This window comes from Manacus vitellinus, unplaced genomic scaffold (genome assembly GCF_001715985.3).
Source record: "Manacus vitellinus isolate BGI_N305 unplaced genomic scaffold, ASM171598v3 scaffold_55_pilon, whole genome shotgun sequence".
In the NCBI taxonomy this organism is placed as follows: domain Eukaryota; kingdom Metazoa; phylum Chordata; class Aves; order Passeriformes; family Pipridae; genus Manacus; species Manacus vitellinus.
In genome coordinates, this window is record NW_021940651.1 from 1,492,540 (window position 1) to 1,636,718 (window position 144,179).

The 144,179-nt window shown below is 38.4% G+C and overlaps 1 pseudogene; it reads left to right on the plus strand.

The window, feature by feature from the left end:
• The first annotated feature begins 63,734 nt into the window (after window positions 1-63,734).
• LOC115307805 lies at window positions 63,735-120,701 on the plus strand (annotated as a pseudogene).
• The last annotated feature ends 23,478 nt before the right edge of the window (window positions 120,702-144,179 follow it).

Consider the following 144,179-nt stretch of genomic DNA (forward strand, 5'->3'; position numbering starts at 1 on the left):
AATTTTGAATAACAGGGAGGAAACATATTAAAATTACAAAGATGTTTCAGTGTGTGTTCACCTATAATATGTAATTATTCATATGTAAATATGTAATCCACATATTTAACTTATGAAAGTTGTTTTAAAGTGCTTTGTGTAATAAGGACCACTTTAACTGAGTTGTGGTTGAGTTCCACCCCTGGATATCTTGTCTGTTTGTCAAGCATTCTTTGACTGCTCTAGACGCATCCAAAATGAATTAATTGCTTCTTTTAAATAATTAGCTTGCACATTTATTTATAAATTACTTTATTTCTTCTCACGGAAGTAGGTAAAGTGATTGCTTTATTGATAGTAACAAAAGGAAAATAAAAATTGCCTCATTTTAGAGACACAATTGAAAAGTTTCTGAGTTAGGGAATTCTGTGTGCATTAAAAAAACCAAACCAAACCAAACCAAAAAGAAACCCCAAAACCGAAAAAAAAACCCAAAAAACAAAAACAAACTAAAAAAAAACCAAAACCACAAACAAAAAAACAAAATAAAACAAAAAAAAAAACCAACAACCAACCAAACAAAAGAAAACAAACAAAAAACCAAACAAACTTCCCAGAGAACTGTCTCTCTCTGGCTTTCTTGCTTGCATATGGAGTCTAAGTCAGAAACATCCAACTTTGCAAGTAAAGCTCAATGCTGTAATTTCCTATGTCACATTCCACTCTTATACTCTGGTATATCTCTAACTACAGTCTATATTTGGCAACTAATACTAAGTCTCTTTAAAAATTACTCTACTCAAATGTACTCTGTATCCCACATTAACCAGAGTATTCAGGCCTAACACATCTCTTTTCTTATTGGGGAGAAGAATGGCTCTATCAGTACTGTACAAATTTTCCTACTTTGTGAAAATGGAAGGCTATTGTATGCCAGGATTACTAGGTGATAGCAGCCAGGAAAATAATCATTCACATTTGCTGCCCCGGTGAAGCTAAACAGCTCTGCCTTAATAGATGCCTACTTACTATTAACTTTTCAAAATGAAGTAAATATGGTTATTGTGCTGGTTTAAGAGTTAACCAGCAGGGGGAATGAACTCAACTCAAAGGAGAGATTACAAATCAGAATAACAATTTATTAAAATAATACAGTAAGTACAATCATACAAACAAACAATTGGTCTCAACCCACAAAACCCAAATGTATAACCCAGTGCCCTGGGGCGTGAACAAAGTGGTGTTCCTTGGGCCCCGTTTGAGTCCAAAGTAAAGGGAGAGGGGAAGAACCTGCTGGTGGGAGAGCTGCTGCAGTCTGGCCGAAAGTGGTGATCGCAGTCCAGTGGTGGTCTGAGTCTGGTTGAGAGTGATGAGATGCAGCCTTCCTCTGGATCCCACGAGTGGGTTAAAAAATGTTCCAAAACTCCAAGATTATATATCCTCCAGTTCAGGCAGGAATGTTCAGTGCTCCCCTCAGGGCGGGGAGTTCCACAAAGGGTGTGAGGACAGAAGCATCCTCCTATCTCGCAGGCCTCTTAACACCTAGTTTATAGCCTGAGGAGTCAGGCTCTATGGGCAGAGGGTGCGAATAGTCTATTGACAACCGTTTCTGGGAAATGACATGGAAGGCTACAGAATACACAGTTTTGGGTTACACCCACCATGATGAACTGATCTCAGCTGTCCTAACTAGGACAGGTATGTTTCATAGAAAGGAGAAATTTGGTAACATTAAAAATCTATTAAGACCATTTTAAATAATACTTGTGGTGCTATTGTTAGGGTTTAGGATTTTGAGGGGTTTTTAACATAAGAAGTACATGCAGATTGTTTTTGTATGTCCCAGTTACAAAACAAAGCTGTACAATTTGCCTTAAATGTTCACCAATGAAGATTTTTGGCAACAAGGTTGTTTTGGGCAACTGGTACCGCAACTGTCCATGTCAATAGCATTGGACTGCAGGGACCACAGTGCATTGCACATAACCTGATTGTGAGCTGATAGGAAAGGCCTCCCTGTTTTGAACCATCTGAAATCAGGTATTTGGTTTCTCTGGCTGGGGAATACAGAGAAGCTACTGGTCACAGCAGCCCTTTCTGGGACTGTCTGCCAAAAGAGCTGCTCCTAGAGTGCAAAGTGCCTGCTGTCATCAAGAGCCATGGGAATTTCTGACTAGTCTTCTGCCTATTTTTTCCCGAAACTGGAATTACTGATTCTTCTGCTTTTTTTTTTGGTCTCTGATTGGTACTTCCTTCATTTTGCATGTTGTAAGTTGCTTCTACAATCATATGAGCATCTTTAAGTATATTTATCCCACTTCCTTACTGTAAGCTGTTTGAGTCATTCTAGGAAAATACACCAACATAAATCTTTGAAAAATAAGAACATGGTTATTCTTGAATCTCAACAACCAAAATAAAAGTATAATATACCTTATGTCAAAAGAGAATATAAAAAAATTAAGTGCCTAAAAATTATAGGATAAACTTGAGTAGACAAAAATGACAAAATTAAAATTACATTCTCAGGAGTGCATTTCAAGTAAGAATTGAAAGTATTAGTCAGATTCAAGAAATATACTCAGTTCAAGTTTATTGAATAAAAATAAGATTGTTAGCTTTCCTAGTAAGGGCCATAGATTATAACCAGTAGATTCCATTCATTATAATCAACAATCTTGGGGCTTTGTTTCAATAGAGTACAGGTTCCTTGATCAAGTATTCATATGTGGTAGACTTTCAAAAAGGCATTCCACCAACTAAAGTGGATTCATCTGCATAAAGATATTCTTGATACACGTGGAAACAAGAAGAATCTTTACAAATTCACTATTGACAAAAATTCACTATTGACTTCACAAAAATTCACTATTGACTACCCTGATTTATCTGGAAATTAGGGAAATCTGGAAAATTATCTCAGCTATCTGTGAAGCATATAGTCTCTATTCAATTGTTACATTCCTTGTGTTTTGCTGTATGTTCCTTGATCTTCCAAATTCAGTTGTCATTCAAGCAGGTGGAGCATCAGGTGTGGCAAACTGAGCAACTTGCAGCAAAATGCTGGCACTAGTAATCAAAAAAACGCAAACTATTTGGTAACTGTCTACAGAGGATTATTCATGGTATCTTCACTTGACCACAAATCAAACTTCGCAGAAATTTTCTGTGCAGCAGATCCTGTTAAGTGCAAGGGCTAAAACCAAATCACACATGCATTATAAGGATAATGCTTGGCTCCAGAATAATTTCCTAATTTAATGTGGTTTCTGCTTTCTTCAGTGCTTCCCTAAGCCTTACACTTCCTTCTGTTTCGTTGAAGTACCTTCTCCCTCCACCATTACTCACCATTTTCTTTCCTCAAGCTATTTACATACTACAGACAAGGTTTTAGAATATGGCCTAGCAGATATTTGAAGTACAGAAGACAGCAAATTATTTTTTCATCTTTTTGGTCACTTGATTTATTGACTGTGATGGTTTTTGCCAGCGTTCATTCTTAGGGTAACATTCCATTTAAAATCACATTGAGAATAAACAAGACTGGGTGGGCTTTTAAACAGATTTTTGGCTGAGATTTGGTCATTTTTAGAATTAGATGTCAGACATGATCAGAAAGATGGCATAATTTAGAGCAAATTTTCTCTGCCATAATTCTAATTTTTAAAATTACATTGGTTATACTCATGCAACTGAAACCCCATGTGATTTTACATGTTCCTGTGGGCATCATGGAATGAGATTTTACGGATGTCTATATTTTGTCTGTAATAATATGTCTGTTTTAATTTAGATTTTTGTTATATTAGAAGTTCTGTAAAAAGAGACTCATTTACTCAGCATCTAGCTTTAGCAGAAAAACTATCTAGTACCCAGACCAAATTTGAGGTGTGAGAGCTTGAAATGATAACTGGGAAAACACAATTCTAAGCATTTTCAGGATCATCTTGGAAATTAATTGAAATTGAAGAGGTTCCAATGTAACAGTGGTATCAAAGGAAACCAATCCTGTCATAGCTGTTCTTTGAGATACTGATTTTTATAAGCTCTTTTTCCCAAGTCAGATAAACTGCATGTCTGGGAAAAACTACAAATCTATTACATCACCTATCTCATTGTATGATGAGAGTTGAACAAGTCAGAGTCTGTATAAAAACATTCCCCCCCATATTACCTCTTTTATAAAAAAAATAAAATAAATTCCAATTTGTCAATCTTCTCAATTAAAGGTATTTCAAGAAAAATCACTGCTGAGGCTGCTGAAAAGCTTCACCATCCTGTAAGCTTTTCTCCTTATTGGATGCTAGCTGGAGTCAGGCAGACTGTCCCAGAGCACCTCAGATACTACTGCATTTGTGACAGAAAACACCAAACCAGAGCACTTCCCCCTTCTATACTGTTACACATATTTGAAAGCCCAAATATTTTCCTTAGCTTTCCTTTCATCATTCACAGATATTTATTAATAATGATGTCAATTTTATTCTCTTGTCAAGTAGGCTTAAATAAAATGAAAAAATATTGAAATCTGTTTCGAGTAATTTGTTTTATAAGAGATATTACAAAAATTCTTTTTATTTTTTGTATATGTTACTTTTGAGGCTATTGAAGTTTAAAAATGTCTTAGGGGGTTTTGTTCCTTGACATGTGTATAGTTACAGTATAAGAAAGGTAAACTATTCCTTTTTAAGTAAAAATTTAATTTCATTGAGGTCACTAACAGCATATAAAGTCAAAGAAAAGTTTGTCACCATCTGTAGCAGAGGAAAAATGTCCACGCTATCTGTAATGTAAGAAAGGATAAACACTAGTTGAGGTGCAGTTGAAACAAAGATAGGCAAGATACACCTTCCAAAACAGATATTTAACCATTTTAATCTGTGAATTCTCAATGGTAACTCATTAAAGGATTGCAAAAATTAAATAAACCTCAGCATCTTAATACAATTACTTCAAGCAAACATTTAAGATTAAAATAGCAATGATATTGATAATGACTATGAGTTCTAATTATTCACCCTCTGGTGAGATGCAGGTTGGTCAAATTGGGAATAATTCAGAAAGAACACAATATTAACAAAGGACAGCACATGGTAAGCAACTTAACATGTTTGTCCATGCTGTGGTCCTACACCAGTTAAATCACGTTTTTAACACGACTATAGGCAAAATTAAGTATGCACTTGAGTTGTGCAAGGATATGATCTGAAATCTTTGAAGGACTGCTGTGTTCTACTAAACCTCAGGTCATGTTATTCCTTGTTTCAAAAGTGAATGATCACCTTACAATATATGCTCTATGGCCAATTTTTATGAGACCGTAAATATGAAATTTAGCTACATGCCATTTTAGGGGTGCAAATTTTCCTGTTCAATACTTAGGTATTCCAAGGAAGGGTATTTCAAAACCTTGCAGTCTGCTGTAAACACCTGCCCCTCCTTTTCTTGTCCTTCACTGGATGAGGAGAGAATCTCTGCAGAATGCCATTCTCAGAACCCTCTGAGGCTTTTCCAAATCTGTTTACATCTTGCGTATACAGAACTTCATTGCTATGGTATGGATAAAACTATTCTTTCTTATAAAAACAAAAACAAAAAACAAAAAAAACAACAACAAAAAAACCCAAACAAACAAAAAACCCAAAAAACCAAACCAAACCAAAACAAAAAACCAAACAAACCAACAAAAAAAAACAAACAAAAAATCAAAACAAAAACAAAATAAAAAACCAAACCAAAACAAAAAAGAGAGCTTTCACAGTAATGCCTGAAGATTGATGCTGGTCATATCATAAATGCCACTGGAAGCTCAGTGTGTAGAGAGGAGATAAAGGAAAACTGGAAACCCCCATTTCCAACGTTTACAAAAAAAAAGTCTTCCAAAAGGCAAAATTCTTCTAGACATTCTCTTTCAGTATAAATTACATGAAGTACAAAAGTTATAGCTTTGATTGCCAATATTATTATCTAACAGTAAGGTCTATATTTCACTCAATTGTGAGTTCTTTCAAATATTATACTGTTTCAAGCATTCTTAAAAGCCCATTCCTCTCTGTTTTATTGCAAACTATATCATAAGACTCTTGCAGATTTGTCCATCATAATGAAAGGTTTCAAAAAAGTCCAGAATTTCTGTGGTAGTTCAGTTCTCCAGTGTGTTTTGGTCAGTATTCAATTTTTAAAGCAAACAAAAGAATTTTAGATTTTACTTTTTCAGGCAGTTTTTTAGAGAAGATTTCCCTGGGCTTTTGGACTTCACAACTTCATATAAAAGCAAACCCTCACTGAGCTATTGTTTCCACTGTTACTTCTGTTTGAATGAAGATGTAATGGAACCAGGGAATAAAAACAATAATTATTCTCTCTCTGGACTTCATATTTATTCAGAATGAGTTAAGCACAATAATTTCCAACATGTTTTCCTATTTCCTTACATTTGTGTAGAATTTTTCGCATTCTTTCCAATTTTGTAATCTTTGATACATTTTGTAAATATCCCAGCTTATGTTAGGGTCACATTGCTCAAGAGGTACAGTGGTTGCCCTTTACCCGGATACCCAGAAAGTTTACATATTTCATTTTTAATGTAATTTGACTTCTTCCCATTTCATAAAAACTCTTCATAATGCTTGAAAGCAAATCTCATGAAAACACAGGAGTAACACCTGTAGAGTAGTTACAAGACTGCTATCATGGAGAAGTGAATTTTAGAGTGCATATGAAGTGAAATTTAAAGTGCATATTATAAGCCCCAGAAGGCCCAAACAGAATATACATAGCTGCCATTTAATTGAAAATCAGAGACTTGAAATATAGCATATGGCTCTGGCTTTCAATTCTAGTAGATGTTTATACTTAATGGTGGAGCTTGTGAAAAGAGCAGACTACTGAAACAGAGGGCAGAGATACAATTAGGAAAATAAAATAAAAAAAAAGTGCTATAACTCTTCCTCAAATGTTCTAAAGGATTAATATCTTTTTAGAAACTGCACAAATCACTAAGAATAAACAGTATTCACATGTTATGGGATTTAGTGTGTAGTAGCTGCTGTCTTCTTCCTGGAATTTTCCAGCTGTTTATACTGCCCAGATGTATAAGAGAAATTGTCTACACCCAACAACAATTTTATAAAAAGCAATAGTGTGGATGCATTTAGAAACAGAATAAACAATCCTTTCTTTTTTTCTACCCTAAAGAGATGGAAATAAAATTAAAATCTTTTGTAAAAGAGAGATGACATTCTTTCTAGAGTAGAAATCTTTAAAAACATTGACCATAAACCAAACAACACTCAATCCCATTGGCTTTTAATATTGTTTTATTTCAATATTGCAAACTAATTTCGTAATGCAATTTTATATATATATATGTCACAATTCTGTGTGAGGAAACAAGTTTTTTTTACATTTAATATCCATCAAAAAGAATTGCAAATGATAATATTTTATTGACTATTGATTTAATATTCCTTTCTTTTGGAATAAACTTGGACTGCACCTTCTATGTTTTGCAGAGAGTGACAGTGTGGTTTTTAACTTTTGAGATGAGTGAGCTTCTCTGTATTTTCAGACACTCAGCTACTACCTTCCTTGGCACAAAGATTTTCAAATGTGCAAGATTTTTAAAAATATTTTTGTTTTTTCTCTTGTCCTAAATTGTCATTAAATTCAATTGATAAAAATATTAATTATGACTTCTACGTACATCTAAGAATCAAAAGGAAAAAATAGTAGGGTGTGAAAATATTTGATTCCAGTTAATTTGCTAGTAATTGTACAAAAATAAAGTACTGATGTGAAACCCACTGAAAAGTGCATTACCCAAGATTTTGAGTATTAAAAGTTGCAAGACGCTGAGGAAAAATATTGCCTATCCTTAATTAATTTCATTAATAGAGATTCTTTATTAGTTCAGCAGATAGATCTGTTAATTCCTGTAGGATAGAGACATAGGAATATTTGTGTATTTCCCACAAAAATCCAAGAGACTGCAGATCCTTAAAAGAGAATATATTTTATCAGCAGAGGAAAGTCAGTGCTACGTAAAAAGCAGATTTTTTTTTTCTGCACTATGCTGGAGGCAGGGGAGATGAAAGGCATCAGAAGGAAATAACAGAGATCGATTATTTTGCTATTAACTAACACAGACACTAGATGGGGATGCGTGTCAAAACAAAAATGTTGCTTCCAAAATTCACTTTTGCTGCTAAGAATCTAGGTGATACTGTATGTAAAGAATTATCTGGAGCTGCTTTCTAAGTTCCCTGTGATTTCCACTTTCTTTTTCTATATATCCAGAAATATTCTAAGCTGGGTTGGTAAAAAATTATTATTTTTCAAATTATTTTTTTTTTCAAATTACAGACTCCATTCATCAAAGGAAGAGGCTAAACAAAACCCTTTCAGATTTCCACCAACTATTCACAACCAAATATTAAAAGGAAGGCCTTCATTCAGTTTGGTCCACTTTGCCAAGTACTGACGCTTTAGGCTTTTCCTACCTAAAGACAATATTATCTCAAGTCATCTTTTACATTTGAGACTTAAGGAAGAAAGCGGTTTTAAAAAACACAAACTAGAAAGCCTTATTAATGGCTGTGTAAGCAGAATGAGAGGCTCGTCACACAGATGTAGGTGTTCATTTACCTTCTCTTTTGAGAAGTTCATAGGATGTTTAAAGAGGAGCTTTGAAACTGGGAGCAGGCCAGCTCCTTGTGGTAGGGTTTGGAGATTTCTTTGTAGATCTTTTCCTTGACTCCTTTAAATATTTTTTGTTCAAACTCAAGCAAACAACTCACAACACAAACCCCAGTGTGTCCCATTGACAACTTACTTCCAAGTGCTGGGGGAATCACAGACGGTGATATGGCAGAGCTGCACAGGGAAACGGGAAAGAGATATCTCTCCTCTGGGAACAGTCCAAGTGGAAATTCAGGGAAAAAGCACAGTTGAAACTTCCCTTTAGAAAAAAAACTGGTTTTGTCTGATCTTATGCTAAACGTGTTAAATTTAAGCTAAATCCTCTTAATGAAGTTGAAAAAAACCCAAATGAGCTAAAACAAAGGTCTAGAACAACCATGAGAAGTATGTAATCTTGCAAACTGAATTGCAATAATACCCTTCCCTCTGAAATCAAGTCTATATAACATAGACTACATAAACTAGACTGGTGCAACACCTTTAGAACAGTAGATCTTGTATTTCTCTAAACATATAGTGCAGAAATAACATCAAACACTGCTGACATGAAAAAGGTAGTGTGAAACTCATTTCCAGGATAATTTTAGTAGACAAGATTATATCCAGGCATGTATGATTGCTGTCATAACATAAACATTTCGAATTTGAAGGCAATTTTTTTGTTATATTTATCATGAACGTGGTACTGACTAATCTACATTCATTATCTTACTGATGGAAGCCTATTCAACCTAAGGCAACTGAAGGCCCACACTAAGACCTTAAACCATCTTGTCCAGGAGCTGCTTTATGCTGATGACACCGCCCTTGTTGCCCACACAGAAGCAGCTCTGCAGCGTTTAACATCCTGCTTTGCAGGCACTGCTGAGCTTTTTGGACTGGAAGTCAGCTTAAAGAAGACAGAAGTTCTCTATCAACCGGCACCTCAGGAAGTCTTCCATCATCCCCCTATCTCCATCAGCGAATCAGAGCTCAAATCAGTCCAGCAGTTTAATTACCTAGGTAGACTCATCTTCTCGGATGCTAAGATTGATGGAGAGATAGACAACAGGTTAGCAAAGGCATATAGTGCTTTTGGAAAACTCCATTAAAGAGTTTGGCGAAATAAACACTTGAAGAAAAGTACCAAGATCAGTGTTTACAGAGCCATTGTGCTGTCTACTCTTTTATATGGACCCGAACCATGGGTCATCTACCGCCACCACCTGCCTCTCCTAGAACGCTTCCATCAACGCTGTCTCCGTACAATCCTAAACATCCACTGGTTGGATTACATGACTAATACGTCTGTTCTAGAGCAAGCAGCAGTCACAAGTATCGAGGCCATGTTGCTGAGAACGCAGCTGCATTGGGCAGGACACGTCTCCAGGATGCAGGACTACCACCTCCCTAAGATCTTGCTTTATGGTGAACTTGCCACTGGTTGCCACAAGAGAGGAGCCCTGAAGAGAAGATACAAGGACTCCCTGAAACAACATCTCAGCCTCGGCCATACTGATCATCATCACTGGTCTACTCTGGCCTCCAATTGGGAGGTCTGGAGACACACTATCTATAACGCAGCTGCTTCCTTTGAGAACGCACACAGGATCACTCTTGAGGAGAAAAGACAATGCAGAAAGAATTGTATCTTGCAGAATATACCACCTAAGGAGTCTTTCTGCTGTGCCTTTTGCAACCAGTCTTGTCTATCTCGTATTGGCCTTTTTAGCCACCAACGTGCTTGTAACATGTGTGGGTAAAGCCCTCCCCAAACCTTCGTTCGCAAAGCCTAGCCATGATGATGATGATGATGATGATGGTACTGACTAGCATTTGACATCCAATGGCCTGAAACAAAAGCATTGTAGAGAACTGAGCTAATTATTTGGATAAATGAATTCTCTAGTTCAGTACAACAGTACAATAGCAATGTTACCAGTGAGTCATGATACATTCCATATAGAAAACACTTCATATTTTATGGAATGAGGGAAGACAAGACTTGAGGTGGGTCAATAATTTCCACAATGCTTTACTGTCATCTGTGCAGGAGATATTTTTCAGGTTGCTATCTGATATACAAATTCTTGGCAGCAGAAGCCACTTGTGCAGACTTTTCTCAAAAAGCAGTCATCCATACTTCTCAGGTGTGTCAGAAAGGTGAGGTTACATAGAGAAAGAGGTTCAGATTAAAAATCACTTTGAGAAGCACCCAGAGAAGTTGTGCTGCATAAATTCGCACTGTCTTCAAAGAAGTCAACATTCGTTAAAAACTGTGGGAAAAACTTAGGCTATGCTGTTTTAACAGACATCAAATATAAACAGAGAAGCTGATTAAAATCGTTCTAGCATAACCTCTTGAACTGAAAAAAAGCTTGAAATATATTTTGTTGCTAAGAAAAGCGAGAAGACAGAAAGATAAGCTGGCAGCTACAGAAGCAACAAAGCATTTTGCCACAGCAGTATAGCTTAATTTTTCACACAGAAATTTGCAAGGGAATGTTGACAATGATTTGTCATAAACAGAGCTCATTTAAATCACATTATGGTCAACTAGAAAAAAAGAAGACATAGAGAAAATAATTTTACTCTGTGATATGTGTTATGCCTTAAATAGCAGGATCTGGCTTTTTTTTTCTATCTCATCTGGTTTGGTCCATTTTCAGTTTTACTTCAGTTTTCCAAGATGTGATAAATCTCAGGAAAAGGTGAAATATCAAAATATGGAATTTATTGAGAAAATAATTGTTTATATAATTGAAATAATTAATTTAAAGTGTTAAAAATATTATTAAAAAGAGTCAGTAGAGAGTGTGTTCTTGTGCAAATTGTCTGGGTTAGAAAATGTTTTCATATTTCTTTTTCCTACTTCCATTCACATTGTCATTCTTCATGCTGTTGCAGTGTATTATCTTCATTGATGATTTAAAAACATATGAATAGTACTTTTCCTGAAAAGATAGAATTGGAGTGTTTCCTACACCTGTTAAATTTTTTTTTTTATTTTTTTCTAAGGGAGTTGGTATTCTCTATCTGTTCTTCCTAAAAAATGCATTTTGACCCTTGGTGTGTGCATACACGCATGGGGACATAAGGTTGCAACTATCTCTTAAAAGACAGAGAGAAAGAGACAGCACAGATAGCTAATAATTCCTATTTGAAACCTACTCTAGGAAAAACAGTGAGAAAAGTGAATTTATCATTATTCAACATGAAAAGATCAACTCTTGGAAAGTTTTCACATATAGCAATGCAGTTTTTTACAGCTTTAAACATTCAACAACAATATAATTATGGTCTCAAATTGAAAGGCATTATTTTTTATCAAAGAGGAGTTACTGCTGTTCTCAGTGCTACTTGCTTCTCATTCCCCCATGGAGGTCAGGGTAACACCCAAATGTCTGATTTATAAATATTCCATTTTGTTTTCATTTTTCAAAAGCTATTGGCAGCAGCTGGCATCGTTGCATCAGCTTGACTAGAAGGCTTATGTACCTTGGTAACACTTAGCTACCATGCATTTCTGGAAGCAGCCTGCCATACTTTCAGCCTTCTAATTGATGTTCATTGCCCATAGCTTCATTTTTCTGAAATTACAGTTTTCTGAAAACTGTATTTATTTATTTGCTGTTATTGCAAGTGAATTAATTTTGTCTCAAAAATCAGACTTCCATCTAATACCTGCTCTTAATATAAAGAGCCAAGGTATAACATGATTTCTTCCAGTTTCACAGGTCTCATTTGATTTATTCTTTCTTGAGAACAGTTGGCCAAGGAACTATTTTCACATTTTGAATCTTAAAGATTATTATTAAAAGAAAAACCTCCATCCTATACTGAGACAATTTTCAAAGCAGGGAAAAGAGATGACCTAAGGATCCCTTTCTCTAGTTTTGACCAGATCCTGTTCTGGAGCCAAGAATATTTTTCTGACAAATATTTAATTAAAATCTGTGAAGTTGGTCCTGAAGTGTTTAATTTCCAGTTAAAAGTATGTTCCAGTATGAAAGCACCTCATCAGACAATTCCCTGTGTAGTTCTTCCTAGACATCTAACATAGAGGTCACTCACTGGCAAAACTTCTGTTCTCAAATATGCTCATGGATGTCATTGCATCAATGATTTCCTGTCCTGCATTAAAAACCTGTATTTCTTGGTCCTACCAGTTAATGCAAACCTGATATTAGCATCACTGGCAGCAGCAACAGCAGCTTCAACACCTGAACACTAATCAGTGAACAATTTAGATCTTGAGCTAATTTTTTGCATCATAGCTATCCTTTTCTCTGCCTATTTTGAGAACTTCATGGAATGTGTGTGTTCATTACACTACATTATGAAATTCCAAATCATTCTTTTGCATTCAGATGATCTTTTTTTTGCATTCAGATGACCTCTGAGCTGTAAGTAAGATGAGCACCTATAGATTAACTGACATTTTTACAACAGCAACTGAGAGTAACATACTAGTATCAGAAAATCAAGGAAGATCATTTAAAATGAGACAGCATGAACAGGTCTACTTCTCTTCATAGCTACAGCAGTGGGAGTTGAGATTAATGGCAATCTCACAGAGGTAGTTTATACAAAACTGAAGAGGACTCAGCATCTTGATTTTCAGGTGAAAAAAACCCAATAGAGAAAAGATGTTTTGACTGTTTTTTTCCTAGACACTGTACAATGGTGTAACTCAGAGGAACACCACTGCAGTAACAGATACAGATTGATTTGCATCTGTAAAGGTGCTGGCTCAAATCACTTAGTGTGTTAAACACTGCAATTTTAAGCATTTTGCAGCTGTACTTTTGCTCAGAAAAATCACACATAAGCTGTTTTCCTGCAGCTTTGGCTGCTACCCTTTACCATTTTCTCTGCCACTCAAGGCCAACTGCTCACAGTTCAAGAGAATAACACTCAGGGTCTAAAATTAGTGCATTTCTCTAAAGACAGCAGAATCCTTTGAAATCATTTTCCCATAATAAGATGTGATGAAAAATTATCCCAATGTAATTTACTCTCCAATGTTAATAATATATCATCCTGTATTTACTGCCTGTCTTTGCAGAGTTCTTCAGTGACTGACCTGGTATCTCAGTTATTTCTATGCCTCCTACCTGGGCTGAGAGATGACCACTGACTTTAACTGGCTCTGAATCTCACTCCTAATGTAAATTAACTTCAGTTGAGTTACTCTGGTGAATCTCAGCTCTGTTTTTAGCCCAGGTTGACTATTACTGACAACTATTTACTCAAAAATAATGTAAACAATCTTTCCATCCAAGACACTACATAGGACTTAAAAATGTATAGAATCTGTGCTTCCGGGAAATTAGCCAGACGGGCAGGGCATCCAAGATGTCATGTCTTTTTATCTAGCAATGATTCTTCCTCCAGAATCTGCAGAGCCAGATGTTAGAAAACTACGAATCATAACTTATGAAGACTCCATCAACCAAAAAAAATACTACCAGTAAAAAAATCTCCTCTGATTTACAACTGAACAACATTATTGAAGACAGTGGAACTGTAGATGCATATGTAAAGGCAGAATATGAAGATTACAAAGACTGAGAATTTTTATTGGTGTGAAATATTTTAAACTGAGGATTCTCTACATCTCATTTTATATACTGGTATCACTTTTTTGTGTACTGTTCTTTTAGTATTTGTATGGAAAGTGGTATGGTTGTTATTCTGGCCACATTTGCTATGTTTATTTTGCAAAAACACATAAAATTTATTTGCATTTTGAACTCTTGCACTTTTGGCATTAACAATTATTAACTAGTATTAATTTAAGTAGTATACTCTTGACTTCTGAACCCATTTTACCATTTTAAAATATTAACCTGTAGATGAATAAACACTGTTTCTAGGGAATAAGTAAACTGTATCTCTATTTTACAGGTCAATACACTGAGGCTCAAAAGTGCTAAAGATGTCCAAGGGTGAGACAAATTTTATTGCAAGAGTTGACTTCTGAAACCTATAGCATGACAAATACCACTTGCAATTCTGCAGGTTTTCTCATGCTCTGGCATACCTCAGGCTGTAGGGTAGCTCACCTCTGGAGCAGCAGCCAATCCCACAGTGCTGTCTAGTGTCTCATGTAAATATGCCAGAGCAGTAATGGACATGCATACATGTATGGTGGATGCGTAAGTACAGTGTGTGCATAATCCATTATGTAAATAGGCAGCATTTAGTAGGTTTTTGTAACACAACTACACCTGTTTTGCACATAAGCATTTGCTTATCTGCTTGTTTTCGAGGGATGTGCATAATTTGAAATCAAAGGGTTCATCTCCAAAACTCCTTTAGTTAGTATAAGTCATCCCCAGTGATACCAAGGGACTTGAAATTCATGCCCCACCTTCCCCTCCAAGAGTTAATCCCTTAAGGTTACACTCTAATACAGCCTCAGGTCTCTCTTTCACCTTGTGCCACAGGCAGCTGATCTCATTGAAGTCCGTGATGGGCCCTGAAGAAGGCCCTAGAATATCACCCCATGGGTTTGAAACACAACTCCAACATTAGAGGGGGGTCTGAGGTAGGTGTCAAGACCAAAAGGGCTGTGAGTGCAACCGGAGGTCCCCATTACTTCAGGTGCCTCTTGCACAGGTACCTCACTCAGGAGCATACTCCTGACCTGCAAGTGGAGGGATCCCTTCTCAGCATGTAAATCAAGACTACACAGACAGAAAGAATAAAACATCACTTTAGTGCTTCAAATGATCTCCCTACACCAGAATTGAAATGGTTTAGTGAGGCTCTGTTGGAAACAGCTGTGTGATATTGCCTAGTGTCCCTGCTCTGTAAATATATCTAAGACTTCAAAATTTACTTCAGTTTCCTGGCACTGATGAAAAGATTAAAATAAATGAGCAAATCTCCAACTGTAGGAAGGTTGCACTAAAGAAGATATGATGTGAATGTGAGGCCCGCACCTGGAAACTTACCAATTCACAGAACATTCAAATCTGGCTTGATTAAAGAGGTGGCACATATCTGAGGGCCTATTAAAAAAATAATTAAAAAGCCCAAAACCAACCCCCTAAAAAACCTAGCGAAAACAAAACCACTCCAACCAAAGTCCAGATATTTTCTTAAGCCTAATTCAAACCACTTGTATCAAAAAGCTCTAACATCTGTAAACACACATGCACAAGCAATCCAAATACCACTGCTTTATGTGCAAGGTAAGGGATTGGGTTTGTATATACTCTTGATAAATGAGAGGGAATTATTCCTCTGTCCTTGGCTGGTTTCCCAAACTATTTATGCAAAGTCCTAAGCCTTTCCAGTGAGTTAAGAGCAAATTACACAGTTGATGAATACCATACACTGCTGTAAGTTATACTGATTCATCTCTGCTTGCACTCCATGGGCAATTTTTCCCAGGAAGGGCAAGTCCCAGACTTGTTCCCTCCCTCATATGAAATGTTAACAATTTCTCAATTCAAGCATCAAACCGTTTCACAGCTGCAGGTTACATTTTTGTTAGCTTGTTTTGTAAGAGAGTAGAACAGCAAATTTTGTCTGGTTTTGGGTATTTGGTTTTTTTTTTTATGGCAAACCTACCAGGAGCTGCAGCATATCAGGTGCCCTGCTTCTTTTTTGTTGGTGTTAAAAAGTAGTACAAAAAAATTCCATTACTTAGAGAATTGAAGATATATGTAGATAAACATTATGTTTATGCTAATATATTTTTGCTGCCTTTCTAGTTTTGATGCATTATTATTAAGCAACAAGCTGCCATTAGTAAAGTAAGGCTTTCAAATAGCACCTATAAAAGTATTCATAAAATTTCTATAACTGCTAATAAAAGAATATTTAAAAAGATGACTTCCAGTTTTACAGGACTAATGAACAATAAAATAGATATATTAGCCTAAAACAATACAAAAATTAACATTTCTCTATTTGGACATTAAACATGCATTTATGTACCTGCCAGAAATCATATCTATAAACAGATTTTTAAAAAAATCCTAAAAAAAAAGCAAGTAGGGAAACACCTTCAACTCCGTAGAAATATATTGAAATTAAATTACTTTTGAGAAAGAAATATTGACAAAAGAAATGTGAATAAACATCCTTTCCATGGTATTATTTAAAAACAGATGTATAAATATAAATAGACATGCTTTCTCTTACAATATTGTATGTGAATTTGAGATATTACTTAACTCTTAACAAAAGTAAAAAGATTTTTCAACCATTTTTTCCCATCTAGGCCACAAGACTTTACTGTGTATATATATTAACTGCTTCTGACATAGACATTGAGAAGATAAATACACATTTTGGAAGATAAATATTTGAAATACTGATCTTTGATGAGTTGGGTGTCCAAGAATGTGTTTATATGTCTTTTCTTTCCTGAAGAATATTTTTCCATGAAAGGGAAAAGCCGAGTTTTACCCTTGAAAAGTCTGGACATCCTGCTGCAGTCAGAACAACATCTCTAAGTCCAGAAGAAACCATGAAATAGTAATAAATACATAATTGAATGATACTATAATGATAGCCATGAATAAATCCAAAGATGCTATACATAAGCATTCTTTATTTATTATCCTCAAGCTCATTACCTACATTAGAAATCTAGAAAATTAACTAAGATGTGGATGAGTCTTGAAGGCTGGTAAAAAAATTAATTGAAAATACAGAAAAAAAGTACAGCACATTATATTCAAAAGACCCATATCAATAATTCAGTGACATTCAGATCCAGGATCTCACATGCATATTTTTGATTCAGCTAATCCAGGTGCTTGTATTTTAAATGCAAAGGTTATATTAAACAGGGTATTAAACAGGTTATATTGAAGGGTATCTAGCTTTCTTGCCAACAGCAAGAATATAAACACTGAGACATCAGATATATGAATTTCTATTGAAAGATGACAGAATATAAAAGTCACACCTGACAACCCATTTCTTTTGAAGCATGGAAAAAAGTAACAATACAGATTAATTGCCTTCAGGTTAAGATTTGGAAGGCTGAAGTATGCTCAAGTCCCAAGAAAACAAAGATCTTAAAAAATAATTAGGAAGTTTCAACAAGCATGTCACCTGCTGTTTCTAGCTTGGAAAATGAGGTAGCTTTTTATTTTACTTCTCCATGTGAAGCATGATACGACATGAGACGGCAGATACGACAAGTTAATGCCCCTGCCCACACTTAACCTGACTTGTGTTTCTTACAAGTCAGACATCATTGTATAGCTGTGGATAAGGACAGAATGCATTGCCACAGTACTACTATGCACTGGGATTTTCTAAATTCCTATGAATGATCAAATGCTTTAAGATATTAAGATATTAAAATACTAAAATATTGATTATACCTCAAATAAAATTCATTAAAACAATGAACACATAAGATAATCAGAAATAAAATTTAATATTCAAATATATTATTAAAATTAATTTTACAATGATTGTGAATGCTCAAGGACAGCAGCAATAGCAGAATCCAGTGATCCAAATTCCAGTTTCCCAACCAAAGTATTAGAAGATACACTGTATTTCAAATAGTCCTCATAAAGTGGACTATACTACTGATGACAGTAGTGTTAGTGTGCTTTATTCTACAGATTGGATGATGCTTTAAATGTCATGTAATGCTAAATCATGTTATTATTGTTAAGATAAAAGGAAAATTGGGTCTATAGACAAAAAACAAAGTATAATCAAGCCTATGATTATAGCTATTCTTATAGCAGATATGCAATAAACTAGTTCGCACCAATGTTGATTTAAATGATCACTACTTCAGTATGCAGGAGCTGTTCTTCTCCTTTACACACAAAATATGTCACGTGTAGGAAAAAACTACTTACAAACAGGACTTTATTTTTCAAGTTAAATAATTATAGAAAAGGTTCAAGTTATATTATCTGACCAACCCAACTCTTTGTACAGAAAGACATTTGTGCTTAGGAAATATATGTCCAAAATGTAAGAATTTAAAATGATGGTTTAGTTACTGAGCAAGTACAATACTGTAATCACCAATCCACTAAAAGAATATATGAATGGGAAGAAAATATCATCAATACCTCTCGAGAAATATCCACAATATATCTTCCCTGCTATGAAATTATGCGAATTCCTACAACAAAACAATAAACAACGTTTCAAGAAACATCAAATTTACACACAAATTGACAGATAAGCATTTCTGAGATTTTTCTGCAGCCCAAACTTAATGATTTGAAATTTTGTGGATGCTCTAAAAGAAGATGTCTAATCTTTCACAATTCTAAAAAGGAGCCCTTCACTTTTGTGCTGGCTTCTGTGCCTCAAGCACAAAATACCTAAGTATCTCCTTCCCCCTGTTGTGGTGTAGAAGGAAATGAAAGGTCTAGTCCAAGAGGGATTGTCATGACAAGGGAAATACACCATATGCACATTCCTATCTGAACCTGTCCAAATTACTTTAGGTTATGTGAAAAACTGTCCAATCCTAGAGAGTATTTCTAGTCCTACATCCAGTGTAACTTCATTCCTTCATTCTACTTCCATTTATCTACTTTAGTACTGGAAAATATCTTAGGGGTGGGGGAGTGTTTGCTTTTTAAAGCCAAAATGCAACATTGTAGTAGGCAGTGTATAAACAAAACAATTCCTGAGTCTTTCATATTAAGGAATATATATTTCTTCTCTCTTTCTTTCAGTAAGATTAACCTAGTCCAACTATAGTATGAACTAAGATTGCAGAAAATGACAAATTTCAGAAAGGTTAACTCAACTCTGTTTTAATTTCCAAACAATAGTCTGACATGACAAAATTTGATGTTGATTTTCCTTCTCCTGAGGCAGGCCATACAGGCCAACTGAAGTTCCAAGTCTAGGGGAAAGTCACCAGGAAAGTACCTCCTTTTTAGGAATGATGTCCTACTGTTTAGAGGGAACAGAGACTACTATGTATAATCTTCTTTGGCTCTCTTACAGTGAAAATTGATAGTAGTTTCTTTTCTTCTTTCTTTTTTTTTTTTTTTTTCTGCTGGGCCTAGAACAGAAGCCATCAAAAAAATCTCCAATGCAAGTCTAAAGGGCAAGAAAAATCAATATACTCTTTCTAATAAATGTAAAATATCTGCTTCGTCTTTATAGATGGTATATATTGCTCCAGAAAAATAGCTGAGTAGAGGCAGATATTTTTTTTGATGTATATCAAAAAATACATTGCTATTGAAAATAATATTGCTTCCTCTGACATTATCAAAAAATGCCATTTTGCCAATGGATAACACACTTTGTCAGGAGCTTGCAAAATGCAAAAAGAGAAAATCCACCTGCTCTTTCAGAAGTTAGATAGATTAATTAGCATATTATGCAAATTAAAACAAGACATGGTGACATACTTGTTGAGTGAAATGATCCAATACTGAAACTCCTATCACTAGGAACAAGCTGGAACTGAATAATGAGTTGTAGCAGTCCACTGTTTTGTCCACTCCGCTTTTCTTTCATGCTATGTAACATTTACCAAGCAAAGGGTTCAGTTGACTAATTGTGTGACCATATTTATCAAAAACAGAAGAAAACCCACACCCCTAAACAAAATAAAGAAAAATGTTAAAGGCAGTCTTCTACTTATCACAGGTCTTCCCAAGGTCCACTGAAGGTAGTAACCTTTTTGGCATTTTTTTGACCAGAGGGACTTGGATCATCACCTTATGAAGTTGCACCCTTTACTCTAGTGCTCTCGCTTGAGCTTTCAGCTCACTGGTGTGATGTTAAATACAGCTTTTAGTATAACTGATTAAAGCAAGTACTGTTTGTTTGCTGTGCCTGCCAAGGGAGCTGGGAGCTCATTTCAAATACAGGAAGATGGAGATGAGGGAGAAAAGAAAGATAATTCTCTCAGAGACAGTTTTCTTTAATCTATTTACATATAATAAGTAGTCACATTGGGATTTGGATTCAGAAATCCCCCCTTTAAAAATTTGCCAAGCAACAAGTGATCATTTTATCCTAATACAACATAAACATTTCTCCAAAGCCAGGAAGACTTTGCAGATTTATATGTTGTAAAATTATAAATATCTTTTGGCTAGAGGTCTTCCACACATGCTAATAAATCAAAATGAAAGAGGGGGAACAGATCATGTGTTTTGACTGTTGAAGGAAACTTGTCATAACACCTGCCTTCCATTGTAACTTTGGGCTGGATAGTTTATATCACTGACAAAATGTCCAACTTTGAAAATAGCATTTACCATCAAAACTCAATTGTAAAAGTCTTTCCTCAACCAACTCTTAGTAATGAACAAGCTCAGAAAGTGAGCTGATAAAGAGTGTACAAAACAAAACAATAAAACCATCCAATTTTATAAATTTCCTATGATGGATTCATTTCCTAGCTCTGTACAGCAACTCAGTCCCTTGCAGTCCAGTAGGGTGATCATATCTTATAACTGAAGATACAAACAAAGAAAGAAATCAACGTAATTTCAGTTAGGAGAGCTCTGGAGTAAGCACAATGAACGAATAAGCAACATGGTGCCCTGCCAGCTTGGATTGTTACAGTTTCACTGGTTTTTGCTTTAATATCAACTGGATATAGTTACTTCAGACATAAAATATCCCTTATCTTTTCAACCAAAATTTAGATATAGCCTTAGAGCTGAGTTAAAACACTGTAATAATACAGAGATTTGGGCAGTAAAGACCATTTTATCCTACTGAAAAATTCAAAGTGCTTCTTGAGTACTGTAATTTTGGTCAATTATAAGCAAATCAAGCACTTGTATTAAACAGAATTTGGAAAACGCATAAATGAGATGGCCAACCTTTCATCAGAATAGACTGAACTAAGTAGGTCAGCTTTTTCTATGAAACATAATGAGGTATCTTACCAACCAATTTCCAATAGGGTTTTCGGAAGCCAAGCACTAAAAATTGGAAGAAGGAAAAAATATTTAATGGAAAACAATTTAAATCTTGATGTAGTAGCAGTCTCAAACAAAAATTATTCAAACCAGCAATTCCATGTGCCTCAACTTTCACAAAGCATCAGAAAACTACAGCCCAACAGTTTCCTCTCCCTCTTTAAAACCAGGCTGCATTAAGAAGGATGTGGGTTCTTCAGTTCCCTCATTTCTATATTATTTATTAACCATGTAGTATAGTCATCTTGCCAGCTATAATATAGCAAAGCAAACTCTCCCAAAGATTTTAACTCCTTCATAAATAAATAACATAGCCCACATCTAATTGTGGTTTCCTTTGCTCTTAAAATGCTATTATGAATAGTCATACAAGCAAGAAAAAACAAGGAAAGACACTTCTGCTCTGTCCAATTTATAATCTAAGTCTCTGAACATTACTTGGATGAAGTAAATGTTACACTACTTTCATGGTCTCACACAAAGTCCAGGAACCTCTTCAACCCCAAATTACAATCTGTATTACAGACCTAAAAGATGTGTTAACTTTTGTGCTAGAACTTCTGTACTACTGTGAAGTTTTACTCCAAAACAAACAAACAGAAAGTGCCAATATTCTGACCAATGAAATTTCCATTTATGTCAAAATGTTGTCATACAGCATCCAAAAATGCTGTATGATCTGTCCATCCTGGAGAGAAGAAAAGCCTTCACTGATTCATTTCACTCATACCACTATCAGCTGCTTAGCTTATGTTCTCAGCACTTCTATGTGAAAATTCTGGGGATAGCACTGGCTACAGCTACATCACCACCAGGGGAATCAATTAGTTACACAATCGTCAAGAGAAACAGTCTGTTTTGCAACTCCAAGGTTCCAAACACCTGCAAAAACTAAATGCACATTTGCAGCTCTTTGACAGAAAAGCCAAACACCTCAATCTGATTGTCAAATTGGTCACCAAGCTTTAGAAACAGGTGAGCCTCAATGGTGCCGTAAATCAGTTCTCTAGAGACACTGTGCTCCATGGAGACAACAGCAGTAGTCATACTTAAATACGTTTTAAAATTACTATTACTGGCAAATCAAAACAGTTTTGACAAAAGTGTATATATAAGACACATTTAACTGAATCAAAATACATTTGAAAGACCAGAATTGCAACATCTAATTGCAGGTCTGAACCTACAGAAATAACCACAATGAGAGAATATGGAGCCAAAGTAACTGTCTCTTACTCTCAATTCAACTCCGGTTCAGTTGCAGGTATCACTATACAAGATAGAGTAGCACACGACAATTTTTGTCAGATCCCCATACCAAATCCTATCTAGTGAAAAATGCAATGGTTAACCTCAAATGAATAATTGGGGGGGGGAGCAGGGGTATGTATAAAATATTATTTGTGTTTGTTTTGGGTTTAATACATATTTACAAACTTAATAATTGTGAGTGACTGTGAATTCCAGATAGAAAAACATGACCTAAGTTGCAGGGGAACATTTTAACTTCAAGGTACAGAATTAAGTCCCTCTAGGTGAAGTCTGCGTAATTTCACATGCATATTTTTCTATACAAGGAAACTGATCCTTTAATTTGATTGTTAGGACAGTCATGCAGAAGAGGAGAAACAAGTTTAAATTTATTTTTCTTTCTTACCTAAACTGTAGATGTTATTTTATAGTTTCCACATCCCAAGTATGTGTTATAATACTCTTTTCAATTGTGCCAATGGTCTTGTTTTCATTCTAAATTCCTGTTCAGTACCAGAATATATGCAACTATTCCATATTTCCTTGTCTTCTTTTACCATTGTTTTAGGTGCCAACAGGTAGGAAAGTTGGGGTATAGGCAAGACAGAACATTACATTTTTTTCTATTTGTTTATTTTACAGATCTGCACAAACAGCAAACTGTGCTGTTTAAATGAATTTCACAGAATATTTTCTGTTTATAAACAATGGTTTCTTCTGATGGATAAAATTTTCCCACAATCTTTAATGTGTGAATACATAACAGTATTCTCTACATGAGAGTATACGAAAAAGATGAGGTTTTTGCACTTGGCCTGGACATATTACACAGAACTATGCAACATTTAGAAATGGTCAAAGTAACTGTACAAAATGGGCCACAAGCAAAGAGCAAGTAAAACAAACTTCTTATTTACCATTTTAAATCAAAGTTCACTTCATAGGACAATTTTCTAAAATGACAAACTACTGTTAAAAGCCTCACCCACCTTACAAGATTTTGCAGAAATTTAGTAACAAGTGAAATAGTCAAGAAAAAAATCAAACAACATGAAAAAACAGACTTACAAAGAGTTATATTGAGCTGCTGATTTTTTGCAGTGATAGAATCATCCCTTGGACTTGTGGCCCCTGCAGCCAAAATGTATAATATAAAAACAAATAAACTACATGTAGTTTGCAATTAGGAAGAAGGGCTACCACTACCTCCAAGAAAGTTCAATTTTATTGTACATGGGAATCTTTAGTTTAAAAAACAACTGTCTCAGTTTGAAGAGACTGGAAAGTTTGCTAAAGAGGATGAGTTATGAGACAAACGAAACTCCTCTCTCTCAGCAATCGTGAATTCAAAATGAAGGGGCTTTAATCAAGGAAGTGTGGAAAAAAACTGAAGAAATAACAACGCTTTATTAAAAGATATATGTATGTTGGAAAGAACAGTAACAGAACACAAAAAAACTAGGCAATAGTCCTGTACCCAAAAACTTCCCTTCAAACAATGGAAAAAAAACCAACAAAAAAAAGTCTGAATGAATACTTCTCTGTCCTTTAGCGCAGTTCTAATCACGGTCGGCAGGGGGCGCTGTTGGATCACTGGAGGTGTAGAGCCTGCAGTTCTCTGTGTTGACCTGCAGGGGGCGCTGTTGGGCTCTGGCGGTCACCGCGTGGGAGAAGCCGAAAAGGAACAACGGGGGGCCCTTCCCCCAATGGAAGAAGGGCAGAAGGAAAAGCAGTCCACCCCCACAGGACTCACTGTTGTTCTCAGATGACGGCACCCCCAAAACTCCTCCTTTACTCCCAGCGAGCACAGAGACTCTCCGATGAAAGCCCAGTAGGTCCCGGCTGGAGTCATGAGGCAGCGTGCGAGCCGATCGGGGCCGGTGGTCAGGCCTCACAAGGACCAAAAGCCAGAAAGACCAGCTTCCAGGACCCCTCTCCAAAAATGCCTGGACACAGACCCTGTCTCCGTCCCAGAGAGAGAACTCCGCCGTCTGATCTCTCCCCTCTCCCCTCAGCCTCTGATGGGCCATTCAGTAGGAATGCAGCTTGGCCAGCTAGATTCTTTTGTAAGAGTAATTGACCTTTTTTTTCCATTCGGACTCCATCTTTCTTACAGTGGGGGGCAGGGGAAGAAAAATTCCACTCCTGGGATTTATAGTCTATAACAACAACCATGAAGTACTTCACAAACATGGCATGCTTGAGACCCTAAATTCCTGCTAGTTGTGATAAATCATCTTCTTGTCCCAGTACTCTTAAAGTAGGCCACCTATCTGCTTCAGTTGACACCTGAACAGCGCAGCACACGTACCATTTTATTCATCTATTATTCAGTCTATTATTAATTAAGAAAATATACTTATTTATATATATTTATTTTGTGTTGTCAAGATAGAGGAGGAATCTTAGAACAGAGGTATTGAGTTGAAAGGGACCTACAAGGACCTTTGAATCCAACTGCCTGACCACCTCAGAGCTGATCAAAAGTTTAAGCATGGCTTAAGGGTGATGTCCAAATGTCTCTTAAACATTGATAGGCATGGGACATCAACCACCTCTCCAGGAAGCCTGTTCCAGGGCTGACCAAGGTACAAAATTCAGCATTTAGTCTTTTTCAGTTTTATGCTGTTGACGATTGCCCAGTGCTTCAGCGTACCCAGATCCCTCTACAAGGCCTCTTGTCCCTCAAGAGAGTCAGCAGCTCCTCCCAGTTTGGTATTATCAACGAACTTGGTAATCGTGCATTTCACTCCTGCATTCAGATAATTGATAAATATTTTGAATAGAACTAGCCCTAGATTGAGCCCTAAGGAATGCCATTAGTAACTGGTCACCAGCCAGATGCAGCACCATTCACTTCAACCCTTGAGCTCTGTCCTTCAGCCAGTTCTTCACAGAATCACGGAAACATTTACATTGAAAAAGACCTCTGAGGTTGAGTCAACATTTGGCTGAGCTACCTTGTCAACTAGACCATGGCATTAAATGCCACATCCAGTTGTTTCTTGAACACTTACAGGCATGGAGACTCCACTATCACCCTGGGCAACCCATCCCAATGTTTAACAAACCTTTCTATGAAGAAGTTCTTTCTGATATCCCAAACACCCTCTACCTGCTCATCTCACAGCTGGACAACTTGTCCGAAAGATGTCATGAGGAACAGTACCAACAGTACCAAATAGTACCCAAACCCTTATTAAAACCTAGAAAAACTACATCTAGCACCCACTACAGCAGTGACAATATTGTAGAAGAATCAAATTAGTGAAATAGGACTTTGTGAACTCACATTGACTCTGCCTGATGATTGCACTGCTCTTTAGAAGTCTTTCAATAGCACTCAGCATGATCTTCTCCATCATTCTGCCAGGTACTGAATCAGTTTTGCACAGACTTGCACATTAGTTTTATGTCTCCACAGTATAGGAGCTGTTACAATGAATTAGGTGAGGTCTAATGATTCTAACAGATGTCACAGATCACTGCACTGGGTTTTGTATTCAGTGGATTTTTGCTATCATTTGAAATTATTGACCTGAAAACAAAAAAGTGCAGATAAAAAGTAAGTCTTAATATTTCAGAAAAGTATGTAGTGGTGAAAGCATAGGTGTATAAAGAAAGCTTCTTTGTATAACAATGAAATAGTAGTTTTATTAATTTTAGATTATATGAACAAGGTTGCAGTCTGTGTTTTCAGTTAATCTTCATTTATATGACTAATTGAAATAAATAGACATACATGTGTAAATCTAGAAAGAAGAAATTTTTCGCCAGGGCAGGCAAAGAAATCATTTTATACACCAAACCTTTAAACTCTATGCTTCAATTGTTGCACTAAGCCATAAATCCTGTTAAGGCAGAAAAAACAGGCATTCAGAGGACAAACAGCATCGCACCTTATTCTCACAGACATTCTGCATTTGTTTCTGATTATTCCGTGTGATTCCATATGAGAGTGAAATCTATTGTATCTGACTAATTTAAAGTTTTCAATACTATTATTGAATATATTTTGATTTTGGTAGGTCACAACATGGTCAGTTCTAGTAAGTGCATCTCTCTAAAATCAGAAGTTTTTATTTTGCAACCATCCCTTTCCATAATTTCAATATAAAATCAAAAAAAAAATCAATAAATTCAACTATAGAGATGAGGAATTGTAAGCAAAAGGATACTACAGAGATGTATCCAAGATAAATGTAAAGATGATGTCATAGGTTTACTTGTTCTAAAAAACCACAGAGAAATTTTTTTCTTTCCCCTGCATCACTGTAAAAGAAAGATGTTGAACAAGGGAGGGGGAAGGTGTTTGCCTAGGATGATTGACACATATAAAGGAACTAGCTAGCAGACCCACATTCCATGATGATAGCCCTCAGAAGACTGGGGGGGAGGGAGTGAGGAGTTTTTTTTCCTTCTCTCCTCAGGAAACAGCACTTCACTTTTGCCGTAACTAGGGGAAGGTGTGTGTTGGAGTGGTCTGAGGTTCACCTTGTTTTCAGCCTGGTCACCTGGCTGCCTCTGGCTTTGGTTTGCCTCCACTTTCCTGCACTCTGTTCTGCCCCCAGCACAGATCTGCTCGGACTTCATCAGAGAGGCTTGACACCCCTGCAGAGGAACCTTTTGGGGAGGAGGTCGCCCTTTTCCTCCTCTGCTCCCATGTTGGCAGCGGCTTGTGTCAATCGATGAAAGGGGGGAAATCCTGGCCACAGCCAGCCACAGACAGTGTGAGTTTCAAGGGAAGAGCCACCTTTTTCCCCTTTTCCCCTTCACCTTCTCAATGGGGGGGAAGATCTCCATCGTTGGCTTCTCCTGTGCACCGGATCCCCCACATGGTGACCACCAGAGCCCAACAGTGCCTCCTGCGGGCCACCAAAGAGCAGCTGCAGGCTCTGTGTCTCCAGTGATCCAACAGCACCCCCTGCTGATCATGGTTAGAATTGCACAAAAAGGTGGAAAGTATTGAACTGTTTCCTTTTTGAAGGGGACTTTTGGGTACAGGATTATTGTTTAGTTGTTTTTGTGTTCTTTTGTTGTTCTGCCAATATGCATATATCCTTTAATAAAGGGCTGTTATCTTTTCTTTCTCCATACTTCCTCGACTGGAGCCTCTTAATTTCGGATTTACAATTGCTTAGAGGGAGGAGTTTAGTCTTCCTCATAACTCATCCTCCTCTGCAAAACACTTCAGTTTCATTAAATTGAGACAGGTGAATAAAGAGGATTTGTCTGCTTGAGAATTTAGGGATTACAGATATTGATTTTCAATACAATTGCCATTGATGTCTGTCCTAATAGAATACTTTTAAACTTTCCAAGTATTCTGTACCTTATGTTAGAAAGTCTGGTTTTCTCTTCACTTAAGGATATCCAAAAGCTAGTTTCAACTAGATAATCACAGTTAAACCTAAATAAAATCAATGAAAATACTGAGAAATAGATAAACACAGTTCTCAACTAGAGGTAACACTATTGCTCACTATTACAATATTGATTTCTATTGTCTTTTGCTGTCCCACAGGCAATAAGAACTTCTCCTTAATGTGTACAACCTATATGGTCATGTCTCAGTTTGATGAGACTGGAATGTTTGCTAAAGAGGATGAGTTATGAGATAGACCAAACTCCTCTCTCTCAGCAATTGTAAATTCAAAATTATGGGGCTCTAATCGAGGAAGTGTGGAAAAAAGAAGAAATAACAACCCTTTATTAAAAGATAAATGTATGTTGGCAAGGACAGTAACAGAACACAAAAAAACCAACTAGACAATAGTCCTGTACCCAAAAGTCCCCCTCAAACAAAAGAAACAGTCTCAATACTTCTCTGTCCCTTACTGCAATTCTAATCATGGTTGGCAGGGGGCGCTGTTGGATCACTGAAGGTGCAGAGCCTGCAGTTACTCGGTGTTGGCCTGCAGGGGGTGCTGTTGGGCTCTGGCGGTCACCGCGCGGGGGGTCGGGGGGGTCTTGGATCACGGGAGAAGCCAAAAAAAAAATGGGGACCTTTCCCCCAATGGAAGAAGAGGAAAAGGGAAACAGTACATCCCCGCGGAACTCACTGTTGTTCTCGGCTGATGCTGTTTCAAGGTTCCTCCCTTTCTCCCAGTGAGCACAAAACTCTCTGATGTAAACACAGTAGGTTCAAGCTGCAAGCAAGCCGAGGCCAGTGGTCAGCATTGACGAGGTCAAGAGCTAGAAAAAAACGGCCTCAAGGCTTTATATCTCTGTGCCTGCGCACAGACCCCGTCTCCATTCCAGAGAGGGAGACCCAAAAAAACTGTTCTCCCCTCTGTGAGGAGGGCCAGCCACACAAGAAAAATTCCTCCCCCCTCACTCCAGTGTCTGATGGACCATCAGTTAGGAATGTGGATCTGCTAGCTAGATCCTTTGTAAAGCTTATCGCCCCCCCCTTCTCCCTTCCCATTTGAACTCTGTCTTTCTTACAGGGGGGGAAGAAAAATTCCTCCTTGGATTTTATAACCTATAACAGGTCAGCAACCTGAAAATATGTCTTATTTTTTGTAGACAATCCATTTCAAGAAAATCCAAGAGAATTATGCCAATCAAAATCAATACAGTTACGGAGGATACTATAAAGGAGTAAATATGTATTATCATACTGGACCACAGGAACCTACCTATATTATAATTTTCTGATATTAAAGATATTCTTTCATATATTCTTGCTTTAGATTTTCAAAATAAATACTGTTGAGTTCTCAACTCCAGCTGAACTGCAAAGTGAAAGTAAGGTACTCTGGATATTTCAAGAAAAACTCTCAGCTTTGGTTTGGGCAGTGTAATAGAATCAACACTGTCAGAGGAATGGTCTTCCTTTTCAGAATTGCCAGTCTGGCACCAGGAAAATTTCCAGTATGTTGTTCAAGCATAAGTAATTAGTAAGTCCAGTGTCTCTCTCAACAAGCATTCAATATACAACCTGAGAAACTGACTGCTAAAAATTATAGTATTAAAATTTTCACAACTACTGGTAAGAAAAGACCTGGTCAGAGACACAGTCCTCTGTTTTCTTTAACCTGAAGAACAGAAAAAAAGGGACACAATGTCTTATGTCAATAGAAATTGTGAATAGCTTGATATTCTGTCTCTGGGTAAAGAGACAAACTGTTGCCTAAAAGACCGAGGAGGAAAAAAGACTCCAGACCAATTTAGGATAAGATAAGGAGAGCAGAAGCTTTAATAAGCCTCCAGGCCCCAGGAATACAAACCACCGTGCATGCATTCGGACACAGGTTCTATGATTTTATAATAAGGTCCATCCAATCCCAATTTGCCCACCCCCCAGTTCTGCCCCCTGACACGCTCCTTTGGGAATTGAGGCTGGGGGCATTCGGGACTCTTTCTTCTCCACCTTCATCTTCTTCAAAACGCGTACACTCTTTGGAGTTCCTCCAAAGTTCTGGGCTTGAAGGTCATTGTGTCTGTGTGATATCTTCTGGTCCAGGCCTTAGGGTGAACCGCAGTGGCCTGTGGTAGGAGCTCGGAAAAACCATGCAAGAGCTGGACAGATACAGAGCTTTTTTCTTCCAATACACTTGTCTACCAAACTGCAGTTCAGGGGGCTATTCTCTAGTCAGTAGAGCAAAATAAGTCCCCAGGTCCACACCGTTCACTCATTCCCAATGTCTTTGACTTAAAAGAATATAAATTAATTCTTCATATTTAAATGCATTTAATAATTTTTCAAATGTAATTGAATTTTCAAATGCAGTGGGTAAAATTGCTGTGCCTTTGCTTTTTAAGTTCAATATCTGGATAATTCATTTGATAACCATAGGTTTTGTGCTGGGAGATGAAGTCATTCCTTGTTGATCTCCACACTATTAATTATTTTACAGAGTTCGGTTTCTACTCTATTTTTTCATTTCCAGGTAAAATAGCCCTAAGGCATACAATGCCTTTTCCAAATGGGTTAAAACCCCCAGATCTGTAGGACTAAAAATATAGGTGTATTATCATATTCTTGGAATGACATTATAATTTTTGTTGTTGTTTACTATTAAATATTAAGAATTCTTAGAAAGCACTTGTTTGACCTCCAGTGATTATTAAGCTCATATATATTCAGTACTACAGAACAATGTTATTGTAAGAAATATATTTTTTTCATATTTCTATTCAAAATATGAAGCTCACAAACCATAGAGTAAACAGCAGATATTTTTATTTATATATATTTATATATCTCATTATATAAACTCATTATTTACCAGCTAGTATCTTTGATTCTCTTTTGGTCCACCTTTCCACAAACTGTTCTAACAAGATGGCATGATCTTCAGATTTGATGTTGATTTTGCATTGTGTTTTTAAACCTTTAATGTCTGAGTAATTCAATAGCATGCAAAATGAACCCCATCATCATTATTATCTTTTATACTCATTTGGGCTATCTTGTAGAGCAGAGAGAAACTGTTAGACAATTCCTGCTTGTCTATACTTTTGTAGTAAATGAAAGACAATGAGTCCATTTTTCATGGTTTTTTTTTTCCCGTTATTAATATGATTTTTAAGTGAACAATGAAAGAACAAGCAGCGTTTTAACAGTACTGGAAAGTTTCTAAGCTAATAGAAATTGTTGCTCCAAGTACTCTTTATTAATTCTCTGAAAGGTTATTGTTAGACAAAAGAAGTAGAAAACAGCTCTGAAGGCTTCTTAGAGATGTTTCGTTATTTAGCTCTTTAAAAAGTTGAGTCATCCAAGGAGACCCTGGTGAAACACTGGAACCTTGCTCATCTGGAGTCTCCTACCAAGTGTTTCAAGGACAATTCTCATTTCTGGCATTTAAAAATGTCCTGGGTCTAACATTTCCAACTGACTAGGCACCTCTGCAAGTCTGAAGCCAGATACAAGAAAACACTAGATAATGGGATTTGGTTGACATTCAGGAAGTCTGAATGCGGTCACTCTAAGGCCTAATGAAATATTTTCTGGTTGGAAAACCACAACTACACCTGATTCAAAATGCAAATATTACCATTCTAGAAGCTCTTAAATACAAGACTTCCTGAATCATCATAAAAATATTATTTCAAGGTGGAAAAATATTATTTCAAGACGGTTGTTTCTTGCAATGACAAATTCATTGATACATAAATCAGGAAAACAGTTCACTAAAGGAGTGCATTGAGAAGAAGTTCTACTTCCTTTAATGTAATATGACTGCAGTATTATGGCTTTTATTCTGGATTAGAATGAAGGGGAAATCAATTTTTTGGTTTTAAGCAGTGATGTTTAACATGGTCAGATTTCAACAGAATAAGTTAGTCAATTCAGTGTCTAAAAAAAAATCTTCTGTTTCCACATCTTTATGACTAGACAGGATTTACATAATTTTTTTTTATACTCCTGTGAATGATCACAGGTCACATAATTTCACAATATTATCTTTGTATCCAGCCCTATCAATTAATGACCTTACTTACTTAAAACCTGGACCTAGAAAGCATCAAGAAAAACATCAAAAAACTTGAAAGAAAAAGTCAATCCAGTTTAAAATTATAAGACAGAGAGAAGAGCTAGGTTCTGAGTTACTTACATGTTATAAATAAAACATTTCCTTATATTGTACTGTATATTTCAAAAACTTTTGAGAAATCACAGAATCTTGCACTCATTATATTATGGTCAAACGATAATTCCGTTAATCTAAAGAAGGTATATATGTAAAACAGACATAGAAGGACTACTAGTCAACATCATTCCCTACATGAAGTTGCATGCATGTTTATGCTGATTTTTATGGTCAACAGTTTGAATAAAGCATTCATCTTGCCCCGTGGGATCCTTTAACATTTTGACATAATTTTATTTTGTCTGACTTTCTAGTGAATTAGCTTCTCAGAAAGTAAGGTAATACATTAGCTGAGCCATATTTACTCCTCTGCTGCCTCTTACCTTCCTTGTACCTCTTTCTCCTTGACATCCATCTTATAACAATTTATTTTGTCATTATGTTTCATGATTTTTTTTACATGAGGTTTTTCCTGACATGTACATAATTTACTGACACATTTTTCCTGATGTTTTTGTCTGCCAAAATTAATCACTGTCATCCTTACTAAGGCCCTACAGCATCAGATAATGAGTTCCAATTAAAGTCCCCAAGAATCACCACAAAAATCTAAAAAATCCAAGTCCAAATCCCCAGTAAAAGAAAAGCCCCGAAAAATCCTACACGACGGGAGGGAGAGAGATGGCACAGGGGACACACGGTCTTTGCAACATGGCAAGGGTGATGGGGGAGGGCGTTTGTGTGCGTGCGGGACTGAGGTGCACGAAGGGTGAATGCGGGAACGCACGGGGTGTGGAAAAGCGGCACAGGAAAAGTTCACACCTGTCCCGTCGGCTCCACCCCCAACCCGCCTCTGCGTCCACCCCCATACACCACCAACACACCCAGAGACCCTCCCACAAGAATGCTCTCTCCCTCCAGCGCCACCTTTACCCCAATATCATCGCCCTTCTTGGCTAGACAGGAACTAAGGGGCAGGGCCAGGGCCTCTTCCAACAATAACATCCGGAAAAATGGCTGCACCCATGAAGCATTTATCGCCAAGGCTCCTGGCAGCTGCCGGACAGCAGAAACACCCCTGCCCTGCAATGATATTTGGAAGGCTTTTAGGACAGAGGCCACCCAGGCTCATGACGCTGAATTTTTAGAAGGTTTTCCCATATACCTGGAAGAGGGATGCTCTCCAAAATGGAAGCCTATATCGTACCGTATGCTAAAGGACATTAAAAAAGCAATTGTGGAATATGGTCTCGGAGCACCCTTTACCGTACTCAAATAATTTTTACTTGTCTATCATTTAATACCATACAATATCAGAGCTGTGCTTAATGGACTACTATCTAGGGTACAAACATCTGTTTTCGAAGCAGAATGGAAGTGGCTCATAATTAAATTTGTTAATGAAAAAATAGAACAGTGAGGCATTACAACTAGTAGGGCAATTGACATACTGTATGGAGAGGGCAACTATGCCAGAGCTGATAAAACCCTTGTGCACGCCCATTAAAGGGGCATTGCAACCTCAAACTTCATCAGACCCCTTTGTGCAGTGCCGCGGCCCTTCGCAGCCCTTCGCGGCCCTTCCCCCACAGACCGTGGCAGGTCACCAAGAGAATCTTATGCCCTCAGTATCATTGTCATTTTTATTAAGATGTATGGACATCATCTTTTCATTTACACCTTTTTATGCTCCCACTACTCAGTCATTTTGACACTTACTTTGTTGTTCTGTTCTGGGTCTATGTATCCATAGATGCAGAATAATTTCAAAAATATTACAGCAGGGATTCAGTACCTATGGAGGTCCCACTGCCATAAGAAAGATTTTCTGGATACTTCCAAAGAAAGATAGGACACTTCAGGCCACAGAAATTAATTAGGGTCAGAATCAAAAATGTTGGAAAGTTTGAGCTGAGGCAGTAAAGACCACATTTAAAGTGACAAAGTTCCATAATTTAAAATTGTCTTAGAACAAACCTATAGTTTAATCTTAGGTCTGTTTACTACGTCAACCTCCCCGTCCCAGTCTTCTCTTATGTTTGCAGCCAAGCCCCATTTGTAAACAAGTTCCAGCATTAAACAAAAAATTAGTTCAGTATATTTCCTAAACTGTATACATATGTCTGAGTGTACGATTAATCTATCAAGGTAACACCCATTATTCAAAATTTACTATATACAAAATAACAAACAAATCATTTGTCAAATAAGGAGCAATAACACTTTGACATCAATTTAAAGGAATTTTTCTTACAGATATTAAAGTTTACAAGTTCAGCTATAGGTAAAGCCTCAGCACCTGAAGTCTATACAAAAACTTTACAGATTTTTTATTGTTTTCAGAATATCCATTGAAGCAATCATTCATGTTTAAGTTGGCTGCATCTGAAAGTAGAGAGGTGAGCGAACAATTTCACAAATCAATGGGTACTCACTGAGTGAGTGTGTTTCTTCTTTAATCCCTAGACCAAGTAGAAATGGAAAAAGGCAAAAATCTCCTTATATACCCTGCCTCTTTATAGGTGACACTGCTCCTTCCTGTTTAGCATATCTCCCTATTTCTATATGGCTTTATATCAAGACTATTATCGTTCACACATCATTCACAGGTATTTGATATCTTACCTCTAGGGCCCCTCTTAGGAAATGGAGAATCTCACTATTCTGTTCCCAGTCTATAATTATCAGTGTTTATTTTGTAACCATTTTTCCTCATTCCCATTATTAATATTTAGTTTATAATCATTTTTCCTCATTCCAACTCTCTTGCTTGAATTTTTCCTTTCCTCTTGGTTACTTCCCAGATTCATTTACACCTAACAGTCATATTCCTTCTCCATACACTTGCCAGACTAAACAGCCCAAGTTCCTTTAGTTTCCCATCTCTTCCTTTACCTGATCATTCCAATAGCCCATCTCTATCAGTCCCCATTTGGCTTCTTTCTTCTTTGGGTTCCACAATATCCACATGACTATAGAAACTCAGAAGTCACAGATATTCCATGAATACGCAACCTGAATAAATTGTTCTAGTATGCTTATATGAAGATACATCAGGGGGAGGAAATAGAATTGATCATCTTATTTTAGAAGAAATGCATATTCTCCACAGATGTTGAAGAGAGAGAAAGGAGAACAGAATAACTCTTCCTGTTCCCAGGGCTGAGACTAATGTCAAAATTCAAAGTAACTTGTCTAAGACATTGCTGGGGTGGGGCCTCAGTTCAGTGTGGGACTGCAAGAGCAGGGGGATATCAAGGGTATTCACATCCTACTTTTGTGTTCTCTGAAGGGGTCTTACCAATATATATCAGCTTGCACTCAGGACTGATTTTTATTGCAATTAAAATAGCAGGACTTTTGTTCTAATAATGCAGTGAAATTAAAGCATGCTCCATCCTAAGCCATGCATCAGACTGATGCAGTACGTATGAAAGCTGTTATCCTACCCACTTACACTTAAAAATCCACAAAGGTCAACAGAAAACTTTGAATGTCTTCAACAAGCTCAAATGAATTCCTCCATAGAAACATTTTTTGTCGCATTTCCTGGCTGGGGTGATTACTTGAATGACACCAAACATCCTGTTTTCTGCCCAAGATTTTTGGTAGGTTAGCTTTAGTTTCTTAAATTTGCCCCAGCACTAAGTGGCCATACTATTGTGGGACCCCCTAGGGCCAGGGCACCTTGCTATAAATTTCACAGGTGATCCAGTGGTAACCATTCCTTCCTCCTCCCCCCAGCTCTCACCATGCTTGAAGGTTTTTAAGAGGGGCAAAGCCACAGGTGATCCAGTGTAATGGTGGCAGCAATCCTCTTTTGATTGGAAAGCTGGACTAGATGACCTCCAGAGCTCCCTTTCAACAAGAATTTCTATCTTTAAATGAACCATTTTCCTCCCTGAAAAATATAGCCCTGTTGTGCCTCTCTGTTATAAGACCGGTACTCATTCAAGAGTAGACAATGGGCATGGACTAGTCTCTGCTTAGTATAAATGTAGCCATTGAGTTTAGTTCCCTCAATAAATCTATTTGTGCTGAGCTTCAAATACACTTTCTTCCTCACCTTGGGGCAGGAGTTTACAATGGGGATAAACAACAGTGTAATGTGTTTCCACTGAGCTTCCCTGGACAAGTTTGTTTTCCAACCAAGCTGGAGCTATTACTGTACATCCAGCACAATTACTTACAATATTTATGTGTTCTTTCCCTGTCTCAGTGTGTTGCTTCCTGTGATATTTTCCATAACATCTTCAGCTTGTCCTTAGCCTTGTGGGAAACAGAAGCAAATCATCTCTCTGAACTCAGACCACACAAAGAGAAGGCTGAAAACATTGCAGTGAAACACATCTCTGAGAAAAGGTTATTCAACATAAACATACTGCCATTTGGTTCCAGGCACCAAAAAAAAAAAAAAAAAAATCTTTTCTCCTTGTTCTTTTTCTTCTGGCCTCCCATTCTCTTGGGAAAAAAAAAACAACAAACCAAAAAAAAAACAAAACCAAAACAAGAAACACTGTTATTTCTGGGAAAAAAAGAAAGAACATATCTGGGTCCAAGACATAAGAATATGATTTCACCCAAAGATCTGCACATCTGGGAAATACAAATTACAAATTACATTACTGAACATAATGGACGTGCACATACTATAAATATTACTAGATAGAGACATGCAAACTGTAACACTTGAGTGTCAGCTGGTGTCAATTATCAAAGCTCCACCAGTTCCAGTGGAGGTGCAGTTGAGACACCAGACCTCAGCCACTGAATTTCCACACTATGCGGCTAAAACATTAGATATGGCACACGCTCCTGACCGTGATTTTGAAGTAGTACACTTTTGGCTCTTGACTCTCGGCTGATCAAAACAGACATGCATCCTGGGAAAAGCAGCAAGTATGGCAGAAGGGACATTATCATCCAGTGACGTACATACACATAGTACAGTGAACATAATTATAAGATGTAATCTCCCATAGCAAAATACTGACCTTTGGAGATCAACTTACCATACTACTCACACAGCATTATCAGCATTATCCCCTTTACCCAAAGTCAGGAAAGGCTTTCAACCAGGAATTTTTGGAATGGGCGAGGAATTTTGCTGCCATTAAGCTCGGGTCAAAAATATGGTCTCAGTGCTTGAAGCGTAAAGAAAGATTTAATTCCATCAGTGTTGGTGGGTTGTTTTCATGCATTAGTCAATTTTTGTGGGTTATGTAAGAAATTATTATTGAGTAATATTATGCAGAAAGATAAATCTACAAAAGTCAAGACTCAGGGCCATTTGCTTGTCAGGGTAATCACCATCAGCGCTGTGCAGTGAATCAGCCGCTCTGCAGGCTTAGCAGCATGAATCCAAATGTTCAACTCTTAGAAGGGCAAGAATGCAAGTGTTCCGTACTATCATGCCAGCTCCTTCTGACTGATGAGAACTATGTATCTCAGGAATTGCTGAAAAGATCCAACAGTCCCCCATTTACCTGCAATCAGAGGGAATTCATTTCACGTACATCCTCATCGTAAAAATTCTGAGAGGGAAGGTAAACACATTGTGAAGTAAAATTCATAGAAGGTACCCCAGCAGATATTTAAACATCTCCTTTGTGAACTTTAAATTAATATATAAAACCCATCATAAAAAAATGCTGGCTAAAAGGCAAATCTTAGAAATTCACTGGCAAATAATCGTTCTCTCTCAATACTTTTCCTGACAGAAGGCTTAAGAAATCTGCAGCCATAGGATGGCCACAACAATTATACTATTACAGTGAATATGGAAAATGCTCAAAATCTGTTATAGAGACAATTGGCACTCAAAATCATGTCTTATAAGCCTAGAAAGATGAAAATTGTTCAGGTAGGAGGTGACCAGATCAATTTAATAGGTATAGCCTGCATTCAAGCAGCAAGATTTATGGGAGACTATCATATTACCACTTTTATTTGAACTTGTACAACACAGAAAAGTAGATTTAGAGAAAACAATCTGCAAAGTTAACCTTTTTCTTTCTACATTTGATTCACAGAGTTGTGTTTTGCTTAACCCTATCAAAGGATCACGTGTTGCAAACTCAGGTTTGCACCCAGGATACTTAAGAGAAGTAACTAGTCAAGTCCAGCATAGCCATAGCATATGGCTACCTGCCATATACAGTCATAGCTGCTTCCAAATTGCATGACTTGATGTACACAGAAGCAAGCACTAATCCTAAAGAGAAAATACACCTGTCCTCTTAGCAATCCGCTCTCACGTTATGCAATTGTTTCTGAAACAAAAGCACTTAACAAGGACTCCCAGGTATGGAAGTCATTATACAGTTGATTGAGCTTGTGCTTCTAAACACTGGGGGCTGTTTGGGTTTGGGGGTTTTTTGTTTGTTTGTCTGTGGGGTATTTTTCCCCTCCTTTGATCTGGTTGTATTTGCCGAGTTATTTTCTCTTTGAGTAAAGTTCCTTCAGTTTGGGTTAACAATCATGATTGTAGCTTTAGCCATTTAAACACAGTCTGCAATTTTCATCATTTGACAAGACTACTAGTTCTTAATATGTTCTTGAATCATCATTCCACAGCCTCTGCTGATATCACAAAAAATGTATTATGTTTTTGCATGTATTTCTATTTAAATATCTAAGTCACTAGGTTTAGCGAAGAGCGTAAACCTAGTAAAAATTACGTTCACTTTTAAGAAATTGTTTGACACAATTCTCTCTCTGCCAAAAAAAAAGAAAAGAAATAAAACCAAACCCAAAACACAAACAAACAAACAAAAACAAACTCAAGAAGGAAAAGCTTTTGCATACAAAAACAAACTTGAAAAGACAGAACAAATTTGAGAAGAGAAAAGTCAGACTTTTAACAGGAACTGATTTTTGATTTCTATCTGTTCCTGTATCTCACACTAACATTTTTCTAATTTGCAGTAACTGTGCTTACATTATGCTTTAGAGTTTTTTTGTTTGACAAGCCATATCACTTTTAACTTAATCCTGTAAAAAATATACTACTCACAGCAAGGTTTACTGTGAGGAATTGATTTGTATTTTTGTTTTTTCCCAATGACAGACAATCTTTGGGAGGATCAGGTAAACCTATGTAATATAAAACTTACTAGTACATTCTATGATAATTTCTATATAAATGTAAGCCAAAAATGCTAACATTGGTATGTCATTAGTGTAAAAAGTAGCCATTCATATCATCACGTTTTTTGACACATACAAGGTTACATTTAGATATAGTCACTGAGATTCAGAAACAATTTCTATGTTCTCCTGAACAGGAACTCAGCAGCTCACTAAATATGTGGACTACTGAAGCAACATGTTTATTTTTAATACTGTTCTTCTGAAACAATGGAAAAGTTCCTTTCCTTTTTCAGCTGTGGATTTGCCGTCTGGTCTGTGTGGTGACTGACTACATCTAATAATGTATTAGAGGGACCAATGAAGTCTGAAAAATGCTAATACTTCCACCCAAGCAGCAAGAAGAATATTTGAAAAGTTTCTTTCACTGATTTTATGAACAAACTTCCCTCTCCAATGTGAGAATTTTCTGTCCTCTTATACCCTGGATAGGATCTCCATGATGTGCTTGCATTTGTGTATGATTGTGAGGCAGAAAGTCAAATATTGCGTGTGAAAAGGCTCAGGGAAACTTGTTTGGAGTCAAAGTAGGGAGCAAGGATGTTTGAATGAATTGCACATTGGGAACTGATGACTTGCTTTTCCTCCCAAGTAACTATTTCTATTCCATTTTTCCAGCCAGCAGAGGCCCTGTGGTTTGGAGGAACACTTAAGCTGCTCACTAGCATCATGAAGCTCAAAAGCCACATGTTGGTCATCTCTAGTTCTTAGCACACTCAACAGGGAATACTCTAGACTTGAGTAACAAAGAGGTGATATAAAACATGCTATTAAGAATTACATTTAAAAAAATTAAAATGAAAGCTTGCTTTCTTCACAAGTAGGAAAATACAGGGTTTAATCTTTACCTTATAAAAGACAAAGTTTAATGATGCAAATAAGTTTAATGTTTTTACCTTGAAATTCCACTTAACAAAAGATTTGAAATAGAAAATGAGGGCCACGATTTTTTTTATTTGAAGAAAAAATAGCCACGAGACTGAAGAAAATTAGCAGTCTTAAAATATACATGAAAACAAAACAGGGGGATGGATATTGTTTACTTCAAAACCAATTACTTTTCAAGAAATACCTTCTGGAACTAATTTCCTAAAACAATGTGACCTTCTCTCATTTTTTCCCTTTTGGAAAAAAAAATAAAGATTTTAAAATAGGAAAAATATGGGCAGCTGAACTAGGCAACAAGACTTTAGGATTAAAAGGAACAGTATTCTCCAGCATATTCTGCGATGTCGAATATTTTCCAAGGCCTAAAAGCAAAGTTAACCTAATCCAGTCCTTAGGTCCATCCACTAATCTGTTGCATCAAACAAATAATTGCATATAATTGAAGGTACCTGGCTAACATCTGAGAAAAACAAGTTTTAGTGTAAACTTTTTTTTTCCCCATATTTCATAGTTTTCATCCAGAAAGAGGCAAATAGATCATTTATATCTCATCTCCTTTGTAACATAAACCAAAATATCTATTTTGGTTTTGGCTGGGTTTATTTCAGACCATTTAGTATATCTTGGTTTTCATTCAGTTTTGACCAAAAAAAAGCCCAAAACATAACATGGTAGTAAATTCTCAGTTGCCTCAGATATACAGTTCTACTTCTACTTCTTCCTGACCTTTGGGATTAGACATTGACTTTGGTTTTCCAGTCTGGAAGTTGGTTTTTGTTTTTTCTTTGGGAATATTGGACCCTGACAGGTTTTTTCTATTAAGTTAAAGCTCATTTAAGTTCAAAAACCTCCTAGGCACACAGGTCTAAGTATCTCATTTTTTTTCTTCTTGACCAAACTAAATTGGACCATAAGACCTATTTTTCACATGCTCCATTGGTCCTGGCATTCTTTTCTGAACCCTTTTCACATTGAAGTATTTTTGACCTTTCAGCTTGCTGATCTTCTTAATGACAAGGTCATAACAACATAGACAGTGATAACATACCTTCATATTCCTATTCAATAGCCCCCTAATTATAACAGCTATGCTCCTTCCCTACATTGTGGTTTTTCATTCACCACCTGAAGACAATTCTAGTGCATTTGGACTACAGTACATAGATTTTTACACTTTACACAAATTCCCATTCTTTGCTGTACAAACACCTGTAAATTCAAGTAAAAAAAAGTGGTTTTTTTCAAATTGGCCGAGCTGATGAAATGCCACAATGAGAATATCCTGTAGAAATACAATTCCCCAGTATTTTCAGGCCTAACTTTTAGTCTCTTGCAAATTTAATCATCCGAATATGCAATTTATTGGCAAGAAAGTATTGAAACTAAAATGTGCCTACAGATATCTGCATACAAGTTGCCTCTACTTATCTGGCATAGACAATTAACTGTAAATCCATTTAACATGTTCTGAATCAGCTGATTGTAGTGTTATTTCAGTATCACATGTGATACTAAGGGCTGAGGAGAGGAAATCAATTACTATATTTCTTTCAAACCACAAAACCAAAATTGTATTTGTTTGACATGGCATATTTTCATTGAGTATTTAAAGCTTATCCTATCATCCCACCAAAATTTGTTAATTAATGTCCCATACTGGCATTTGCATGATTTTAACCATTAATAATAATAAGTAAAATCTTTCTTAAAATTCCCTATTATTCTAAAGTGGCAAGTTTTAAAAACTCAGAAGTAGTTAATACCTGTAAGACATCGAATCCAAGTTATGGGCTAAATTTTGACTTCTGGATGAAATATAACACCCATTTGCCGTATTATAGTTACAAACCTTTTAAACATTACAAACAATCTGAATGAAATCTGCTCAATAACATCAGGTTCACTTACTGTTCTCAGTGATAACACAGTCTTTTTCTCTTCATATTTGTAGTTTAGGGATTCCCACAATTCTCGTTAAGTTTGCCTGTTAAAAATTGTTAATTGAACTAGAATTATTTCTATTGGATGGACCTTGTGGACAGAGTCACTGTGAACAGCACAGAAGGCTCATTATTTCCTCATCAGTTTTGGGCTGAGACTGTGTTCAAGCATCTTTGAATTTGAAACAAACCATCATGGTGCTGTGAGTCTCCACCTGTGTGTTATCACTATTGATCTCAGAGACCCTCCCTTATTTTCTTGACTTTCTTAATGACAACAGATCTCATTTAGAGTGTAATTTGCTCAAGGAACACTTCCTACTATGCAACAATCCCAGGCAGTGCACTTTCATATGCATTCAGAGGTGAGGAACTTAACAGAGCTTCATACAATGCTTAAGTGCTATGTGAGAGGTATAATCTGAACCATACAGCTTACATTATAATTTTTCCCTAACCAAACAAAACTGTGTTAACATAATACAGGATATCAAGCACACAAACAAAATATGCTCAAATCACACACTATCCAGTTCACTTCAGCAGTGTCCTGTGTTGACACATAAATGTTTGGATGTGTCATGGCCTTCTATTCTAAAAGTCTGCATTACATCAAGGCTGCCAAACCCAACTTCTCTAGTGAAATACTTGAGGTGCTAACCTCAGAACATACATGTGTTTGAGAAAACCATGTCTTCCATAAACAGTACTCAATGTGCATATAAACACATAGATTCTTTAAGGCACAGCTTACAGATTCCAACAAACGCCAGACTTAACAGTATCTTTAAGACTTCTTTTTTTGCAGGTAATGATTTCTTCTGCCATCAGCTGAGACTAGTTCTGTAGCAGAGGTCTTGAGTCTAAGTTTGCAGCAACAGTGCAAACTGAAAGTATGTACATTTTAGTTCTTTTACTGTTGAGCATTTGAAAACTGGTGTTCAAATACAAAAGAAAAAACTATTACTGTCATGCAAAATCATACAGATAGAAAACCTGAGGCCTCACAGTAACATCTTGTCTTTTAAAAGTCCTATGATTAAAATAAATTCAATGTTACATAGAGAACTAATAAATATAATTTGAAGCTATGAATTAATCATAGGACAAATAGGTTATGCTTCATGCTCTATACCTGAGGTAAATATCATGCTCATGTATCTGAGGTCCACCGAGGGGGCATAATACGAGGAACAGGCAGCGATTTAGTTGTAGAACTGTTTTTCCTACAATTTCAATGAAAATATTTTGTTTCTGTCCTGTTTTTAGAAAGACTCAACACAATCATTGTGTCCTCCCAAAATATCATTTTTTGTTAAATTCAAAATAGAAAACTGAAGTCTCAGTCAGAGAACTCCCACACAATAATCAGATGAAGAGTCTAACCCTACCTATAAACAAAACTTGGTGAAAGAATCCTGTTACTATCTTTGAATCAGATTCTTCATTCCACAGCTGAAAAATAAGCTGGTTTGAAAATTAGATAATTGCTCAATAGACACTACAGAGCTGGTTGCAACTGCAATTTAGAATACAATTTATGTCCAGCAATTTTTCATAAATTCAGATACCCTTTCCAGCTCTGGAGTTGTGCATCATATGCACCCTTGGTAGACTGCAAACAGGTGTGTCTGTTCCACCTGCAGTCTGAACCATCGAGCAGAGTAATATAAATGCAGTTTGAAGCTCAGAACCTGAGTAGTTTCAACATTGGTCTCAATGAAACTGTTCAGCTTTCAACAAACTGAACATCAGTTTATGTAGCCAGCTCCTCATGAGTGGAATCTGTCACAGCATATACCTTGCAGGACCTAAAAAGGTAGATTTGAACATTTTAAAGAGAATTAATTTACCGATCTCTTTTGAATCTTCTTATAGTAAGATAGATGTTAGAAAATAAATTTGCATTTAGAAAACGATATGGAAGGAAAAAAAACCTGACAGACTAGGATTTTTGGAGGAGGAAGACGTTAAACATATATAGCATCAGACAGTAACATTTCAACATGGCAAACATCAATCTATGACATCATGCATCCATTCCTGGGAACCAAAACTAGCAAATTTATATTTTTATGGAGATAGCAGCATTTCCTAATAACTAGACATTTCAAAGCATCCTACTTTTTCAGATTCTGATTTTTAAGCTGGGCACGAACACTCTATGTAAATCATACAAAACCAATCTATAAGAACATTGTTTCTGTTGAAAACTAATCTGATCAGGGAGGATGTTAGAGGCAGATGTTTTCCACAGAATATCCTATTTATTGTTGAAAGCAGGTGCTACTAGAGGTCTTTGTTCAGAATATAAACAAAGCTGAGACTTGTACAGTTCACTGAAAACAATCACGAAAACCTGAACAAAACACAGAATGACAAACTTTTACTTTAATGACTTTGAGTGCATTTTTATAAACTGGCAAGATCCATTTTGTTAAATCATCTTATGCTGCATCTTCTTTCAATAGGACACTAAGTTTTTGATAATTTTAGTTGTGCTAGAGTAGAAAAATGAAACTGTTCAGTAGCTACTTTGAATAAACATGATTGCAAACACCTAGAAATTTAAAAGTTTCAACTGCATTATGGTAATTTCATATCAAAATCTTGGTCAAAATATTACTGCATACTGAAGTGAGAACAGCTCTGAGGAGAAAGACTTAGGGAGGTTGGTGGACGAGAAGCTCAATGTGATCTGGCAATGTGCACTCACAGCCCAGAAAGTCAACTACATCCTGAGCCACACAAAAAGAAGCGTGGCTTAACAGATCAAGGGAGGTGATTCTTCCTCTCTAGTCTGTTCTTGTAAGACCCTATCTGGAGTACTTCATCCAGCTCTGAGAGTTCCTGAACAGGAAAGCCATGGACCTGTTGCAGCAAGTCCAGAGAAAGGCCACAAAGATGATCAGAGGGCTTGAGTACTTGATAGAGTTGGCATTGTTTAGCCTGCAGAAGAGAAGGCTGTGGGGAGACCTTATAGCAGCCTTCCAGTACCTAAAGAGGCCTACAAGAGAGCTGGAGAGGGACTTTTTACAAGGGCGTGCAGTGATAGGACAAGGAAGAATGGCTTCAAACTGAAAGAGGGTAGGTTTAGATTGGATATCAGGAAGAAATTCTTTGTTATTAGAGTGGTGAGATGCTGGAACAGGTTGCTCAGTGGTGGATACACCATCTGTGGAAGTGTTTCAGGCCAGGTTGGAGGGGGCTTTGAGCAACCTGGTCTAATGGAAGGTGTCCCTGCCCATGGCAGGGGGATTGGGACTAGGTAATTTTTAATGTCCCTTCCAATCTAAACAATTCTGTTTCTATAATACTTCTTCAAGTATGATTACCACAGTTGATGGCATCTCCTGTCATTCTAATTCCCAAGTAGTAAAAAACAGCTGAGTCAAAACCCCGATTTTTTTTCCACAGATAAGAAACAAGTCTGATATTTGCCTATCCTTAAACTGTTATTCTAGGAAAGAAAAATCACATATATATGATACCAACTTGCATGGCTCCTTTCAACCAAATGACCCCATCTTACTCATAAGCTGAAAACTGCATCACTGGTGAATAATGATGGACACAGTGTGGTTTATCGATATTAAACTAGTTTTCCTAATTTAGCTTTCAATTACCGGCTTACAAAGTAGAAGAGCAATACAAAAGAAAGTTTATGTAAGTCCCATAGAACATCCTGTAGCATCACACTAAAATTTCATGTGATCTATTCCAATTTCTCACTCAGAACAAGGCCAACTTATATCTGTTGTGAAGGACCTTTTCCAAGTTAGTTGGAATATTCCCAAGGCAGGAAATTTTGCAATCACTCTGGGAAATATGCTCCAGGGACTGGCCACTCTCAAGGTGGAAAAGCACTCTCCTAATATCTAAATATGCTATCAAATGTTCCACCTTCCATCTGTTGCCTCTCCCCTATCACTGTGTACCTTCAATAAGGGTTTGCCTCTGTCTATTGTGTGCCATCCCAGTAGGAGTTGAAGTCAGAAATTAGATCTCCCTTCAAGACTGATGTAATCCACTTCTCTCAGTTGCTCCTTATGTACTGTGTCCTCCTGCTTCCATTTGTATTGGACTTTCTCCAGTATGTCACTGCACGTCTAGTATGGGGGAGCCAGCAACTAGACACAGTACTCCAGATGTGGTCTCACCAGTGCCAAACAGATGGGAAGAATCACTTCCCTGGACCTGCTGGCTACTCTCTTAGTAACATATCCGCTGTTGTCCTTTTCTGCTGTCAGGCAACAGTACTAGCTTATGTTCAACTTGTCCACCACAACCCTATGACTTTTTCCCCAGAGAATTGCTTTCCATCCAGCTGGTCCACAGCTTGTCCCACAGCACAGGGTTTTTCCATAACAGCTTTGGGACTTTATTTGTGCCTTTTTTGGACTTGGTGAAGTTTCCCACAGGCCAATCTTCACCCACATTGAATTTCCTTTTAATAGCAACCATACTACACCATACTGAATGCATAATACCACGCAGTATGGGTATTAGAAACCTACAATGTTGAGAAATTACTACTCACAGAAGTTCATGTTCTTTACATACTCTTGTATAAATAAAGTAAGGAAGGAGGGAAGTCCCACTGAAATAATTTGGTTTTGGTATTGATGTTTGTGAGACGAGAATTTGGAGAACCTTGAGTTTCTTGCCCACATTGTATAACAAGTCTGAAGTAGAGGAAGCTCTCAGACAAAAAAGTCAGATATGCTAGATCTGAGAGTTTATTACTTAACAGACTCAACTGTGCAATCCCACCCAGATATCATCCTTCTGTTGGAGGAGAACAACATTCTTTTTCATATCTTGTTTCTGACATGCTGTCCGTGAGAACTTGTTTGAGGAGAGGCTTTTACAGAGATGAAGATTATATGTGTGTTTCGTTCAGCCACTGGCTTTTCAGAATTTGTAATTCCTTTGCTGTGTCAACAAATAAGTCATAAAGCAGAAATTTTGGACCTTAACAAGGTGTTCTTTCAGATTTATGAAAAAAAATTAAGGTATATAATGTTTGAAGAGCTGCAGAATTGATTACAAGATTGATTAAAATGGTTCAGCACGAACTAGTCTTGGCTAAAAAAAGTGCCTGCAGTGTACTTACCTTTGGGTTTAAATGAAAAGGTTCTTTTTTTTTAATGAAAAAAGCTAAATTTGCCAAATTTGGTAAAAATAAGTGCCAAAATTAATGTTATGATCTACAAATTAATATCAATTCTCCTTGAACGTTGTGTATGTCTCAAATAATAATCCTGAATGAGAAAGAGTAGGCTAAAATCCCCATTATTCATGAATTGTGTGACCAAAAGCTAGATAATGAAATTTACATTTCTCCAGGTTCATATTTGAAGTTAATTTTTAGGGGAAAAAAAAAAGAAAAAGTAAACATTGAATATTTATTCAAGTCTCTCTATCTTGTTCAGAACTTAAAATTTTTTTAATCCCTTTTCCTTTCTTCTTTTATAAGAGTTCAGTGAAAGATAGTTGGGACAATCAAAAGTATTCAATTTTAAAATACACTGAAGCCCTAAGGTTGACTATAGACTGACTGTAGGAAATTCAGTTCTACAGATACCATGCCACAGAAGAGTTCTTAGAATGTAAAGGAAGACTGGAAGAAAGTCCATATGCCATCAAAAATTCAAACATTAGTAGCAATGGTGTTAATAGTTTTACAAAGATAAAAGGTTTTTCCCTATGTACTGTTGCTTGCCTCACTATTTTATAAATTTTTAATATAACTTTTTAGCTCTCCATACAGACAATATTATTAACATTGTTATTTTAATTTTACATATGCAATAGTGTCCTAGTTTTGAGTCTACACAGCTGTCTAAAGCGTGCTGTGTAGCTGGGAACTTTCCCCTATTTATTGCCTCAAAGATTATTCAAAAGAATCACAAAACTGCTGCCAAGAGAACTATATTTACAGGGGAGCAGCAAAGTGAGAGTGGTAGCAACACTTTGATCTTTAATTAAAAGGTCAATAAGGCCATATCTTCAAGATCCTATCTTGTCCTGTCTAATGAAAATATCCTCCTACTGACTTTATACATACTTCAATAACGAAGGATGTACCTTATAACGGGAATATACAAAAGGGACAAAGCACTCAATGAAAGATAACAAAACTGTAATTAAACAGTAATTAGATGCAAATAAAGCTATTAAATTCTCATAATCAAATTTATTTCTAAAAACATAAAATTTGCTGACATTAATAGTATAACTAAGAATGAAGATGCCAAAACACCACTACATATTAAAATAAATTTAAAATATGTATTGTTCTGATTTGCTTTTTTATCAAATAGAAAATCCAAAGTCCCAATTTCAGTACAGTCTGTTTAATGTTTCAATGATCACATATAAAAAATGTTGAAATCAATGTACTGAGACTTCAGCAAGTGTTCACTTGCAGCTTGGCCCTCCTGGAAGCAGCTTCACCTCTGTGATGGAAGTGACATTTCAGTAAGTCAAGGTGGGATTTTTGGGGAGATCGTTGAAAGGCTGGTAAGAAGGAGGGATTTTTCACATTGAAGAAAACCTTCCAATATATTGGTAGAAGATAGTTAAGAAAAGTGATCTTACTCCCTATAGACTTTGGTTTTGCTATACCGGAATTTTTTTACTATTTTATTTATTTGGTTTTTTGTTATTTTTAAACTTTCCATTTTTCATTTTCATTTGCTGTACAGGGATTTGCAGGGTCTTCTAAGTAAGCATATCAAAATTGTACACTACCCCTATACAATTTTTTTCTTTTTCTAATTACCTGTAATAGCAGCACTAGCTTTTTCACTGCGGCATTTTGCAGATTCAAAATTATTTTTTCTTTTAACAGGAATGTTCAGCAGCTAGTTACTTGATAAATCAGATGTTTGGCAAAAAAATAGTCTTTTAAAATTAAGAGAGCACAATCTTTTCGAGAGAAATAAATCACTCAAGCACTGAGCAGATACATGTGCTGTTATCTAACCAGAAACCAACACAAAAAATTTAACACAAGGGTTGTAGACCTCTCGAGAAGAGAGAAACCAGCTGGTTTTGTGTATGAAGAAACTTCAGTCACCAAAATCGTGGGAATGGGTTTGTCTGCTTCAAATAAGACATTTATCTTAAAACTCGGAGTTGCCCTGTTGAGGATGCTGGAGAAGAGGGCCATGACATTAAGCTATGTAGCCTGACACATTGAAGTGTCTTAGTTACTAGCTGAGACCACTTGAACAAGGACCTTCGCTAATCTGAAGGGAGCCCATTTTTCACCCTCACTATTTAGACATCTAATTTTAGTCAACTCTGTTAGTACAACACCTCCCTAAACAACAACAATTAGGAGGACAGAAACTTAACATAAGACCCACTCACAATTGAATTTCTGGCCACTGAGTAGAAGGATTGCTAGAATGTCAGGTAATGGCTACTGTTAGTGACCTTATTAGACTACAAAAACTAGTAGATTCTCATGTTTGTCTTGCAGAATCAAACAAAAACACAGACTTGTTTGTGATAATGTAAACAAATAACAAGCAATATTAATGTAGTTTTAATGAAGTCATGGGATGTCAAGCTGATAAAGCTTCAGCTGAAGTCATTACACACATGGAAGTAAAAAAGTTCTTCCATTTCAATTCTGGTTATTTTCTCTCCATCTTTCTTTAGCAAAAGAGTTCTGCCTTGCTTGTTGTTTCACATAGCTGCCAATCCAGTTTTCAAACAATATATTATTGTACTTTTCAGTATGTGCAGTGACTTACAAAACGAAAACCAAAATATATAGTGTTAAAACAGGGGCTTTATCATCTTATTGATTGAAAGCAAATTCAATATTAATTCATTTCTCATTCCCAGGAGACAATGAATATTGCAGCCAACAGGTCACTGCATATAGCCCAAGAAACCTTACTTCAGTTCTAACCGCAGTCTAAATCTTCCTTTGCACTATGCTCTTTCTAATGCTATTTAATGTCCTCAGAAATGTGATTAGGACAAGTTACTGCTTGTGAGGTGCCTAAATGCAGTAGTTAGTTGCCACAATATTTGGATAGCAGGGGCTATGTTATACAAGGACAGTGAAGCACAACCACATGTATCAAAGAAATCTAGCATCAAAACAGCTACATGTTTCTTCTCCTTTTTTTCAATGTTTTTAAGTTTTCTGACCTTCATCAGACTAATTCATTGTAACTAATCCAACTGAACCCCACTAGTTTACCCTAACTGGTTAATAGAGATAAGCATACTACTGTGGTGATGAAACAAGTGTCACATGTTACAATAAAAACTTTTACAAAACTTAACAAAGAAAAACACAAGAGGAAACAGCATTGTTGCCTCATTCTGGGAGTGAATATTAATGTATATACAAGTGTACTGTAAATACATGAAGATGCAAATTCCTTTAAATTCAAATCATCCTGAATGAAGCCACTGCCTTGCAGGGACACAAGACCTGTTCTATCGAGCAATTATTTGTTCAATTTTTATATATCATAGACTACATCTTAGCTTGCATTGATAGATTAGGAGAACTTTTATTCAGTTTATACGTAAACTTTGTGTGACAACTAGGAAGATTGTCATACTTCATAAACTCTCCTGAAATCCCTCTTAATAAGAAATTAAAATAGTTTCCCCCCACCCAAAACCAATCAACCAAACAACAAAAAGGCAAACAAAAAGCCTCATGCTTGTCTTACTGTTTAAAGGTCACCCACACACATAAACAGGAAGACTAAAAGGTAAAGGTAATTAGACATTTCTGACTATGCAAAAGTAAAAAGATTATTTGGCAACTTCATATGCTATCACTTCTTCTAAATAGTGGATGGCAAGAGCAGCAGAACATGCTACAGGCCAAACACTCATGGCCATTGCTACACAGCTTATCAGGAGACTGTTTTGCCTCCAGGCCCCTTCCTGATATGGGCTTTAGAAATGCACACAGTCAAGGCACAGAAAAGGATATACCTTCTGTATAATGCTGATGTAGCCATGGTTTCCTGGCCTGCTACTAATCTCTGTGCAACCTGAGGTTCTCTGCATGCTACCAAAGATTATTTATTATCAGACTTGACTAGAGGTCAGATTACTAGGGCTCTGAATCAAAATTAGCCAGTTACTTAGAGATGTCTCCCAGAAACTCATAATTTCATGTTGAGACTGCTGCTGCTGGTTTTCTGAGATACCACACAGGCAGTGTCAAAGGGATGTCAATGGGCAGAAATCACCCTTGGAGCACCTGTTCTCAAGATACCCACTGTGATAACAGTCAATTACATATTCATCCTTTATTGAAATTGAGGATTAACTGCAGACTATTCTTTAAGTAGGTCCACTTCAGTGTTTCTGGACTGAGGAAACTACTATTCCTTTACAAACAAGAAAACTGTAATCATCATCATCAACTAGATTTCATAACATAGCATTTGGGTTTTTTTCCTAGCGCTAAGGGTCCAGCCTTTAATGGTCCTGAATTCACAACAGGATTGACAAAGTCCTATCACTTCTGAAAAGGATATGATTGTCTCCATTTTTGAAATCATGACACCATCCTATGATAGTCTGAGTGCTTATGACTCCAGTAAACAGAATGACTATTTCAGCAGCACACATTTGAACCACGAGAGACAAGATGTTTCATCAATGCACAGGACATAACGCTTCATCAGTTCCAGATGTAACTAGTGGTTCTGTCCTACTTGAGCTTATTACAGTAGAACTAATATTGTAACATTTTGTGCTCTTCCCTTCCCGTTGGTACACTGCAAAGAATTGACATTACATTGTGTCCTTCCATCCACCCCAAGGGGTGAGGTTATTGGATTTTTGGGGAAAGCTATGTCGTCTGGTCTGTTCACTCAATTGTCACAGCTTTGTGGGATTCTACAGTAGCCATGCTCTCTGCAATGCCAACCAACAGAACTCTTTTGTCTGTATCAGAGTTCAGAAAAGAGGAAGGTAAAAAGTAATGGGCTTGCAAATTTCTCTGGCATCCTGATGTTATTCATAAGAGTGCTCTTATGAGCAACTGCTGCACATCAGGCATAAAAAATGAGGAACAAGAAGTACACACTGTACTAGCACTAGTTTCCATAGGAACAGTAGTGAAACATCGCACTTTTCCAGTTTTGGAAAAACATTCCCAGTTTCCTCCCAGTCTGAGAGTGACGTTAGAAATGAGAAAACACTTTCTCAGTATCAGTTTATTTTGTACAAACATTTCTTTATAATCATAAGCAGATAGTGTTCAGACTGTCCTATTTGACAAGGTTAATCTTGTGCTTGGTCTCAAGAGGCAAAAAAGAAAACTTAAAAAATGCAATGAGCAGACAGGCAAGACACAAAATACTCTCATTCACTGTCCCTGCAGAAGGTCTAAACGGACAATCATAGCATTGTTTTCACTATTTTCACAGGCAGTATTTTGATACTGATTTGTCTTGCAACACTGTGCTAAAATCTACTCAATTTATTCTGAAATAAAGAAACCCGAACAAGTGAAACTACACACAGCATTTTGTGCATGTCATGGTTTAGGAATGGTACTTTCCAATTTGGTGCTCCCACTGAGACTCTCCAAACCACGCTGCCATTCTACTCCCCCTCCCCCTCTCCCTTCCCCATGTGGCAGACTGGAGAGAAGAATCAGAGTCATAAAATATAAAGATCACAGACTGAGATAAGAACAATTTACTGGAAACAGCAGTGAGATAAGAAAATGAATAGTAAGGGCAACAATACTAATAGTAAAAGTATATAAAAAAGAGAGAATGATTCACATGCAAATGCTCACTGCAGACCCTCATTTGACAGAAGCCCCATCATCCCAACCACTCCCTCTGTCTCGGAACCAGTGTTACCCAACTGCTCTCCCTGGCTCAGAACTGGTGCCACCCAACCACTCGCTCCACCACACTTATTCCACAGGAAGGAACACCTTCTCCTCAGAAGATACTCTCTTCCCCCCCCCAGCAATGATTTGAGTTAGTATAGAATAACCTCCAGGTCCTATCCATGCCCCCTCCTGGCTACTCCTAAAATTAACCTTATCCTGGCTGGAGCCAGGACAGTGTACTTCTGCAGATGAGGCTTGAACAATAGTTGTTCCAAATAAAGAGGTTTAAGCTTAAATTCTCAATAATACTGATTTAAAAAAGCAAATAAACAAAAAACCCAAACCAAATAAATGAACAAAACAAACAAAACCACAAGCAAACAACAACAAAAACAAACAAACAAACAAACAAAACCTCCACAAAACAATAATCTGTATTTTACTTTTTAAGGAAGAACAATTTTGGGAAAATATCTGAAGCACACAATAATGCCACTGCTGAAAAATACCAGATGATATTTCAGCATACCTGATAGTGTTTTGGGAGCCTGTAAGGCCCAGGTATGCTTCACTCATGTTGGATGGAAAGGCATTTCTTCATCATCGTGGCTAGGCTTTGCGAATGAAGATTTGGGAAGGGCACTACTCATGTTTGTTGCAAATGCGTTGGTGGCTAAAAAGGCCAATACAGATAGGCACGTCCGGTTGCAAAAGGCACAGCAGAAAGACTCCTTAGGTGGTAAATTCTGCAAGGCACAATTCTTTCTGTGTTGTCTTTTCTCCTCGAGAGTGATCCTGCGTGCTTTCTCAAAAGCATCAGCAGTGATAGTTTGTCTCCAGACCTCCCAACCGGAGGCCAGAGTAGACCAGTTATGATGATCAATATGGTCAAAGTTGAGATATTGTTTCAGGGAGTCCTTGTATCTCCTCTTTGGGGCTCCTCTCTTGCGGCAACCAGTGGCAAGTTCACCATAGAGCAAGATCTTAGGGAGGCAGTGGTCCTTCATCCTGGAGAAGTGCCCTGCCCAACACAACTGTGTTCTCAGCAACATGGCCTCAATGCTTGTTCTAGAAGAGATGTATTGGTCACATAATCTGACCAGTGGATGTTTAGGATTGAACGGAGACAGCGTTGATGGAAGCGTTCTAGGAGACGCAGGTGGTGGTGGTATATGACCCATGATTCAGATCCATATAAAAGAGTAGACAGCACAATAGCTCTGTAAACACTGATCTTGGTACTTTTCTTCAAGTGTTTATTTCACCAAACTCTCTTATGAAGCTTTCCGAAGGCACTATATGCCTTTGCTAACCTGTTGTCTATCTCTCCGTCAATCTTACCATCCAAGGAGATGAGGTTACCTAGGTAATTAAACTGCTGAACTGATCTGAACTCTGATTGGCCAATGGAGATAGGGGGATGATGGAAGACTTCCTGAGGTGTCAGTTGATAGAGAACTTCTGTCTTCTTCAAGCTGACTTCCAGCCCAAAGAACTCAGCAGCATCTGCAAAGCAGGATGTTAAACGCTGTAGAGCTGCTTCTGTGTGGGCAACAAGGGCGGTGTCATCAGCATAAAGCAGCTCCCAGACAAGATGGTTTAACGTCTTAGTGTGGGCCTTCAGCTGCCTTAGGTTGAAAAGGTTTCCATCAGTAGAGTATCGAATGTAGATACCATCCTGATCCTCGAGGTCTGCCGTGGCCCTTTGGAGCATCATGCTGAAAAAGATTGTGAATAGGGTTGGTGCAAGAACACAGCCTTGTTTCACACCACTGGTTATTAGAAAGGGTTCAGAAAGTGCATTGCCATATCTGGTTTGGCCATGCTGATCCTCATGGAGTGAGATGATCATTTTAAGGAACTTGGGGGGACATCCTAAACGTTCCAAAATCTACCATAGACCTTTTCTGCTCACAGTATCGAAAGCCTTGGTGAGGTCAACAAAGGTTACATAGAGACCTTTGTTCTGTTCCCTACATTTCTCTTGCAGTTGTCTGAGAACAAATACCATGTCTGTGGTGCTCCTGTTGGCTCTGAAACCACACTGACTTTCAGGTAGAATTCCTTCTGCTATAGCGGGTATTAGTCTGTTCAAGAGTATTCTTGCCAGGATTTTGCCAGCAATGGAGAGCAGAGTAATACCACAGTAATTTGAACAGTCTGATTTATCTCCTTTTTTCTTATACAAGGTGATGATGACTACATCACAAAGGTCAGATGGTAGTTCGCCCAGTTCCCAACAGCACACCACAAACTCATGAAATTTAGCATGGAGTGCAAGGCCCCCATGTTTCCAGACTTCAGGTGGAATTCCATCAACCCCAGCTGCCTTGCCAATTTTCACGTACTGTATGGCCTTGAGGGTTTCTCCTAGAGTGGGGGCAATATCCAATTCATACTTCACTGGTTGTTGTGTGATGGACTGAATTGCTGAGTCTTGGACTACACGGTTGGTACTGAAAAGAGTCTGAAAGTGGTCAGACCTTCAATTCAGAATGGAGGTTTTATCTGTTAGAAGCATTTGATCATCAGCGCTGAGTAGAGGGCTTTGGACTTGGTATGTAGGCCCATATGCTGTTTTCAGGGCCTCATAGAATCCTCTGTGATCACCTGTATCTGCACATAATTGTGTTTTTTCAGCCAGATCGATCCACCACTTGTTCTGGATGTCACAGAGTTTCTGTTGGAGCTTGCTGCATGCAAGACGAAAGGTCGTTTTTATTGCATGACAAGATGGCAGTGCAAGGTGTGCTTGATGAGCGGTTCTCTTCTTCCTCAACAATTCCTGGATCTCTTGATTGTTTTCATCAAACCAGTCCTTGTTCTTCTTGAGGGAGAACCTGAAGGATTCTTCAGAGGACTGCAGGATGCTGTTTTTAATATGGTGCCAAATTGTTTCAGGAGAGGAATCTGTAGAATCTATGGAATGGTTTTCGAGCCTGTCTTTCACTGTGGCTGATTGGAGATTGTTAACTTGGAGTCTCCTCCTTGGAATACTGTTCCTTTTAGGTTTGAATTTGAGATGGAAGTTGAGTTTACAGCGCACAAGCCGATGGTCTGTTTGGTATTCTGCACTGGGCATCACGCGGGTATGGAGGACATCGCGGACATCTCTCCGTCGCACCAAGACATAATCGACGAGGTGCCAATGCTTAGGTCTGGGATGCATCCAGGTTGTCTTCAGACTATTTTTCTGCTGAAAGATAGTATTAGTGATGGTGAGTTGTTGCTCTGCACAGAATTCTAGCAGAAGGCGACCATTATCGTTGCAATTTCCAACACCATGCTTGCCTAATACTCCTTTCCAGGTTTCAAAATTCTTTCCTACTCTGGCGTTGAAATCACCAAGGATAATGACCTTATCGTCTGCAGGCACCTTTTGGGTAAGGCGGTGCAGGTCAGTGTAAAATTTATCTTTTTCAGCAGGGTCAGCTTGGAGAGTTGGGGCATATATACTAAAGAGGACAACGTGTTGGTTGTTGTGGAGTGGAAGGAGTAGGGAGATAATGCGGTCAGAGTGACCTGTCAGCAGATTTTCAAGTTTAGGAGCAATAGAGTTTTTGATCATGAAGCTGACACCTGAGAGATGTTTTTCGGTTCTGGGTTTACCTGACCAAAAGAGTGCGTAACCAGCACCATGTTCTCTGAGGCTGCCTTCCTTGTGAAGGTGAACTTCATTGAGAGCAGCAATGTCAATGTTGAGACGTGACAGTTCATGGGCAGTTAGGGCAGAACGATGCTCAGGATGTCCGCTATCCGCAGAATCAAGCGTGGTTCTGATGTTCCAACATCAGAATTAGGTACACCTTTGGAGGCAGGTGCGTGCCTTTGTCTTTTGATCTTTGTGCGACCGCATTGGAAGAAGATGCCCGTTGGCCTGCGGTTAACCAACTGGGTGAAGGTGGAGATGAGCTTTGTTTAGGCCACCTTTTCTAGGCCCCTCTCCGAGTGGAGCAAGCAGTGCTGTCCTTGAAAAGGCTACTTGGTTGTTCAGGGTGCTGCCCCAAGAGACTGTCATCTCCAGTCAGTCTCAAATGACCAATATCCTGAACCACCTCCATGCAGAGTTGGGTCTGCAGTTTCCAGTGCACCTTTCACCTGCCGTTTTGACCCTTGCCCGTTGCTACAGGGCTTTGTGAATGTGTAAAGCCTTCAAGCCTGCACAATGGATTCTTTAGGTGAGATGCAGTATGCGCGGAACTGAACCCGCCCTTTAATCCTAATGTTCATCTGGCAGAGCTTGGATGGTGGCAGTGAGATCCTCAGGATGTAGGTTTGATTAGAGTGACCTTCTCTTAGATGGATGGCCTTACAGGGCTAAGCGAGCTCCATCTGCCCGGGTTTGGGACTAGAGTTGTCCTTCTCCTAGAATGACTGCCAGAAGGTTAATGAGCTCATCCTGCCCAAGAATGTATTGTATCTGGCCCTATGATTTTGACCTGTCTGGCATGGACGACCCTACCAAAGGCATGTAGGCATCACCAGCATAGCTCGCAACCACATAGGGGTACACAGGTTTCATTCCTATTAGAACAATTTGGGCAAGTCTTTCATTTCCTACTTTACCATCACCTATCTATATACAATCTCAAGGAAATACCCAGGAGTAACCCTTTGTCCTGAACACCCTTTCAGGATGTAACAGAGCAAACCAAATATATCTAGAACATGCTGAACCTGGGCAGTAGCTGCAGGTGAGCCAAAAACAAACAGACAAACTGTTCTGTCCCCCGTACCCATCCAAGGTTGGAGTGCCTTTCAAGGTCCCAGCCTGGCCAGGACCCCCAACATTCTAAAAGAACCCATTATCCACCCTGACCTTATCCTTACCCCACTGTGTTACCACATATCTTCAGGTGCACTGCTCACCTGCAACATTTCATACAGGATTGCCCCGCTCTCCCTCCCGGCAGTCCGAGGACCCCCACAACCCGCTCAACACCCTGTTCCTCTCCCAAACCTGGAACGGCAAACCTCTATGTGCTCCGAAGCTCCCCTCTCCTCTTCCATGGGGGCACGGCACTCGCTGGCGAGGTTCCCCCTCTTTCTCTCCATTCTCCCACCGGGGCTAGGGCGGGGGCTGACCGAAATACCTCCGAAAGGTATTTCTTAGAGCAATGTTAAAAGGTGTAAGAAGTGGAGACTCTCGGATCTGATTACAATTTGAGGATCTCAAGGAAACATTAAACTTTTAGGTCAATGGAAGGACTTACCTTATACCCATCCATAATAGGGCAGGTTTTTTACTACTCTCAGTCACAATCAGCAAAACATTAGCCTCAAAAATTAGCCTCACCATTGTGCCTGGGAAGCTCATGGAGCAGATCCTCATGGAAAAAGTGTTAAGGCACATGCTAAACAAAGAGGTGATCTGAGACAGCCGGCACAGCTTTAATAAGGGCAGACAGTACCTGACCAATCTGGTAGCCTTCTATGTTGAAGTGACAGCAACATAACATCCTTATCTCCAAATTGGAGAGACAGGGGTTTGAATGGTGGACTATTTGGTGGCTAAGGAATTGTCTGGATGGATACATCCTAAGAGTTATGGTCAATGGCAGTATGTCCAGGTGGAGGCTGGTGATGAGTGGTGTACCTCAGGGCTCTGTCTTGGGACTTTCATTCTTTCACATCTTAATCAATAACAAAGACAATGAGATTGAGTGCACCCTCAGTGAGTTTGCAGATGCCATGAAGATGAGTGGTGCAATTGACACAACGCAAGATAGGGATGCTGTCACATGAAAAGGGGAGATTTCCTCGACCTTTAATGTGGGGAGATTTCCTTGACCCTTAGTGTTTGATTTGTCTGTCAGTGCCCCAGGAAAGCTGAGACTCTTGTGCCTGACCAGTCTGTCAGTGTCCTGTTATGGAGACCCTTCACTGAACAGTCCCGTTGGATTGGAGGGGGATTCAACTACCATCTTCAGGGAGCTAAATCAACAGCATAAGGGAGACTCTTCAGTGGGTCTTCCCACTTGGTTTAGTTCAGGTGCTATGTGGTTTATCAACTGCCAAGTACCATCTAGTTTCGCTCCCTGCAAGAATTTTCACAGGGCCTGGTTGCAGTTTCTCTACTCCACTCCACCCTCTCTTCCATTCTCCTTAGCAAGTCCTTATTGGTTAATCATCACGAAGGATGCCAGCCACGTTCCACCCAGAGAGTAGCAGCTGCATTTTACCCTATAATTTCCATACCATCATAACTTCTGCTAGGATGTAAATATAACAAATCAGTTTACTCTAATTTTTTCCCCCAGCCATCTTCCCACAGATACCATCCAGAGAGACCTGGGCAAACGAGAAGTGGGCCCATGAGAGTCTTGTAAGTTCAAGAAGTCCAAGTGCAAGGTCCTGCACCTAGTCAGGGCAATCCCAGACATGAGTATGGGCTGGGAGAACTCACTCATAGCAGCCCTGCCAAGAACTTGGGGGTTCTAGTGGACAAAAAGCTGGACATGAGCCAACAGTGTGTGCTTGCAGTCCAGAAGGCCAACTGCCCCCCGGGATGCACCAAAAGCAGTGTGGCCAGCAGGTTGAGGGAGATGATTCTCGCCCTTTGCTCTGCCTTCATGAGACCCCACCTGGCCTACTGCATACAAGTTTGGTGCCCTCAACAGAAGAAGAACATGGAATTGTTGAAGCAGGTCCAGAGGAGGGCCACAGAGTTGATAAGGTGACTAGAGTACCTCCCCAGCAAAGGCAGGTTGGGGTTGTTCAGCTTGGAGAAGAGAAGACTGTGTGGAGATCTCATAGCCCTCCAGTATCTGAAGGGGATTAGGGAAAGACACAGAGGGGCTCTTCATAAGGAACTGTAGTGATAGGACAAGGAGTAATCGGTTCAAACCAACAGAGGAGAAATTCAGGTTAGATATATGGAAGGAATTCTTTACTCAGAGGGTAGTGAAGCACTGGAACAGGTTGTCCAGAGAAACTGTGGATACCCCACTCCTGGTAGTGTTCAGGCCAGGTTGTACGGGGCATTGAGCAACCTGATATAGTGTCCTACATATGAGGTGTTCCTGTCCATGGCAGGGGGGTTGGAACTAGAGGATTGTTAAGGTCCCTTACAATCCAAATCATTCTATGATTCTATGATTATTAGAGATTCTACTGAAGTCCATATTTCTATCAACTCATTTTATAGCAGAGCACATCCAGTGGGACTCCACTGCTGCTTATAGGTACACTGCAAAATGTCTTTGTGAAGTCTGATATAATATAGAAAGAGCAACAGTGTGGCTGAAGTCCATTAAAATTTACAGCTCAACTGTCTTAGCAGTGTTGAATTGCTAATCTATTGACACTCAGACAAAAAAGGGGAAGAGAAGATAACAGCAAGATGCAAATGCTGATAACCAGCATTTTTAGTATAATCTCTAGAAAAATCAGGTGAAACTCACTGAACCCTCAATATAAATAACAAGCTCTACAAAGAAAATTAATGTTGGGTTAAAAGAAACCACATAAATAGTATACTGACTGTAGTTTAGCTGTGCAAGTATATGTCTTACTGGACTTCACTGGGAAGTGCTTCCTAGCAAGTTAATATTTTAGTATATATTTTGTTAATATCAAATCACTTATATAATCTAATTCAGTGTTTAAGTGCTTAGAATAAAAGGAAAACTCTGAAAAAGACTACCCTCAGATGATCTAATAGAGTATTTTACTGTTGTTTTTAAGATAATCACAAGTCTTAGCAACACCTTTGAAAGGAGGAAGGTCTCTCAAGTATGTGCTTCCTATTTTCTTTATTTTTTTTTTAAATTAGCAGCACCAATGTCAGTTGACACATTATTTGCAAAGAATGGCACCAAAGTAATTAAAACATACCAAAAATATGGTTATTAAACAAAATTGCATTTAGAATTTACAGACATGATAAACAATAAATAAACCTTGTCATTCTCTGTATTGAAGAAACTGAACACAGGTAATACATTCCCAAGTGTTCTCATGTACCACCACAACAATTCATCTTTGGGTTAGAAACTTTATTACACTGATTCTCAGCATGTTCTTTGTGAAATTCTAAATCCTAGAATTTCCTTTCCTCACAGGTCTGAAGAGTACTAGAACTTGGGATGCATCTATTAGTCAAGAAGATATTATATAATTAGAGTGCATATTTCCTCATTTTGTCTTCCTGAGCTGTCTGCATTTACCATCTAAAGTTATACTGTATATATTTTTCATGGGAAAGTTTACTATATTTACCTTAATATTCACAAAAGTGTCACATTTCTTAGTAAACCAGAAAGAAAAATCTGTCAAGCAAAGAAACAGATTTGTAGTGCTTATTTTAATAAATCAAAATGCAGAGATGGCTCAGTTGTATAAACAAGCTTGGGGTACAAGGTTAAGAGTCACACACTAAAAAAATAATTTTTTATGCATCTTCAAAACAGAGGAATATATTGCTCAAACATGAGAAAGATATTTCCTATGAAAATCTTTTATGTTTCCCAAGAACCAGAAATCACACTGGGAATTTACAAATGAGAAACAGAAGTTGAGTGTTTGAGGTATTGTCTTACTGTACTTGTTGTTCAGGTATACTAATGCTAACCATTTCATGAAAAAGAGATTTGGTTGTAATTTCTTAAGAGGGAAAAAATACCTCAAAGCTAAATTCTTGTGTGATCATCAAATTACCTACTAAGAATCATTATTTTGTTACTTATAAAGAATGGGCAATAAAGCAGAGATTTGAAAACTGTTAAATTGCCAGAGAAACAAGTCAGGGAAAAAATTAAATCAAGCTTTTTCAGAAAAAAATTATAGCTATAGTACATATACTTATAAACAGATCATTTGAAAATTGCTTTCAAAGTCGACTTGAGAAAAGGTTTAACACTTTTGTTTCTAACACACATAACAACCAAATAAAAAGTAGAGAGATAAAGAATTCTAGATAGTACTGAAGAGTGATTTTGGTTTATGTGGTCTCCTCTATTAGAAAGAGAAAAATCAAACAAAAATGTCTCAAAAGCCAAGAAGATACTTCCCTACCACTGGTAGTTGAAAATTATGGGAAAATGAATATTTTCCAGACACAATGCCTTAGCTTATCCTTTCCTGGTGTCCTCTCCTGACTGCCTGACTCCACAGGAGATTCTGGTCTCTTCAGGGTGTGGGGAAAATTCTAGCTTTTGCAGACATCCTGTGCCATTTCACCTTCTCTGGATTAAAATGAAAGATCAGATCTACCCAACTGCATTAGAACTTTCTCCTCTAGAGAAGAAGATATAAGAATGCTTTCAAGAGCACAAGGTATCCATATATTAACAGAGTTAGATAAAACTCTTAAAGATCTTTTCAGGTGAGAACTCAGGTATGGAATTTCAAACCTGACTGTGTGATTGTCAAAAGACAAGACAAGCCAGAATTTTACTAATTTTGCACATTGATTTTACTGTCTAACCAGAGACATACAAAATCTTATGCATTTTTAGGGTTATTGCCTGCCATTTCTATTCTGATGTGAACCAGACTGAGACATCACCACATTAAGACATCAGTGTACAGCTCTTTCTTTGATAGAGCTTTCTTTTGATAGATTTAATGATCTGCCTCCACAAAAGACCCCAGAACTAACCGGAACCAACACAAAGCATTATGGCACACATTCATTTCTCTGTTCTTCGAAAGTGATTAATCTTGAGTTTATTGCCCTCTACTCCCCAAAGCACACTGCATGTAATTAATCTAAATTCAATATACAGAAGAAACTCAGAACTGATCTTGCCCTATATTTTCCCAGTTCAAACCCACATTAGCATCTAGAAACAAGTTCAAGGGCTATGTTGTAAGTTCGCAACTTTTTCTAAGTAAGTTTATGTCTGAGAACAGATGTTACCAAAGAAATGTGGACTGCTAAAAGGGAACATTCTGGCAGTTTGTCAGAGGTTTACTTGTTTTAAATATATAAGCAGGAATTTTTCTTTCCCCTGCCCCACTGTAAAAGAAAGATGTTGAATGAGGAAGAGGGAAGGGGTAATTGATCCATACAAAAGAACTAACTGGTAGACCTGCATTCCGAGTTGATGGCCCTTCCTAAAACTGCAGGAGGGGTGATGAGTTTTTTTTCTTCTCTTCTCAGAAACAGGACACTTCACTTTTGCCTTATTTTAGGCAAGAGGTGTGTGTTGAAAAGGCTCCAAGGCCATTTTGCTCTTGGTCTGGTCATCTGGCTGTTTTCTGGCCTCAGTTTGCCTGTGTCCTGCTCTGCCCCCAGCCTGGACCCAGCTCAGACTTCATTGGAAAGGTTTGGCCCACTTGCAGAGGAACTTTTTGGGGACAGGATCGCCCTTTTCCCTCCTCTACTCCCATGTTTTGGCAGCGGTTTGTGACCCTTGACGAAGGGGGGGAATCCCGGCCACAGCCAGTCACAAACAGCGTGAGTTCTTTTTGTGGGAAGAACCCACTCTTCTTTCCCCTTTTCCCTCTCCCCTTCTGGGTGGGGGGAAAATCTCCATTTTCAGCTTCTCCTGTGAAGCAGGGCCCCACACAGTGACCACCAGAGCCCAACAGCACCCCCTGCTGACCAATGCCGAGCACTGCAGGCTCTGCTCCTCCAGTGATCCAACAGCACCCTCTGCAGATCGTGATTGGAATTGCGCCAAAGGACGGGAAGTATCGAGCTGTTTCCTTTTTGAAGGGAATCTTTGGGTACAGGTTTATTCTTTAGTTGTTTTTGTGTTCTTTTGTTGTTCTGCCAATACACATATACCCTTTAATAAAGGGCTATTTTTTTTTTCTTTCTCCGTATTTCCTCTATTGGAGTCTCTTAATTTTGGATTTGCAATTGCTTAGAGAGAGGAGCTTAGTCTACCTCATAACTCATCTTCCTCAGCAAAACACTTCCGTCTCATTAAACTGAGACATAGTTGACAACAGTAACTTTGGGCTTGCTGTCTCTATCAATTCATGATGACTGCCAAGAGATCTCAACTACAGGTGAGGTTGTGTTCTGCAATTATGACTGTTGTTCTGTCAAATACAGATTGACCAGTGAGAAAATGCTGCAGCATCAAGTGCACACCTTATCCAAAATTAGCATAACCCATAGGTGTCATGTCCTGACAACCCCTATGTAAAAGAGTTGTATCTTTGTTTATACACCTGCCCTGCCAAAGAAACCCAGGGTTCAGTTGACAGTTTTGTAAATGCTTTTTTTCTTCTGCAGAGTTTATTCTTGATTATTTTCATCTACATTAAAAGAGTAGATTAACTCAAAGTAAAATGAAAAAATAAATATATTTTCTTTTATCACTATAATTAATTGTATCTTATGGTGTATCTTATAATCATATATTTATCAAGTGCTATTTTGCGTAAGCTTTCTGAAAAATCTCACACTTTTGCACAGGATTTCTCCATCTGAGATGTGATCTTATTAAGGTTCCTCCAGTATTTCCTCCTTAGTGTAAATGACCATGAATAAAGGGATATTTTCCCCTAAAGTGGACATTTTTTAATATAAAGCAAAATCCTCTTGAGAGAAGACCTTATTGTTTCACATTCTTTAAAAATAAAAAGTTGCAATACAGATGAATCATAATCAAAACTAGCCACTGATAGCTGTCAGATGAATTGCACTAAACAGAGGGAAATTACCACTAAAGACCCAAAACTCATTAAAAATGTAGCACTGTCCATAACAAGCAATACACTCAGAATGTCTTGACCTCTCTTTCAAAGCCAGCAGAAGCAACACTGATTAATAGTACTCCTGCCCATTAAATTCAATTTCAGTGCATATGGAAGACAGTGGAAAAAAAGGAAAAAAACGCATTTGCAAGGGAGAAACAAAAGAAAACTTCCATTCCTTTACTTTTTTGGGACAAATAGAAGCAGTCTTGAAAGCTGGATCAGGCCAGGATGAAGGAACTGTTACACGAATTAGCATTACACAGAATACTCGTGTTTTGGTCAGCCCTCAGTGGGGAAAAAAATTGCAAGGTGTTTACTGTTTCATAATTTACAGTAGCCTTTAAGCAAGAATTCCACTATTTGAGCAAGTTATGCACACCTCTCATGAAGAAGAGGAAACATATATGAGATAAGCATGCTAATCCCACACTATGTAAATTCACTTAAACCATAAAATCCTTAGTTATTCATAGGACAGTTGTATAGGCTGTAACAGAAAGAAAAACATAAATCAAACATGGAGAACTTTTTTTTGCTGAGATTTAAAAAAACTTGAAATTAAAAACAAACAAACAAAACACAAGTCCTAAATGGTCATTTCAATATCCTGTACACAGAATACTGTAAGTATTCTTATATGAATATATATATGAATATATGAAGGGTGATTACTTCCAAATCCCATAGGTATTCACCAAGATTCAAACCTTCAAGGTACAAGTAAACAGATATCTACTGTATTACTTATCTCAGTGAGGCTCTAATATCCTTCAAGATCCTCAAATTTGACTCACCTAGTGCAATCATCAGAAAAGTATCTCCACCTATTGCCAGTATTTGATGATTCTGTAAGAAATAGGATGACAGATTGATTTTCTTATCTCCACAGGGAGAAGTAGTTTCATTAAACCAAATCCGGTATTTTATTGCCCACCTAAATGTACCACACTCCTCAATACCTGCATGGTTGGTCTGTTATTTTTTAATTTTTTATATACTGGATAAAACTAATCATTTGTTAAAATGATGCAAGAAATGAAGTATGCATACATATACTTCAGGCAAGCTCCTTCAGCAGTGGAGCATATGAAAAGCTGGATATAATTTAAAAGAAATAAATCTGTTTGCATTTCAGCTCAGAAAGATTTGTGTAAGCAATACAAAGTCAAAACTGCATTTCTTTTGTTAACTGTGTATTATGAAGTGCAATGCAATGCAAAATACAAGGAAAAATAATCTCATCAGTGCACTTTCCTTAGGATTCCTTACATGGTCTAGCTTTCCAGGGCACATGTTCTTCATTTGACTTTGAATATGTGACAGGAGGAGATTGGAGTTTAACATCTTCATATCAGCTATTCTACACCATATTTTCCCATCTATTTCCTTACAGTCACAGTTATCTTCTGTAAATATCTTGAGATATTAAAAGAAACCAGAAACGAATTTCAACACAGCTCAAGTAACACTTAGATGCAGAAGCACTTGGCAACAACAAAAATTAGGTAATTATTTCTCTCATCAAATTTTTTGCCATCAAGTGATTTTTATAGAGTGACACTGCAGATAGTTTGCAATTATGACATGAACATTGCCCAGAAATGTTTATCCTTAAAACTTTATTGCCATAGAGATTAGGAAAGGGTACAGTTGGGAGGCTATTTCTGAGGTTTTATGAGAAGTGTGGACTTGTCAAAAAAACAAAAACAAAATCAAAAAACCCATCACCAGAAAAAAAAACCCCTCATGACTATGAGAAAAATTGGGATTATGTAGATATCAAAAATTCTCACATATTAAGAATATTCCCATCTGAGAAAATAAAACAGCCAACAACTCCTTAATTTCAAGTGATCTGAGCAGCCCCATTTAAAATGGGGTGCTTCTTAACCCACATCTCTCAGAATCACTGTGATCATTAGGATTTTGGCTTCATGAGGTAGGGAGGTTCAATCATTGGTAGTCAAAATTTGTATCATGCCATTTGTATCATGAAAAAGACATGACAGTCTTTTTCAGTTACCATGCTTTCTCATTTAGCATAGTCTTCCAAAGGCTACTGTACAAATAACATTTATTAGGTAGCGTTTTACTCACATAACAGTAAATATAAGTTCTTAAGTGTGAATCAGACCGTGCACAGTGAGAGCTTTACCATATAATAGTAACTGGGATTCTACAGATTTTCATATTGTTTGGACAGGAAACACATGGAGTTATGATTCTGAAAAATAACACTTCTAGAAGAGATACTTTACAGGCAACATCCAGCACGGTACATACTTGCTCCTCTCCTAAAGACTATCTTGAAATAATTCATGTCAAGGGACAGTATTAATACAGTTTTATTGCTTGACCCATGAGGCTTACTGCTCCTAAGCTCTCAGGGCCGCCTCATCTCCTGGATTGGCCAACTTTGCACAGCCCTTCTGTGCTGCTCCACAGCAGTGTAATGCTACACACTGCTTGCAGTCAGCAGAGATGTTCAGATTTGGTTGGAACATTAAAAATGGATTATTATTTAGTCTCATTGCAAGATTTCTAAGCTGATTGTGGCACATAGACCAGTTGCAACTGCAGCAAAGGTCTGATCTCCTGCCCATATAATGCTACCATCCAGCTGTTCACACAGAACATGCTCGTTCCAGTCCAAGAGAAAACATGCCAGGCTTTGTCACAACACACTTGCCAATCTCTGGAAAGACCTGCTGATTGTGAGTTTAAGTTCTTCTCAAAGTTTCAGAGTATCCATTTCATCCAGAATGTCCAATGTAGAAAAACAGAATTTGCTAGGAGAGACAAGAGAAAATGGACAGATAAATACATGTGTACTAGGAATTCTTCTGTACCCAGGGCAGCAGCACAATCTAAGGGAGACAAACAATCTAAGGGAGACAAACAGCTGCTGTCAGAGCCCTTCCACCACTCTCTTCTAACATCTACATTCCCAAAAAGTAAATCCATTTTAGAGCTTTTTATAAATAAATTTCACAATTTATGACCCCACTCCAAACACTTACAACATTGTAGTTTCCTGAATTCTATTCAACTTAGCATAAAATTCAGCCCTTGAAAACTGAAACTCGGTGGCAACACATTTCTTGGCATCTATGGCCAATTGTTATGCATGACAGAGGTCTAAATACTGCACAAGAATATGCAATGTTATCATGCTGTTTTATGAGGTTACAACACAGTAAGCTGATAAACTGCAAAGCCAGAGGCAAAATAGTCTGTCCCATTGGGGAATGGGAATATTGCCTCATAAAAGCTGCATAATGGTATTACTTTTGCTCTTATACTGCAAACATTTAAGATGAGGTTAAATTGAAATTTTTCCTCAGTTAAAATTCTTTGTACTAGTTTTCTTCTATTTTTCTCTTTTTCAGATGCTTTTACAAACGTTTAGTAAATGGGCAACTACACTTGCAAAAGGGCAACCAGTAAGGTCAGTTGTTCCAAAAGTTCCCTCTCTGTTTGGCTTTACACTATTCTAAACTATATTATGAATCAAGGACCTGAAAGACCCTGAAAACAAACTTAATAAAATATTCCTTAGTAGAGAGTTCTCTCTTTTTCTGCAGAAGAGCTAAAACTTTACCTATGTTTAACATCATATTATTCCCTCATAACTGGATGTGCTTATAGGCACATAATGCTGCCCATTATTAGACTCACATTATTACAGTGAATCAGAGACCTTGGTTCCTATACTGCAATGGCATTAAGTGTATTCTGCTAGAAATTGTGACAGCATTTCCTGTGGCATTCCTGTCTATATGTGTTTATTGCATTTATCCATCTCCCATATTTTGTCAATAATTATTACTCACTGTAGTTATTGCACAGTCAGAAAAAATAGTTGGATCAGCATTGTGCAGACTCTAGTAAACCAGCAATGCTCAGGTTTTTTAAGTGTAGAGCTATATCATTAACCAGAGTGGTGCAGGGAGAAAAGGATATACCTTCGCACTGCATCTCTGTTGACAGTGAAATCACAGAATCACAGAATGGCTGAGGTTGGAAGGGACCTCTGGAGGTCATCTGGTTCATCCCTTCTTCTCAAGAAGAACGTGGTGGCCCAGGAATATGTCCAGATGGCTTTCGAATATCACCAGAAAGGGAAACTCCACACACTCTCAGTGTGTTCTGGATTGGACTGGGATAGAGTAAATTTTCTAGTAGCTAGTATGGGGATATGTTTTGGACCTAAAAATTGTGTCTCGGTGCATATTGCCTCTTGTCCTGTCACTGGGCACCCTGAGGAGAGGCCTTTACACTTTTCTTTACACTCTCCCTTCAATTTTATACATATTGATAAGATCCACTCCCTGGCACCGAACCTTCCCTTCTCCAGGCTGAACGGTCCCAACTCTTTCCGTCTTTGCTCATAGAAGAGATGCTCCAGTCCCTTCATTATCTTTGTGGCCCATCACTGGACTCATTCCAGCATGTTCATGTCCCTCTTGAACTGGACACAGCATTCCACATGTGGCCACATCAGTGCTGAGTAGAGGAGAAGGATCATGTCCCTCAGCCTGCCTGCAATATTTTGCCTTCTGCATCCCAGGATACCATTAGCCTTTTTTGCTGTAAGGACACATTGTTGGCTCACAGTCAATTGGTGTCCACTAGGACCACTGGACTGCCAAGGTGTTTTCAAGCAGAGTAGCCCTCAGCATATTGGTGTAAGGTGCTAAATTGCTAGTCCTAGGACCATAGTGGTGTATAAATTGCTGGTCCTAGGTAGATACCATGCTGATCTCAGCAGCACACTGCTGGAGGGCACTCTGTATAGACTGAATGTGGGCAGCTATAGATGTGCCATTGATGCCAAAAGAGCTCAGCATGAAAGAACTACTCAGAGACTTTGCATCTTTAAGCAGCAAGGTATTTGTTTATTGCAACATTGGGAGCAAGGTGGTTCGCACCATACAAAACTTGCTTGGCTTGAAAGTGCAAAACCAAGCCTTTTTATATGCTTTGGATACACGGTTACACCTTCTAACATACATATAAATAAGTAGGCTGATCTCTGGAAGGAAACTTTCAGAATTTTCCCTGGTACATGCGTAGTTCTTTACTAGGATGGTCACCTACTCGAGCTTTCATCCCCTGGTGGTCGCCACACTTGTCTTCATCAAGGCGAACTTTTCGACTTACTTTGGTAAGTGACCTAGATTCCTCAAGCTTGCAAAATCCTGGCTCTGGGTGCTCCCTATATCTACTTAAAACATCTAGTTTATCTGATTTTATTACCTTGTGGTCCATTCCCTAGTATTGAGACTTTGGTCCAGTAAACAGAACAGAACAAGACATTTACCAGTATTCCTACAATGTTCTTCAAGCAAGGCAGGCAAAACAAATATCTTTAAGCAATGACCTTCTCCTGGTTTAGCAGGGCAAGGTGTACCAGCATTAACTCTTTTTGTGCCTTTGTGCCATCACCATGAAGCAAAACATCAATCTTTTTTGTTCCAGCCAGAGGAGGGAAAAAACTACTTATAAGTGCTTAAGTGACAAGGTCAAAGGCATAATAGAAGCCTTGAGGTAACGAGGCAAGGCAAATTCACAGCAGAAAGAAGCTCTTCAGCCCACCAAATCATCGCTGCAGGTGCACCACTAGTATCACAGCTGCTACAGAAGTTACTGGCTTATTCCTGAGTTTGACTCAATCATGTTACTAGTGCTTTCACAATTGCCTATGTTCACTAGATGAGTGATTCAGTGCATAAAAATTATGGCAAAAACCGGCAGCGTTTCTTTAAAAAAATGTGCTATTTTTCTCTCCTTTTGCCATGGGTCTGTCTACCAGTTAAAAGAAAAAAGTTGAAGATGTGATTGAGTTTGCATTACTGTTTGGTTTCCAACTGAAAAAGTCTGATGACAGAAGCTCATTTCCAAACCATGAATAACAAGAAAGAGAAAATTGTTTTGACTAAGAAAGCTCATCATGAAGACTAAATGTGTAGCACAACAACTTAAATAACATCTTCCATTAGTTTTAGCCTGGTGTGAGTTTAGGGATTTCAGAGTGGACCAGAGCAAAAGTAACACTTGGAACTTAAATAAAGTTTCCTTTGCCATTCAGTCAGCATTACTTCTTTAAAGAGTTGTACACGAACAACACATTTGTTTGTCCTATATTACATCTGAAAATGCTATGCACATGCACCTGCTTTTGACATATGCCATCTCTTATTCAGCTGAGATGAAGATCGACAGGAACAGAGATGCAAATTCTCCTTTGCACACAGAAATATTACTGTGCTGAAATGCCAATCATTTAAAGAAAAACCCCCAAAACTTTGCATCTGCCAAAGAAACAAAGTTGTACTAAGAAAGAAAATTTAATGATTTGAACTCATGTTCTTCTTTCTTTAGAGTGTAATTTTGTTGTATCCCTGCCTTTCACATCAGAAACAGAGAAAAAAAAAACCTGTCTGAAATTCTACAGGGAAATCATAATGCCTTGCATAGTTCTGAAAATACTGGAGGTTTACAGTGATCCTAATTATTATACAATACAAAGTAGTTTGTAAACAAATGCATGCTTGTGCACAAATTCAGAAACTTTCACTTCAATAATAAAATCAAAAAAAGTAAATTAATTTAAACAAACTTACATGAAAAAATAATTTCTTCCTTTTGAAGTAATTATTACCCTACCAGTCCAAGTAAAGTCATAAGCTGTCCAGCCATCATAAGATACTGCAGAACTTACAACAATTCCAATAAAGAAAGAACTTCAGAGACTGCCACATTCCCATTTTTGTATTGTAGACATCATCCCATTACAACTTCACTACCAGTTTCCAACCCTGCCATATGCATTTCAGACATGTTTGCAAACAACTCCACCATCACCTCTATAATCCCCTCTATCTTTTTAAGACCTGAACACTTCACCTCTTATACTTTCTCCTGTTTCATCCAACACCACTAGTCTTCTGTCTAGGCTAGCATTTAAATATAAGGGCAACATACACAAAATAGCCTGAGATTTGTTGCAGACTTCCTACACATCAGATAAATACAAACAAAAATATGGTTTCATGCATTTGTAATGCAGGATTTAGACAGCATCCCTGAAGCCTCACAGAAACAACTCTCCATCTATCAGGAAAATTTTAGTGGGTTTGCTCATATATTCCTAGTACAACTCTTAATGATGTCTCACACCTTAATTTGTTCACTTCATATTCCTCTCACTATTCACCTGAAATACTTGTTATTTTATTCCTAAATAGTGACCTTATCAACACCCTTTCTTAAATAAAATTTTCCTTGGTTGCCTTTCTTGCTAACATGTTACCTTTACATACCACACAGTAATTTAGAGAGGCACCTGCATTCCAGTAAGGTAATCTACTATAGTTTCCACACTATTAAGTCAGCATGAATACATCTGGAGTTTTATCATAGTACATTAATATAACTTCAGGTTGTCTTATTTCTTTTCATCCATCTCAAAGGAAGAGAAAGCAACCCCTTTGGGGTTCAAGGAGACCTGGGTTTTCTCTCCTTCCTAGTTTACTCCCTGATGAGGATAGGTAATTTAATCTTTGATTTCTCTAACAAAAAGTTATTTGGCCAAAATCTAACCTGCATTCAACTGAAACCCTTGTCCATTTACTTTAGGTTTTGGTAAAAAGCATGTATTATATATATTTCCATTCTTAATTAAATTTTGCCAATATCCCACAGTGCATATTGAAATTACCTACCTATGTTTTATTCAAAGCAAAGTCATTGCACCTAATTTTAATGAATCCATTAGGATTCCTTCCATTTTAGGAATCTGAAAAGCAGCAGAGGAATCATACTGATTAAGGTTCATTCGTCTATTATGAAAATTTCATTTTCTAAGGACTCTATAAAAACAACTTTATCAAGTTCCCATATTCAAAATACCTAAGCACAAAGTAATTCTCATTTAAGTTGACCTTCAGGTTAACCACATATGATAGCCACTTTTCATTTCAGTCTCATAAAATTCTAGTCAAAGGATCATTTGCTATGTTATTAAATGCAAGAGAATGCAAAGAAGGCATTCTAAGACTATGACTTTATTCACCATGGTTGTCAGGCTGCATGCACCTCATTTACTGAAGTACTGTATGCTGTACGTGCAAAGTTCAAATGCACAAGGAAATTTCAAGAATGAGTTCCAGGTTCTAAAGAAGAAACTGGATACGATAAACAGAAAAAAAATGATATTGACATTTTCTATCTCATTACAAGGTGGCACAAAATAACAAAACTATAAACAATAATGGTTCCAAATACGTTTTCTTAAAGCTTGAGCAACCTAAGTAATCTAAGTTATATTATGGTTAGGCTTGTCAGAAAGTTTTAGAGCAGTGTTTGAAAAATCAGAACTTGTTTTAAAATAAATTAGTGTCAAGTTGAAGCACAGCATGTCATCTGACGATTGCTATGATCCTTTAATCTGTTTTATGACAGCAAGTGTTTCAGAGGCAGGTGCTGTTAAAACATAAACCAAGATGGTTCCTTACCTAAATGCAAAAGGCAGTCCTACTTCTTTTTATACTTACAGAAAATGTACCAGGAAAACCAAATCAAACTGTTTTAAATCAAAACTCCTTGGAGAAAAATGCAAGTAGGCTTGTGTAAGAATAGAGATAGTCAGACATTTCTGCCATATATTTGAATGAACTGAAAATTAATGGTTATCTATGAACCTTAATTTTTGCATGATCTGTAGCCTTATCAGTATTGCTGAAACAAGTAGTAAAAATTCTTATTTGCTATGCAGTGCTAGTGTAGACTAAGAAGATTACAGGACTTACAGACAAAGATACCTTTTTGATCTACCCCACTGTTCTCTAAAAATTATTTTTCCTGAGAAAGTTAATCTCAAATTCAATCTATATGTGTGGCCATCTTTGTTCTAAGGACACACTATTGGCTCATGGTCTGTCTCTGCAAAGCTGTTCTCCAGCTTTCCCACAATGCTGACGTCAACAGTATAAACGGCAGACAGAATTAATAGTAAATTTACACCCATTAAAACTATTTCTGTATACACTTATAATACAAAACATTCACTTTGAGTTATACTTTCACAAACACCATAGCTCACAGTGAAGGAGAGACCACACAGTCACAACAGAGTTTGACCAGAAGCTATATAAAGGGTTTGTAACTTTAATTTTGTTTAAAAAGAGGACTAAAATGACCATGCAAAACTCTAAGACTCAATTATTTAAATTCTGAAATAATACTAGACTGCATCATTGTCTTATTCTCCTTTGACAGGACAAATTGCCTGTCCAAGGCCACATTTTCTAAATCATGAAACTTTGTTCTCTCCAGTGTATAAAAAAACCCCATTGAGCTGGGGGTCGTGATAAGACGAGAATGTCATGCAGTTTGCACGAGGGCACAAGAGCCAACATCGCAGGAAGAGAGAATTTGGCTCTTCTTTCTTTCTATTTACTACCTAGGAAGTCAGGTGTGTTGGCTCAGGGGGAATAAGGATTACTCATCATTCTTTTGACAGCAGGAATCAGTAATGGCCTATCTGCCTGCAGCTACTCAATAAAGTGAACATGTTCCTGCAACTCAAGTAAACAGAAAAAAATGGCGTCCTTAAAATATTTGAGGGTTAGGGACATTTCCAAGTGAAGTGGTGCTACAATGTGTTAAAGTGCTACTACAAGTTCAATAGGGGCTTTAGAAATTCAAAACTGAACTTCTGTTGGGAGCTACATAGTATGAAATATTCCTTCAGTTAGATAAAAAAAACCGGAAGGGAAAGACAAATCCACGGGAAATGGCAAAATAATTAATTTAGGGCTGTCTGTGTGATAAGTCTTAAATGAGCCAGACTTTCAGACATCATAAATGTGTATTTTGAAACATAGCCACAATCCTATAGCGCAACTAACGAAGAAGAAAAGGAGAGAGATAATTGGGGTTATTAGTTTGTTTACATCTTGGCTACAGTTTCTGGATCCACAGCCATAAATCTGAAGTAAAAGACAAGCATATCTATCTGAGTGTGTGGACCAAAGGAAACTATCTGAGAGCCGATACCAAATCTTGACTCATCCATGGACAAAACCGATTTCTACTCTCATTTGTACTATATCCAGGCTTGCCTTTAGTATTTAACCTAATTCTCTTCCAAAAAGCCCTTGAAGCAACTGCCAGAATTAAATATTTGTGGTTGTTTATTCTCTCCACATTTAAGTGCACATAGGATTTTTATTGTCTTCCTCCCTGATTCTGAGAAAGCCACATGCTCCATTCTCTCTCTTTCCCCTTTCTATATGTAAGAAAGCCGCTTTTTTTAGACACAGCTCCTGAAATTTGGAGCTAGTGATAAATTTTAAACACACAAAAATACAAAAATTTCCCTTTTGTTTGTTAAATAAGTGCATAAGAAAATGACTACAAGGCAGATGTTAGTTTATTTGATTTGTCGTATCTAAGGAAAAAGAAAATGTGGTTTATTCTTATACCTCAATTCAGCTACATACATCCATTCAATTTAAAGCTCTGAGCAATCACAGCTGTATGTATAGAGCAAACACAGACTTCATATGTATAATGAAGACAAGAATGGGTTATAGATACTTACGAATGCTTGCTAGGACAGAGTGTATTTTATATATGCATATAGGTATATTTTGTAGAATTATTTTATGTGAAAGATAAGGAATGGCATTTCCATGCATGGAAAACAACATTTTCTAGATTTTTACTAATCAGATTAGAAATTTGACTCCATCTCTCTAAGGCTGCTATCAGTGATATTCAAACCCCAGTACTTCTACTGACAAAAGGACCTTGTTTTAAACTTCAACTTAAAAGCACAGGTTAATTTATGGAAGACAGAAACAGAATCTGAAACTATTCATGTCTTCCAGAAAGTTTCTGTTTTAAAATATTTTTAGTACAGGTCTTCTTTTCCAAATACTGTTTTTAATTTTTGCAAGTAGTTAGTAAGTCATGCAAGCTTGATGGAAAAAACATACATTTAGATATGACAGTTATATTAGTCTTATGATATCTCACTGGGTCAACATGTAGATGACATACTTGGTCTGTTCTAAAGTGACCAGAAGCTGCTAACAAGAGCTTATTTATGACAGAAATTATTAATTACAGAATAGAAATTTATAAATACGTTATGCAAAATAAAGCACGGTGTATGATATGCTGGAAATTAGGTAACCCAAGAAAAAAAATAAATCTGTGTTGACCTTTAAAGATGGGTTTGCAAGCTCCAACATTGCTGAGGTTGACAGCTCCTGTAATTAACAGTCCCCTGTTACCTACCACAGCCCTCTTTGGGGTGCTGTGGCCGTCGGAACGACTACAGGTAAATTCACAGAACAGAGACAGCACATAAAGAACTGGGGACTTCCTGCCTCCGCCGGGGGAGAGGCTGGGGCTGCCCCGAGGCAGGCACAGCCGGTTCCAGCGGTTCCAACAGCCCCAGCACAGGGATCAGCTCAGCCCCTCAGTCCCACAGCCCCACAGCTCCTGAGCCGTACAGACCCACAACCCCACAGCCCGTCAGCTCCACAGCCCCACAGCCCTATAGCCCCAGAGCCCCTCAGCTCCTGAGCCGTACAGCCCCACAGCCCCATAGCCCCTCAGTCCCGGCCGGCGTAAGCCCAGCTGGGAAAGGGCAGAGCAGCTACTCGGCAGCGAGGTGTGAGCAGAAAAGGGGGGGAAACGGCGCTGCCAGTCCTGAGGGGAGAGCGGGAGGAGGGGGTAAGGTAGAGACCTTGCGAATGAAGGAGTGAAGGTGAGTCAGGGAGGAAAGGGCGGAAGGTTTGACCTTTGTTTCTCACCATTAACTCGATGATTAGCTGACGATAAACTAATGTCTGTTTTGCCCTTGTCGGTAATTGGCAAGCCTTTATCTCATCCCATGAGCTTTCCCATATTTTCTCTCTCTATCCTATTGAGGGTGAGAGAGGGGCTGGGATGGACGTATAGCAGCTGGCCAAGATCAGCCCTCTGCAAGCCAAAATCCAGTGAAGAAATGCAGTCTATACTCATATTTACCTCTATTCATGAAAGCCTGTGGATAAGGATACCAAAAGCAGGTATTCTTTTCCCTATTTTGCTTGAAAATCCAGCACTAAAATCCTGTCACCCCCTCTTAGGATGTAAAAGTTGAAAATCCAGAGATAAGTATAATACAGAATTGGAATATTAACATGTTACTGCATCAATTAATGAGTATCACAAGTTAATAAAGCTAACTATAGATCTATTACATTATGATATTCAGCAAGGTTGGCTTAGGACTAGCTGCATCTGTAAAACCTACTGCGAATTTCTCTTGGTTCACATTTCATCACAGGGAAGAAAATGTCAAAGAATGGTCAATGGAGTAACACAACTGAAATGAACCTAAGAAATGGTAGTAGCTAGTGACCTACAAGCAGAAAGACAATAAAATCAGGTAAAGACCCTCAGACAGAATAGTACTGAGCAGAACAAGTTGTTCATTTTCTGGAGGAGAAAAAGGGTTATTTCTCTTAAGCACAGTGTCATTGCTTGTTAATTCTGATCATCATGGGTATCCTTTTTTTCTGAGTATAGTACAGGAGAATATACTTTCTAAGCAAGTGAACCATGGTCCACAACTCACCTATGGTGACGTACTTGTTTCTACACAGCATGGGGTTGTTTTAGTAAAAATGAAAAACACCAGAATCATAAAAGGGATTCTAGGACAAATAAATAATTAATTTGCAATAAGTGAATAATATATAAGGGATTTAGGCAAAGAAGAGGCATTGAAAAGAAAAGTATTGAACTGGAGAAAAATCACATCAGCTAAATAATTCAATAGCTTGTTTTGAGATTGATGTTACCTACCGTTTTCACTAACAGACAAAATAATGGGCAAAGTACTAATTACGTGCAAGTGAGAAATCACTGATAACACAAAGATCAGAGCAGTATAAGAATTAAAGGAGAAGAGTAAAGCATGCTGAACATTCAATTATATGAAGTGCAAACTTTTTATTAAAAGATTAGTATAAAGGGATTTACAAACAGTAACCTTTTCAATGGGAAATAACTGAAGAGCAGATGGATTTGCATGTATTGGTTAGACCAGGATAAGCATAAGCTACCAGAATAAAATAGTCATGGGAAAAGCAAATATACACTACAGTGTATCAGGTGAAGTTTTACTGGTAGAGATAGGGGTGTATTCATAGCCACAATTAAGGCTCTTCAGTATTTCTGAAGGCTGACTTCCTTGGATAACATTCTCAGACACATGGTGTGAATCTTGGGACTGTGGTGTGCAGGGCCAGGAGTTGGACATCAGTGATCCTTGTGTTCCCCTTCCAGCTCAGGATGTTCTATGATTCTGTGATTCATTGTGGCAGATAATTTCCAAGAAATTTCAGTATACAACAAATGAAAGGAAATATTCCTCTTCTCAAGGTGAAAAGGGCAGAATTCACTGTGGCTTTATAAAAATACACAAATAGAACTAACATATATTTAATGTCCTACTTCAACTCTTGAAAGAGGAAAAAATTACTGTCTTGTGTCAGAGGGAGCAGTGACATTCTTTAGGTCAAGCAAAAACCCACAGGCACAGTTTTGCAGACACATTTCTCTTATCTGCCCTCCTCTAACCTTTTAGCTGTGGTTCTGTCTCAGTAATTTGCTAGTATTTTTGTCACAGTGTAAATAAAATTCACAAATGCTACAGTTCTATGAGAGCCCTGCTTTGTGATGCAAATGAAGAGCTTTTCAAGCTCTTCATCAAGCTGTGTAATAAAACAGAACATGGTTCAGAGATACATCACAATTTTTGCTCAGAGTAAACATTTTTCAGCTGTGTCATTTCAAAGTAAAAGTCCTGTTTAGAGAGCCAAGTTCTGAGTAGTTTCAAGGCCTACTCATCACCCTTAAACCATGATAGGAGCTTAACTAGAAATGTTCTTTCTACTCCTGTTAGTCAAAAGCTCTTTTCTCCTTTCAGTCTCAGAATGCCTGTTATCTGCTCCCCAAGTCTTATAAATTTTATAAACAAGGATACTCTGTACTCTACAAAATCACAGCTAATTTCAGATCCTGGGTTAAAAATATATGGTCCCACTTAACATTATTAAGCATTGCACATAATATAATATAGACACAACACGTCTGAAATACCACGTCAGAAATACCATCCCTCTACATGCTTCACTGCAATCCTAAATTCTGCACATGCCAAATGACAGCTCAGGACCTTGACACAGTTTGATTTACGGATTTGATGTACAATACAGCTTAGAGCAGCAGTTCCCAAAACTGGTCATAGTTTTTCCTCTTGTCACCTTCTCATCTTACTGGCCTTCACTCTGGTCTTTGTTCCTACCTTTACTCAGACTGCAGCTATTGCCTAATTGCTGCCTACACTACCCCTGTCTTCTTATGTTCCTGCTCAAATGATCACTTACCTCCCCGAACAACCTGACTACTGAGAAGCGCTCATGCTATACAAACTGTTATGTAGTAGCATAAAAATGATATACATTATTCAAGCACTTAATGGCTTTAAACAACTTTCCGCAGCAGAACAGATTGCCCCTAATTTTGCTTAAGATCAAAAACAAGAAAAAAACAAACGAAACCCCAAAACTGGTAGAGCTAATGAACTACTGTACTTTTATTCATCTGTATATAAAAAGGACAAGGATGTTCTTCTGGGCACTTCTACCCTAGGATAAGAGATTCTTCTCAAATTAAATATACATTTCTCTGGTCCACACAAATGGCAATTGTTCTAACAGATGCATGTGCAGTTTCTCATGTATTTAACATTTTTAAAGCAATACCACATACACCAGCATTTGATGCATAAATATTAAAAAGCCATAATGGCAAAAAAAATATTTTCAGTAGAAACCTAGTTCTGTGACTTTTAAGAGATCATCTAAAATTACTAACTGTTACTCAAAATAGAATGCAATGCAATGTATGTAGTAACACAATTGGACATTTTAGGACAGCCCAGAGTCACCTGATGAATAAGTGGAAAATGTGAAGTGCCATCAAAATAAAGAAAAATTTAAAAAGAAAAAAATGGTAAAAAGAAGTTGCAAGTTGCATTAATTTTTTCAAATGGCTGACTGGACCTAGATACTTTCTTACAGAATGCGTGAAAACATCCTTCAGCTACAGTCAAAAGGACAAAGCACTTAAAAACAGTGCTCTCTTTGCTGAGAAGCCTGGAAGAAATTATTTCTACTTTTCACATTTCAAGAGAAAAATGCATTAAGATTAACTGCAGGATCCTGAAAACTGCCTCACACACCTTTTCAAGCCAGATTCACTCAGCAAGCATCCAGGAAGCTGAAAATCTATTAGTTTACAGCATAATCTGCAAGGTCTTGGTTTAGCAAGGTGTTCTGCAGGAACGGAGAAGCTCCCAAATAGTAGGAATTTGTGTTGAAAAAGACAGCATAATTAGTAGATTGACTTTTTGTTCCTTTCTCTTTTTGGACAACTGAATAAACTTTGTTCTTTATAGGTGCTGAGCTGACAGGCTGAACATCAAATCCATGGCATTAAAGAATACATTCAATGCAAGGAGATTGGTAAGCAGCTGCAGGTTGAGCTCTGGGTGGTGGCAGCCCAAGCACTGGGTAAGAAGCCATGACCTGCTGACTCTTCACATAACAAAGGGCCGTGGGACCTGTGGCCCAGACTGGGGACCCAGGCACTGAGGGACACAGTGGGAGTTGATGACTCCAGACTTTCCCACGCTTAGACTGTGAGGGTATAAAAGCCATGGGGTTCCTTTGCTCGGGGTCCCTTCTCAGAGGCACCAGCTAGACCTGTTATTTTGTCTCCGTACCACAATTACATTATTTTAAGAATCTGGACACTTCGGGCTCTGCTATGGGAAACCTGAGCCTAGCCAGTAAAGAAACCATCTGACTGTGAGTGTGGGGTGCAACTGTGAAGGGGACTTGGTCCCAGCTCAGGTAGTGGCGGGAGTGACTACCAGAGTGGCTCCTGAATGGTCAGACATATCCTTAACAATGGGAAAGGAGCAGTACAGACAGTACTTAAACTTCTATATCATCCAGATACACACTCATGATTAGTAGGATCATAGTTGTAGCAGAAAACTCCGCTATCACCACCTCAGTTGGTGATCTGCCTTGGAGCACCATACCACTTACACTCTAGCGATGTTAAAGAAACTACCTGTTTAATACTCTTGATAGTTTCAATAAACATTCTATTTGGGACGTTAATGTAAAGTTTCTTATATGATATTTAAACAGCATACATTTAAAACACTATCATAGTACTGGCACGGTAATAAGAGCAGAATTCTAGGAAACTGACCAATATAGTCAAATAGATAATTTGTGAAGTCTCAGCCTCAATTTAAGAAACAGTTCAGTTTGAATGCCAGTCTTGTATAAGGGGTATTGCCTTTCTTCACAATTTGTTCCTATGTTAGTAGATCATCATGACTGGAAAACTCTACTATTTTGGTGTTTCAACACTCGTTTACAACTGCATACAACCATCTGTGCTCCAAAGAGACACAGTATAAGCAGCATAAGGGTTCTGCAGCTTCTCAAACACTGGTTGCAGTGACCTAATTAAACTCTTCTGCATTACGTGAGACTCAAAGCCTAAACATTGGGAAATCTATGCCAGGTCAAATCTTCTACTTAGATATCAAGAAAATTTAATTGCTTTCAAACAGGAAGACATGCATCAATTTCTGATAAACCAAACAACATGCATTCTTTCAGATAAGCTTTTTTATCAAAATCTTATGTATTTCAAAAGGGAATTTTTTCACCCTAGCTCAAGATTTTGAAAAAGAAGAAAAGAATGTTCACACCAACTCCTTCCTCAAAGAAAAGCCTCCTTTAAAAAATTCAGATTCTTGTCACAATCATCTTCACTGGCTGAAAACCAAGAGTATCTCATTGTCATTTATAAGTGGATATAAAATAAATACCAGTTTGAAGATGAAAACTGTATTATTACTTCTATGAATGTTAGTACAACTAGACAAAATAGGAGCAACGAGGACTCTCTTTGAAGTTTATCACACTAACACATTACAAGTTTTTGAAAATACTTCATTCATCTCTTAATTTTTATTAGTTATGATTAAGAGCAAACGACTCCTTTTGCTGAACAAAACCCCCACTGAAGGGCAGCAGTTTCTTACATTCCCCAATGTCATTTTGTCCCGTGTCATTAAAGCTATTTCAACCCCTTTGGTACCATAATTCCACAATGTAATGAAGAACAGATAACTTTTCTGTGTTTAAGACAGGGGGAAAAAATGTATTAAACCCTTTTAAAATAATCCAAGCTAGATGTTTCCATAATTTAGGTATAGACATGAAAAATGGACTGTGCAGTAAATAACTTCTTCTAAACTAGTGAAAGCTTGTCTCACTCCCAAAAACTAGCATTTTCCAGCAAGTCTGTTACAGCACCACAGTATGACACTGCATGACACTAAGTTTAGAATGACACTGTAAATCAAGGGCACTTAGATCTCAAAGAGGATGTATCCAAAAAGAACATTGAGTTACACTCAAAAGTGCACGGTCCATCAGCTGCCAGAAAGAGCTGCATAAGCCTTTTGCTATTGAACACACATTTATCTCAGAAATGGTATTTACCATTGACCTAGGAAAATAACCTTTCTCTCTCTCCCATTTCTCAATTTACCAATAAAATCTCTGAAATGCTGTTTCAATTCAATAGGACAGGAGTCCAAGGTCAGCAATAATCATTTACTCATAAAGGTGAGCAAAAGACATTTTACCTCAAGGAAACCATCCTGTCAAACTGTGAGACAGTGTTAGATGATAGCATTAAAAATTCCTTATGATGGGATTAATTAATGATTCCTCATGCATCCTTACCACATGATACGATGTAGGAGAATTCAGCTACAGGGCAAGTTTAGCATAGAGGTTTAGAGATTTCAGAGCACTTAACAATGCTCCTCCAGCTGCATAGCTCAAGGAGGACAGTATCAGGACAATCATATCACAGGTATACTCTCTGTCCTCTAAACAGTAAGATGTCAGACATTGTGGTGTGTAGATCTGGTGTCTTACTGCAGTCACAGTGCATAAGCATCAGGACGTCTACTGATGAAGACACCAGAAACACTATGCAAGTTGCAAACTAACGCTGGGACATTCCATCAGGGAAGGACAATTGAATACCCAAGAGATTCAGAGAAACATGGCCATTCTGCAGACTTCTAAGATTTCCAAAGACAAACAGGCATATCAAGTATTTTCTAGTTGTTTAACATGCTTGGTAAAAGCTGTCCACAAATATTTGGCAATCAAGATAAAGGAATGGCACTATGTAATATGTTTGCCATCCAAAAAGTAAAAGAAAAGAGAAGTTCAAGTAGAGACAGAGTCAGAACATTTTTTCTAGCAAAGAATTTTGTTCTGTCCGTGGTTTTTATAGTCTGTCTACTTCACCATCTCACCTGACATCAGTCTGGATCTGGCAGTCCTCTCCTCACATGGGAACTACCATCCTTTTCCAAAAGCGACCAGCACTGCTTGAGATATTTCCTTAATTTAGCATCACCTGCTGGCCACTTTATAATCCCTCAAGAAGGAAAGCCTATTGTCCTGGTTCCAGCCAGGACAGGGTTAATTTTTCAGTAGCCAGGAGGAGGCATAGCTAGGACCCAGAGGTTGTTCTATACTACCTCATGTCATTGCCACGAGCAGGAGAAGGGGTTCTGGTCCTGTTGAGTAATGTTGCAGGAGTGTTCAAGTATTGTCTGTTGTTGGGGGCTTTCCACATGTATCATTCCTTTCTTGTACCCTCTGCCATTAGTATAGTTGCTGTTTCTGTTTGTTTTCTTGTCTCATTCCTGTATTCAGTAAATTATTCTCATCTTAACCCCTGATCTTTGCCTTCTGCCTTGATTTCTCCTCTCCAGCCCATCACAGGAGGTAGAGGGAGCAAGTGGCACAGGGTTTTAGTGGGACCACTAAATTGGAGAGTACTGTTCCTAAACCATGACACCTCTAAATTTTTTTCCCCATACACTGCATTCATGGTAACAATAAATGAGTATCACTTTAGGTCTGGACTAAGGAAAAAAGACAAATAGACTAGCTCAGCTGCAGTAAATATTTGGAAGGCAGATGGTGGTAGCTCTGAAAATAGAAGGGGAGACACCTGAGATCCTCCAGTGTCTCCAGAGGAAAGTCTAATCAGCATTAGACTTTCTAATGCTGATTTAAGTGTCCTAAACATAAGCTCCAGAGTACAGGAACTCCAAATCAGTGCAGGCTGGTAGCACATTGCCCATGCAGGAAATACACAAATGAAGTTTCAATGTACCTGGGCATGGAGTCTTCCTGAGGTCTTGCCCCACCTACTCTGCAGGAGATCAAGTACCTCTTGATCACAGAGTTTGAGTGATTCAACCCAGAAAAGTTGAAATAACTTGCTAGCCTAGCTCTTACCTCATTGCAAAGGAAAAACAAACGACCCAAAGCAACAAGAAGAAACAGCATGAAAGAAAGACTTCTAATAGCAGTGGAGCAGTTTGAACAAATTTTGAAATGGAGTATTGCATTTTAGCCTATTTACATTTCCATTGTTCTTTTACTTTCTACATTAAAACACTCTCTCTTCATCCTCTTCATCATTTGCAAATGAACACAAGTAGAAATACTGGAGACCGGAGAGCTTAGTTAATTTTTCCAAGCCTTGTGGACTAAAATGTGATTTATTAGAAGCTTGTGAAATGTACGCCTTTCAGCAACCTGGAAGAAGAGTTCCAAGAATGGAAGTCTAAATATGAGCATGCAGGCTTAAGGTGGAGATTGTTTATTTTCTTTTACAAAATCATGTTTTTATATAATGTATTAAAACACAAACCATGCCTTTCTCTTCTACTCTCCCTCAAGAAATATGAGGACTACCAGGGAGTTTTTTCTTCTTTTTGGCCTATAGCTAATATTTCTCACTTTTTCTTAATCACTGGTACTTCCATAGTACAAATGTTGCATGTGTTACCTTCAACTGCCTTTTGTAGATCAACTGAATAAAAATTAAATGTGTTATGTTGCAATTGAATCTTTACTTCCCATTAATAATAGTTGCTTTTGGCACATGTAAATTTATTTAAAGGATTACACTTTTCTTACCAGAATTACACCACTCTGTGATATTTCAGCTGCCAACCTGTTCTACCAGTCTGTGACTTCATTGAATTTTCAAGCAAACAAGTTATCTGCCAGTAATAGAAAAAAAATGGAAAAAATATCTTGAAAACTTTGTTAGTATTTTGATTAGCTTGTGTTTCGGAAAAAGAAAAGAAAAGAAAACAAAACAAAACAAATTCCCTTTTTTGTTAAAAAAAAGAATAATTTTAATGTTAAAGTAACAAACTCATTGAAATCCCTTCTTTTCTGCACAAAATCTATGTGGTTGAATAAACATTTCTCAGTATCATCATCTGCATGATAAGCAAAATTCTTTAGAGTCCAGTTTTGTTTGGATGACTAAGGAGTCCCAATTCCATTTGCCTTGCTAATATAGAGACAGTGGCTAGTATTATGACCATTTTTAGTGTTGCTGTCTTTAAAACTCTAACCAGTATTTTATTGCAGCATTACAGTTCCTTGTGTGCTGAACAGATTTCCTTCAGGATGTAACATAAAGATCCAGAAAGTTTGTTTTGTTCCTTAGTTTTGGAATCGGTTTTGGCAATAGCTTTAGTTATTGAAATAGCAGTATTTCCATTGTAAAAGGCATTAGATGATCAATGTGCCTGTCTTCAACCCTGTTTTTTTGAAAACTAACGATCAGTTTTGAATAACAGACATCCTACAGTTGTACAAGAAATGCTACAACACTTGAATTTCTATAAATATATTGAGCTTGCCCCATCTATGACTTATGTTGCTCAAGCATTTGTTATAAATAGAATCCCAAACTACACACTTTCACTGGTCTTTCTAAGCTCAGAAGGAGAGCTAACATTCATGGGAATTGACCTTGATCCAGTTGTATGAAGTGGACTTCTACCTCCATTTATTTTCCTCAATCTGTAATATAATGTTAATCACTGTTTGGCAGGAAGCCATTTCTGTGGGCAGAAAAATAGCATTTTGAATCTCCCCCTTTCCAACAGTGAAACTGAAGATCTTTTCAGGTTGTCTTTTTTTTTTAAAGGCAAAAAGAATAAATAAAACAGTGAATGAAACTGAGATGTTTACACACACATACACGGTGTTTCTTCATGCCATTGCTAATAGACTCATGGAATACCTTGCCAAAGAACATCATGGTTAAAGTCTATGTGAGGTCAAAAGGGATCAGAAAAATTCTTGAAAGAGAAAAATCTTTGAAAGCTACTAAATACAAATTAACAACATTTATCTCAGGAAATCGCTGGACCTGAGAATGTATAGTATCACCAATGATTGCCCATTTCATTTTTTCTCTAGGTGTCTACCAATGTCAGACAGAATGCAGCACTGGATCTGGTCTCACAGAAGCACTGAGCTCTGAAACAGTGATTGACAAAGTAACTGACATTCATATAAGGCTAGGATTGCTGTGCCCAATTCCTAGGCTTCAAGCTAGTTTTTCCATATCTGCAGGAAATGACTGCAAGAGTACTGACAATTCTGGGACAATTCTTTCCTGTGAATTAGGAAAACTACTCTGAAGCTAAGAAGCCACACATTAGCTGAAGTAGAATTTGTTTCCCACAGAATGTTTCAGTTTCATTGAAAAATTACTGTTCAAATCTAGTGAAAATAGAACACTTAAGTGCTGTGGATGATATATGAGTTTATACAGCAATCAGAAAATCCATATTGAAGTTTATTCTATTCATATTTCAGACTTCTTGTCTTTTTCTCCTTGTAGAAATTGTAAATAATTAACATTTTCATTCAATAGATTGAGTTAGTGTATCTTGCATATTACCAATGACTTGGTCTTATCCGGGTTGAAGAATAAGGAACCTCTGACAGGTCAGTCTCAAAAATTCTCTCTGTTTCAGGCAATTCCTTGTTGTACAGCATGTAGCTTCCACTTCTAAATGGAGTTAAAATGAAAGAAAAAGGTAAAAGATCAACAACTTCCTAAAGTGTAAGAGTTATTAGACAAGTGTTCAGACATAAGATTCTCACTGGGAGTGTGCTTAATTATTAAAAGAAAAAAGTTCTAATAACTTTTAAACGAAAAAAGTTCAGTTCACTCTGATTACTAATGAACACTAAAGACATATTTGTCTTTTAGACATGCTGGTTTTTAATAATTAAAGTAGGATGATTTCACATTGCTTTATTATGTCCACATTACAGGAAATATTATTATTTGTTTCCTGGTATTGCTTTGTTCCATCCCACTTCAACTTTATTCAAACTGAAACATGATGAGCTTGTCCTTTAGTCATCTCACTTTGTTATCAAAAGGCAAAAATATTTTTAAAAACCTATACTAAATGTGGACTGCTTGAGAATTAACTTACACTGTTCAGGAAAAAAAAAAAACCTTAAGAAAAGCCTTAAGGTGATATTCCACCACTTGCTATCACTCCAAGTCTGAAACTGAAAAAACCTGCTTTGCACACATTGCAAAGGTAAGTGAGAGAAGACAAAAGGAAGGGACCTTTCTTCTTTAACAGATGAAAAAGGTGCTCAAGATTTAGTTCACAATAAGCATTATCTCAGGTCTAGCATCTGTAAAATGTCAATCACAGCCAACATTCACTTGATCCATTTGTAATAGGAGAGTTTGAAAGATACTGAAACTGAAACCATAATACTGTTGAAAGCTTAACAGGCACTGATATTTATTACCAAGAAGTGGCCAACAAAATGAACAAACCCAAAAGAGAGGAAGGAGGAAGAAAATAAGCCCTCAGTAAGACTCTCCCAATTACCCAGGTGTTTTTTATAATGTTTTCTTACCAACCCAGAATGTCTAGAATTACCCACAGCAGAAGCTGCATTCCTGGAGAGAGTTGGCAGGCTCACAAAAATAACAGGCATCCCTGTGAAAGGCAAGGTTGTCCTTGATGTGAAGTTTGTTCCCTCCAAAAAGAGCTGTCTGCTTTTTAAACCATTAACTGAATGACCTCTACCTAAGCAGGTGTGGCCAGCACCACCAGCTAGAGGCCCTCAGGGCCTCCCTCCGTTATGCAAGAGGCATCTCTCCTGTGCATGCGTGGGTACCTTGGAATTCCCCCACGCCTCCCTGCTGCATCTCCGGGGTCTTTTCTAAATGAATATGGGGCTTACTTCATCCTCCTCTTCTTCAATTTCTCCTTCAAGTAACCTTGAAAGATGATTAGGCAATCATAGAACACAAATTAAATATATTTATACAAGATTCTCCCTTCAAGAACAAAGTTCCCATTTATCAGTGTTTGTTTCTCATTACTTGGCAGGTAAAGAACAAAACTTTTACAGGTGGCTGGGCCAAACACAGACAAAAAGTATCAGCGTAATTACACCCTGATACATCCATTGTCATCATCATCATCATCATCATGGCTAGGCTTCACGAACGAAGATTTGGGAAGGCTCTATCCACATTTGTTACAGGCATACTGGTGGCTTATGAGGCCAATATGTGACAGACATATCCAATTGCAAAAGGCACAGCAGAAAGACTCCTTAGATGGTGTATTCTGCAATACACGGTTCTTTCTGCGTTGCCTTTTCTCCTCCAGAGTGATCCTGCGTGCGTTCTCAAAAGCATCAGCAGCGTTATAGATGGTGTGTCTCCAGGCCTCCCGATTGGAGGTCAGAGTAGACCAGTTATGGTGATCAGTATGACCAAGGCTGAGATGTTGTTTCAGGGAGTCCTTGTATCTTCTCTTCTGGGCCCCTCTCATGCGGCAGCCAGTGGCAAGTTCACCATAAAGCAGGATCTTAGGGAGGTGGTGGTCCTTCATCCTGGAGATGCACCCTGCCCAACACAGCTGTGCTCTCAGCAACATGGCCTCAATACTTGTAACCGGTGCTTGCTCTAGAACAGATGTATTGGTCACAAAATCTGACCAGTGGATGTTTAGGATCGTATGGAGGCAGCGCTGATGGAAGCGTTCTAGGAGACGCAGGTGGTGGCGGTAGATGACCCATGATTCGGAACCGTATAAGAGAGTAGACAGCACTATGGCTTTGTAAACACTGATCTTGGTGCTTTTCTTCAAGTGTTTATTACGCCATACTCTTTCGTGAAGTTTTCCAAAAGCACTGTATGCCTTTGCTAACCTGTTGTCTATCTCTCCGTCAATCTTACCATCTGAGGAGATGAGGCTACCAAGGTAATTAAACTGCTGGACTGATTTGAGCTCTGATTGGCCAATGGTGATGTGGGGATGATGGGGGACTTCCTGAGGTGCAGGTTGATGGAGGACCTCTGTCTTTTTTAAGCTGACTTCCAGCCCAAAGAGCTCAGCAGCATCTGCAAAGCAGGATGTTAAACGCTGCAGGCTGCTTCTGTGTGGGCGACAAGGGCAGAGTCATCAGCATAAAGCAGCTTCTGGACAAGATGGTTTAAGGTCTTGGTGTGGGCCTTCAGTCGCCTTAGATTGAATAGGCTTCCATCAGTATGATATCAAATGTAGATACCATCCTGATCATCGAGGTCTGCTGTGGTCCTTTGGAGCATCATGTGAATCCGAAAAATCGGTCCAAAAAACTGCTCAGAGACTTTTTTATCTTTAAGCAGCAAGGTATTTGTTTATTCAACGTTGGGAGCAAGCCAGTTAGCACTGGACAAACTTGCTCAAAGGCTTCACACAAAATCAGCATTTTTATACAATCTTCAGATGTGATTAAATGCATATTCAAGTGATTACAACATCTATCTATGCATATTAATAATAGGCGGAGTATAGGTGGAGCTCAGGCGGGGCTTGGGGCGGTGTTTCTCTTGGCTCCCCATTTCGGAGGGTAGTTCCCATCTTCCTCCATAGGGGAGGGGGCTTCAACTCATCTTCCTCAGCTTGACCCTTCTTCTTTTCCATTGTTCTTGACCCGCTCACTGAAGCTTGGAAAAAGCCTGGCTCCAAGCCTATTTCTTCTATTCAAATGTCTACCTGATCCTGCTGTATTTCTAATTTATTGCTTCTAAGTCTATCACATGTTCTTGTACTATTCTCTTAAGCTTTGGTCCAGTAAGTAGAACAGAATGGGTACAGATCGTTTTGGATGTTGGTAACTTGTTAGCAGGCCCAAATTTCTTAGTTAACTCTTTTGGGCCTGGCCTCCTGTTTCACATGCTAAAGAAGACTGTGAATAGGGTAGGAGCGAGAACACAGCCTTGTTTCACACCATTCTTAATTAAAAAGGGCTCAGAAAGTGTGTTGCCGTGTCTGACTTGGCCGTGCTGATCCTCATGGAGTGAGATGATCATTTTAAGGAACTTGGGGGGACAACCTAAACGTTCCAAAATCTGCCACAGACCTTTTCTGCTCACAGTATTAAAAGCCTTGGTGAGGTCGACAAAGGTTACATAGAGACCTTTGTTCTATTCCCTGCACTTCTCTTGCAGTTACATCCATTGTATATTGTCAGCAATATACTGGGTTGAATTACATAGTCAAAGACCTTGGTATGCACAATTTAATTTTGCATTTGAGTTCACTTTACTGCTATTTTGTATTGGTTTGAAAACCTCTATTAAAATCTGTTTGTTTTCAACTTCCTTTGACACACTGCATCTTAACACTGCAGAACACCTAGAAATCCCAGTTATGGAACATTCTTCAGATTTGTTAATTTCTGCAGGAGCAATTTGAATTACCACAATGTGGAATGATTGCAGGCAGGTAAGCCTGCATAGAAATATACTCCTCAAGAGAAGTTGGATGAAATATGATGGAAAGTACTTGGTTTTGATTTTTGGTTTTGATTTCCTTTTATTTTTGTGCACAATACTGTTAAAATCCACTATGAAAACTGGATGAGACTGGTAGTAAAAGGAGGAGAGGCATTCCTTTCCCTGTGTATGCTGGTGAGGGAGATGGCCAGAGAGGTAATGGGGTGCAACAACTCCAAGAGACTCGGTATAGATCTGCAAGATGCAATTCATGCTGAGAAAGCAACAATCTGTTGAACCGGCAGGAAGCTCCCAGTCAGGCCTTGGGAAAGCCCAAAGAATAATTTTTTGAGACTAAGGGACACTAAGTCTATGACTCTGAAATAGCAGAAGGTAAATTCTTGCAAGAAAGAAGTGGGCACGGAGAGTTCCAGCTCTTATTTAGTAAATTTGGTTTTTAGAAGTTTAAAAAATCTTTTCTATGATATCTCAGTATAATAGTTTAGGTAAAGTGAACTTAAGAGATCAGATCAGCTTAAAGCAGGTACATCTTGGGTTTCTTTCATATGCAGTTTATTCCAGTCCAACAGCAAATCCTCCAACCTTAATCACAGACTAGATGTTTTGAGCCTCAGTTTGGAATCAGACTGCATGTCTGCAAGAGCAGAAAATATGGATGGAAAGCACAAGGGTCTTGAATGCTTACGTACTATCTTTGCCTCCTTTGGACATGGTTATAACATGCAGTTGACTGTAGTCCAGGGCATCTGAATCCCACAGACTAGAAATAGTACCATTGAGGTTGTCTGCAGGGACACATAAGACTGCTCCATTTGTTTTTTATTTATACAAAATTAAAGCACTTCTCCAGATGCCTTTGGAGATGAACTCAAGACAAAAATTAAAATGGTATTTGGGATGGGAAATTATGGTTTCCTCAGGACTGACTTTAAAGCTAAAAGCAGTGAGCAATGCTATGCTTTGGCACTGCTTATCTAGAAAAGGCACTGTGGCTAAGAGTTTGAGTATTTAAAAGTGCTTAATGGAAAATGATCAAAAGGGTCATGATTTCTTTGCTCAAGCCCTATCCTCAGGCAAAATAAGCAAGGTGTCTAACCCTGACTCAAACAAAGACATCTTTTATGTCCTTGGGACATGTGGTGGGTGTCACTAGTTCTTTTACTTGCATACTCATATCTGCAAATAAGCTTAATTCTCACTTTTTACAAAAGTGATGAAAAGCTATGTTTTAGTAGACACAACCCCTCCAAAAGGCAAGTTGTCACTACTCAGTACAAAAGTGCTCAATGACATCAGTATTTTAAGAAACAGTTGGGGTAAATTTGGTACTTGGATTACAACACATCAACTTACCCACAGGTTTTAGGATGACCCAGCATAGCAAACAAGACTAGCCTAGCAAACAAGACTGGCCTTAGAAGATGCAATTATAAATCAAGACATTTATTCACTCATTTATGTTTCCTCACAGCAAATAAATTACTTCATTCAGCAAGCAATTCAGTACTGAAAACTTTCCTTCTGAAACTTAAAAACCTATCTTTCACCAAAAACACTCTAAATTTCATCTGGAGCAAGAAGTTCATAAATTATTCATATAAACAGGAACACCAAACAACTTCTTAGAAACTAAAGTTGATGTCTTAGTTTTTCCACCCATCACTTATTAGTAAATGCCCTTTTTGTATACAATGCATCAAAACGTGTGACTTTTTGCCTTTAAAGACAGGGACAGGTTACCAACAAAATAATATCATGATGCAGGACGCTTAGATGTACCTTAAAACAGAAACTATATAATGAAATGTTTTAAGTGCAGAAAACATTTAAATTAAGTTGATCTGAAGTATCAGCTGAAATGTAAAACTTAAGGCACAGCAGAATGTGTACAGTTGAACTGAATCTCAATGTTCATAGAGTCAATAGAATGGTTTGGGTTGGAAGGGACCTTAAAGATCACCTAGTTCCAAATGCCCTACCATGGGCAGGCATACCACTCACTAGACCAGGTTTCCCAGTGCCCCATCCTATCTGGCCTTGAACACTTCCAGGCATGGGGTACCCACAACCTCTTCGGACAAACTTCTCCAGTGCTTCACCACCCTCTGAGTAATTTCTTCCTAATATTTAATCTAAACCTGCCCTCTTTTAGTTTAAAGCTATTGCCCCCGGTCCTGTCACTGTCTATATAAAGAGTCCCTCTCCCTCCTTTTTATAAATCCCCTTCAAGTACTTAAAGGCCACAATGAGGTCTCCCTGGAGCCTTCTCTTCTTCAGACTGAACAGCCATAACTCTCTCAGCCTGTCCTCGTAGAAGATGTGCTCCAGCCCTCTGATCATCTTCATGGCCTCCTCTGGGCCCACTCTAACAGATCCACATCTTTTTCCTGCTGGGGATTTCCCAGCAGGAGTTGGACACAGTACTCCAGGTGGCGTATCACATGAGCAGAGTAGAGTGGGAGAATCACCTCCCTCGACCTGCTGGCCATGCCACTTTTGATGCAGCCCAGGACGCAGTTGGTTTTCTGGGCTGTAAGCACTCATGTCCAGCTTTTCATCCACAAGAACCCACAAAGTCCTTCTCTGCAGGGCTGCTCTCAATGTCACCTTCTCCTAGACTGTATATAATAATAATAATTGCAGATTATTTCTTGTATGCAAGACAGGCAAAGCGGTTTACATTCTTTTAAAAATTATACTGTATTTCATTATAACCTTATTATTTTAACTTACAGATAATAAGAATTTTAACTCAGATGCATGCCAGTAGCTGGAAATTAAAAATTAAATATTTTGGTTTTCCTATCTATCTTTCACGAGAAACTGTTTATCCACATGCAGAAAGGTATCAGCAAGTTGATGGTCAAAGGTATTTATTGAGGTAGAAAGAAGTAACAGTATCCCTTCTGAGAAGCAGATCTAAATCCTGACAATGACAAGGGGGATTTGTGCAATCTTTTTGTAGCTGGTAGTAAAAACTCGGATTTTGGAGCAGTGACTATGTGGGAATTTACAAGAGAAACTAGTTGGCAAGTGATCCATCCCCATGCCTATGTATAACTAAGGGTAACATAACAAGGCTAAAAACATTAGTTCAAACGTTTTACTTTTTTTATTTTCACTAAACCTCTCACCAAAGAATGAAAAGATGGGAATTTCAATTATCTGTTATAATAAAAAAAAAAGGAAAAAAATCTGAGGAAAAGGTAAACTATAAGCCAGATTGATAGATGATACTAGAAGAGTTCTGTTTGGGCTTGTCCTCTTGTAATAAAACAAATGAGTACATAACGAACTGCATAAAATGTGACAGTTGTTCATGTAATGATTACTAATTTAGGAGGGGAAGGTATCTAGATCAAGTAAAATCATTGCAACTCTTACTAGGAAGTTATAGTGTGATGTTTTTACACACAACAAAGACTAAATTGTTAATTTTAAGTAAGTTGCTTAACAAATTTTCTAGAAAAACAAGGCTTCAAGATGTTACAATAAGTGAAACATCCAGACATTTTTAAGCAGGATTGTGATAATACTGGGATAACGAACTACTACAACGCACTGATATCTGTATCATAGTTCTTCATATGTGAGCTTATATTAAAGTAAGGATAGCATGCTACACTTAAACATTTTGGAAACTTTGGAAAGTTAACATTGTTAAAAAGTCTTGGCTTCATTTGTTTAAAAATTAATTCACAGGCTTGACAGCTGTTTACAACTGCATCTTAGCCTAACTCTATACAAGACTGCAGAAAAATAAGCTCGGGGGGGGTGTGTTTGGTCATATTAAATTAGGAATTTATGAATTGTACAAATCGCCAATACAATTAGATGAAACACTTCTCTCTGTTGAGAAGAAAAAACCCCTTGCTTTATTTTCCTACCAGATTTAAATATATATATTATGTATTTGTGGCATGTTTCTAGTCCAATAAACAATAACTGATTGAAGAGGTAACACAGAGATTAGACTTCACAAGCAAATTCATCTGTCTTCCATCTTTAAATATATACATGCACTATATAAGAGACCTCAATTTCTTTCATTTTTCCAGCTTTAGCTGGAGCCTCAGAGGAATGTTTTCACTCTGTCAGGAAGGTACATCAGCAAGTCACTACAGCAGTGCAAAAAAAACTAGTTCTGTCTGCCTCTGTCTTTACATGTAAAGCCCTGAAAGATCGGTTGATGCAATAGCAATTGCTCTGCATGATAACTGTGTAAGATACAGTTACTGCCCATATTCCCGATGGGCAGTAAAGAGCACAAAAGTAATACTTCACCCATTATTGGTGTGCATACATTTCAAAAGCAAAATGTAATTCCTATTACCATAATAATGGTAATAGGAATAATAATTACCATAATAATGGTACCATCCATTAGTTATATCCAGCTTTTCACAGAAGTGAAATGTAAAACCATGTCAACAGAAAATCAGGGTCAAATGTTGCTGAAGAATCATCTCCATTCAGCAAGTCACAATGTGCTGCTCAAACAAGTTACCATGAGACACCCTATTATGCGTCTTTACAGGGCATTAGCTATTCTGAAATAACTGTCCTTAAATTAGTGATTTTAATTGATGCCATCATCAAGGAGTGCCACTGCCACTAAGGGCACATCCATAGCAGAGTACCTTCTGATGCCAAAGCTCAGCAGACACAAACATCACACCAGATACAAAATTCCCACCAGAAACAAGTTTGCCATGAAATTTTAGACCAGCAACATAACAGGGAAAATCATCTCAGATCAAAAATGCACTGAAGGAGCAGTAGAACCTCTTGTGGTTGGAGCTGCTTCAGCCATCACAGGTAACAAGCCAATCTGGAGGACAAGCTTTGATCCATCTCTGGCACGGTGTTTTGTTCTTCCTAATTCTATTAATTTTACTTTAGCTGTGCCAGGTTTCTTCCTCAATTGTTCATACTTCCATATGGCTACTAAACCTTCACAAGTTGTGTTTTCCAGTTTTTGGAAACTGAATAAAAACAAGACCTTAAAATTACCTGAAGAAACAAACTTCTGTGAATCTGTTTCTTCTGCTCTCCTATGCTCCCCTTTCTAAACAGACTCTAAGCAAGGATAGCACTGCTAGTCAAAGAGAAAAACAAATCCTGTGCATATAGTTAGGTTAGCTTGTAAGTTTTTCAGTAAATATGTTTTATGGACAAGTTTCATTTCATATTTCTCATATGCTATTTTAGTAATCCTTTCTTTATTGACAGACAGCAAAGTGAATAGAGTTCTCAGGAACCATGTGCTAAATTTTTACTTCAATCTGCTTTTTTAACATCTCTATGCTAAACTTCACCTTAATTATCATCAATACCACTCAAAAACTTTTATTACCATCTACAGAAAGAAATATTTCCTCTTTTTGCATTACTGACATACTGCCACTGCTACATGTCCTGGTTTTGGCTGGGATAGAGGTAATTTTCTTTCTAGTACATGGTACAGTGCTGTATTTTGGATTCTGTATGAGAATAATGTGGATAACATGCTGATGTTTTAGGTGTTGCTCATCAGCGCTTACTCTGAGCCAAGGCCTTTTCAGTTTCCCATGCTCTACCAGGGAGCAGGTGAACAGGAAGCTGGGAGGGAGCATGGCCAGGACAGCTGATCCAAACTGACCAAGGAGGTATCCTATACCACAGAACATCATACTTATTATACCAGTGGGGGGGAGTTGGCTGGGAAGGATGGATCTCTGTTGGGAGATGGGCTAGACATCAGGCAGCAGGTGGTGAGCAATGGTACCGTGCATCCCTTGATTCTCTTTAGTTTTGTCTTTCTCCTTTTCATTACAATTATTGCTGTCGTTGGTGTTATTATTACTATTAGCATTATTAGTAGTAGTATTATATTTTACTTTATTTCAATTATTAAACTCTTAACCCCTACATCACTGTATGTCTTGGCTGCCAACATTATTGGAACCTTCAGAAATTACTTTCGTTTTGCAGTCCTATATGCCTATGATACAGAGCAGAAGGAATCAGTATAATCAGAAAAGCAATAAATTATTGGAAATACGGCAGGAAAAATATTGTTTATATTGTTTACAGCACCAGTTTGCAGAGGCTGGCTTGACTTGACATAAGAACTTAATTAGAAAGATTTCCTGGATGAAGCTAGGAAAGCACAGATGCAGATGGTATGCTGAAGATCAGTAGCTTGAATGTAGGATGCTACAAAAAAAGGAACTTGGAGCTTGTAATATTTAATTGATCAAACAAGACAGGCTTCTAAATATAAAGAAAACCAGTGATGATGTTATGAAGAAATGGATTTGCTGCGGTTAGAAAAGCTTGACTTCCTATCATATGTGAAAAACAATCCTTGAGACAGATCTCATTGTGCTCTTCTAGGCTTGCATATTAAAATCTTATTCTTCCCTCTTAGAATTTATATGCTTTTCAGATCAATAAATTGAGCTATTTTCATCCATTCCCAGCAGGATAGCTAATTTGTTAACATGGCAGGAGGAATGGAAGAAAAAATAAACAAAACCAGAGAAACAGAAGCACTTTTTAAAATAAACAGTATTTATTTGCCCTGATAATGCCAGTGCAGTTGCAATAAAATGCATTTAAGGAAGTACAACAAACAGAAGAATAGATAACATGATATCTTTTTTCACACTAAATCCTTGAGGTCACTATGAATATTTTCAGCCAGACTCTGATCCATGTTATCTGGTTGTCAACTCTCTTCAAGTTAACAGTTGAGTCAGGAACCATATATAACTACACTCAGCCCAGATCTATAAAACAAGCAAACAATTATTATATTCAGCTGCTTTTCCTTCTCTCAGTCCTGTCACCAGCTTTCCTGAAATGAGAGAAGTTGCAGGATCGAGGGGAGAGACTCCATCCACTCCATCCCTGCCAGGGGAGTACCCAAGATGGCCAGCAGCTAGAGCATCAGCAGAATAACAGCCAAGAGACTTTGAGAAAAAAAGAGACACACAACATCATCCTGCTCATGGGCTCTGCACTGCTGGGAAGGTTGACAGATCAGGGTTCTTCAAAGATGATTTCTCATGAAATTTTTCATCATCTCGAAGATGCTTCTGTTTTAGAGGTCTGAGATTGAATCTTCTTTGTCCATCACAACCCTACACTTTTTATTTAATGAAGTCAAAAGGTTTGGCAGTTTTTTAATAGGAGAGCAATTGTATTAGTTATCAAAACAAAGTATATTCCTAGGGAGAGGATATTGTTCAAAACAAAAAAAAAAAACAACCCACCAAAAAACCAAAAAACAAACAAACAAAAAAACAAAACCAAACCACCTTTTCCACAAAGAAACAAACTACTACTACTACAAGATCACTCCAGGGACCATCGCCCAGGCAGAGAACCACAGAACTGCATATGCCCCCAGTCTGCACCATCACAATTACTTCTCAAATCACCAATCTCTTACCTTCAGTAGAAACAAAAACCTCAGCCTTAAATTGCTGGATCACACCATCATAACCAGAAACCTAGCACTGCCTGCTGTTAGTGGCATCAACACAGGAGATGCATAGGCAGAGCAAAAGCAGGCAGAGTACAGACTGCTTCTCAATAATTGAAAGCAAATCTCTTGTGGATAGAGCTGTGCAGGACAGGCCAACGCTACTCATTTTTCTGATCTGTATGGAGACAAGGCAGCGATAATAACCACCGAACTTGGAAAAAAATGCCATTTTTAAACATATTGTCTTCTCCATCTGGGCCTGCACTGCGTGCTCTTACACCATTGAAGATCATGGAAGTTTTTTTCGGTAGAATACCATGTGCCCTTGAAGTTACTTAACCACAGGATATTCTATCAAAAATCAACTAAATTTTTACAGACTAGGTAGCAGTTACATAGTGAACTTTCCCATCTTCCTGACAAAAGCAGTATTGCTTACTAGCAGTCCGGTTAGTTTTCTGAAAGTTTTATCTGCACAAACACCTTCCCTAACAGGGTACAGGGACATCCTATTACTGGCTTCTCAGGATAACTGAAAAGATCTGGTTTGCAAGATCTGATTACAAACAAAAGAGTTCTAGCTAATGAATTTGAACATCTCTATTTTCATGGGGGAAAAAAGACAGGGGTAAGCATTCAAAACAGATGGGATGAGGTATTGAATAAATGAAATTATTGCTATTGAGTGGCAGCCTCAACTGAGAAGAGGAAGAGAAGATAATACAAAATTTTGACAAAAAGTCAATACCTAAGAGTTTTTAATCCCAGATCTGAAATCCAACAGTGGTTCCTTTTGGATACAATTCTCTTTCAGAAGTGAAATATGCTCCTTGCAATTCATGTCAAGGACTTATTGGTGGACTAAAATGGGCTATCACGCCTTGAGGCCTCTGAAGGTGCCTCAGGCTGTTGAAAATGGACAACACAGGAAAATAGCTACAAGAGGTGTCCTGTCCAAGAGCTGCAAACTCTAAAAATCCCAATCACACAGGGCAGATGAGACATTAAAACCAAAGTTCAGCAGTGAATCCCAGAAGATCGAAGCAGTTCTGTGTGAGAAAAGAAATGCTTCTGTATTCTGAACTAAATCCAAAATTTTCAGTGCTACAAAATTTCCATGACAGATCTTTCCCAGCTGCCCAGCTCTCAGCGCAGGAAGGACTGAAGCAAGCTAAGAGGTCAGCTCCCAAGGGAGCCTGGAAAATCTTTGCTCAGATGCAGAGAAATTATACATATAATGCACATTTTGAACCTAGACAGTCTTTCATCAAACAAATCATAAAAATATAAAAGACTAAGATTTCTTCAAAATTTTTTATATTGGGATGATTTTCAGCATATTTTCAGAGCAGGAAATGTCTATAAAGAAAAGGATATGATTGTAGTAACAGGAAGATAACTCATCATTTAAACAATACTGCAAACTGTGCAAAAAAAGGTATTCTTCATGCATAGGCTTACATGCTCATCTGTACTTCTCTCAAGCTTGACGTGACCAATTCCTTCAGAAGATTTGTCTTGACAAAGATTAATCACAGCCATGACAAGATCCTTAAACATAATCTTTAAAAAAAAAAGTTAATGCAGTTGTAGATTTCTATTTCGGAATAGTTAAATACTGAAGACCATGTATTACACTCTGTTATACTACCTTAAAGGCTCATTTACATGCTTTAGACAATTACTGAAAAAAGGAAGATTTTGCAAGTAGGACAGAAGAAATTAGGAGGTCTGAACAGATGACGCACAGAGATTTGCCAGAGTAACCCTGGAGGTGCCTAATAGATACTCTTCTGCTTTCTTGGTGAGTAAGGGTCCCTCCCTGTAGGGAACTCTGAAACAAAGTATGTTTAACTATAATGCAGAAGTATGGTTTTAGCCCTGTGTGGAACACAATACTGCAATGGGTGAATGCAGCAGATTAGCTCTTCACCAGGCAGGTTTAACACTGTAGGAGGTTCTGTGCATTTGTCTGCAAAGGGTGACAGGTAGGAATAAAATACCCATCCAGTTCTCTACACTTCTGCTTAGGTAGATTTTCCTTTTAGTCTGGTACAATTAAACTAGTGTTTTTCCACTCAGCCAGGAGAAAGCAGGTAAATTTTCTTTGTCCTCACGACAGTCTGATAGCTCCACACAGTTCTGCACTATGACCAGGTGGGGCAGAGGAGGAGCAGCGGCAGCAGCACTGGGCTGAAGAAAAACCATCACAAATTCTGTGCTCACCACAGTACAGAGAATGAAGGGGTCGTCTCCAGAAGCCTTCATTCCATGGCAGAAGGCAACACCATGCTGACTTAAAAATGGAAAGGCTAAACCTAATGCCATTCACCTGGACTAACAACAGTAAAAGAATGAGAGGTAACAGCCTTTGTTTTAAAAAATTTAACCTCATTATGATAGATTACAGGGCAAAGAAACTTCTCATAAAAAAAAAAAGAAAAAAACAACAAAAAACCCCCAGTACAAAGTTAAAAAATGCAGTTAATACTTTTTTTTTTTTTAAGAAAGCTGGAAGTCTCTTGGATGTATAACATTCATAAATCAAAAGTTCTTTGGTAGGCTGCACTGACACCCTTTACATTCTTCATCTGACTGATTGTGAGACGTCTTCCTGATGTATGAAACATCCCCTTCCTGATGTATGTAAATTCAGTCAGATTTTTCTCCTTGTTCATTCCTGTACACTCTTCTTTAACTCCAAGGTATTTTCCAAATCACATTTTTAAATTGGTAATACCTGATCAATTTAACCAAATATCTAAGTTTAGCTAAAGGCTTTTTTAATTATATGAATATTTCATTTGGGGGGGGCAAATTATGCAGGTCTGATGTTCAATAAATCATGTGTCTGAGTCTCTGTTCAGCTGAGTTGGGTCTCTGCTATGTTATTCCTGCTGACTTGCCTGTGTCCTTGTGCAACTGGAGATCCTCTGAATGAAAAGCTCTGTCCCAAGACAAGCAAACACCTTCATCTCTCTTTGTCAAGTGACAAAATATAATGCAATGGCTAAGCAACAGGAATTTGAGCTGGCAGATGTCTGTGACACAAGACTTCCTGGGCATCTGTACTCTTCCAGAGTGGCAGTCATAGGCCACACAGGCTATTCCCTAGTGTCTGAGGTAACATCAGGTATCTTAAACAGTGGAGGTCTGACTTTTTGCAGCCTGGTGCTGACCTAGCCATTCTGTATTCCTGAATGAGATGCCGATTCTGCCTTGAAAACAAAAGGAAAAGCGTCTTATACAGAAATGACAATAACATCATCTGTGAGTGGAAATGTTGCTAAAGCTAACCATAGAATCATTTACGTTGAAAAAGACCTCTAATATTAGAGTCCAAAGACTAACCTGACACTGCCAAGTCCACCACTAAATCATGTCCCTAAGTGCCACATTTACTTGTCCCTTAATATCTCCCAGGATGGTGACTCAACTCCTTGGGCAGCCTGTTTCAGTGCTTCACAATCTTTTCAGTGAAGAAATGTTTCCTAATATCTAATCTAAACCTCCCTCAGTGTAACTTGGAGCCATTTCCTTTCATCTTATTACTGGTCACTTGGGAGAAGACACAATCTGTACGTGATTATAACCCCTTTCAGGTAATTGTAGAAAGCGATACATTCCCCCCTGAGACTCTTTTTCTCCAGGTTAAACACCCCCAGCTCCCTCAGCCACTCTTTATCACAACTGTGCTCCAAACCCTTCACTAGCTCTGTGTGTCCTTCTCTGGACACACTCCAGCACCTCAATGTCTTTCTTGTAGTGAAGGGCCAAAACTGAACAAAGGATTCAAGGTGCGTCCTCACCAATGCCAAGTACAGGGGGACAGAACTTCCCTAGTCCTGCTACCAGAGCCAAATGCATCGCATGGACGTGTTGAATTTGGTCCTCTCCTGGTATCTACCTCAGCAATAGTATCTTAAGTGTGTGGCATCTATAGAGCTTTGCTAAAGATCAGTGTCCCTGGTTTCTGTCTCAAAAGTCTTATAGATTCACCTAAAAAAATGCAGCTCAGTGAAGTAGATAATAGTAACACTTCCCTTGGATAGCTACCCACTTTGAGACACAGCTATTATGAAACCCCAGGACTGGGAGAATTTATGCTTCCTTTCTTATCATGATAACTTACACTTTGAAGCCTGATGAACATTCACTTCTTTCCCAAGCAAAGCTGCAGTCCTGGGCAGAAGCACTCCTGCCCAGCCAGGTTCAGGTCTTGGTAAACAGCATACTCCCCAGGCAAGTGAGAAGGTTACAGAGAGAACTGAACCTGCATCTCTCAAATCCTTTAACTTGCAATGTTTTTTTACAAAAAGTGTGACCTTTACTTCCTCCACTATTGTTTGGAAAAAAAGAGGGGAGGGAGGAGAAGGAAGCACCTGCATTTCTTCAGAAGAATGCTTTTTGACTGTGTTCCTCAAGTGGCATTTGCAAAAGAACACCATTTCTAAATCCAGATCAGACTTGGGCACGAACAAGGCAAGGAGCAGCTCCCTTTGGTCCCCATCAAGCCTCTGCACAAACCCAGAAAAACAACCTGTCACTTACATAGAATACAAAGTCAAACCCTGAAATACAAACAGGATATTTCTTGCAAGATGGTGATATTTTCATGATTATATTTTGTGATTCAAAGAACACAGATGCATAGATGATTTCTGTGTGACTTTTACTGGAAGCTGTGAAACGGGTTAGGTGCCTGTCTCATGTAAATGACTAGAAAATATAACAGACAACTATCTGCATTTTTCAGCAATTAAATGACTTATTGAATCTGTCTTTATTTATTTAAAGAGAAGAAGGAGTAAGAACAAACTGCGAATCCTTATGTTACTGAAGTGATCTGAGGATAAATATATTAAAGATTTAAAAAAACTATATAAATAATATGAAGGGTAGATGAAGGTTAGAGCTCACCTGGGTGCGTGGATTTTTTTCGTTTTTTCTTTTGTGTGTTAAAGAGAAATCTAACAATTGAAGTTATTTGGAATGTCTTTGGTCCATCTGAAAATAAACCTTTGCTCCCTCTGAAAATAAATCTGCATCTTCCCCAGGCATTGAAGTAGAAAAACAGCCATGGTGCTAAGAATTAGAGACAGTCTAGGTGCACATACAGTGGAGAGAGTCATATTAAGGGTTCTGGACAAAATGTATTTAGGAGAGAACTTATAAATACTGGGGCTATTAAGAGCTAAATTTTGTCTGATAAAGACCTAATGTGGCCCTAGGGTAGAGTGTATGCCAAAATTCCCTCCCTCTCTTCTCCACGCCATTGTTCATTGGGCCAGAATAATTGAATTAAAATTAATTTATTAACAATTAAAATAAAGTAAAACCAGACGTTGTTTAAAGAACTGGAAAAAGAATCTAGTACCATTCTTTTTTTATGACTAAAATCACAAATGAGAAACCCAACTATTCAGGCAATTAACATCCTTCGAGGGTAGAATCAAATGCTTAACAGTAGTGGAAGTAATAGAAAAAAAAGACCTTATAAACACATAAAATAGAACTGCAAGGAATCTGATACTACGAATAATAACTAACATACCTTTAAGAATAAATACTGCTAGAACACATCTCTTGATCAAATAGCAATAAAAGTAGAACAAAAATATATGTCTTGAAAGATAGAATTTGCTTGTAAGGGATAAAGAATTTCCTGTGTTCCTTGTAACACATTACTGAAAAATTAACTTCAACTAACAGTAGTATGTAATTTGTTATATGATCTGTAAAACCGTCAGAAGGCTCACCAATGCTTTAAAGGACTGATAAATCATACTTTGAGTTGCAGATGAAAAATTTGTGTAAAGTGTCATAGCATTTGTTACTAGTACTTCTATAGCACATTTTAGGTAGATAGTAATAAGACACAACCTAAATCCACAGATAATAATCTACTGCTTGTCATGGACTAAAAAATAATGTAAAGGACCTGAGAAGAGACTTATAAAAAGGAAATAAAATAAGAGTCACTTTAGAAACACTGTCTAGATTAAAAAAACTGTATACGCATGGAGAGAAGAAGTTCCTGCTTGGATAATGGTAACAGATTTGGCAGTCTTCCTTGTTTGATGTACTATGAAGATAATGAGTGATCTGAGCATCTCAACACAGGGCAAGGAATACAGGTGAGAGGTGAAAGAACATAGAACTCACTGAGGACCAAGTTCTCAATCACCTATTCACTGCAGCAATGACAAGATGACTGCTATTATGCTTATTTGGTGTCCAGTACCTTCAGTCTGGCCTTGTACTACAGTGTAAACATAACATTAAACCTTGTAGAAAACCCTAGTTTGAGGTCTCAGGTTTGGCCTCCATGACACCTGTTGTCACTGACAGCACACTTAAGCTAACAGTACCATTGGCCATCAGAGACTGGAGAGTCAGTCTCTGCCCCCCAAGGGTACGGCCTGAGCCCAGCAGTGAGGTCATCATGTGTTTCATCAAAGCTGAAATCAGAGCCTCACCTCCCGGACTCTAGAAAAAATGTGAGCCCACACACACACATGTTCCCCTTCTAGCCTGTTTCTAGAACGTATTAATGAACAACATCCCTTCCTTGCTTCAGCTGAAGCCTACAGTTTCCCAGGAGCAGAGAGTGGGGAGAGAAAAAGCAGATAGCTCCGCTCTCAGCTGAAAAGCAGTAAGCAACATCTTGAGTCTGTCCAGGAATGCAGCTTCTCTCTCAGCTAGGATTTCCCAGTCTCAGCTTGATTCTGTCCCAACTGGACATTGCTGTAAATAAAGATTCACTACTAAATACAGAGGTCCCAATGTTACAATCTCAGCTTAGGGTTCCACATCTGAGATTTCACTGTGAGAAAACAATGATTTAGGATCAAATCTGAGCTCCGACATGCCACACAAACTGTTTTATCTCAGCTGTGAGTTATCCTGAAAAGAATGTTCCCCAAAGGAATAGTTTTAGTACAGCAGTTCGTGCAGTAGTTCCTTTGCAAGGTAGTGCCGACGATCAGACAATCACTCCACTGGCTCTTGGCTCTTAGAGAGCCCTTCAGAAAGCCCTTCAGCAGAATCCAGAATTTCTTCCATCCTACTCCTAGGGAGATGATTAGAGCAGAAATATAGGTCTTTATACTGCAGGAAATCTGACATAAAGCAATTTCAAAGGCAGACAGGAGCAACTAGTCCATTAAAACTCAACTCTCAACCCAGTAGATCACACTTTCTTTCCCATGGTGTGGGGAAAGCAAAGAGTGTGGAAGCAAAAGAAGTAAAAATTACAAATCACCAGGGACTATATACAGAAGACGGTGTGTCCTGAGACAAGCCCTCCCCACATGACTATAGACACTGATTATTGTCTGCAGTTCTGGGAACATCAATTTGGGAAACATGTTTTTTAACAATTTGTTCCATAGAAGCCTCTGTCACAGGATGTAATTTAGAAGTTTTTACACTACACTGGGTGGCACAAATGAGAAACCACTGAAAGCAATGAAAAAAACATGCCAGTTCTTACTGAAGCCTGCCATTTGGCTCCAAGTCAGGATGCAGGGGAGTCAGACAAAGTAAAAACAGGAGCCTGAGGATGAGAAACACGTCCTGTGGCACCCACAACTAATAAAATACTGGAGCTTGCTCCTTACACACCTGTAACCACCACAGTTTCTTCTCATGTCTGACTGAGGCCCAGTTTCTACCATGAGTATGCAAATCAAACCATTCTTATTCCTCAAGGGTAGAAGTGAATTCACCAGGAAAATGTGAAATACGTACATACCCTTTATTTCTTTCCCTGAGTGCACAACAAAGACCTTTGCCTCCCTTTTATTTCCACCCTTATTTCATTCATCTGCTCTGATAAGAGCTTCCTTATTAGATGGGCTTTATTTCATGTTTCTCTTTTCCTTCTTTGTACTATTACTTCTCATCTCTCAACATTCATGTATTTCTTGATGTCAAAAAAGAAAGACAATTCCCATGTTAATAGGAAAATTCTGTATGATTTCAATCTTTGTTCTGTTAAATTACTGTTATCTTTCCCTCTTTGCACGTTTCTCAAAGTTTTGAGGTAGGTATCTATCATTTTGCATAGTATCCTATCCAGGCCTATCATGTTGCACAGGCTTTTTCCAGCATGATCTCTTTTTGGGTCTTCTCATTTTTAATGACTTATCTCAGACCACCTGTGAAGGCCCTGATTCATCCCCTTGTTGTTTTCTGATTATTTAGCTGTTTTTCACCTGCAGATAGCTCTTTACTGCTGTTTTAAAGCAAACTGCTAGATATACTAACACTCATCATTTCAGTGTTTTGTATTTCACAATTTGACTCACTTTTCAAACTGTTCTGTAATCGTAAATGTCTTTCTTTTGTCTTTACTCTGTGGGTGTTCCCCAGAACTCTTCTATCACTTCCCCAGTCTTTTTCTCTTCGATCTTAGCAACCAACATTTTTATCTCCATTCATGGTACGTTATCATTGTCAGATGACAAACCATTGTATTCATCTTTTTATTTTTTCTCCTTGTATATCTTTGATTTTATCTTTGCTTTTTTTCCCCTTGTTTTTCCATAGATGAAAAAACTGACCACCATAATTTTATTTACCTTAAAGCATGGATTTTCATGGCATATTGCCATATGGCATAGAAAAACATGATGTGCCTCTGCATAAGACAGCTCAAGATAAGGGAGAACAGTTTAAACATCAGACTGCTGGGAAGACCTAGGTAAACCATTGCAGTCATTCGTTACTTGAGCTTTCTCCAGTGAGGCTTAATCCCGGTTCTGTTTGATAGTTAAAAAACTCACACTTTTTGGCAGGTTTCAGGCTTCGTTACAGTAAAGTGCTCTCTGTGGAATCTGATCTCACATCTTTAGCTATGCCGTACTAGCAACACCAGTTTCCTTCCAGCTTCGTGTTGTTCTTTTCTTAAATATTGTCCAAAACACCTGTGTAATCTTTTTACTATAATACTTTCATCTTTCTGTTTACCTTTTTCACACTTGTTCTCAACCTGTTTATAAGGATTAATTATACCCATGACATTTGAAATCACTTCCCAAGGGCAAAAACTAGCCCAGAGAAAGAGTAGGAGTTTCATCAGGAACTTTTATTTAACCAGGGCTAAAAATAATTATGGAAATTTTTTTGGCATTTCAGTTTATGTTTTAATACAGGACTCATAACTTACTTAATTCTTAAAACAAGATTAAATTGTCACATATTGTTTAATAATCAAAATATCATATGCAGAAATCTCAATTACTCTTAGGAGTCATTTAGTACATTTATTATATACTTTATATACATATGTACATTTACAATTAATAGTACACTGACAACCAACAGAACTAATGACTCTGAGTGTTAATTACCAGGATTAATTGATATATATAAAATTTTCATGGGTAGAAACTCTGAATCAAAACTAAAATTTTTGTGTTTGTGGATTACACAGTGCATGTGGTTTTGCATAATGTTTTCAAGGAAGAAACAATATTTTTTGCGATTTCTACATATGTATAGAATTTTCATTGCCACATGGATTGAAACTATATTTTTCTACTTTGAAAGGATTAAAAATAAATGTTGTGGAACAAAAACAAAATCTACATGGATAAACAGAAGATCGACATCCTTAAATATGATTTTGGTGTAAAACAGAGGTCTGACAAAGAAAAATTAGGTCCAAAAGCACCCTTGTTTTTTTCAGGATGGTGGGACTGCACAAAATACAATACACAGTTCTAGCTTTTCCTCATATTCACTTTGCCTCATAGCTGGCTAATACATCCTTACAGAGTCAGTCAACTTTCTCCCCATTCTTCCTTCACTGTTCACTATGTAAAATAGGGGTAATGCTAATTACTTACATAATAGAGGTAATGGAGATATTAAATGCTGATGTGAATACTTTATGCTGACAATAGTTTGACCCAAGCACTGTGTTAAATACTATAATCAGTACAACTGCCAATCTCTCCACTAAGAAATTTTCTGTGTCTTTTCAGAAAGACAGATGTCTGTCAGGTCATATACACAGTACATACATCAGATAAAAGTTGTGGTAGGCTGGTGAAGTTTCTACTGGTTGGAAAAGAAAAAGTATAACACATAAACACACACAAAAGAGAACCCAGCAAACTACAGGCTGTTCAGTCTTACCTCTGACCAGCAAGATGGCAAGATCATGGAGCAGAACCTCCTGGAAATTATGCTAAAGCACATAGAAACAGAGGGGTGATTGGTGGCACCCAATATGACTTCACTAAGGGCAAACCATACCTGACAAATTTTGTGACTTTCTATGATAGGATTACAGGATTGGTGGGTAAAGGAGAGTGGCTGATGTCATCTACTTGGACTTGTGCAAAGTATTTGATGCTGTCACACACCACACCCTTGGCTCTAAAATGCAGAGACATGGATTTGATGGGCGGAACACTCAGTGGATAAGGAGTTAGCTGGATTGTCATAGTCAAAGAGTTGACTCAATGTATGGATGGAGACAAGTAATGAGTGCTGTTCCATACTGGGACCACTACTGTTTAACATCTTTTTTGTCGATAGTGTTGGCACAGTGGGATTGAGTGCACCCTCAGCAAGTTTGTGTGTGACACCAAGCTGAGTGATATGGTTAATACTCCAGAGGGAAGGGATGCCATCCAGAGGAACCTTGGCAGGCTTGAGAGGTAGGCCTGTACAAACGCCATGAAGTTCAACAAGGTCAAGTGCCCTGCTTCTGTGTCAGGGCAATCCCAGGCTGGGCAATGAGTGAATTGAGAGCGGCCCTGTGGAGAAGGACTTGGGGGTGTGGGCGGATGAAAAATTGAATATGAGCCAGCAATGTACACTCACAACTCAGAAAACAAACTGCATCCTGGGCTACATCAAAAGGAGCATGGCCAGCAGGTTGAGAAAGGTGATTCTGCCCCTACTCCACTCTGGTAAGACCCCACCTGGAGTGCTGCATCAAGCTCTGGGGTCCCCAGCATAGGAAGGACATTGACCTACTGGGGTAAATCCAGAGGAGGACCACCAGGATGATTAGAGGGAGGAAGCACCTCTCCTATAAATACAGGCTGAGAGAGTTGGGGTTGTTCAGCCTGGAGAAGAGAAAGCTCCAGGGAAATCTTATAGCAGCCTTCCAGAACCTAAAAGGGACCTACAAGAAAAATGGGGAAGGATTCTTTAGCAGGGAACATAGTGACAGGACAAGGGGTGATGACTTTAAACTGGGGGAAGGTAGATTTAGATTAGATAATAAGAAGAAATTCTTTACTGTGAGGGTGGTGAGGCACTGGCACAGGTTGTCCAGAGAAGTTGTGGATGCCCCATCCGTGGAAGTGTTCACTGTCAAGCTGGATGGGGCTCTGAGCAGCCTGGTCTAGTGTAAAGTGTCTCTGTCCATGGCACTAGAAGTAGATGACCATTGAAACTAGATGGTCTTTAAGGGCCCTTTCAACCCAAGCCACTTTATTATCCTATTCTATGACTCTAATTACTCTAGAGGGGAAAAAGAGTCACTTAAATGTAGAAACAACAGAGAGATTAGGTTTACTGAAAGTTAGGTGTTGCAGGCATGCTGTCAGGTTCTACAGAGACATGAAAATCTTATTTAGAAAGCTGAATAATTCAATTTTACTCTAAAGTAGAGTCATAGGCCTTTCTATTAATGCTACAGAAACATTATGAGAAAGTTATTTGAATTCATTCTCTCCTAAACTGCTACAGGTCAATGTCTGTTGGCTTGCAGTTGTTGGTCAAACACACTCGTTCCCTCTTATTAAGAGTTATAAGAGAGCTATAAAAGTTGCAAAACACTAAAAAGTGTAGAATTCACTCATGGTTTTGGAGGCTGCAAATTGGAGGACATGTGTTCCTATATTCAAAGAGAAGCAGGTCACCTCTTCTATGTCTCCAGACACTGCAGTAATGAAACCCACCCCTGTGCCCTAGTCTTGAAGTCAGCAGCCAAGGTACTTTTTCTTACAGCATGCAAATTAGAGAAAAGAGCCAACATTTCCTAGAAAGACAGCAGACTTTTAATTTAAAATTCCTTTTTAGAAGCTTCCATCTATATAGAGCTAATTGATTTACTGCAAAGATTTTTTTTCCTTCTTTCTCCTCAAATTCTACTTTATTACTGCAATATGTTCTTTACATGTATGTGGAAAAGAACAGAGAGGGGAGGTAAAGAGATGTGACCAACTAAAGAAATTATCTTTTTTTCCTTTTTAAGTTTTTAAAACAAATCTCACAAAAAAAAGTAAACATACCACTAAGCATTCGCTAAGGACTAGCTAGATGGAAATAGGCAAGCATTAACTCGCTTTATAATATTTTCATTCTCTGAAAAAACAATGAGGATGTGGATATTTACCACAGTGGAAGGAATGAGTAGTTATTTTTACATCCAGACATCGAGGAACAGTTAGATAGGCTTTGTAATATGCAGTGGCAAAGACATTTACTAATCTAGTATATCTTTTCAAATGAGATTATATTCTACACAGCAAATTCACTTGACTCCTTCTAAAAATACACAGAAACAATAATGAGCCAAGAGCATAAGACATAACCCATGCCTGCATTCAAAAAAAACCCTCCCATGGAAGAGCAAGCAGTAGTTATAGTAATGCTTGAAGATTATAAAAGAATCGAGATCCATAAAGGAAACTTTGGGCAGTTAATTTTGTTATCAGATGTATCTGAAAAAAGGTCAGGAAATCTTTTATACACTTCAGTTACTTCAGTTGGTTTTTTTTACTATTTAAAATAACCTAAATCAGTTTGTGAACCTAGTTAAAGACTGATCAGACAAGCCCTTTAGACAAGAAGAAATTTCAAGAAGTACTGATCTTAACAAAGCAGATCTGTCAAAGCCAAAATAAGGCCTATTTTGGCTTATTTAAGAACAATAAGCAATCCATCAATTTATGTAAGTAGAAACATGTAATTTATCTTCTAGTTTTTAAAAAGTAAAAAGTGATCAACAAAGTCATGATCACAGAACTCTAAAAATCAGACATGCACTAATTTTTCCCACTCAATATTGTTTGAACTCCCATTGCTTTTAGTCCTAGACAATGCAGGAAACATATTGACATAGGAGCCTTCCCCGATCAAACACTAATGAACCTCATTACTTTGAGCTTTTGTTCCCTACCATATACTCTAGAAAACCCAGACTATATTGTCCTAAACAATGGTGGCCTTGTAATAGTGTTTAGAATTCATTTGCAATCAGAAAGAAAAAGAGAGATTGGAATTTTACAAAAAATGTCAGTTAAGAATAGAACAGGAGACTGCATGGGAAACAAAAAATAAAAGAGAAGAAAAAGGATACACCTGGAGCTTTGTTGGCTCATGAGAGAAAAATGGTGATCTAGAAAAGTTTTCTAGAAAGGTCCTATTAAGGAAACTGAAAACTTAACAGACATTTGTTTGGGCTACAGTAAAACACTAATAAGTGTTATTTATAAACAATTGCATGTGTAGTTATCAACTGAAGTATACTACATTTGATACATTTTCCCCTATAGTAATCTCTGTGTTTAATCTAGTTGTGAATTTATTAGAGAGTAAACCTTTCACATGCACAAGCCAGATATTCAGAGATCTGGTTAATTAATTTGAAAGGCCTAATTTTGGAGACCTACTACCTGTAAAAAGTGATATTAAAAGAGATTTCATAAGAATACAAATGGATAATTGCAGAGATTATAGACTGCTGTTATAAATTCCTGATTTTTCTTCATTGGTTTACCCAATAGCTGGATCATTCTCCCCAAACTGAACATTTCCAAAGGAATAAAGGTATCAGGTGAGCAGGTATCAGAGGTTTCAGCTATGCCATTTGCCTCCTGCCACATACTTATAGGTGATCATCAGCTGAACAAGACAGGGAATAAATGCATGTTTGCATTGCTCAGTATACCTTGTGCTGGTTTGGCTGCATATTTTGACTGCAATATATAGGTCCTGCTCACTACAGAGACTCTAGTCTCACAAATATCTGTGGGACTTCAAGCAAAACAAATCAAATATGTTATTGAAGAGAATTTTGCAGGTAATAGACAAAGAGATAGAAATAATGGCATTTCCCTATTATATAAAAACTGGAAAAAACAGCTCACCTCTTCACAACCTCACTTCTATGTTTTTGTGTTTCCTGCCTCCTTAAACATAGGTAATGTTTTTAATTCCAGAGGACTAGTCTTTTACAGCATAAAGTGAAAGGAGTTCTGCTATTTTATGGCAACAAAATATATAACAGAGTGTATTTTTCTCAGTCCTAGGTTTGAAAAGTTGCAATAAACGTCAGAAGATTCAGTGACACTATATTGTAGTACATAGTCCGTAGCCAACCTGCTAGCAATAATCCACTCTAATTGCAATTAAATAAAAGGCATGCAAATGTGCTGAATTGCAAAGAATAAAAGTGCTGAGGAAATATGCTTCCACTGAGGTATTATTTACTGAGATAAAATCCAGAACCCCAATTCAAACTTTTTAATACTCACCAAGCACCCCACAACTAAATCCTTAAATATTAAGTTATGACAGATCATGTTTTCATTTTAAATCCACATTTACCTTAATTACCTGATTTGGCTTGCCACTTCATTTTTTATTAAAGGATTTTTTTATTCACAAAACATATTTCAAAGAAAGTGTGCTTGTCGGCTCCTTTTCCACTGTGGTAGCTTTACTGTCTTTCAACTGAAATCTCCATACAGCAGACAATCATCACTAATGGAAACAATGCAGAAACTAAAATTAGTGTCTCATTATTCAGAAATCTTTTAATATTATTCCTTGTGCTGCAGTAAATTGAGTTGAGGAATAACTAGCTTATTTTGTGGAATGTGAGAGCTAATTACTGCTTCACTGTACAAGAGGTACTAAATTATCTGTGGATTTTATCCTTTAGAAATACTTCAGTTTGTGGTTTCCTCCCCACTCATCTAACTTGCTTTAAGCTGCAATGTTTTTAGCTACAGACTTCCTTAAAAATAGTGTGTTTTCCAGGCACAAATATTATAATACTGTTTAATTCACGTATTGGTTTGGGTTTTTTTTTAATACAGTAGAATTACTTCTGAAAGGAGTATACAATATATGAGCCTTCTAAACTTAATGTGTCATTCCTAAAGTTCAAAGGTTTTGAAGTTATTAGCACTCTTCAGCCAAACTGCTTCATTATCCTAGTTACATCCTCTCTAGTTACCTTTGCTTTTCTCTTGTTCATAACCTCAGGATTTGAATATGCAAGTTATACAGTAAAATACAGTAAAATCCAAAAGTGAAAATTGTTGTATGTAGGAAAGAAGAAATCAAGATAAGAACATACGAATCTTTATCCTTCTGTCATCTGTAAGTCATACGAGATACAAGGAAGACTCTTAGTAATTTTATGAACTTGCAATGTTTTATAACTCAGACAAGGCAAGCCATCACTGAGGAAGAGGACATGGTCTCAGGTTGGTAATAAAGGGTTTAAAAACAACCACAGGCTGGCACATCCTCTTTAGAGAAAAAAGTTTCAGAGCAAAAGGTACACTGGGATGAAGCTTCATTTTCTCTTCAGCATCAATGACATGATAGTTATTTTAGCAGCTGAGAAGTCTTAGATGTTACAAGATGACAAAGCAATAGTCCTAACTATACAGAGCAAAAACCTGTAGGCTAATTGTGTGCTAGCCCTAGAGACATGAGGATAAATTATCCTTGTGTTATGACAGTGGTCCCAGGGCTTGCCATTGGAGAGAAGGGGAGAATCCTTTCACTTCATTACAATATATTTTAAGGAAAATTTTTTTCCCCAGAAAACAAGGCAAATGAAACCCAGAGACAAGAAATGAGTTTTCCTTTGACCTTTGTCACGAAGTCCCTGGAGACAAGTTCTCATAAGGACCTCATAATAATGGAGGGAGGGAGTAGTGTGAAATAAGATCCTTCTCTTGATATCATCAGGGAAATTGAACACAGATTCTTGTGTATTATTATGTTTTAACACCCCAGATGCACATAGGTACTGTATGTTCTATTGCAAACAATCCATTACATTTATTTCAAAGATAGGAGATGAAAATATTTAGACAACAGTACCTCTAATTTACAGTTAAAATTATTTTAAAAAACAAAAAAAACTTCATGTGACCTCTGGAATAAAGCAACAGACCATCATTAATTTGCTGTTTGGGAATGCAGAATTTTACAGTGTGAGATTGCAAGGAGGAAGGATCAAGTTTTTACTTTCACTTTTCAAATTCTAAGAATCCAGGAAGTAAACCTTACCAAAGTGGCACTGTCTTGTAAATTAGTCTTATACTACAACTTACTGCATTTTTTTTTCTCTCAAAGCCATTTATCCCAAAGGTAAAACAGTAAATATAATCAATTATTCCAGGTATTATGTTATTTAAAGAACCATATCTATTTGTGCCAGAAACTGGACTAACAAAATTCACTAGATGATCATAAGCTACCAGAAGGTTTGAGAAGTTCATCATTTAGACATCATCAGAGATCTTCGTCTAATTGGTCCCAGTAACCTAGAAATGTCAGTCTAATGCAATTCTCTTGGCTGCATGACCTACTCGCTGTTCCTAAGAAAATACATTTTTAAAAAACTCTATTTTAAAATGTTCCATACTTTTTGCACTGGAATATATATGTTCATCCCAGAAGATTCATTACACAAAATCCAATACTATATTCATCTAAAACATCGTTTTAGCCCAATTAACTAGAATAAAATCAATTGATCTGAACACAGACAAACTTGTCATATTGCTGACTGCTTTGTTTTATTGCTGTGCAGGACATTCGAATTTCTACAGTCTAGTCCAAGAGACTAAAACTGAGCTAGGATTCAGTCTAGGTTTGAACTATGATGCTGAAACATGTGGAGGCTGCTAAAATATTGCACTTGTTTCTCTTCTCAAAAAAAACCCCCAAAAAACCCAAACCAAAAACGAAACCAAAAACCAACCAACCAACAACAAAAATCCTCCCCACCAAACCTAGACCAACTAAAATAAATAAATTTGAGATTGAGGCATCTATTAGGTAAATAAATTTCTTTTCCCTGATCATCCTCACATTGAATACCAAAATACCATCTCAATTAGCCAACACCACCTGAAATAGACTTTTCATGCTGAGATCCCTGAAGTAACATGAAATCTGCTTCATCATAACATCTGTGGTTTCAGCATGTCCACATAACTGAAAGGACTAAGTACCATATTAGACTGAACAGCCCAGAACTGATACTAGAATGAATAAATAAGATACTAGAATAAAGAGTCTATTTACACTGTCTACTCACATTTAGTGGCTTGAATATTACAGTTTTGTTGAATAAAATAGCTAAACATTATAGGATAGGCCACAACTAGAGCTGCAGTACAATAATATTGTTTTCAAAAGTTAAAAGAAAAACATTGACAAGCTATTAGTTTCAGTCCTTATCTCCGGACAGGTCTGGAAGCAATAATTTAAATCACTTTATCTGGTTTTCCACAATCACAAATAACCACTTGGTATTATATTGTGTGTTCTTATCAAACTATTTTTTAAAAAGTCACAACTCTGCAATTCTCAAACTGGAAACTGGGAAACACTTGAATTTGTTTGTAGTCATAATCTTTTATCCACCCTGTTTACTTTTCCAGACTAAACTGACTGTGCTGTTTCCATGTCTTCTCACCTGTCAGTGTCTTACTATCTATCACAGCTGCAATTCCAGGCTGAACAAGCCCTTAAAGACTGTGGCAGATCAAACGTTCTCAGTATTCAAGCTCAAGTGCCCCAGTACTGTGTGTCAGCACATTTTTTTTTTAAACCTGGAGTAATCTCTCATTCCTTGAACACTGCCAGCTAAGGTGACAACATACATTTTTATAGCAGCCTGATGCTTACTTCTTCAGACAGCATGTATGCAGAACACAATGGGAAGTAGAATGCTTCACCAAAAATATAACAAGTCAATTCTCTCATGGATAACCTTGTTCTCAACTATAACTTCTATGCAGTTGTTTATCTTCTTTTTTTTCCTTCTTCTTCAAGAAGAGGAGATGTTTCAGTCCTATCTTTGTGGCCCTTCACTAGACTCTCTTCAATACATCCATGTCTGTTTTCTACTGGATAGCCCAGAACTGGGCACAGCACTCTACATGTGGCCTCACCAGCGCTGAGCAGAGGGAAAGGATCACCTCCCTTGACCTCCTGGCACTACTCCTGTTAGTTCAGCCCAGGACAGTTGCAGCCTCTTTTGCTACAAAGGTCCATTGCTGCCTAGTGGGCTCATTAAATTACTTTTAATTAATGCAATGCCTCCATATCTTTAATCCACTGAAAAACTGTGATAAGTTGCAGACCAGTTCTACTTGTCAGCAAAAGCTGACAAGTTGCAGACCAGTTCTACTTGTCTGCAAAAGCATTTCTTAGAGCAGGCAGAGAATCTGGAGTGTCATGGGGGCTTGAGGTGGAACTTCTGCAAGAGTTACATCTACCATATATTCTGACGCACAGCAATTTGAATGTCACAGACACCTTGGAACTACATCTTGCTTGGCAATATTTTAGCTTGGATTAAAAACATAATGAGTTGATGCCTAATTTGTCCCTTGCTTCATTAGTAAAATTAGGCTTTTATAGATACATTTAGTTGTCAAGTCACACTCCAGAATAATTAATTCTACCAGACTTCTAGTTTGCTCATTAATCTTATCTGGATAATTTGTGCCATGTAAATGAAGAAGGAGGTTTATGTTTTTAGAATTTTCAGTGGTGTATTACAGATAATCTTTCTAAAATGATTGTGGCCATTTAGGAATGTTGAGGATATTATTAATTATGGAAAATAGTTTAATAAGAAATTAATACTTGATGGAAGCTTAAATACTCTTTGGTAAGCTATTTTGATGACTCAGAAATAAGTGACTTTTTGTGAAATATTTTTGATGTAGTGTTCTGTGGTCTGTTAAATCTAATGTTTTAGAATCTAGCAGAATTTTGCTCCAAAAACTTTTAGGCTGACAATCTCAGGCAATCTCTACATAGAAGGTGTTGCAGAGGTTCTAAGATGTATATTTTTCTTGTGAATGGAACATCTTATTATCCACAGTTTCTACTGGCCTTATTATGAAAAAAATTATGAAGATAAATATTTTACTGTACAATTATAATTGTATAAACATTTATTAAGACATATTAGCTACCCACTACAGTTTGGAGGCCCCCAGCCAGCCCCGCCACACTGAGGAGGCTCCTGGCCGTGGCGGGGGGAGGTGGGGTCTGCGGCACCGGGGGAGAGGAGAGGAGAGGAGGAACCTCAGAGCACACAGAGGTTTGCCAGTCCAATCTGGGGGAGGGGGAGGGGGCCCGGCAGGCTGTGGGGTCCCCGGACTGTCAGGAGGGCCGGTGGGGCAGTCCTGCTTGGAGGGTTGTGGGTGGGCAAATCTCCCTGGGAATATCCCTTGGTCTGTGTGTAGGTGGCTCAGGAAAAGTAGGGAGTGAAAGGCTTGCCCTATTCATTTTAGCGGGGGAGAAGCTTGTGTGCCCTTATGAGGTTGCGAGCTATGCTGGCGAAGGTATATGCCTCCAGCAGAATCTCTCATGCCAGATGGGTCAAAACTGAAGGGTCAGATAAAACGTGTCCATGGGCAGGATGAGCTCACTAGCCTTCCAGCAGTCATCCTAGGAGAAAGACAATCCTAATTCCAAACCTGGGTAGATGGAGCTCACTTAGCCCTGTAAGGCCATCCAACTAAGAGAAGGACACTCTAATCAAACCTATGTCCTAAGCACCTCGCTGTCAGCATCCAAGCTTGTTCAGCCCTGACAGATGAACCTTAGGATTAAAGGGTGGGTCCAGTTCTGCGCATGCTGCGTCTCACCTAAAAAAAAATCCTCCGTGCAGGTTTGAGGGTGATATCCACATTTGTAAAGCCCTGTAGCAACGGGCAAGGGTTGAAACAGCAGGTGATAAGGTGCACTGGAAGCCGCAGACCCAACTCTGCATGCAGGTGGTTCAGAACATTGGTTGCTGGAGACAGATACCGGAGATGACAGTCTCTTTCAGCAGCATCCCAAATGACCAAGCAGCCTTTTCAAGGACAGCACTGCTTGCTCCACTTGGAGAGGGGCCTAGAAAAGGTGGCCTAAACAAAGCTCATCTCCCCTTCATCCAATTGGTTAACTGCGACCAAAGGGTATCTTCTTCAGGTGGGGTCACACAAAGATCAAGAGACAAAGGCACGCACCTGCCTCCAAAGGTGTACCTAAATTGATTCTCGCATACTGGAACATCAGAACCGTGCTTGATACTGAGGATAGTGGACGTCCTGAGCATTGCTCTGCCCTAATTGCCCATGAACTATCGCACCTCAACATTGACATTGCTGCTCTCAGTGAAGTTCGTCTCTACGAGGAAGGTAGCCTTAAAGAACATGGTGCTGGTTACACACTCTTTTGGTCAGGTAAGCCCAGAACCGAAAAACATCTTTCAGAAGTTGGCTTCATGATTAAAAACTCTATCGTTCCTAAACTCAAAAATCTGCTGACAGGTCACTCTGACCGCATTATCTCCCTATGCCTTCCACTCCATAACAACCAACACGTTGTCCTCTTTAGTATATACGCCCCAACTCTCCAAGCTGACCCTGCTGAAAAAGATAAATTTTACACCAACCTGCACCACCTTATCCAAAAGATTCCTGCAGATGACAAGATCATTATCCTTGGTGATTTCAACGCCAGAGTAGGTAAGAATTTCGATGCCTGGAAAGGAATATTAGGCAAGCATGGTGTTGGAAACTGCAACTATAATGGTCGCCTTCTGCCAGAATTCTGTGTGGAGCAACAGCTCACCATCACTAATACTATCTTTCAGAAGAAAAATAGTCTGAAGACAACCTGGATGCATCCCAGATCTAAGCATTGGCACTTCATCGATTATGTCTTGGTGCGACAGAGAGATGACCGCGATGTCCACCATACTCACATGATGCTTAGTGCAGAATACCAAACAGACCATTGACTTGTGTGCTGTAAACTTAACTTCAATGCTAAGTTCAAACCTAAAAGAGGCGGTATTACAAGGAGGAGACTCCAAGTTAACAATCTCCAATCAGCCACAGTGAAAGACAGATTCCAGGTAAATCTTCAAACTAGGCTCAAAAATCATTCCATAGATTCTATAGATGCCTCTCCTGAAACACTTTGGCACCATATTAAAAATAGCATCCTGCAGTCCTCTGAAGAATCCTTAGGGTTCTCCCTCAAGAAGAACAAGGACTGGTTTGATGAAAACAATCAAGAGACCCAGGAATTGTTGAGGAAGAAGAGAACCGCTCATCAAGCACACCTTGCACTGCCATCCTGTCACGCAAGAAAAGCAGCCTTTCGTCTTCCATGCAGCAAGCTCCAACAGAAACTCTGTGACATCCAGAACAAGTGGTGGACCGATCTAGCTGGAAAAACTCAATTGTGCGCAGATACAGGTGATCACAAAGGATTCTATGAGGCCTTGAAAACAGCATACGGGCCTACATACCAGGTACAAAGCCCTCTACTCAGCACTGATGATCAAATGCTTCTAACAGATAAAACCTCCATTCTGAATTGTTGATCTGAACACTTTCAGACTCTTTTCAGTACTAACCGTGTAGTTCAAGACCCAGCAATTCAGTCCATCACACAACAACCGATGAAAAATGGATACTGCCCCCACTTTAGGAGAAACTCTTAAGGTCATATAGTAGGTGAAAATTGGCAAGGTAGCTGGAGTTGAGGGAATTCCACCCGAAGTTTGGAAACATGGGGGCCAAGCGCTCCATGCTAAATTTCACGAGTTTGTGCTGCATTGTTGGGAACTAGGTAAACTACCATCTGACCTTCGTGATGCAGTCATCATCACCTTGTATAAGAAGAAAGGTACTAAATCAGACTACTCAAATTACCGTGGTATTACTCTGTTCTCCATTGCTGGTAAAATCATGGCAAGAATACTTTTGAACAGACTAATACCCTCTTAGCAGAAAGAATTCTACCTGAAAGCCAATGTGGTTTCAACAGGAGCCAACAGGAGTACCACAGACATGGTATTTGTTCTCAGACAACTGCAAGAGAAGTGTAGGGAACAGAACAAAGGTCTCTATGTAACCTTTGTTGACCTCACCAAGGCTTTCGATACTGTGAGCAGAAAAGGTCTATGGTAGATTTTGGAACGTTTAGGATGTCCCCCCAAGTTCCTTAAAATGATCATCTCACTCCATGAGGATCAGCACGGCCAAGCCAGATATGGCAATGCACTTTCTGAGCCCTTTCTAATAACTAATGGTGTGAAACAAGGCTGTGTTCTCACACCAACCCTATTCACAATCTTTTTCAGCATGGTGCTCCAAAGGGAGCACCTCAATGGCAGACCTCAATGATCCAGGTGGTATCTACATTCAATATTGTACAGATTGAAGCCTATTTAACCTAAGGCGACTGAAGGCCCACACCAAGACCTTAAATCATCTTGTCCGGGAGCTGCTTTATGCTGATGACGCTGCCCTTGTCGCCCACACAGAAGCAGCTCTGCAGTGATTAACATCCTGCTTTGCAGATTCTGCTGAACTCTTTGGGCTGGAAGTCAGCTTAAAGAAGACAGAAGTTCTTTATCAACCTGCACCTCAGGAAGTCTTCCTTCATCCCCATATCACCACTGGTGAATCAGAGCTCAAATCAGTCCAGCAGTTTAATTACCTCATCTCCTTGGATGGTAAGATTGACGGAGAGATAGACAACAGGTTAGTCAGGGCATATAGTTTTTCGGAAAACTCCATAAAAGAGTTTGGCGAAATAAACACTTGAAGTACAAAGATCAGTGTTAACAGAGCCATTGTGCTGTCTACTCTCTTATATGGATCTGAATCATGGGTTATCTACCGCCACCACCTGCAACTCTTAGAACACTTCCACCAACGCTGTCTCCGTACAATCCTAAACATCCACTGGTCAGACTATGTGACTAATGCATCTGTTGTAGAACAAGCAGCAGTCACAAGTATTGAGGCCATGTTGCTGAGAACACAGCTGTGTTGGGCAGGGCACTTCTCCAGGATGAAGGACCACCGCCTCCCTAAGATCCTGCTATGGTGAACTTTGCCACTGGCTGCCGCATGAGAGGAGCCCTGAAGAGAAGATACAAGGACTCCCTGAAAACAACATCTCAGCCTTGGCCATATTGATCAACATAACTGGTCTACTCTGGCCTCCAATCAGGAGGTCTGGAGACACACTATCTGTAACACTGCTGCTTCCTTTGAGAACACATGCAGGATCACTCTTGAGGAGAAAAGACAACGCAGAAAGAACCATGTCTTGCAGAATATACCACCTAAGGAGTCCTTCTGCTGTGCCTTTTGCAACTGGACTTGTCTATCTCGTATTGGCCTTTTTAGCCACCAGTGCGCTTGTAACAAATGTGCTTAGAGCCCTTCCCAAATCTTCATTTGCAAAGCCTAGTCATGATGACAGTTTGGAGTTTCTATAGATAAAGCAGATGAAGAAATGCAACAAAAAATCTGAGGTTAATAAGGAACCTTAACAGTTAATGAGGAGGAAATAACTATAATTCTGTTTACTTCAGTGTTGTTTCATTGTTTCAGACCTTCTGTCCATCACCTTCCATAACCAACAGAAGACTTGCAATAGGGATGACAAGAGACCTTTGTACATAAGCCATACCCTTTGGTACAATGGTGAAGATACTTATTTAATCATTTATACTGTTTTGGAATACATGAAGATTCTACTGCAGCTTTCTACAGCTATAGGAAAAATTATTGCCATTGAATGTATCCTTCAGATTGCTTAATTGACTTATTTGAAGTTCTCAATGTCTACATATTTTGCTTGACTACCAAAGTAATTAAAAGTAGTTAAAATTACTAAGTAAGTTTGCCAACAGTACTAAATTAGGAGGAGCTGTCAACTCCTCCAAGGGCAGAGAGGGAGAGAGACTCCAACAAATTAGAGAGGTGGGCAATCACCAACTGTGTGGAGTTTACAAGGGCAAGCGCCGGCTTCTGCACCTGGGACAGGATGATCCTGGTCTTGTGTAGAGACTGGGGAATGAGATGTTTGAAAGCAGTGCCACGGAAAGGGATCTGGGGATCCTGATCAATGGCAAGCTGAATATGAGTCAGCAGTGCCCTGGCAGCCAGGAGGGCCAACCATGTCCTCAGGGGCGTCAGGCAAAGCATTGTCAGCTGGTCAAGGGAGGGGATTGTCCTGCTCTGTTATGCACTGGTGCAGCCTCACCTTGAATACTGTGTGCAGTTTTGATCACTGCAATACAGGAAAGACATTTAGCCATTATAGAGAGTTCAAATGAGGGCAACAAAGATGGTGAAGGGCCTCAAGGGAAAGCTGTATGAGGAGTGTCTTGAGGTCACTTGGTCTGTTCAGCCTGAAGAAGAGGAGACTGAGGGGAGACCTCATTGCAGTCCACAACTTCCTCCTGAGGGGAAGAGGAGTGGTAGGCACAGATCTCTCTCTTCACTCTCATGCCCAGTAACAGGACTTGTGGAAATGGCAGTAAACTGAGTCAGGGGAGGTTTAGGTTGGATATAAGGAAAAGATTCTTCACCCAGAGAGTACTTGGGCACTAGAACAGGCTCCCTAGGGAAGCGGTCACAGCACCAAGCCTGTCTGAGTTCAAGAAGCATTTGGACAATGCTCTCAGGTACATGGTGCAATTCTTCAGGTGTCCTGTGAAAGGCCTGAAGTTGGACTTGATGATCCTGATGGATCCCTTCCAGGTCAGCATATGCTATGATTTTGAGATTCTATTAATCTCTGAAAATGGATTTATCTTTGACGGATTTGAATCCTGAGCCTTTACGTACTAAAGCCATAAAACCAGGAAAAATTTACGCTAAAGATTGATTCTGATTATAAAGTTCAAATGATGCTGCAGACTTCTTGAAAGTCTGTGGATTTAAGTATTTTTGGTCAGACATCTAGTCTATGTCCCATTTTGTGTAACATGTTCCTTTAATCAAGTGGGCATTTTGTTACTAAGAATGTCTACTGTTTTGCAAAAAGATCCATGACAACAGATAATTTACTAAATATTTTGATTGTGTAATGCAGTCTCATAATTAATAGCCAGTAACACTATTGGGACAATAGACATTTTTGGCATAAAAGGTTTATTCTTGTTTAGCACCACTGCAGTGAAGTCAATAATACTTGAAAAGAAAATGTGTGGGTCCTCAGTCCCTGCACAAGGTTCTGCTGTGTGACACAACATAGCTGTTTGTCTCAGAATGCACCATGCTTTGAGAGAGTAGGCCCCTTCTGCGGGTACCCTGCAGGGGAATTATGCATAATGTTAATTTTTTTATTTACCAATAAAGCAGAATGTGCACTTTATATAACAGATTACCTTAGGCCTTACAGAGCTAATTATATTTTTGCAATTTGACCTTCATTTACCACAACATTTTCTCTTTTATTTTGGCTAAGAATCATCTGACTCAACAGTTCATTATAGATTAAGATCTCGTTCTGGAAATTTATGGACAACTTAATAAAACAAGTTGTGACTCTTGTTGGGAGTTTAGTTTATCCTAAGTAGCAGCTGGCACATGGCTTCATTGGATAAGAGAGATATCTGTGTTTTGAAACTACCTCATCCACGATCGAGAAAGTTACTTTCCTGCAGCTCCTTATTTACCCAGTTAACAGAACAAAGATAAATCACATTCCCTACAGGCTTGCCAACATGACCAGAAAACATCCTTCCTTTCCAGTCAGAAGATGTAGGACAAAGCAGAACCTCCCTTTGCTGCAAGAAATCCCATCCTGAAGCAAACTTCTGCATATTTAATTTTAAAAGTAGTGTAAACAAAGAGGCTAGTTGTGACTTAAGAGCTTTATCTCCAATAGAGAACTACATTAGTTAATGCAATGTACAGACAGCTTTAGGTTTCACTTCTGCACCAAAAGGTTAATAGCTTGGACTTTTTTGCTATTGCTGAAACTCTATAAAACAACTCAAGAAAAAATCCATAAATTAATTGAAAGAGACTTGTTCCCACTGCACAGTTTATAGACCTTCTGTATTTAGAATGGTTTATTTTTATGACGCTTATATCCTGCACAATGACCTAGGAGGACATCTGCAGAGGTCAGTCACTAGGTAGTTGTTGGAGATAAAAAAGGATTGGTATACACAGTTCCAACATAGGAAAAAAATGGAACCTAAGGAGCCTTGAAACTCAGACTGAAGCAGACTGAGAGTAGGCTTTGTTTGGAAACTCTTACATATATTGCGATTGTACACTCATATCTTACAATTGTAACAATTCAATTTATAATGCCTTTCTCCATATTATGTTAGAGAATAGGAATCACTGGATTCATGTGATTGTGACATGAAATACCTGGCCTCTGTCTCATAGTTATTGACCATCTGAACAACAAAATGAGAGTAGACATTAGGCATCTGTCATGGTTTGAGATCTCCAAAAATCTAATTCCCTAGTCTTAGCCCCCTGTCACATCTCAATCCAATGTGAGATGGGTTTTTTCCAGACAAAACACACCAGACTCCAAATGGGGGAAAGGGAGTATATTACAATGACTGTACAAATAAATACTACAATACACTATATACATGATCACAACTATCTCTACCATGACATAAGTATTTACAATGGATCAGATCTCTTCTCCCCTCCAAATAAAAGTCCAGGAGGGAAGAAGGACAGATCCCTTCCAGTCTCTGAGCAGCAGGATCTTCTATTGCAGCAGTCATCTGTCCTCTCCACATGTAGCAGCTGATAGCTGGATTTCTGCCAGCACTCACGAGGGGAGTATCCCCCTCGGCCCCATCGCTTCCAACCGAGGAATCTTCTGTGGGCTACGTCACCCCAGACAAAGGTGGTTCCACCACGGTCATACCATGAAACACAGGGGGTCTTTGTGGCGGTCTGGTATCTTCAGGGGACTCAAACCCCTTCCAGAGCTTCTGTGCCCTGTCTCAGGCTGGCTGCAAGCTTCTTTGTAGCTTGCAGCAAGGGAGGGCCCCCAAGGCCAACCTCCCACACCGTCCTGGCTGAGCTCTCAGGACAACTGAGCTTCTAGCTCCTCTCTCTGTCCGGTGCTGCATATCCAAAACTCCTCTCCTATGAGAAGTCCATGTCCCTCCTTTCCCAGAGGTCTCAAAGGAGTTTGGGGGGTCTGGTTCAGTTCTTACCCCCAAAACTCTGTAGCTCTGCTGCCGACTCTTTTTCTCGGCTCTCCGAGACAACTCGGTGTCTTCCTTACTCAGTTGTATGCTGTTTCTGCTGTTTCTCCGGTTCAGTTCTTATCAGTTGGCTTTCAGCCATAGCCACTGGACGCTGCATCTCTGCTTCTGCTCTGTCTCCGCTGCCCACGGTGGAGAAAACATCTCCCAGCTTAACTACAGACACTTAGCTCAGTCTAACACTGTTCCAAGTCTCTGCAGTCCCCCCAGTCGGGGCTGGGAGGGGGCCAGAGCCCTCCAAGGGGCTCCAAGCCCTTTCCTCGTGGCTCACAACATGGCCACCTCCCCTACAACAACCAAACTATCACTCTTCTCTTCCGTTTGCTTGTGGTATGTTTATATTTCACGGGAGCGCAGATTGGTTCAAATCTCCAGTGTCACCACCCCTTAGGGGTTGCCACTTTTTCTTAGCTTCAGGGGGAAAACTTAGTTTAAACCACTACAGCATCCTATGGCACAACTGACTTCTGCTTTTACCTGGTTGAAGATGCAAACAGCACAGAACTTGCAGGAAGGCAAGGACACGGTATATTAAACACTAACTTGTTTTGGCAACAGAAAATTGCCAGACATGATAAATTTTTTACCATTGTAGGCAATAAAGCAAGTTCATCCTGTCACTGTGGATATGCATTCTCTAATACACTCTAGAATAAGATGGGAGATACAAAGTTTTATAACAGTTTGGTGATTTCAGTTGCTCAACATTCTTGAAAACTATTATTTTATCTTTTTCTCCTGCACGACAATGATATACTCCCTGCACATAGACAACCCAGCACTTTCATCCAGGATGCACAATGTTTTTCATAGGGTCTAACTCCTGTGCTTTCTCCTGCTTCCAGTGACTTCCAAAATTTGTCCATTCTTGATTGAGTTGTAGTGAACACTGTTTAGGGATGGGGAGAGAAAGCTGAACTTCATAAGCTTGTTGTGTTTAGAATGGTTCATTTTTAATGGCATCTACATCCTGCATATAAGAAAAAGTGTATCTACACAGACCAGAGATAAAAATGGAGCATTTTTATCCATGGAGATACTGGAAATTAAACTGCCTCTTTCCTATCCTTGCCATAAAATGGTTTATAGTTGAAGAATATTAGATACAGTTTCTGTAGGAACATCATATGGATTCCCAGTCATCATTACCCTCCTGAATTTTATATAGAGATCAAAAGCTTGTTGACCAGCTTTCAAACCATAAACTGAAATTTGTCTTTAAATTTGTCCTTTCTTTTTTACTTTCTGAAATATCCCTTCTTTCTAGTTCGTGAAATATTCCTACATGTTAGAAATAGGATGGTGTTCCAAAGTGTATATCAAAGTTATTACAAGTTTCATATATTTATGAAAATATAATTATTACTGAAAAATGCCGTAGTATTTTCAGATACTTTATCTTGTACTAAAATATTTGCTTTTAGTGTTCTAGGGAATGTACCCACAAATGGGTAAGATAATGATTTGAATAGTAAACTGTTAAAGTCGTTTTTTGTTTACAAAATATCTAGCTTTAAACTAATTTGTATATAATTTTCCTTTTCAAATTAGAATGCTCTGGGAAAAAAAATCAACTAAACCAAAAAAACTCCACAACAACAACCAGAAAAACCATCTAACGAAAAACCCAACCAAAATAAGGTTTGTTGCACCCTTGTATTTTATGGACAAGTAGATAAATGGTTTTGAAAACCCTACAACTTCTGTACACTTAAATGTATATAAATGTAATAAACATCCTTTGTTTATTGTGCATGCATTGGGCAGCTAAGGCAGCCAGAACCATATCTTTGAACACAGAGGACAACTTATTTCCCAGAGATACAAGCAACAGGGGAGCACATACATGTCTTCAAAGATCTGCTCCTCATTTAACCAGTGCCTCAGAGGTGGCAATAGTATCACCCAAAACATCCATGGCACAAGCTTAAGTCCTATACAGCCACTCAAACCAGTGCTCTGTGCTGGCAGACAGGCTTCCTAACACTGACAATTACCCTTAAACACCACCTTATACTCTCATCCAAGAGCAGGACTGAAGCAAAAAGCAGGTGTTAAATGACTGATTTAGCTAAATTCTCCAGCTGGGACTATCTGTGCTGAAACAGCTAAATGGTTTTGATCGTCTTTTCTACACCATGTCAAATTTAACAGACTTAAATTAAATATGGGGAAGATCTTGAATCTAAGCCGCCCTTCTCTTTCAGCTGACAAGTATTTAGACCTAACAGTCTCTTACTCAGGAAACCAGGCAAATGTTGGAAGCTATTTCATTCAAAACCTTATGTAGTAAAAGAAAATACAATTTATTCAATCAGCTAAAGCTGCCAGAAGGGGAACATCCACAGAAGAACAGAAACTCCTTTCATTGCCTCCATTAGCCATCTGGCAACTTGTACATGCTTAGTCTGAGACAAAAGAAAAATCACAAAATCACAAAATATGCTGAGTTGGAAGGAATCCACAAGGATCATTGAGTCCAGCTCCTGGCCCTGCACAGGACCATCCCCAAGAGTCACACCATGTGCCTGAGGGTACTATCCAAATGCCTCTTGAACCCTGTCAGGCTTGGTGCTGTGACCAGTTCCCTGGGGAGTCTCTTTCAGTGCCCAACTACCCTCCGAGTAAAGAACATTTTTCTAATATCCAACCTAAACACAACTTTAGGCCATTCCTTCGGGTTCTGTCACTGGTCACAACAAAGAAGAGATCAGTGTCTGCCCCTCCTCTTCCCCTCACAATGAAGTTGTAGATTGCAATGAGGTCTCCCCTCAGTTTCCTCTTCTTCAGCCAGAACAGACTAAGTGCCCTCAGGTGCTCCTCATACAGCTTCCCCTCTAGGCCCTTCACCATCTGTGTTGCCCTCCTTTGGATGCTAACAGCTTAAGAGTTTGAGAAACCACTACCTACATGCTTAACAAATCCCAGGGGCTGAGGAGTAGGGTCACATCTGTTCTCCTCATCTCCTTGGAATTTTCTCTCTATACCACTCTGCTGAAACAGTGGGGGTGTTACAGAAATCACCTGTGCATGAGCAAGGAAAGGTAAGAGATGAAGGCAGTGAGGAGGGGGAGAGCAGAGGGAACTGCAATGGATGAGGACTGACACCCGAAAGAAGTCAACAAGGTTTTGTGAGACTGAATTGAATCAAAAACATGGTGCCAGCTTGGACTAAACCTCATGATGAAGAAAATTAGCCTCCTGAGCACTCACCATTTATTGCTATTTACATTTCAGCTGCAGAGGACTTCCAGTGCTGAATGTGGGGATGAGGTTTCCTCATGCCTCATTAATGAAGCTTCTTCGCCTGTCATTTTCTTTCTATAAACTTGAAATCTCTAAATTAGATTATTCCTTTTATTTTGCATATTATCATTATTATCATTTGCCTCCCTAATTAATTTTCCTGTGCTGAAAAGGATGGTTACCTTCTTGAATAAATCAGCAGAAAATGCCTCCCTGCTTCACAGCTGCATTTAGATCACATTTCTGAGTTTATGAGAGTGGGTGACTTGGAGAACTATAAAGAAAAGCTTAATTGTTTTCAAATTTGAAAATAAATGGAAACTTGAATCATCCTTCCCTGAGTTGCCTTTTTGCCATTTCTTTTTTTTCCTAGTAAATCTGCCAAGTATTACAATGTTTTAATTTGTTACAAAACAGTAAAATGTAATTAAATGCCCATAAGCTTTATTAGTAAAACAAAGACTTGCTCCAGAATTAAAGCTATGGTGTCTGATTTGACCCTTCAATATGCTTGTGAACTGTCAAAACAAGCATGCATGCAGAATATGATGGGAGCCTACCTCCTCCATCAAGAGAATCAGAATTTCAGAGGTTTCTTTCTTGAGTTTATATGTTGCACAGACATACCTCGTTCGGAAGAACACGCAACTAGCTGTGTGGCTCCATGATTGAATAAGTGTCTCCTTCCCTGCTGATGAACTCCATATTTCTCTCACAGGTCAGCAGCTAGTGGATGGGACTGGAATGGAAAGATGGACTCATTGTTATGCTCTTCTATACCTTGAAATTACCTTGGGAGGAAGGAGGATCATGCTGCATGGTTCAGGGAAATAAAACATTCAAGGGAGAAGTGTTCCCAGCAGGCAGTGGCTAGGAGCATAAACCACTACTTCAACTGATCCTGTTACTGCAGGATAGTACACAGGCAAGACACAAAGCCAATGCAAAGAGGAAATAACAGCGTGTTTGAGTTGGCCAGAGGTTTGCTGAAGAGAGGGCTGTGCTCTCATCCTCCATGTGTTCTTTCATTTCTGAGGCAGATTTAGGAAGGCAGTATGTCTGCCCTTGGGTGAAAGGAGCAACTGCCGCTGCTCTCAAAATACTGGTCAAGTCTCTCTAATCAAGGTTTATGGAAAATATTGAAACTTTATTTAATTTCAATCGCAAGCTGGGCTACGAGGTTTTCTTGTTTTAAGTTATTAACCAGATTTGAGAGATTTAAATGTTCGTCACTATCCTCCTTGCTCTCTGTTCATATGCAAAAAGGACAATAGAGAGGTTTTTTAATTACTAAATATGTGTTCCCAAGAACTTCAGTGAGTTTTCATTTATGACTCCTGCATCAAAGTCAAGGCAAGAATAATTCCATAGAGGCAATCTGATATACTGAGATCAAGATTCACAAATGGAGAGAGGAAAATTGCAGACAGATCTTACAACTTAGTGGCATGAGCAGGCTGTCTATTCAACAGCACCTCCTTAGAACAGATGTTCCTTGTACACAATTCACAGAGGTCAGATTTTTCTCATTACACGTTTTCAATGACAAGGAGAGGTCCTGGCTGTGGACCAAGCTGTAAGAACTCCAACTGCTTATCATCTCTGATTGTGTTTTCTTTCATGTTGCAAAACCCAGTATCCTCTAAAATACACCTAGTATTTTCAGGGCCATGGCATACAACATTTCAAACACTTAGGATGCTTATGAGATGGGGGCACTCTCTAACAACCAAATATGTAAAACCCCTCTTGCACTCTTTCCAACTCTCCTGGATATTCCCTTACCCCTTTGGAATTTCACAGCCTTTGATTCTCCCTCAGTTGAGTCTGTGCTCCCTTAAAACTGATATCCATGCTTTCTTTGCAGCTGATCCTAAGGTAATTGATTGTCCTGTTCTATGTATTTAAAGCTACAGTGTGATCAAAGGATTCCTTAGAGTTTTCTGCCTATTGCTCCCTTCTCTATTCTCTGTCTTCTGTGCTTCACAACCCCGTCTGTTTTGCCTTTATTCTCTCCTCATTTATCTTCAGGTTCTCACTTAAACCTTCACCCTGGATCATCTGTTGTTCTGGTTAGTTTGATTTTGATTCTTTTTCACACTTAATTGATGTTTACAATATTCTAACACAATTCTTGATCCTGCACCATCAGGACAGTAGAATAAACAAATGCACCTGACAGTATGTTTACAAAAGGTAAAAGACTTGTCTAAACAGTCTGTTTCTCTGCCTCTCTTTTCTTCTCAGTAGTTTTTGAAACATTTCCTCATCTTATTGGCAACAAAAAAACCTCTGTGAAATCCTTGCACTGCATGTCAAGGTCAAAGTGACTGAGATCAGGATACAGCTGTAAAATTAGCTCTTGTGTTTCCTCATATAGTATTTATTAATAGATCTAATTATTTTTATTTCCAAATGTGTTCATAAATCAAGCAAATGACACTTCTTAAAGCACTTCCATGTAAGGAAGTTACTTACCAAACTACTTGTTTCATATTTCTGTTGTTCATAAGACCTTTTATTTAGCATCTTAAACACAAGTATTTCTAATGCTTTAAGGAACACATGATTCAACTCGTTGGCATCCTAAACACTAAATACAAGATCTCAGAGCACAGCCCAATAGATTGTTCTCAAAGTGTTTGCCCTTTACAAAGTTATAATTACTGATGCAATATAAACATACTCTGCATCTGTCTTGACAGAAACTACATGCAAAGTGTCCTTTTATATGCCTTGATTTTGAGAACAAAAGTCCATGTAAATTCCTGTGTTTGTTTAACATACATACAGACTAAACAGCCACAGCGGTACTTACAGAGTGAGGCTATGCAGAAAACAAAAAATACCTAAATGATACTTAAACCTGCTTTATTTTTGAACTTGCATTCTTTTCTCTGTGCTCACTGTCTCCAAAAAGCAAAAAACATGGACTGGGGGCTTTATCATGTAATCCAGTGTTGTACACCTCAAGCTGCTTTGAATCCCAAGATGGTAAATTCTAAGCCCCTGGGGTCCTCTCAAGGAAAGAACTGTTTGTGGTTCCTGTAGCTCACATGGTACCTACAATTCCAGATTAGAATAATTTCTATAGAAATCTATAGAAAGTAAGGAAAATACAGGAAGGGAAGTGATCTTTTACAATGACAACCATCCATAAATACTCATGTGAAAATTGATGCTCCACCTTTCAGTAAAAAAGCACTTGCCTGCTATGCTTGAGATAGCAGAGGAACTAAATTTTGATTCCAAACCACAAAAGCTGATATTATCCTTTCCAATTCCCTTCCCCAAGACAAGGAGAATCCCTAATGTCTACAATTACCTTTTCTCACACCACTGAAAATTCATATTTTCAATCACAGCTGGCATCTGTACAAACCATAGTGGAAGACATTCAGGCATTTAGACACCAAGTAGTTGCCACAGTTTTTCCAGTCTATTACTCAATGAAGGAACGGATGTTGACAGTGTCTATTGGCTAAACTCTTCATGCTCCGGATGTCTTGAGCAAAGACTGACAAGTGTTAAAGATTAGTTACACCTATCCCTTCCTGATGGGGATTGTCATCTTTCCCTGATGGATGAACTCGCCTTCACCACTTCAGTGAAACATCAGTGGAACAATGTTATTGCAAGGACTCTAAGCAGCAAGAAATTTAGCAGATGATGCGTTTTCTCCCCTGCAAGGTATCAATGTAGTTTAATGGGAACAGATAACTCAGCATTAATGTTACCAACTTTATCCACAAAATAGCTTAAAATGTCAAGAGGGTTTCAAACCAATGGAGCTAAGCCAATACGAATTCATCATCATTCTATGCAAGTTTTCTGGTATTTTCAATCAGTTATTTCGTTTTCTGTATTACTAGAGCTTTGAATAAAGAATGTTTAGTTTAATATTTCATCCTCTAGACTTGAGTCTCCTGTGGTCTGCAGAATATGTGTTTATATTTTATCCATAATTTAAGAGTGATGTGAAACCAGAAAGACAAAAGTCATTGAAAGACTTCAACCAAAGATACCTCAGAACTAGGAGTTATGTAGTTTGTCTATGTGCTATATATTTCTCTTTGAGAATCTGTGAATCCAAAGTGACCCTTATTTGCCTTCCAAAATAAATGATAGCCCCCAATTACCTCTCTTCTTGCTATACACAGTGAAAATTATTTTTCATTCATCTTATGGTAACTTTTTTTTCATTTCTTAACTTGGAAGATGCTAAATAATGTTAGGTATGGATGTAAATTTTAAGCATCACACATCCAGTCTATGTGGCATATTACGAAGTCAGACCTCTGTGGGAATTGTACCAAGACATGTCAAAAAACAAGTCCTTTGTGACCAAAATCACATAGAAAGTAAATGGCTTCCCACAGTCAAAGTTCAAACAAAACAAAAGAGTAAGGGTTCCTGGATAGTAGTATTATTTCTGTTGACATCTCTTCTGTACTATTTGACCACTAGAAAATACCATGAGATTTCCCAGAGATAGATCATGGCTCAGTGACAAATCTGATAGTCATTATCCGGCAATGTAACCTGGAGGTGGTAGGCTGAAGAGAAGCAGACGCTGTCTCAATTTTCAGGAAGGAAAATGGAAAAAATGCTTCATTTGCAGATTAGACTTAGAAAATAAAAAGAGTTAGCAGGGAAGTTAACACTGAACTGTTCTTCTTTTGCCAGGCCCAGACTGCAATCCCACTGCTTTCAGTGTACTTCAGGAACAATTGTGTTCTGACAGAGATTGATGCTAAAAACTGACTTTAAAAATTGGTGGCACCAATTTTTCTTATCAATGTTGTGTTTACACCTGGTCAGGAGATTTTAATCCTGCTTCATCTTGCCTAGGAAAAGAGGAAAAACTGATCCCAGTCACTTTACCATGACATTTCAAAGACAAATATGCTAATATCAACTGTAGAGATAAAAAGCCATCCAGCCTTGCTAGACACCACAGGTCTGTGCACCTGAGCTCAAGGATTGCCATAGCCCAACATTGGTAACAAGAGATATTTTTATTAAAGAAAAGTCTGTCCTCTGCAGAGTAAGGAATTACTTATCTTTGCAACTGAAGTGTTAACTCCCTTTGTCTTTTCACATTCTCTTTCCATTAGCTTCTACTTTGTCTCCTCAAAGTTTCTGTCTCCATGTTCCCTGTTCCCATGGAAATGGGTTGTCACTGAAAGCACATATAAAAGTAATTCCATAAAGAACAATATAAAATAAGGTATCTCCCTCAACAGTCATGTTAAAATGGAAATAATTCAAAACTCAGGTAGCATAAAAATCAAGCAATTTAGTCTTGTTCCCTTTCATTCATTAAATTTCTAACCTGAAAGTAGTGGTAGAGTCAATTTTTTTCTGAACTCCTAGTGAACTAATAAGAAATTTCATGAACAATGATTTTGATCCATTATGCTGGATATTAATCGAATGTCTTACTCAAAGGAATATGTTTTTAAGTGCAACATAAATGCCAACTCCAGTGAGCAAGAAGAAATAGATATTTTAGCATCACTACCTAGTAAATTATTTAGCAGAGCGCAGATGCTATAGCCAATTGTTTTGTTCTTGATTCACCAATGGAAGCTTAAAGAGAGTCCACTTTAAACTTATGTTTAAAATTTGCCTAGGTGTTTAATTGCTCTACTTAAAAAAAAAAAAAAAGTTAAGCAGTCTCATGTTTAGTTTTGTTCCCAACGAAACGGGGACATTTTGAAAGAAATTAGGGTAAAAAAGACAGCCTACCGATTTTGGAAAAAAGGTCAGGCTACTCACAAAGAGTTTAGGAATGTAATTAGGTCTTGTAGAAAGAAAATTAGAGAGATGAAGGCACAATTTGAACTTAATCTTGCCTCTTCTGTTAGGGATAACAAAAAATCTTTTTACAGATATATCGATAGCAAAAGGAGGGACAAGGAAAACCTCCATTCTTTATTGGACATGGGCAGGAACATAGTTATCAAAGATGAGGAAAAGGCTGAGGTATTTAACACCTTCTTTACCTCAGTTTTCAACAGGAAGACAGGTTGTCCTGAGGACAGCTGGCTTCTGGAGCTTGTAGACAGAGATAAGAAGCTGAATAGCCCCCCTGTAATCCAGGAGGAAACAGTGACCTGCTGAGCCACTTGGATCCTCACAAGTCTATGGGACCAGATGGGATCCACCCAAGGGTGATGAGGGAGCTGGTGGAAGAGCTGGCCAAGACACTCTCCATCACCTACCAACAGTCCTGGCTCACTGGGGAGGGCCCAGATGACTGGAAGTTGGCAAATGTCATACTAATCCAGAAAAAGGGCTGCAAGGAGGATTCGGGAAACTACAGGCCCGTCAGCCTGACCTCAGTGCCTGGCAAGGTTATGGAGCAGATCGTCCTAAGTGCAATCACACAACACCTACAGGATGGACAAGGGATCAGACCCAGCCAGCATGGGTTTAGGAAGGGCAAGTCCTGTCTGACCAACCTGATCTCCTTTTATGACCAGGTGACCCACCTGGTGGATGAGGGGAAGGCTGTGGATGTGGTCAACCTGGACTTCAGCAAAGCCTTTGACACCATCTCCCACAGCATTCTCCTGAAAAAGCTGGCAGCCCACAGCTTGGACAGGGGCACTCTGCGCTGTGTTAGAAACTGGCTGGAGGGCCAGGCCCAGAGAGTAGTGATGAACAGTGCTGCAACCAGTTGGCAGCCGGTCATTAGTGATGTCCCTCAGGGATCAGTGTTGGGCCCTGTTCTATTTAATATCTTTATTGATGATCTAGATGAGGGGATTGAGTCCACCATTAGTAAATTTGCAGATGACACCAAGCTGGGGGGGAATGTCAATCAGCTGGAAGGCAGAAGGGCTCTTCAGAGGGACCTGGACAGACTGGAGGGTTGGGCTGATTCCAAGGGGATGAGGTTCAACAAGGCCAAGTGACGGGTCCTGCACTTTGGCCACAACAACCCCATGCAGGGTTACAGGCTGGGCATAGAGTGGCTGGAGAGCAGCCAGGCAGAAAGACCTGGGAGTTTGATTGATAGGAGCTGAACTGACCAGCAGTGTGTCCAGGTGGCCAAGAAGGCCAATGGCATCCTGGCCTGGATCAGGAACAGTGTGGCCAGCAGGACCAGAGCAGTGATTCTTCCCCTGTACTCAGCACTGGTGAGGCCACAGCTCAAGTACTGTGTCCAGTTCTGGGCCCCTCAGTTCAGGAAGGATATTGAGGTGCTGGAGCAGGTCCAGAGAAGAGCAACAAGGCTGGTGAAGGGACTCAAGCACAAGTCCTATGAGGAGAGGCTGAGGGAGCTGGGGTTGTTTAGCCTGGAGAAGAGGAGGCTCAGGGGAGACCTCATCACTCTCTACAACTGCCTGAAAGGAGGCTGTAGCCAGGTGGGGGTTGGCCTCTTCTCCCAGGCAAAGACAAGAGGGCATGGTCTTAAGCTGTGCCAGGAGAGGTTTAGGTTGGATATTAGGAAGAAATTCTTTACAGAGAGGGTAATCAGGCATTGGAATGGGCTGCCCAGGGAAGTGGTGGATTCTCCATCTCTGGAGGTTTTTAAGACAAGACTGGATGTGGCACTTAGTGCCATGGTCTAGTAACCACGATGGTAGTGGATCAAGGCTTGGACTTGATGATCTCAGAGGTCCTTTCCAACTTGGTTGATTCTATGATTCTATGATTCTAAACTAAAACAAATCTTTCACTCCCAACAGAAGCAAAGCCAAATTGATTACAATACTGATTTGCTCTAGAAGCAAAGAAAATTGTATTAAATTTACATCCTTACAAATTAAATGGATGATCAGGAACTTTTAGGCATTTTTTATTGCACAAATACAATTAAACACAAAACATTTGGTAAAACAATTATTGTTTTAATAAATAAGTGACCATTTTTAGTCACATACTAGAGGATTTTGTCTGATTTAAATGTTTTTGTCATACTATCAAATAACAGAAGTAGTGCTGTGAGTTATATGATCAATCAACATAACATGGAACAGCTGGAGTGAATATAACATCTGAAAAGTGTTTGTCTAGACTTTTGATCAAATATGGCAAACAAATACAATAGTTTAGAATAGTTATCTAGCTATTAAGGGACATACCACCCAGGTCAAGCTGAGCTGCACAAGATAAGACTTGTTGAGAAAAAGATGCTCTCTAACATCAAGGCTGACAGCAGTCTTGAAAGGGCTCTATCTTGTATCCCACTGTGGACTACTGCAGATTAGTGTAGTGTTTCAGCCAAGATATTCTCTCTCAATGCTACTCCTTTAAAAGAGGTTGAGAACAGGAATATATAGAGCTCATTCTACTCACCACTGAATGCTAAGAGTATTCCTTCTGTGCACAACCAATTTGACTTTCTGGCAAACAAGTAAAACAAAGATATTCTGAAAGTTTCAATCAGTTCTGCTTATTGCATCAAAAGGAAGTGCAATCTCTTCTTATATTCCTGATTGTGCTTTCTTGACTACAGAATATATATGAATATTTCTCAGGGAATATGCATATTTCTGGCTTCCCTTTGTCTTCAGAAACTAGGAATCAAGTTCCTGTTCCCGCACTTTATTTGACAGAAAAATATAATTTGGTCCTCTTATGAAGCTCTGCAAAGTAATCAAGAAAGCAGTTCTTTCACATTATTGTGGGATAGTCCCTCTTCTTACAAACAGATGAATTTCACTTCATGGCAGTCTAAAGCATTTCACTAGAATGGTTCAAGATTATAATTCCCCTGGATGACACTCCAATGATCAATCTAATTTACTAAAGTGCTTTTCAATTTTCAATGTATTTCCAAGTATTGTAGAAAGCAAATTGCAGAATCTTGTTTATGCTCATTTGTTCATCACTAAATACTTTTCTCTGACTTCCTCCTCAATAATACCAATGTTATTTTTTTTGAAGCATGGCATTTTAGAGTGAAAATTACTTTCTTTGCTATGAATAATCCTTTATTTCTTTTTATATAGCAGCAAAATCTGAACTACATATATTGAATTCTGTAGCTCTTTTTCCCTCCAAACATATTCTGAAGGAGAAAAATCTGTTATTTAACGGCAGCGGAAAGGCTTACTTTTTCACTTTAGACAGCATCTTCATGTCTTTAGTCCTAACAAAAACCTACTGACACACTTTATTTTACACTGTAGTGTACAGTAGCTACAAAGATCCTTTCAAAGCGAAGATGGAAAGGCATCATTCCTAGCTGTGACCAGACCACAACCCTTGCCCTCAGAAGGCCTAGTGGGAACACTGTTTTTGTGGAGATCACAAAGCCTCATACCAGCCCTATCTCCCAGCTAGCACAGTTACAAGGAAACAAGACAGCATCATTTCTCAGGTCTAACCTCTCACATGTATTTTCAAAACAGATAAAAAGCCCATGAAAGAAGTCAGTGTGAACATGGTCTGTTTCTTGATTTCAGATTCAAGCCCTGCTATGTGGGCTCATGAATACAAGGGAGACTTTTGCCTTTTCTCTAGGCATCAGTGTAAATGAAGTTGCCCATATGGAGGGTCCCCCATCAAACAGATCAAGAATCAGAATATTTAGGCAATTTTTTATTGTTACTTTTCTTTGCCTATTTGCTCTTGTAAAAATCAGTGTCAGGTACTTTCTTCTTGCACTTGTCCCTCTCCCGAAACACTACTTATGGCCTTCTCAGAAGCAGAAAGCTGCCTCTTCACCTCTGGGTGTTAAGCATTTGAAACATCTTTTCAAAAACCTCTCTCTGAATAGTGCAAATATTAATTTTTACGTTTAGTCTGAACAGCAAGCCACATTTTTTTATTCCTGTTCCCCTTCGACTAGAAAGAAATACAAAAAAAAGATGATAACTTCAGAGGGTTTTTTTTACCTTGTTATCTTCCTGTAATAGAAAGTTACATCTCCTCCTCCCATCAGAGATTGTACAAACTGCCATTTCAGACATGTTTTGGAGTCACAAAAAATGCCAAACAAAGAACAAAACTTGTGAAACAAATGCAAAAAAGTAAGTTTTTTATGACCTCATATTCACTGGCATTACTAGCTATTATGACATACTGTGAGAACATACTAGAAAAATTATGTTCTATTGCACTACCCCTTGCCCACTGCCCTCCATTGCCACTATGCTTAGTTTTGTATAAAATAAATACTAAAGCCTACCTAATGGGCACCTGAGGTGTCCATTCACTGATTTGTTGGAAGTGGTGAACTTGTTTTTGACCCACATCTATTTAAATTTTCAGTGTAAGGTTGGTATTTACTGATATTATCTTGAAAGAAAGATTAAGCATATCTGACAGAAATTACTGGTGCAAAGTTGAGCTTGATTGCTGTGTATGCTAGTGCTTGGGAATTCATTCCCAAAACAGACATGTCAACAAAACCTAAGCACTTAAATAAATAGAAGTTGTATAAATTACACAAATGGTGAATGTAAGATCATTTAAATAAGGCAGTAAATATTGCTAGAATATTTTTGCAACTGTTGCCTCTCTAGTTGTTAACCTTTGTCAGCACAGCAGAGCTATCACACGTGAAAGAGCAAAGTGATAAGAATAAATTAACAGCTGACTTCTGAGCTGAGAAATCTTCACTGCTGTCTGTATTTCAGAGCAAGCACATTGCACATATTTGACAAATCTCTTAGAAAAATTATCACCTCTCTCGGACTTTCAGAAAAGTTATGAAAATCAACCCAAAGTAATAATAGGGAAAACAACACTTTTCACGGAAATTACAAAATAGCAACAGTAAAAAAGGCTATGATTTTTCACAATGAGATCAATCAGCCATTGGAATAATCTTCCCTGCGAAGTGGTGGATTCTCCAAGGTTGGAATCTTTTAAGATTGAGCTGGACAAAGTGCTGGCCCATCTTGTCTAGACCATGCTTTTTACAAGAAAAGTTAGACCAGATGATCCTTGAGGTCCCCTTCCAACCTGGTATTCTATGATTCTGTGACTCTATGGAATAGAGTATATGTAGAAGGTGGAAAATGTAAGCAAAAGAGTAGCTAAACATCATGTTTTATGGATGATCTTACATTTCAGTATGTTAATCTTGGGTAATAATATCTATTCCCACAAAATAACCTAAACTTAAACCTCAATCTGATTTTAACATGTTGGGACAAATCACGTAATTAGTTGTTAAACAAACTAAAACCAAACATGCAACACTAGTCCTTTTTAAAGCCTTGCTGAATACTACACAGATCTCGGAGTTAAAAAAATTATTTTCTCTGGTTGGTACTTCTAACAAGAAATCAATTTTTTTTGCTATTTCCACTTGTATGGTCAGTGAAATGACCACATATACTATTTGCAGGAGGAAAATGTGACAGACTTTATTGGCAAGTTTTCATATTCAGCTGCCAGAAAGGAATTCAGAAAAGACAGTCATGACTTCTCCTAAAAAAAGAAGTCAATTTATCAGTCCTTCTGTCTGAGTCAGTCTCTCCATCTCTCTCTACATGTACATATTGATATGTATCCCTCCAGTAACTGCTTTGAAACGGCACTGATCAGCAACTGGCCATTAAACTGCTCTGAAATTTGTGTGAAGCCCTGGTCACCTGGAAGTCCTTCATAGTCACAGTGATCTCAAACTTCACCAACTTCATCATTTTAATTTTTTTTCTTTTAAGCCATTGCTTAGGAGGAATTTTTGCTCAGTGTCTCTCCCTGCCATCATTCCCCCAAGAACAGATTTACAGAGGAAGAGTATTTCCATCAATCTGGTGGCATGCCATAGCAAGACCAGTCTATGCTCTCTGCTTGAAGGATGTATAAACACCTTTGTAAGCGTCAAAGAAAGCTTGCCTCTGATATATCTATCTCAGGGAAATTATTTTGCCCCAGTCAACAAGTTGTATTATTTCTGCATATACACTAAAACTAATAGCATGTGTTTAATCACAGACCTAAAATGCTAAACATGTTAGCTCTAATTTCCCCAAAGGGCTCTAATATTGCATTTGTCAGATAGAGTCATCATGCTCTCTTTGATTTACCCATTGTTCCTAATATAGGCTAGATGCATTGAAGGTTCATACAGTTTCAAAAAAGATCAATCTATTCCTTGATCCTAGCCTTCAAATTAAGGCTTCACAGGGTGTTTCAGCAGAGAAAGACTCCAGACATGTTGTAGTCATCACTGTCTGTATTTCCCCCCTTGGTCACTCAGTTAGTGATCCAAAGGGTACCCTCACTTTCCACTGATCACTGGGGACATTCCACCTGCTGCCTTTACCTTTCCCGGCACTTCTTTAGCTCTTCCTACATCATGCTTTCCCATTCTCCCCAATCATTTCATAATCCAAACAATTTAGGACTTTACATTCTTTCAACCTTTTACCAGTATGTGCTGGAAGAATCATCTTTGCAATGTTTCACACAGTTCTCATATTTTTATATTTCCTAATACTGTAATATGCTGCAGTCCTATCTCTCAGATTTTTCATAATGTTGATTCACAAGGGGAACAAAGAGAAAAAGACAAAAAATAGAGCTGCTTCTGGCACCACACCTGGTTAAGATATTTGCACTGGATTTATAAATCCAAATTTTAACAACAGCAAGACGAGCAGCAATGCTTTCCAGAAAGGAGTAGCAAATGAATATTACATTGTGCGACTAGTGCCTTCCAACCTCTTTATTTTATTAGGTATTCTGAGTGATCATTCCAATTCACATTCAACCCCTTCAGGCAGTAAGAAGTAGCATCATTTAGGAAGGTGTTTTCAGTTAAATGAAAGCATCTATTATTTGCCCTCATCGTCACTCCTGCTCAACATGACCCAAACAAATACGCATAATTATTTGGTTATTACTGTCCAGGACATGCTTTAAAAAAGCACTTCCTTGTTACTGTGCGCAACCCTGCTTTCCCTGACACTCCTACCCAGTGTCAGTGGATTACATCAATGTAGTCTTTCCTGTATACATTGAAACCAGGAGGACTTAAGAAGATCCAACCACAATGAAAAAGTCTCATTTGTACTATCCTACACATTGCTCCTGGATTCTACTAGAAGAATAAAAAAAATTACAACATATTTAAGAGCATCTAGCCAAGACAGAAGGAACCGCAGGTCAGCCAAAGGCTTCATTTTCAGTTACCTGTCCTCTTCCCTTAATGAATCTTGCCAAGAGCCATGGGGAATTCCAGTTTCCCAGACTAGAAATACCAGTATAATGACCCTTCAGAGGACAGGGTACTTTGATCTTTTGGGCAAAGCACAGTAAAATATAATGTTGGGAATGAATACCACCCTTGCTTGTTGTGATCCTAGGTTCCCCCTCTTCCTTCAATGATTCCCACTTAGGCACACAGTAGCAAGACCAACAAAAGGCTTTTCTTTTGCAATCCTCTGCTACCCCTCCATAACAAAGCATACTGCAACTCACTCTCTCACTGCACTGACAGCAAAGCATTTACAGAGAGGAGTCAGTAGCTACAGTCTCTCATCAGACTGAGGAGATGACCTCGTTTTGTGGCAGAGGATTATTTCAAAAACTCTGTAGTGAATGTAAATTGATGCGGAACCAGGACTGTCATTCACCTGGTGATGACAGTGTCTCCCTACCACAAACAACAGGAGTGACTTTTTGGGCAAATGGATGTGCAATAAGTAAAGAATTCCTGAGTGTTCCTGAACTCCTGAGTGAAATAAATGATTTCAAGGTGTCCTTTAAGCCAAAATGTATGGCACTAAGTAAAATCTCAAATTCCTAACCTGATTTCTGGTTAAAAAATTGTCTTGCTCAAGTATAGTTTCAGCTTGTTCTTCCAGAAAATAGCTTCATCCAGCCATTAAACATTTTTTGAAGCAGTTCTGCAGGCACAAATGTTGAGAATTGTGAAGAAGTATGAGTTTGTCTGGGTGCTATTAAGCTCACTGAAGGAAGACAGCAAAAGACTAAAAGCTGGGAGAAAACTAAGTACTTTTCATCCGTCACTGCTTGCCAGAGAGATACAGATAATCCATCCTGAAGTCTTGGGTTCTTATTCCTGGCAATACAAGTGTGTTCCTCACTCTCAAGCATTAAAGGCTTGGGTATTTGTGAGGGGAAACAACTTTAGAGAAATTGTATAATTTCCAGTATAATTTCCATATAATCTGCCCTTGACATTTTTGGGTAGACTAGTCATAAGACTAAATATATAAACCAGCCTCATGAGAAGAAACAAAGACTTTTGGCATAAATTTTTAAAAGGAAAGGGAAATATATCCAAACCTGACTTTAATTCATAGTCACATCTAAAAACCAGCCATAAAAATACATTTCTCTTTTCATTGATTGAAAGCCTTACTGAGTACAGTAAGCTATTAAAGGAGTCTAGAGGCTTTTTATCATATGCCAAATGTTAATTCTGTTGGACTAAAAGAATAAACTTCCAGTAAGAGCAAAATTTGCTTTTAGGACTATGCTTTCACAGTGTATCACAAACACTATCTTCATGACACAGTCCTTCTTACAGATATGATGAACTGGATTCCATTCTGATTCAGAACTTGCTTGATGAAATGTCATTCTTTATCTTCATTTATTTATTTACTCTATCTCTTCTTTCAATTATTTCATGTATGTCCATTTCTGCGTGCATTGATATTCTTTTATTCTGCATTTTTGTGGGCATAGCTCAGCATAGATAAGAGTTATGCCAGCATTACAAGTCAATCTAAATACATTCATCCTGCCAGCAGTCTGATAAGATTTATATTTGGTGCCCAGTTTTGTCTCTCTGCTCAGAAAAGTCATTCAGAGCCTTAGGAGGATGGTAAGACTGTTTATCCATTTTACAGTATATTCTAGGTCAGCATCTGTTCTTGGTGTCTGCATTGGTTGTATTGTTTAAAACAGCTATCCAAACACTATATTGTAAAAATATAGAATTTATAGTTGAATTGTGTCATGGCAAGAACACCGAATTTTTGTGTTTCTGAGGGAGTATTATGTAAATATTCTTAAATCAGTAAAGTTCACTCAAATGTAATCCAGAATAGCACAGGCTTTAAATCAAATGGCACATTCTTAGTTTCACCTCCACTCTTATTGCCACTTGACCTAGAGGCAACCTGGTATTCTCATACATGAGACTGTTCTGAATTTATCCTTTCTGGAGAAAATCTGTTTTACCATTACACAATCACTGCATGTATTTGAAACAGTATTCACATTTTTTGTAAATGTATATTTGAATGATGTGCGTATGTGCTTTCTCAGTTTCCTCTACAAAGCAGGCAACTGCTCCATTTGATAACTGCTACTGTAATATGCACATGAATTTGCCTCAGCAGCTTCTCCCTACCTTGTGAAAGCCAACACTCACCTGCAGCAGTCAAGTAAATAGGTCTGGTCTTGAGCTGTACTCTTGATCTGTGGGTATTAAACTACCATCTCTTTGGTAATCTTTTCCCACAGGCAAGGAGTCACTGGGTACAAAGACCAAGTAATCCCCATATCTGTCATGGTCTTTCTGA